General features: G+C 36.6%; 4 protein-coding genes and 2 long non-coding RNA genes across 8 annotated transcripts; 2 read left to right on the top strand and 4 right to left on the bottom strand.

The window, feature by feature from the left end:
• Positions 1 to 23,685: 23,685 nt before the first annotated feature.
• LOC122357577 lies at positions 23,686 to 115,079 on the bottom strand. 2 transcript variants are annotated; one of them, XR_006252497.1, is made up of 5 exons: positions 114,955 to 115,079; positions 85,964 to 86,096; positions 41,709 to 41,798; positions 26,359 to 26,700; positions 23,686 to 26,231 (listed from the first exon to the last, which is right to left on the bottom strand). It is a non-coding gene; the product is annotated as an uncharacterized LOC122357577 (long non-coding RNA). The 2 variants fall into 2 exon arrangements; XR_006252498.1 differs by having other exon boundaries at positions 23,686 to 26,700.
• adra1bb (adrenoceptor alpha 1Bb) lies at positions 108,090 to 116,453 on the top strand. Of its 2 annotated transcripts, XM_043256981.1 has the most exons (3): positions 108,090 to 109,425; positions 112,928 to 112,977; positions 114,978 to 115,052. In XM_043256981.1, exons 1-2 carry the CDS (start codon positions 108,471 to 108,473, stop codon positions 112,939 to 112,941), a joined length of 969 nt encoding a protein of 322 aa, XP_043112916.1. In that variant the 5' UTR covers positions 108,090 to 108,470; the 3' UTR covers positions 112,942 to 112,977; positions 114,978 to 115,052. The 2 variants fall into 2 exon arrangements, with proteins under 2 accessions (XP_043112916.1, XP_043112915.1); XM_043256980.1 differs by lacking the exon at positions 112,928 to 112,977 and having other exon boundaries at positions 108,092 to 109,425; positions 114,978 to 116,453.
• On the bottom strand, positions 115,859 to 120,294 carry eif4ea (eukaryotic translation initiation factor 4ea). Its single transcript, XM_043256983.1, has 8 exons — positions 120,168 to 120,294; positions 118,602 to 118,708; positions 118,392 to 118,487; positions 118,240 to 118,303; positions 118,044 to 118,157; positions 117,792 to 117,931; positions 116,767 to 116,896; positions 115,859 to 116,670 (listed from the first exon to the last, which is right to left on the bottom strand). The coding sequence occupies exons 1-7, from the start codon at positions 120,183 to 120,185 to the stop codon at positions 116,782 to 116,784; spliced, it is 654 nt and encodes a 217-aa protein (XP_043112918.1). The 5' UTR covers positions 120,186 to 120,294; the 3' UTR covers positions 115,859 to 116,670; positions 116,767 to 116,781.
• Positions 120,295 to 120,649: 355 nt separating this feature from the next.
• adh5 (alcohol dehydrogenase 5) lies at positions 120,650 to 124,339 on the bottom strand. Its single transcript, XM_043256982.1, has 9 exons — positions 124,203 to 124,339; positions 123,551 to 123,652; positions 123,048 to 123,189; positions 122,866 to 122,953; positions 122,268 to 122,487; positions 121,930 to 122,190; positions 121,536 to 121,671; positions 120,939 to 121,077; positions 120,650 to 120,856 (listed from the first exon to the last, which is right to left on the bottom strand). The coding sequence occupies exons 1-9, from the start codon at positions 124,218 to 124,220 to the stop codon at positions 120,832 to 120,834; spliced, it is 1,131 nt and encodes a 376-aa protein (XP_043112917.1). The 5' UTR covers positions 124,221 to 124,339; the 3' UTR covers positions 120,650 to 120,831.
• Positions 123,565 to 124,707, top strand: LOC122357579. The gene is made up of 2 exons (XR_006252499.1): positions 123,565 to 123,691; positions 124,175 to 124,707. It is a non-coding gene; the product is annotated as an uncharacterized LOC122357579 (long non-coding RNA).
• A 399-nt stretch (positions 124,708 to 125,106) lies between these two features.
• On the bottom strand, positions 125,107 to 127,891 carry gar1 (GAR1 homolog, ribonucleoprotein). The gene is made up of 7 exons (XM_043256984.1): positions 127,783 to 127,891; positions 127,244 to 127,404; positions 126,988 to 127,142; positions 126,580 to 126,639; positions 126,045 to 126,162; positions 125,783 to 125,926; positions 125,107 to 125,613 (listed from the first exon to the last, which is right to left on the bottom strand). The coding sequence occupies exons 2-7, from the start codon at positions 127,392 to 127,394 to the stop codon at positions 125,603 to 125,605; spliced, it is 639 nt and encodes a 212-aa protein (XP_043112919.1). The 5' UTR covers positions 127,395 to 127,404; positions 127,783 to 127,891; the 3' UTR covers positions 125,107 to 125,602.
• Between the last annotated feature and the right edge of the window lie 16,288 nt (positions 127,892 to 144,179).

Here is a 144,179-nt window from a genome sequence, read left to right as displayed (position 1 = left end):
AAAGTAAAACAATGGATGTTAATGACAGTGTTTGATTAAAAATCTGATATTAAAAATGTATATGTATGGTCATGTTTAAATTTTAGATTTATCCCTTCTAATATATGAATGATAATACTAATACCATCCTAACTAAAAAAAATATATATAATAAATGTAAAAGTAAAATCCCAAGAGAAGTTCGCTCAAAATAAAACCTGGAGGATGTTATTGTTATTTATTTTCATTTGCATTTTGTATGATATTTAAATTACCTGTATAGATCTGCTTCTGTACTGTTCAGTTAAGTGATCAAAGCTGGTTTGATCAGTGAATGACATTGCTAAAGAAGAATAAAAGGAGCAAAACAGTCGTAACCCATAGGCAAACACAAACACACACACACACAAACACATACATCTGTGCTGACAAACCCAGGTGTGAACCAGTGATGGGAACAGAACATCCTCTGACAGACACTTGGCAGGGGTTTGTACACAGACATATATCCACCCGCCCACACACACACACACACACACACACACACACACACACACACACACATGATTATTCTTGTGTACAGGTTTAAATTGCATTCCTGGAAGAAAGGCATTTTTGATGCTTGTGTGTGTGTGTGTGCGTTTCTCTGCATGTGATTATCTATGTCATGTGCACTCTATAGGACTTCATAATAAATAGTTCTGCTACTTTCTGACATTTCATGATGAGCCAAAACATAATTATAAATGAGATAAATATCAGACTAACTACTGCTGTCGACGCATTATGTATTGTATGCCAGAAAAAAAATGGAGAGGGTAAACAACAGAAATTAAAGGGAATCCGCAAGGAAAAAACACATATACATTCCATATAGTACCAGTCCACCACATATGCTGCTACAATTAATCTTTTTCAAAACTCACACAAACTATTTAGAAGCACAGACTGAAAAATAAGCCTCTAAAAGACAGACAATTAAATTAAATGTCCATTTGCAGTTACTAACCCTCAGGCTTTTCAAGTTGTAGATGATGGAATTTCTTCAGTAATATATATATATATATATATATATATATATATATATATATATATATATATATATATATATTTTTTTTTTTAGAATTGGTGAATGCCTTTGACACCCTCAATATACACTGCTATATATTATAATGAAGTGAAACAATCACAAGAAACTGAACAGTACAAAAAAGTTAATTTTTATTTTTTGGTTGAACTATTCCTTTAAAGGTTTTTTACTGTTTATAGACAAAATGTTTTCTTTTATTCATTCCCAGTATACAAATTTTACATTTGCCCATAATAAGTTTTCCAAATCGCCCTGACAGGCAAAGAAAATCATTAGCATCAACCTAGAAGCAATTTGGAGATGTTCCAGTGTCATAGACATAAATATTCAATGAACTAGAGTAAAAGGTAAAATTGTAACTATGAGATGGACAGGTGCGCAGGGCCCCTCATAAACCACACACACACATTTCACAGTCAAGTGTATGCTGGTTTGGCTACTAATTATGTGTTTTGCATTTTCCTGAGAGAGTTGGCAATAGACCAGGCAGAAGACGCAAGGGCATTTTTGTCATTGGACTGTTGTAGTAAAATAAAAAACAGAAAGAAGAAGAAGAAGAAGAAGAAAAGAAATTCAAAACAAGTCATATCTACTTCACATTCTTCATTAACACAGGTTCATGCTTTAATGATATACTGTTTCCTGCCAAAAAACCTTCCAAAGTTAGAGAGAAGATTTTTTCTCTAGCAGACTAATTTACTTAATTAACCATGATACCCTTTAATGCATTCAAATGTAAAGTACAGCAAAACAAAGTATGCTTCAAATTTGTTTAATTACAATAATTAGGAATAGAAGCTAATCATAATGATTAGAATTATAAGTATTAGGGAGAGAATTATTGTTATTAAAAGATTTGAAAGAAATAAGTTCTATATGCATAATAAATGTGCTGCACATCTATATATATATATATATATATATATATATATATATATATATATATATATATATATATTTATTTAGCAGAAACTTTTTGTCAGCAGACAGACTTTTTTTAATTTATTTATTCATGTAAGTAAAAAGGCAGTTAAAGGAACTCTTTAAAACCCCTGCCCCCAGCAAAACGCGGCAAGCTTTGTCCCCATTTGCAAATACTTTTGACAGCACTGTATTCTTTTAAGTTATCAGCTTTTAAAAGCATACTTATTTAAAATAAGCACTTCGACAAAATTGGGTAACAATTTTCTGTTAATTTAAGCACTTCTGGCATTTCATAATCTCTCTGGTATTTTATAAAATCTTTTGTATTTTTTAGTTTCTAGTACAGTGCATTGTACATCTCGGTGCCACAAAGCGTGAGTGCAGACATATTTTCATAAATGAATGTCCAATGTGATTTTGTACATCTTTGGAAACAAATCTATTCCTCAATTATAGAAAATTATTAGTAGCACTAAAAAAAAAAAACTGCATCTTCTTTCACAATCTTAGAGAAGGCGTTTTTTAGCGAAAGTGGATATTTTCATAGGATGAACTTTAGCCTGTTATACTAGGGGCTTTTTTAACCATTTGGCAGGCGCTGAATCATTGTGAACAGACCCTTTTAATTGATAATTCAATATATGTGATAAATCTTAGGATTCTCACATAATCTTTTACTTGGTAATTTATTTATGTTTTTTTGTTAATTATTCAGTTTTTTTAAGTGACAGTGTACATAAAACAAAACTGGCAACAGAGACAACGGGAGTCTATTTACACCTGGACAATTTGCATCGGTTGAAATTTAGGAAAGTGATATAAGTATACTGTGAGACAGCCTACACCCACTGATGTTTATATTAAGCCAACAGCATTCAAACCACGACGCTGAAAGCCAAAAGCAGGACAAAAAGGTGCGATGAGCTGATTTCGTGATGTTTTTCTTAGGCTATTAAGTACTGAATTAGAATAAGGAACGGTAATGAGTCAAACAGCTCATATGCTGACTGGAAAGAGCTGAGAAAACAACAAAAAAATATATTTTTTTGAACAAACCGCTGCTATAGGGATCCGAGCAACATTGATTTTGCAGCCAAACTCTGAAAAGTCCATTTACAGCTGTTTTCTGAAGCCAAAAAAGTCTGTTTGCACAGGAGCACAAGGTGTTGCACCATGTTGCTGACTTGCCTGTCAGTTACACGTCTCTCGATAACGGATCCAGACGGGCCTAATACGGCGATATCCTTGGATATACACACGCGCTCTGTATCAAAGACAACTCAAATTACCCAATGTTTATAGATATGACATCAGATTTGTTCATTCCTGGGCTGTTCCTCCAGAGAGGAAGTGTTTAATGACAGAGAGCAAGCAGGAACGCCACAGGGGGCCATCCGAACCATTGTCAATCCCGCAGATGCGGGATTCAGAAAATGTCCTTGTGGCACTGCATGATGTAAGTCTTTAGAGAGGCCTGAAAGCTAGCGGGGTACTCATAGTGTAAATGATTTATTTAGCACACACGCGCGCCGACGAGAAACACACAGAAACACTCACGCTGACACCCTGATCAAAGCAGATGTGCGAACCCCCTGGGAGATCCTCTCTCCCTCTCTGGAACACGGGGGGAGAGGAATTAAGAGAGGGATGAGGAAGAAAGCGAGAGGCTGAGGAGGAAGAAGAAAGACCCACAGTAGCACGGGGAGGGGAAGCGTTTGTGATTAAGGACGTCCCTCCTTCCTTTAAATCCTCAAAGTCATTTGCTTTCATTTCTCATACTTTCTTGCGCTTATTAGCTCAAAGAGAGCAAATCCTTTGTCATATGACCCCTCTCGTAGGCGTCTTTGAACGTTGCAATCCATCTTCCGGTGCGCGGCTTTTGTGTGTACGAGCTTTAGCTGTGAAATCCTCAAACGTCAGCGCACAGAGGGACTGTGTCAAACTGATCCGCTGCAAATCTGATATATTCTCAATCAAATTTAACTCCTTTAAAACCTGTTTGTGATGGGCTTCTTAGTTGTTTCTGCAAATAAGGGCAGCTTCTACTTAGCAACACGTATATGTAATAAAGATTTAGAGTTGTCTGAGGCACTGGATGAGACCGCGCTTATTGAAGAAACGTATGAGCAAATTAGTGGACATGGCTGGCGATAGCGGTGTGAAGGAAGACAAATTCATTTTCAGCCGCTAGAAGCTCCGTTATCTTTATTGAGCAGACTCGCAGACAAATTAGACTCTAGTGTTTGTGTGTGCATGTGTGTGTGTGTGTGTGTGTGCGCATGTGTGTGTGTGTGAGACAGAGACTACTCGTTCATAAACAACACCTTAGTGACTTTAACATCATAATGCAAATTGTTTGATTTTGCAAATATAGGCACTTTTAATCCTTTATATGTGTTTATATATAATTAGTTTATATTATATATTAGCGGTGACAAAAAATTAATCAACGTTAATTGTCTCCAAAATAATTGCTTACATAGTAAATGTGTGTGTGTACGTGTATGTTTATCATATATATTTAAAATGCATGCATATATTTAAGAAAAACATGTTATTAAATATACTATATATATATATATATATATATATATATATATATATATATATATATATATATATATATATATATATATATATATATATATATATATATATATATATATGTATATATGTGTGTGTGTTTGTATGATTACTCGTGATTAATCGCATCTAATGTGTGCATTTTTTCAACCGAACATTTCTCACCTCATTTCAAATGTAACTTTCTTTCATCTTTTATCTATGGAAGATAAAAAAGTAACACATTGGTGTTATTCTGAAAAATTCCTCATTTTCACTTTAATAGTCAAATTCTGGGTTAAGGAACACGGATAAAGCAACAAAACAAAACAAAGTAAATTAATAAATTAATCTCATCACTTTTAAATTCAACCTTCTAAATTTAACCTTCATTCAAAAAACGAAAGAAAAAGAGAAAATAAATATGTTCGTTTAAATAAAAGTCAACCCACTGAAGTGCATATAAGTGCCCATGGCCTCAACACTAATATTCACCCATGCAGACTCACACACACACACTCACACATACCATCAATTACATGCCCGAGACGTGTGTGGAAATGTTCTCTTTAAGCTCTTTAATGAAGTCATCTATATTTGTTAAGTCAGGCCGTTGTTTCACAACCTTGTAAAGGTCATGGAAAGTACTGTGCAATGTACTGCAATAGATAATGTATTTTCTCCATTCCTCTCTGTCTGGCCTCTGTGTGCCTGTAAAGAGAGGGAGTGGCACAATTCACCCTGATTAGCATACTAAACGCCATCAGAATCGATATGCTGATTAACTCTGAAGCCCTTGATGGTAATCTCATTCACAGATAATTCAATATCACTCTTATCTGAGGAAGGCATCCCCCTTCAACAACTTTGTGTAAGGTCTCCATGTAGATATCTGGCAAAATGATTTGGTAAAGTGAAGACATTAATTACTCACAAATAGAGGACAAACTAGTCTCTTTATCTCTTGCAATCGTTCCCTCGCCATCTCTCTCTGTCCTCTATTGGACAGCAAATAGTTGCGTATCTAAAGTTTGCCTGCTCTGCATGGATGCTAATCATTATGTGTTTAGTTTAGCTACGCATCAGCGACGAGTGATGGAAACAACAAACTTCGAATAAAAATTCTTTAATTCGCAAAAAGTTTTACGCTCGCTTGAGTTGGTTTTTGCGAAAAAGGAAGAGTTTTGGGAAACGGGAACTGTATGCAGAGTTCCTCGATGCTCATCAAAAAAGGTTGTGAGGCTTTGCGGACATCAAAACCTGATTAACTAGTGGACCGATCTTGTTCCACAGCATCTTAATTTTTTTATTGTCATTTTGATAAGCCTGTCAAAGTATTTCCGTAAATTCAAAACTGCTACACAATTGCCTTCCCAAACAGCAGGCTTCCTCCTTCGAAAGCAATGGCTGCATTTTTTTGTTTTGTCTGCAAAGGAGCAGATTTTTATTATATATATAAAATTATTATATTTAATGGCTTCTCCTACTTTTCTTAGTGCTATGTAGGCTATTGCTAGTTCTAACAGGAAGTGACAATTTTGTTCTTTGACTCATTGGATGGAAACGGCCTATTCGCAAATTGCATATTGTTTTATGCGATATTACAAGTTTAAATTTCCAATTAGGATGGAAGCCTATAGATACATTTTTATATAATCACTTTAAATGACAACCACTTCCCTAAAATCACTAAAATCTAAATAATAATAATAATAATAATAATATAATAAATAAAAAAAAAGCTATTTACATTGCATAATTGTTGAGTTTAAACAAAACTTAACTAAAGACAAACACTCTACAACGGATGCCAAAGATGTACCAAAACTACATATTATGACCAACAAAACAATGAAAGTGTCTGTAAAATCTAACACTTCGACTGACAGATTATAATTTTTAATAATAATTTGCAGAGGGGGGAAAAAACTGAGACGCTATAGGAAAGGTGGATGTCTTTGCTCCTGGGGGCCATTTCCATCCTAATGACTTTGTAAAGCTTTTCAGCCAATATAAAAAAAAGAAAGGAAAAGAAAAGAAACAGAAGAAAAAACAAGAAATGGCTCTGTGTGTGTGTGTGTGTGTGTGTGTGTGTGTGTGTGTGTAGGGGCAGAGTGTGCATTTTTTAGAGCAGCCATCCTAACAATGTTTAATTGTGTCAGTAAAGTGGGACAGCACTGCAATGTGACCTTCCAAAGGCTCAAAACCAATTCTACTTTTGGAGAGCGAGAGTCTCAGCAACCGGATACCATGTATTCTCATTACGACTAGTGTCATGGTGCTCTCAGAACAACGGTCTAGCGCAGCGAAAGTGTCAATTCACAGTAAGAACAGTTTCAAATAGGCGTTCAGGAGTCCAGAGCCGCTGTAACTCTTGTTTGTGCAACTGCAGCCAAATTATGCGAGACAGAACACCGTTGAACATCTGACATAACACAAATATAACTCTGCCTCGCTGATAGGTAGCTTTTTTACAGATCAGAAGGTGTCTGCGAGATCAGTGAGACAAACAAATTCTGGTTGGAAGTTTTATTATAACGTGACTCTTTGCGATGTAACAAAGCGGGGTGACAGCTTGTGAGCCCCTATTAAAACTAAGAGAGCATAAAAGTAGGTCACCCTCCTGAGACTGCTGGTTTTGGGGTGTGGATCATGTTGAGTATTCTATCTGAACGCTCTTCCAGGTCCCAGTGTTTGATTGGTGATCTTTCGCTCACACGCTGCTTGAAATTTGAGTTCAACATGAATGCAATTTCATAAATATTTTATCATATTTTGGAATCTCGGGGTGCCAGATCGCTAGGATGGCCTACACAAAAAAAACAACAACATGCTAAAGTATAGGCAAGCATGGCAACACAAGAACTAACTAACTAACACAAATCAAGCCTTTTCTACATATAAAACTGACTAAACGAATTGAACTGGATCGCATCAGGGTGGTTTCAAATCTAATTTCAAATCACAAAATAAAGCTACAAAAGAAAATTAATTATAAGTTGATATACTCATAATTATAAAGTTTATATTCTGCAATTCATATTTATTCTTACACTTTTTTTTCCTCCACCACAGTATAAAAAAAAAAAAATAATTGTGATTTTAATCTCTTAATTCTATTTTTTTACAAGTTATATGTCAGAGTTAACATGAGAGAAAAAGATACAGTATAAACTCTTTTTTAATGTTTTGACTTATGTAATGAATATATATATATATATATATATATATATATATATATATATATATATATATATATATATATATATATTCTTAAAATTAAATTGAAACTAAAACTTCTACATATCAAGGAATAAATATGAATATTTTTCTCATTAAAAAGCATCAGATACACAGATGAATAGCACTTTTGTGATATCTGTTTAATGCTCTCGTCTGATGTGAATGCCTCAAAGGATCAACACTGTAATGATCACATGACCATCTGAAACAATTTTCTTCATCTCAGTAGTCCTATTAGACACTTTTGATCATGAAATCAATAATTACTGCTGCTAGGTCACAGTCCATTACCATATCAGTTTAATTTGTACAATACATTATTGATTGCACCTTGTATATGTAATTATTTTTGATTTGCTGCATGAAATTCCTTTGTTTTGTAACCATGTTCAATTAATCTGACTTGCAATTCGGTAATTTAATTTCATGTGATTTCAGTTCAAATTTCAACTCATAAACTGAAATGCCAACCGATTCTAAATTCTGAATTTTGCCCAACCTTGTGGCGACTGCGTAATAAAAAAAAAGACAGACATGAAGGAAGAGAGATATTACAGAGCATTACACCTGACAGAATTAAGATTAATGGGGAAGTGTCTGACACCTTGTGACCTCGGACTGAGAACCAAGAAGAGAAAAAAAGATAAAAGCTACAACGGATGGGTAAGCAGCTGGCAAAATGCTACCACGGTAACTTGCATTGACAACTGGCATATTGAGAGAGTGCATCAGAGTATGCATAAAGTGCACAAGGAGTTGGTGTGTGGGTGTGTGTGAGAAAGCGTGTGTGAAAAAAAAAGGAGTGGGTGATAAGCCTGTGTGTGATGTGTGTTCTGCACGCCACCGCAGCCATCTGGCTGAGCAATCAAGGCCGGGTGATAAACATTATATGCTGTCATCTCTCAGAGTCTGCTGACCGATCAATATGCTGAACGTTCTTACATCACACTTTAGGTAAGATTACACATTAAAGACGTCCAACTGGGCAAATCACCCTTTAATAAGAATCGAATGCCGAACAAATTTGCATACGTTGAAGCATCTGTATGATAATATGACCGTTTGACATTTTAAGAATAAGAATAAAGAGACTAAAAAAACAGAGATCATTAGGTACTTGAGATTATCATATGTGAAAGAAAATGTTGTCTCTTTAAATTCCACATTATTCATGCATTCATATTCATCTGCCATGAATTTTCTATTAATTAAAAATAGTTTTTCTCCAATTATTTCATTCTGACTTATAGACCACTGTGATTGTTTTGTCACATGGTCAGCCGCATTATGTGTTTTGCTTGTGACAGAGCATTTCTGAAGAGACTAAACTATAGGGATGTACAATACTGTATATACGCACCATGGATATTCATGGATATTAATTTCTTAAATAACTAACTAAATAAATAAATGAAATCTTATTGACCTCAAACTTTTTAATAATATAGTACGTTAAATTTTAATTTGTTTTAAATAATAAAAACACCAGTAATAAAATTCTTAAGCGTAACTTTAGATGATGACAGAGGTAATACCGATTTAAAAACAGGGAGCATGAGGAAAAATTTGTACGATTTCTGTTTCCAATAGATTGCATTCTTTTGAGCTGTCCAAAACAAACAAACAAAAAAAAAATAGAAGCATTTATCGAGTATCAAATCAGCATATTAGAATGATTTCTGAAGGATCGTGTCACACTGAAAACTGAAGTAATGACTGGTAAAAATTCAGCTTTGCCATCACAGGAGTAAAAATATATAAAAACTATAATTTATAAAAAAACAATAATAATAATAATAATGCTTTCTGATATTATTGTGAGCAAAACACTTCTTTCAAAACATTATTTTACCCTTTTACCATTCATAACTTTTTTCTTTTTTTTTTACTTATTTTTCTTTTCTTTCTTTTTTTTTTAATTTACATATAAACAATTATTACAATTTTAACCATACCATTAAAAAAAACAAAAACAAAAAATAACAATTATTAAGCCGGAGTTTTAATATTGATGACTTCATGCAATATTATGCTTCACTCGCATTCTGTGGTAAAAGCCAAGAAAGTCTGATTAAGCCAGACAGTTTAAAGCTACAGTACTGAGATGCGCAGGGGCTTCTATGAGCTCAGCTCTCAGTCTCATCGCTGCTGCGTGAAGGGGACACTGTCTTACCCCTCCCACCAAAAACATGGCTACTATCCAAACTCACCACACACAAACTAGAGCCAAGAGCAAAAGTTATTCTGAGCCGCTGTCTTTTCCTGACCCTTCCTTTCCATCTTCTATATCTTCTATCCGCGCTGCTATTTTCTCCTCTTGCCTCATCTCTGATCTCGCCTTTCCTCACCTCAGGTGCTTTCACCTCTCTCCTCACCCTAGCCTTTTTTTTCCTCTGCATGAAGGAATCTCTTTCAGTCAATCAATCAGTCACTCACTCACTCATCCATACCGCTGGTGTCTGACGGGAGAGATTCGGTCCTGTTAGTAGCATGCCAACGCAGGCTGAGCAGATCAGAGACTGTAGAGGGCCAAATAAAAAGTAGCTTTCTGTTTTTCTTGTCTGCAATAGCGCTTCATTTTATTGGCTGTCTGCCGCTCACATTGGCTCGTGAAAGAGGTGGAGGATATTAACTTCAATTTAACAGCTAAACACTAAAAAAAAAATGCTTTTGGAGCCCTCGGAGTCGATACAGCAAATCAGTGTGTGACATTTAGTAATGACTGCCCCGTAAGTAATGTTCATTATTATTAATCTTTCATCAGATTTTAATGGGAAACGCTGGTTATTGCCCCATTAATGGAGCGACTGGCAACATGGGACTTAATCTAATATTAGCAAACCTTGGCATTAGCGTGTGACAATCGATATGATAATGTCATCCAGGCAAGCACCTTCTCTCTGACTGAAAAAGCCATCCCTCCGTGTTCGTATTTGTGTGTTGAAAAACCGCTTGCACTTTAATTGCCTCACCGTCAATTCTCGTTTTCAGTCCAGAGGTTAAAAGTTATAAATTGAAAGACTTTTTTGTAGCAATTTGACCGCTGGGCCATAAATTACGACAAGGAGAGAAAACGCACGGAGCGGAGGAGTGGGTCAGCATGATTTATGAGCGACAGAGAGCCACCTCCAAGGCGGAGTGAGAGAGCAGCTCCATTAAAATCAACTCCCTCTGCCTCACTGATCTGCATGGTATCTCCACCTGCCTGCCACACTTCTTCAAATATGAATTTCATCTGTTCCCAGCCTCCCCCTGTACTTCATCAGAAAAGTCATTTCTGGGTGGGAATGGCTTCAAAGCGCACACTCCTGATGTCCCGAACGCTCCTTTTGAGAAATGAAGTTGGACTAAAGTTCCGTATCAATCTCCTCCGCTTCCTCCGAAGGCGGTGCTGTTGTTCGTTATTTTAATTAGAGCAAGTTCTCGCATTCTACATGTGACTGACGCAGAGAGTAACGCCTCGCATTAATGAATTCTAAAATGCCCTTATCTCTTTCCTCCTCGTGGAGGCCCGTAAACAAGATAGTGTCCGCCAAACAAATGGCGGTTGTCAGCAGAATGGAGCAGTTTGGCTATTTACCTCACAGACATCTGATCAAACAGCCACAACTGATATGCTGTACTAGTACTCACTCCCGCAGAGAGAGGAAGCGCACATGCATGATCACTCACCAGTCCTTTAACTCAAATTCATACAATAATCGTTTGCTTATTGCAAATAGCATTAGCACAGTTTCCATCTGTGGAACCTAAGTCCATAAAGTAGGGCTCGATGCATTTTGGCATGTCAATATTAAAGTTGAATTATGTTGTGTTTACATAAATTTAACATAACATTTTTTTTTCTTGCAGTGTGGTGGTGCAAATACTTGGATGTTTAGGCCTACATTACATAAAAAAATTTGTATGTTAAATGTTTTTTACTATATTTTTTTTTTTTTCTTTATTTATTTATTTATTTTTAATTATATTATATAGTGTGGCGGGAGGAGCTAACGACAGACACAGACACCCACAAGGACACCAGCGTGCATGCATGAGGGAAGAGACCAGTCCCTTGAGGAGAGGCGCTCTCGGCATTTAACAGCGGTGGTGACGAGGCTCGATACACTTCAGGTGTGCCTCGTCACACTCCACCAGACCTGTCCAATACCATGCCCCTCCTCTCAGACACGCCCACTCCCGTCTGGAGCCTGGTGAAGGGCGGCGAATAAACAATATATGTATTTACATTAAGGTCCAGATATAATATTTTAGATATAGTTATTTGCAAGATATATATCAAACATTTTAAGGTCATGTATTCCAGACAAATTTATTTTCAGGTAAAGTCCTTTATTTATCAAAAAATATTGGTTTACAAAACATGATTTATTAACACATATTAGCATACGAAAGTATTTAACAAAATCAGGTTATTAACAGGATATAGGTAAAATAAATCAGAAGATTTAAAATGGTAAACATACGTAATAATGTTTTTCTGCAACACTAAGTTATATATGTATAAAACTTAATTTTTTGCATTAACATTTTGCTTCGCTTTGCATTAACTTCATGCCCTGACTTCCTTTCTATCCTCTCTTTCTTTTCGTCCATCTCTGGCAAAATCAAGCTTAAATGGTCCACTGTATATGAACTGTATAAATGTTTTACCAGCAGCCCATTTTTAGAAGGCAAATCCTAGTTTAAGACCTCATAGTTTTTGTCTTTTGATGAAAATATATTTTTGTCATGTCACATTCATTAATTGACATCTAAATTTAGTTAATAAAAATTAGATTTTGGTTAATAAGAAGGTGATGTCAGTGTTGTAAATAACCAGTCAGTACACTTTTGACATCATGTACTTTCTACTGTATATTTTTCTTCTTCAATAAAGTCTCAATTTCCATACCCTTTTTCTTATTGTATTTTGATCTACAGTAAAATGTGTTCTTATCATTATCTATATACAACCCACTTTATAATAAGGTGTCGTTTGTTAACATTAGTTAACATATATATGTTAGTTAACATAACAAAGTACATTTATTACAGTATTTATCCATTTTTGTTAACATTAGTTAATAAAAATACAGCCATTCATTGTTAGTCCATGTTAGCTCACAGTGCATTAACTAATGATAACGAACATAACATGTGATATTAATAATGCATTTGTAAATGCTGAAATTAGCATTAACTATGATTAACAAATGCTGTAAAAGAATTGTTCTATCTTAGTTTATCTTAACTAATTTTGTTAACTAATGAACCTTATTGCAAATTGTTACCAAAAAAACCCCCAATTTGCACCAGTTCCAAGAAATGTCAAACTCTAAAAGGCATAAAAGGAGCATTTTATTTTTCCTTCCCAGTTGTGAAACTTCTATTGGGATCAACAGGAATGCTAACAGTAAGCGTTCTCCAGGAACTGCGGACCTCCCCGGTCCAAGCACCAGCAGGCCCGCTAGGTTCTGTATGAGTGGGTCATTGACAGATAGAGAGAGAGAGACGTCTCAAAGGGAGAGCCAGACTATTCTCTGTGGTCATCATTATAATGGCAGTGAAGCAGTAATGATCATTGTAAACACTGTACAGGAGGGAGCATGTGCTGTGCCTAGTGTTCACTGGAGACATCACAGCCTGTTCATCACTGATCACACAAACGCGCGCACGCACACACACACACACATAAACACACCCCGGCAGGGAGGCCTTGTTTTCATCCCTATCCGCTTCTCCTGTTCTTTTTTTCCCTCCCTCCTGGTGTGATTTATCTCTCTACTGCCCTTCCTTCCATTTTGTCTCCACGGAGCCGTCACCGCCGTGATTTGTGCTCTGTTCTCCACCGATGCATCTTAAATTATCACCGTCTGTTATTAAACGGGAGCACTTAGAGCGTTTGCAGCGGCTTGTGCACACACACTCACACACGCACACACACTCACACACATACACACGCAGCCAGGCAGGGGAGGTACCTGCGGTGTCAGCTGTTGGCTGTGGGCTATAAAAATGGCAGCGTAAGCAAATCTGATCGGGATTTAAAAACAGCAGCCGCGCTGTACCGCCCATCAAGAATCAATCACGGCTGTGCTGCCATCAAACACGTGTGACGGGCCACATGTGTACGTTAGCACAGGTGGAACGGGAGGAGGTGTGTCTGCAGATGCTGTGGGTGTTTGTTTGATTGCTTGTTTGTTTTTCTCATGCTTCGCTCAAAAATATGAGTCAGAAAGGCTTTCTTTATCAAAAAAAAAACAAGTGCTCGTTGTGAGCGGTGAAGTTAAAATGGAGTTTAGAACTAGGAATGCTCCATTTTTTTTTGTTCTTCAATTTCTCACAGTCTAACTACACTGTTGCTTTTACACGTTCACTGATGTGGGAATCCATCAACACAATACAGGCTCCTCTGAAAGGAATAATGATGTTTAAAGGCATTATGGGAAAGAAATGGTGCCACAAAACCGTTGAATTTTTATCTTCTGCACCAAAAGAGCAGTTTATAATCTTTCAAACAACTGTGCGAACACACACACTTTCCGTAGACTTCTTTTGTTTTTATTTAGGCTACAACTAGTTATAAATACTAAAACTCACATATATATATATTACTATGGGTTGTTTTTTGTTTTCCACTGGTTGAAGTAACCCCAAAAATGTAATATTTAAATGTAATAAAATAAATGTACATTTGAATAGGGGAACCCCATCAAAACCTGCAGATTTTACCCCAGAGAGTGTGCATTTTGCTAGGGGAACTCCCTCGAAATGTGATCAGGCTATTTTTGAATAGTATTTGGGCGGGTTTGGTTGTGAAAACCTGGCAACCCTGCCCACAAAGCTCTGATTTCCATGTTATACACAAAGTTCAGCCTTCAAATGTTAGTGCTGAAAATTGGTATGTGAGACAGTTGTAATTTAAGAGTGCCGTCCATCGTTACAGCAAATTCAGACAATTTATGGCAGCACAGCAAACACCTCAAAACAGCATGTGCTCAAAACTTTGCTTTGCTTTTTTGTTTTTTGTACGTTAATTCCAAGAGTTAAAGCGCACTGTTTCTCAAAAGGAGAAAAGAGCCTTTGGATAAAATTGTTTACCAAGTGAGTGATAATCCTACAAAGTACACTTGACTAAACACAGCATGACACTGGGAAAAAAATGAATAAAAAATAGTTGTTTGAATTCCAGCTGCCAAAGCAATGTGTTCAGCTATGGTAAAAAAATAACTAGCCTGTGAACTTGATTGTTGTGCTATTGTTGTAAACAGGTTATTTTATAAGGTAAATCAGCATCTAGGATGAGCCATCAGCATATACAAAATCTCTGATTTGGCACAGCAGCGAAGCAATCAGGGGTCACAGCACACATATTTCATCCAAATTACCCATCAGCACCAATTGGACTTCACAACATGGCCATCACATCATCAACTCATATTTGCCAGCTCATAGATTTGATGGATCAGTTCTAAGTTCAAGAATCTAAGTTCAAATAAAGGCAGATCAGGCTTAACTCATGCAAGAAGAAGATAAACTGTATAACACATTTTATAATATGTGTTAATTTAATGTTATATATATATACACACACATTAGGTATAGCAACCTTTTTTCAGCTTGTTCATATTTTACAAGAAAGTTCAACTTTTACACAGACAGATATATTCCAACAACAATAATAAAATAAAAAAGAGCAAAATCATATTCATGTCAGCTGCACTTTAGAAGCTGCACTCCCTCGCTGTGTCCAAAGTGGAACAGCAAAAGAAGGTTAGACAGGGGTCAACAGAGAAACAACACTCCCTCAGTCATAATCATTTATCTTTTATTCATGATGCACAACTGCAAACGCAAAGATGCAGCGAAGGAGGGAAAGAGCGCACATGGAGGGTGATTGTGTGTGTCCTGCATGCACTGTTGTCCCCAGCTTTCTGTCTTTCTTGCCTTAAAGATCTGAAGAGGAAAAATTGCCTGCTTCTACAACAGGAGGTCAGAGGGAATATAGAGACGAAAGAAATAAGTGGAGAGTGAACGAAAAAGAACAACTGATTTGCAGCACAATGGACTGGGCATCTGGCTGAGCGGTAGAGAGGAATGAAAAGAAGAAGGAAGTAATGTAGGAAAAAAAAAACATGCTTTAATTCTTGAATATGATACTCTTGAATACGATTGCTGAATGACCCTCATGTCACTGTTTCATGACTTTTATTCTTGTGAGAAACACAAAGGGGGATTTTTAAAAATACTTCTGGTCACTTTTGTCCATTTTAATTAACGTTTATAAAGCACCCTATAAAGACATCTTTTTTTATTCGTAAGAAACAATCAAAATTGGGTATTATTCAAGAAAATGTTGCCCTCCGTAGTTCTCAAATAAATTGCTACTGAATGGTACACAAATAGTACGATGCATCACAACATATTACATTAGCAGTCTGTGTGAGTGACAACATTCATCAGCGAAACATTTATAAAGCACTGATAAATACTTTCATTAGGCCAAGCAAATTCTAGCCTCTGTTTTCCGCTTGCATAATTATAACGAGTAGAAGAGTAAGATATATTTGTACGTTTTAAACTATGACTCGAACACGCCTTAATCGCAGCACACATTCATTCCAATTCTCTCACTCGAGCCAACATTTGCATTAAAACAATTTGAATGGAAATGTGTGCGAGTAGAAAATGATGGAATTTAATCAAACAAACCTTTTGGGTATTTATATACATAGTGAAGAACTTCAGGTGAGAAATAAGAGAGCGAAAAAGAGAAAGTGACCTTGACCGTGAGTTAAAAAAAAAAAAAAAAGGACTTAACAATGAACTCTAAGAACCACCGGGGATCACAACCAAAGAGTCCTGTTAAATGCCAATATACTTTACTGACAGAATGAACCATCTGTCTGGGATGGACAGATTGTCAGTGGATGGGTAAAGAATGTCTTATTTAATAGCATAATTCACCTCCCCAAAAAGACATTATTTACTCATCTTCATGTCATTCCTAACCTTTTTTATTTGGCATTAGGAGAAATTCTAATAATTGAGCTAGTCACTCTTTTTCATGCAATCACAAAGAACAACTAAAGCTTAAGAAAACACTACAAACCAGACGAGTCCAAACGAGTCTTCTGAAGCCATATTATAGGATTTTATGAGGAACGTGTGACGCCTTTTAGTTGAGTTACATGCAAGAACCGAATCAGAACACATGAGAGAACCATTCAACCAAATTCTAAATAATGAAGGAGAGTAAGGACAGAAGCCTAGATTTTGAGTGAATAAACTTTTCTTACATGAGCTACTTCTTACACAAAGCTTTTGAAAAGTCACACAGGGCACTTTTTTTAAGAACCTTTTTAAAGAAACTTGAAAGCTTCAGTCCCCATTTACTGTATTTGCATGAAAAACATATCCTTTTGTGAACCGCAGGAGAAAGAAAGGTCATACACACTTAGAGAGACATGAAGGTGAGTAAGTAATGACAGAATTGTATTTTTGGGGGGTGACCTAAAATATTAATTTAAGGTCACAACAGAACTGCTGGCATTAATAGCAATGACTGTTCCAAGTAAATGCATTTATAAGAGTTTGCTGAATTGAGATTAAAAATAATGCACTCCTGCAGTAGTAAACTATTACAATAAAGAAAAAAAATGGTAATACATATTAGAGTACAAAGAAAATAACAACGCGCCCTAATGTGATTGAAAATTGCTTTAGCCTGCAGTGATGAGTCGTTGATTTATTCCTAACAGCAGTAAAGTCCAAAAGTCTTTAAACAGGAACAGTTTGTTCATCAGACCTCAAGTTATCCAATTTGCAAGTGAAAAATGTGAAGAGCCGGCATTTGCAGAAAGAACTGGCCATAAACCGGGTGCTCAATAGCGTTTGATAAAGCGCATTGGCTCTGCTGGGGAAAAAATAAATAAATAAAAGGAAAAAAAAGACATTTCTCACTCTGTGCTCTTTGGAAATGTCACATTTTTGGAGGCGGTGTGAAGGAGGCTGGCTCTCCATACTGAACGCCACTGCTGGCCATTAATATGCAGCAAATAATTAACCCCAGCTTCCCTCACCTCTTGCATTCAGTTCACAACAGCACTTAAAAACACTCCACTGGAGCACCCGCTAACCACGACCCAGACAATGGAAGCATGTGGGTATGAAATAGGCAAGGTAAGAGGCCTACATGTGCACACACACATATATGCATACATGCATAATCTGAAACACTCACACACACACACACGCACACACAAATCATTAGCACATCAGAAACATTTTAAAATAGTGTGAATTCTGAATAGGCATCTTTGAGTGTTTGTGTTCAAGTGCAGAAGAAGTTTCTAACCTGTTGGATCTCATGATGTTGACCCTAGATGTCAGCTGATCACCATTTGCTGGAACGCAGCTTTTGTGTCCCACTCTTCCCACCAGTCATCCTGTTCCCACGGTAACACAGCCTGCATGTTGACAGCAGGCGGTTGCCAGGCAACGAGGCTCTCGCTGAGCCCGTTATTAAAACATCCCCGTGCGTGAAAGGAAATAAACTTCACAAACGCAACAAGTCCGGATATGAGTTCCACCACTCACTCCATCACATGAATTATCCATGACTGTCTTTTTTCCATATTTATTCATTCATCCATGTTATTTTGTTCATATTGTTATTTCTGTCCTCACATCTTGAAATGTACAGGGAAAGCTCTTGAATCTTATTTTATACAGATGAGAATGGGAGAAAAAAACAATACATGAATCAATGAAAGGCCACAATAGAAAAGAAAAGAGCATAAAAAATGCATGTCCCTAGTTTATATATTTATATTTATTGAGTTCTATTTGTATTAATGCTGAAAAAGGAATCAATTTAGTGACATCAAAATATCATGCAAAAAATATAATAAACATTTATTTTCTATGTACTGTTCAGATTTAAGGGCACCTAATATGCAAATTTAACATTAACATGTTCTTTGAATATAAATGTATGATGGCAGTGAGTGTACATAACCACCCAATAATAATAAAAATACACCTACTCCTTTTTTGTAATCCCCGATACATCATAAGCAGTGTCTCGAAATGAGCTCTTCACAGAGTTCTGTACAATATGAAATCATATTTTCCAAGCCCCATCCCATGCCATACAGCAGTTCAGACACAATCTGACATCATCATCAGGCTGAAGCATTTAAAAGCAGCATTAAAATAAGAAATGTCTTCTTATTAAAGCTACAGAAATTATATATATATATATATATATATATATATATATATATATATATATATATATATATATATATAAATATATACAAAATACACACTGATGTCTATAGAAATGGCATTAATGAGCCTTACAAATATAATCTGACGTGTTTTATTAATAGCATATATATACGTAGCTTGTGTGAGTAACTGTAAAGTTTATTTTGCTCTTCTCCCAGTTTACAGCAGACTTACTTTGACATGTAAATCCCATAACTTGGATTCAGCGCATGTGTCATACAGCTGTGTGTCACATGACAAGCATGATGCTTTGCCATGGAAACAATGCGGCTAAGCATTTTAAAATAACTGTTACCTAAAAAAAAAATAACTCACATTGGGGGCTCAAACTGAATATTTTAAACTCACGTGTGAAAGGGTTAATACACAGATCCGACATGGACATGCAATTTCTCTTCCAGCTGTTTACCTTCACGGACATACCAACTATTTGTAATTTATGTGTGTTTTTAACATAAACGCGTGTATTTGACAGTTTAAGAGCATAAAAAAAAGTTACTGATATGGCTTTAAAACACACAATATTCAGCATGATACAGAAAATAAAACGTTCACAAGATGCATTTATGTCAAAAAATCATTACCATGTCATTAACTGATACCGTTTCCCTTAAAGTCACTTGTCAACTTCAATAGTCACCATCCAGAAACACAACTGTTTTATAAACACCTGAAGGTTTGAGAAAGTTCAGTAATGCATAGGCATCATCTCAGTTCCACTTGATTTTAGGTAAAAACAGAAAGTGCTTTACTGCAACAGGTTAAGTCTTGACTCTGTGGATGGACCGGCAGTGCAGCTTGTATACCACCTGTATGTTGTTCAGTGCAACCAGTTAAAAAAAATGTAAGGAGAAACATCAAAGTGTTCCTCTTCCTTCCTTTAATCTGCTTTGGATGAACTAGGAGAGCTGGTCAAGCCACAGTAAACACCCCATCCTCAAAGCACTGGCTGAAATAACCAAAGAAAAACAAACAGATGCATAAAAACAGCTTATGTTTGCTTTGAGCAGACTTTGATTACAGGTCACTTTAAGAATCTTTGAAGTCTCATGGGACTTATCTGTTTCATCAATGCAATGTCTAATAATGTATCAGACATCAAGCTTTATATGCTCCTACATTTGTCTTAATTTTCAAAAGATTCTCACATGATACAAAAATAATATTTATGTATCTATTTTTCATTGTATGTCAATGGTTCTTTGAAAAAGTCTCTAAAAACACTTGTCTATAACTGTAGACTCTGCATTTAATCTACCTATGTGTATCTTTCTCTCTCTCTCTCTCTCTCTTTCCCTCTCCATTCTAGTAGTGTTATAGGGAAGGTGGGAACTTAATGAAGTGTGGATGATCGACTCCAACACATTTATCATTGACTTTGACTCCAGTTCGTAGAGTCATGAATAATTTATTGTGTATGAAAGAGAGTTTAGAACCTTGCTGAGGGTTTACGTTACTTTTTTTTTCTTCTTCTTCTTCTTTTTGTGCGTGTGATATATTCCTCCTTGAAGCTTTCCTGGAATTCAGATTAAGCCAGGCCACAGTTGTGGTGCTTAGTGGCAACTCCATCTTCAGAGCGTTCTGTGTTTGCAAACAGATTCTCGTTAATCGGCTATGGATTTCTCCCTCAGGAAAGGGAGGGGAATTGGCGGAGGGGATGGCGCAAACGCTCAAGGGCGCCTTGTCCACTTCTCCAAGGGAATTATGAGCACGGGGAAGAGAATAAAGACTTTTGTCAAGAGTCACAGTAGGCATAAGGCTCCTGCTACTCAACCAGCCACAGACCTGGACTTCACTGACCCTGAGGTTTGGTTTGTTAGATTAGTGTGAAAAAACATTTTCTGAACTCATAAAAGAACCACACTTGAGTCAGTATGAAAAGATGACAAAAGCAGTTTCCTAGTGTACAATGTGTAAAAGCACACCAACTGAGAGAGGACAAAGAGAAACCTTTCAATTCAAGGGTTCAAACTCTAGAAGACCTACATAAGGAAAAACAACAAACTTACATTGCTATCTAGAGCAGACAGCGGCAAAATGTCACACAGGTTATATATTAGTAACCAGGTTAGAAGTATAATTGCAGTCACTTGCAATGACATAAATGCTATATACAGTAAATATATATGAATATATTTTTAAAATATGAAAGTAAAAGTATTGAAGTATTAGTAGACTCTCTTCGTAATATCTTTTAACACTTTATTGTGATGGGTCCACAACAAACGAAATACTAATACTATATATAATTACATTTATTTATTTTTTCATATATTTTATTTATTCCTGTAATAACAAAGCTACATTTTAAGAAGCCTACATTAAGATTCAAGTGTTGTTTCTTTACATTATTAATATTAGTAATAGTAGTAGTAGCAGTAGTAGTAGTAGTATTTTTACTTATTATTTATTTATTAGTTTGTGCTGCTTAATATTTTTTTATGGCAACTGTTATACTTTTCAACATTTCTAACATTATTAATATCTGTCCCTTCTGAACAATTTAATGCATCATCGCTGAATTCAAACAATAAATGTTAGTATTGTACATATACTTATATAAGTCCATATAGCAAGACACAGTGCTTGTTATTGGGGCATGTTATCAGAGAAGGAAACTATAAAAATGGAAATATTAAGTGTCACAAAAATAAAAAATAAATAATAATAAAAATAATTAATAAAAATCAATCAGTCAATAAATCCATCTAGATAAGTGCTCACAAGACTAAAATGCAATACCTACAAATCTGTCTGAATTTATTTTTGATTCTGAATATGGATTCTAATGTTCTCAACCAAAAATTTTAGTGTGGTCTATCTAGGTACGTTTTGATTTCTTCTTCCTTTTGGGGATCAAAAGGAAAGCACGTTACACAATTCACAGGCACAGACCCGCAGGTACAAACTGGGATTAAGTACCTTGCCCAAGGGCACAGAGGTGATAGGAAGATATTTTAAGCGTAGTAACTTTCCAGTCTCTAAATCACTCCAACTTGAAATTTAACCTGCAACCTTTTAGCTAACAGGCCAGATTTGTAGCCATTGAGCCACCGCCACTCGTCAAAATCCCTCATCAGTCCTCGCTCTAATTACACTAGATCATCAGACACTGAGGTTATGATATAAATCATGACAGCTCGTGAGAGCATTAAGGATGCCGTCTTTGATTTATTTCTCATGTGGAGACACACACGCGTACACACACACACACACTTATTCGTAGTTTACAATGGATGGCAGCAGCTTTGAGATCAGAAATATGGGTCTCTACCCTGAAGACTGTTTTGATCCCTGTATTAGTGGGGTGCAAGTAGGTCATACCATCTCGCAATACCCATGACAGTGTGACAGTAAAAATCTGTTTTCTGAAAGCATGGGACTTATATAGCATTACACCTGGGGCCATCCGCCTCTTCGCCTGAAAACAGACTTTGAAAGAGGAAATGTTCCTTCAATGTATTGTCACATTAAGCATTTGTGGGTTTTACCCGCTCTCTCTCTCTCTCTCTCTGTCTCTCTGTCTCTCTGTCTCTCTCTCTCTCTCTCTCTGCATGTTTTTTCACAACACAGTGGGTGGGGTAATATTAAAGACTATCAGTGATCCCTTGTTCTCCCCATTGAAAACAAAGGAAACTAAACAAAAGAATAAAACAAAAACACGGAGGAAATCAATTATATTTCATCTGCGGCTGCTGTCTCAAGCCCCGGAGACCGGCGCAGTCAACAGCAAACTTTATTCATTAATGCAAAATTTAATCAGAGACTCCCTCCTCCGAAAACACCAAATCAAAGCAATTCATTATGTGTAAATAAAATATACGGATACTCTTAAAGGCTCTATTATGTTTTAATTTCACCAGTCATGAGAAATGTCCCAAATGAGATGTTATGAGTGTAGAACGTAGTTCGTAAACAATTAGACTCCATCCCAAAGGGATGAGAACAATCTTACGCCACGGAGCCCAGTAGAAAGAGGCCGACCTACGCATCTCCTGCTCTCTCAACCCCTTATTAAAGCTATTATCATCTGTTTGATTGTTTCATACACTGGGACATTACCGAGAGTCTCCTTAGAGTTTCTCAATTCATGAAAAAAAACAAAAGAAGTCTTTATCAGAGATGCAGACACGCATTAAGCAAAGAGGCAAAGTATAAAGAAAAAGGAGAATACAATTAGACAAACATTCCCACTTAAACACATCCCTTTGATTCACTTATAACTGTCTTCGTATTCATATTAAACTATAAATAACGCAAAATCAAGGTATAGAAATATTCTGTGAGCGAGAGTCAAAACTCACGCACAATTTGAAGGTGAAAACATATTTTTGAAGTGCTTCTCTAGAACACTGTTCATTTTAAAACCCGGAAAACAATTAGCTATGGGCTTGCTCAGGAATTTTGAATGGTTTTTAAGAATAGCAAATGGGATTTAGAAGTAAAATAAGGTCTGTGGATGATGTTACTTCAAGAGACCTTCATGTTTAGTTTTACAGCATAAATTACGCAGTCATATTTTCAATTTTCAGACCGTAACACAAGCTGATAAGCATGTAGGCTCCAGTATACTCAAACATGCTTAGTTGTAGTCCTTATTAGCAACTTTATTAAACAGTGAAAAAATGAACAGACAGAATATAATATTATAAACAGAAAAATACATAATCTCAGTAAAATGTAATTGTATGACTGACTGGAGGTATTTTCAGGTGCTTGATGAGGTTTGAGTGGCTTTTTCATCTGCAGCATTATTAGAATGTCATTATTGTTGTAACATGATAGATAGCATTAGTAAAATGACCTCTAAATGATTACCAGTAACATATAGAGAAAGAACAATCCCTCTGACCTTCAGTAATTCAGCTAAAGGAATGTCACCTTGGGGAGAAGAAAAAAAGAAAGACTTTTCGAAAGTCAGTCAGAAGGATGTGCACTTACTGACATTTATATATTAAAGGGACAGCCCCCTGGAGAAAATGTGGGTTAAGTGTCTAATATTAGGGAACAATGATGATAGCTCAATCTACTGTACAACCTGTCAGTTATCAGCCTTGATTTTCAAGTCACACAACCTACTGACGACATGATTAAACTTATGGTCTCTACACACAATAGGCATTACTTATATATCCAATTCTTAAGTTTGGGACCAATAAGTTTTATGTATTATATTAAACTGATCATATACATGTCGTTCTTTTAAAAGTTCTATTCATCAAAGAGCGATTCTTGAGGCTTCCATTCAGCTTTGTCATCACATAAATCTATTTCACTTTTAAACGGATAGCTCACCCAAAAATGAAAATTCATTAATTATGAATTAATAATAAATAAAATGTTTACCCTCTTGCCATTCCAAACTTTTAAGATCACAAATTTTATGTTATGTATGTTCTACTGTGAATAAAATAATGGCTTGTGTGATTTGAATTTTTTTAAGCTTTCATTTTATTTAAATTTGAAAAAAATACCAATCTTTCTGAAATTTGGGTTGCATTTCATTTTATACCTTTAAATATATTCAAATAGAAAACATTTGTTTAAAATTGTAATACTTTTAATAATATTTGGCAATATTACTATTTTTACTGTACAGAACACAAAAGTAACACAAACTACATTATCGCTGTGTTCATGAAAGCCACTATTGCCAACCCCTAAACATTTAAAGGTACAAACACATCAATATACGGCAAGGGGGATCAGTCATCCAGTCAGGCAGACAAATACACAAACCGAAATAAGCCCTGTGTTCTTACATGAACTTAACAATTCCTGCATATAAAATGCAATATGCTCTCTAAAAGCACAAACAGTCACATGTGCTTGCTTAAATTCACTTTCATCTCTACTTCCCTATATTAGAAGCTGATGCGGGTATAATGAGCTACACAGCAATATGTCCCTTTGACTACGTTTCATAAGTAATTTACTTTAGCCCAAGTGATATGGAGTACTACTTGGATACTTAGAAAGCACACAATAAAAATACATCAATGCAAACAGCATCAGTCTTTGATCAGGAATTTACAGAGAATTGATGACTGTGTTTCATTTCACCTGCAGGAAAGTGTTCTTGCTGTTAATCTTTTGAATCTTGCTCGCTTTTTGCTCACCCAGTTGTCTCAGACATTTGACAGGTTCCCAAAACTGCTACTTTTCAGGAGAGAAGTGAGTATTTGCTGTGTTTGAGGACACAAGAAAAACATGCGGTTAATTTCTTTCCCTCACAGGCATGAAGTGTGTCAAGTCTAATTTGAAAATAAATCAAAGTTATTCAGAACTATCAAAACTAGTTTTTTTTTTTCAGTGACTGTACGGAAAATTGTTTGCGGGCTTGAGTCATTAGTTCTCTGACAGCTCGGCATGCCCCTGTTTCCAATCACAAGAGCACTGTAGGTAACATCCATCTTTTATGTAAAGGGGAATTTGGATAACATGTAACGTTGCTGAGCTTGTCCATCACCCACTGCAATTTTCTTTTGTTCCTGACCTCAGGGTGGCCATAATCATTTTCTCTCTGAGGTGCAGCCATGCATGATGTGCGGCATACACCTAAAATGTCACAGCAGAAATTATACTGTATATAACTTACACACTGATTGGTTGTGTGAGAAGATTATTCTTACCGATAGGAAAATAGATGTCATACATGACACTTTGCACATGATCTTAAAGTTTTGTTGGTCTAAATTTCAGTGAGTGTTACGACATTGAAGTTTAATCTTTGAGGAAGGACTGGATTCATTCGTTTGAAATTTTCCAGTACCATCAGGCTTTTTCTTCTTCTTTTTTTTTCTCGTTCCTGCTCTGCAGGGTAGATGAAAATGTCAGGATGATTCCTGTGCGGATGTTCCTGCGACAAGCATCTAAAATACTGACTGCACATAGTGATCAACTCCATTCTTTATACCCATGGGTCTGATTAGCATTCTCCGATAGAATAAGATTTAGGAGTATGGGGAAGCCGGAAACAGAGAGAAAAAGAAGGAAATGTGGAAAGAATGGCTTTGATACTGTGCAATTAATGTTGTGAAATTGAACTGAATGATGCTCCTTCTTAAGGGATCTTTTAATTACTCACTGAAACTTCCGTTTCTTCCTTCTTCTTTTTTGTCTATTCGATCTCTCATTCTGAGGTTAGTGTACCCTGAGGGGAAATGAGCAGATAGCTTTGCAACAAATTAAATGGTCCGTTATTAAGCACCAAGGCCAATTAAAACAGGTGTCATTAAGCACTGTTTATCTAAATGATGAACCTAATGAATATCAGCTACCTCTTTTTTTTGCACCAAAGTGTTGCATTCTTCTGCACATCTCCCTCCCGTCCATCCTTCCTTTCCTCTCTTCTTCGCTCCATCCCCAGAGCAGAATTATTAGAGAAATTGGCAGCATCACAAACCATCTTACGTGCGCGCTAGAAAGAGGCTGACTGTCCTTTGAAGATTTTTTTCTCCTCTTCAGTTGCGAGGGGTGAAAATGGAACTGTATGTTTTTGATCAGCGGGATGACACGTTAGGCCCCGCGCCGCTTTGATGAAGTTGTCTTGCATGGCGCTGGATGTAGTTCAAAACCGCGAGATGTGGAGAGAAATGTCGTGGGTGAGGAAAGCCTTGACCCTGGCGGTATAAAGGGAATGGGGGAGTCGGGGAGAGGGGGAGAAAGTTAGAGGCAAAGGACACCAGACAGGGCATTGTGCTTTTCATGTTCCTATCAAGTTCGACTTTTTCGGGTAAATGAAATCGAATACTTCTACAGAACTTGATGGATTTGTATTTCATGGACACTTTATAGAGTAGCCAGTTTACAGTGGTGTAAAGTATGTAAGTAACGGTAATTCATTTAGGGGAGACTGGAATTTACATTTCCAAATGAAAAAGATGCATTTTATGCAATTAGACTTTGAAAAAGCATACTTTTACTATGACTGTAATCTACGCTACCAGTCATTTTTTTTTTTTTCACTCCAGTCTTGAGTGTTTCATTTTTTAAGAATCATGACACGAGGAATTATGGCAAACTTTCAGCTTTGAAATTAATCTAGCCCTTACCCTGAATCTTACATTTTAAAACATATTAAAGCAGAAAAATGAATTTTAAATATTTCACAATTTTAATGTTTTTTGCTGTATTTTGGATCAAATAAATGCCAGCTTTGTAAGTGGAAAATAAATCTTTGCAAAGCATTAAAAATCTTGTTGTTCAAAAACGTTTGACTGGTTGTGTATGTCTACCTTCACATACACTAGAATCTACTAAATATTTTCACATATATAATTTATTTCTGTAAAGGCAAAGCTGACTTTTCAACAGTTAACAAGATCCTTCGGAAATCATCCTTATAATAATATTAATAATAATTATATTTTGGTGAACATAAGAGACTACCTATGAAATTGAAAAAAAATACCTTAAATAAAAATGTAATTATTTTAATCTTCTGACACCAGTATTGAATGTAAATGTAAAAAAATAATGTAAATAAGAAGCCAATGAAATCATGTCTTCTGGTTAATTTTACATATCTTTAACTTTAAATAGAAATAAAATACAAAATGTTGCAACCTTGCGTCCTTGCGAAGAGATGTTTCATCAGTCATTAAAGACACTTAACAGACAAAGGGCATTAAAAAAAGCTTTCAAAGCTCTAAAAAGTCATATCTGATAATCTAAAAGACATTCAAAGTACTAAAATTATTGAAAGTTACAAAGTCCTCACCCCCCAAAAAGGAATTTGAACATAATTTCTTTCCGCAAGACTTTCATGTTTAGAAGTTTCAAGATTCACAAATCAAATGGTGATAGAGACATCTGTGCCCTTATCTTCTCCTGCCACTTCTCTGTTTGTGTGTGTGTGTGTGTGTGTGTGTGTGTGTGTTCAGGGAAGCTCTCTGAAAGCCAACTTGGTGCTCTTTGAAATTTCCGTCCAACCACTGGCTGCGTGTGCTCTCTTTTCAACACCTCAGGAAAAAGCCATTACCGTCAGGCCTTCTGTAAACAAGCCCCGTCGCCTGTTTGTGTTCGTCACAGCTAAGGACCTGTTGTAATAGTTTTTTCATGGTCATTTCACACAATCAAATTATGCCAAGAAAAAGCAGTGAGGGAAAAAAGAAAAAAAGTTAGCACTCACCAGCTATGGAATAAATAAGAGAGGCAGGGGGTTGGCGAGAGAACGAGGCGAATAGAAACGTTTTTGAGGGAGTTTTAATCAAAAAACGTTGGACTGATGAATCATAATGTGATTTTTTTTTTTCACTGAAAACAGGGCATTATTTATCCTGGGGTAAAACTGCTGTGAAATTGGAGGAAAAGGGCTGGTGTGACTCGCAAAAGCTGTTCACAGAAGAAGACTGCCAACACATTGAGATGGTTACCACACAGAAGAAAAAAACATTTTTACATAAGAACTTTGCTGCTAAGAAGGAATTTATTAATTAACAAAAAAAAAGCAGTTTTATATGTAAATATTTAAATATTTATGAAGCTGAATTTTCAGCAGCCATTACTCCAGTCTTTAGTGTCACGGTTCATTTATGTTATTTATATCATTATAATTTATTTATCAGAAATGTCATACATTGTTTATCAATTTTATCATTATATACTGTCCAGAACTGTGACCTTTAGCGAGACAAACACTTCACACAAACGTCTCAAAGGATTTCGTGCATATTTTACAAGGGGGCTAGTTCCTCGCTCGTACAAATTCACACAATTTTTGCCAAATTATAAAGATTTTATGAGTTGCGCAATTCGTGCGAATTTGTACAAATGCCTACAGCTAACCCCGCCCCTAAACCTACCCATCACTGGGGTTTACAAATCAGACGAATGAAGTCGTACGAATTAGCCATCTCATAAAACACATCCAGGTTTGAATTTGTTCCACGTTGATCCCACTTCCACCTTTTCCTCTCATCTATAATTTTTTTTTTTTTATTAGCTCTCTATTGTCTCTGTCAACAAAACGTGTTAGAGAATCTCCCGAAATAAACCTAACATTTTAATGTAGCAGAAGATTCGGTCTCGGAGGAATATCTTATTACGGTGTCAAATAAATTCACAAATCAGATTACTGACTAATACGGACTATAGCTAGTATAATTACATCAGTCAGAAAGCCTCACCGAAAGCACATTTCTGAAATTTAAAATCCCCTTTTATCATGTTTCATAACCATTTTGGCCGGTAGCTTCATTCATTGCGTCTCTCACCTAAACATCATTGGGCTGTCGATTTTAAATGGGTTGATTTGATATATGTATTTATTCAGGGCGGGTTTGTGAAGGCTGTGTGTGTCTGGAGCTCTCTGAATCACAGTGTTAATTATGAGACTAGGCTCTTCTCCAGACAGAGCTCCAGCATTAGTATGAGCTGGTAGTGAAGACTTTAATTTATCCCCTGGTGCATTGGACTGGCAGATCAGCTTCCTCTAAAGTTCATGCTACACAGACCCTACGGCCAGAAGCTGTATTCTCTCTTATTACATTTGAAATTAACCCACGTCTCCAAAACGGCAATTTTTTAACCTCTCTAACTTCATACAGTACATTACACTGCTATGGTACTGTACCTTTCAATGGCCACAACTCGAGCAGCGATTCATGAGGGCTCTTTACTGCTGTGTGAAACATAATAATGAAATTCTAATTTCAAGTGCTTTGCTTGAACAGAGTCGGAATTAAATTGTGCTGATAGTTATTTTTAAGCTTCAGCTTTGTGCTAATTCTTTGAGCCATCGGGTATATTTTACAGAAAAATTCTGTAAATTGTAAAATTTTTAGAAGTGAAATAGAGCAAGTCATTGTATAATTTAAACTGTGTGACACGTCACATTGAATAATCATGTTTCCTGACAGTTTTCTCTTTATGTACATTTGGGTTTTATGTTACATCTTCTTTTGTTTAATGAGTGTTTGATGCATTATTTAAGGTTTAAGTATGGTGTTCTGTGTCTTTTTTCTTTGACCACCTGCATCATTATGGTGGAAAGAAACTGGTTTAAAATGAAATTTTCTTGTTTTGCCATTTATACTTTACATTATTCTTGCAAGCACATATAATTAGTAATCAGAATTTAATAAATATTAATTGTGAGTAATCACATCCAAAAATATGTTTTTCTATTTAAACAATATATCTGTTTATATTTATTATGCTTATATAAATGCACACACATATAGTATATCTATATTCAAATAATTTATATTATATATAATCAAAACGAAGTATTTATCTTAAATATATACATAATAAACAAAATATATTTTCATTGTGATTAATCGTGACAGCAAATTTTATATATATAAAATGCAACAGATGTTACTTACCTTTTAGCTTAAATTTGTCGAGTGATGAAGAGCCCTTCTGATTGGTAAAAGTGTTACATAGGGTCTTTATGCAGGGGAATCAATCCAGGTTAGCACATACACACATACATACACACGCAACAGTACACGTCTGGTGAATTACCCTAATGGAATATACAATCTGATCTAGCTCACTCAAAGCAATATGATGAATGGACGTGAAGCTCTTTGGAGTGAGAGTACGCAGGAGTGATTGAGGTCCAGTCTATAACAAAGACTGTTGTCAGGTTCAGGGTTTAAATTACAGGAGGCTATTAGCGAAACAAGCCACCGCGTTATAGCTACACTTCCTCACACACTCCCTTCCGCCATCCCTCCTAACTCAAAAGGAATAAGTGGGCAGAATCAACTTTGCCGATATCCATCAAACGAAATGAGTTTGCAGAAGGCGCTCAAACGAACACTTCAATCGTGGCCCGCATTCAAGTGGAGAAATCTCTCTTTGAACCACGTTTGTGCGTGCATGTGTGTTTCCTTAATTCTGATAATGGTTTTAATGCAATCAATGCGAACAAAGGCATCAATTTGATGCTTTATTTGTTGGTTAAAAGGATAGAAGAGAGGTCAGGCTTGAAAACATTCAGTGATTACACACAGGCAAAGTGTTGCTCTGGTGCCACGTTCATTAGTACAAACTGACCTCGGAAGCTTCATGAGGTTAATAACAGGCACTGAAAACTCACACAGCTCATGTACATGTGAGATTCTATTCTTTAAAAATGTTCTTTCTCATTTTAGAATCGCAGCATACGCAAGAAGGATGTATAGTGCGTGACGTACGCGTACTCTGGTCTGGGACACCTGCTGTATTCCAGATATCTGCTAATTGGATTACCAGCCACGAGGATCTTTTTTTTTTTTTTTACATCTCAGAAATCTGACCTTGTCGACAGGTGAGCCAATCAGCAGAAACGAAAGATGAAATTTAATTGATGCTGCACGGCAAAAAAAAAAAAAAAAAAAAAAGAAACTATAGCAAGATCTAAATCAAGAGTATGTAATGGGAAAAAAAGTGATCAGGAAACATAATCACACTTTTCCTAATTAATTTTACATTATGCCTTGAGCACAGCAAGGACATTTGTTCAGTGACCATTACTGAAACATCTACCTTAATGAATACCGGAGATGTTAAATACAGGCTATCGTGGACATGGATTAAAAGCGGCACAAGGGTTTTTAGAATGACAAGCATTTGTTTGAACGAACAAGACTCTAATTGCATCATCTTAGTACCAATCATAAAGGGATTTTTTTGAATGCAAATGACTTTTTATGCTAATATTGTGTCGTTATAGTATGGCTGGAAGGACTGTATTAGCGGAAATTATATTTCCATGGTAATATCTTCATTGGGTCTGCTTAGCACCTGCTCTTTTATGTGTTACAGTGAAATTTCTTTGTTTCAGAGACCTCTAATTACCACATCATATAAGGGTTAAAGACGATTAAAATAGCAAATGCAACATTTAAGTAGATCAAAGGCATTAAAAACATCAGCTCAAGAGAGAGAAAAAAGGTTTATAAAGTCTGCCATTAAGATTAGATGAACAAAGAAGGAGCTTTTTTATGACTATTACTGATTTCTTATTATATGTTGAGTTTTTGTTGTTATAAAAAAAAAAAGAAAAAAAAAATCACACTAAATGAATAGGATCTATACACACATGCATTCAGTACAGAACATTGGCCTATGGCCTCCACCATATGCTCTCTAACGCAACAGAAACAAGAGCAGAACTTTCTTGTTAATAAAGTCACGTTTGGCTTGTCTGTAGATTTAACTCCTCTGGGATTTTCTTTGCAATCAGCTTTGAAGCCACGGTGAATGTGGCAACGGGAAGTCCCAACGGTCCAAACAGGAAGTCATCGTCAACACCTGGCATTACAAATTCTGACCCTCCCCTAATGTATCCTAGGTAGTCATCTTAATTAGCTCATGAGGATGCATATTCATGAATGCGTTCACATACAAAGGAGTAATAAAAGATGTTAGTAAAGTGCTGCTCACCTTCTACGAGCGTTAATCCAAGCCCCACCTACTTTCTAATCAGCCATTCAACTCATGGTTTCCTGCAGGAGAATCTCTGATGGAATGTGTAACGCTTTCCACAGGGATTTCGGGTTGAAATCTGTGGAATTTTCCAGAATGACTTTGGTAAGACGTCAAAGAGAGCTGAGGGCGTTATCAAATTAGTCGAAATATTTCATTTTATTCATAATTCATGAAAATGCATGGTAAGGGATGCAATTTGGAAATCTGCATAATTCTTTTGTATATATTTCATGTCAGCTTGGAATAAATATATGCATTCATATTCAGTGCGTTCTGGATCTATGAAATTAACTGCATTTAACAATTTTAGGGTATAATCGAATGTCGTTTGAGGCCAACGAGCTCAGCTGCTCAGCTGAACTCTGAAATGTTTTGTATTCCAGTCAGCTTTACTTATTCAGTTATTTATCTAATCTTAATACGATAAGCTTTAGTATGTCAGTGAACACCAGAGCATACCTAATGAAGTAGTTTAAATGCAAATCATTGTCAGATGAAAGCAAAATGAAGTAAAAAATAAATAAACTAAAAAACTTTAGGGACTGATGCACAATCGTGCCGTACAAACACACATGTTCTCTAACTGAAAGAAGCATATGAAATTTTTCATCATGTTTCTGTTTCTTCTACTTGTGTCCTGCATCACTCACGCTCTAAAAGATGCTAGTGATCAAAAGCTTTGAGGTGCCCTTGATTCCAGTCCCCTACAGATTCGCTGTGTCTTTTTGTTATTCATCTGATTCCTCTTGCATTTGAGATTCCTCAATTAAAACTACTTTTTTTTTAAAGATCTCAGCCTCTCTTTTATGCGTGATTTAAATTCTTTCTTATTCTTTTTATTTTAATTTTATACATATTATAATACAAAAAAGGCTAATAAAACAATTATTTGATGTTGGTGAGATATTTGCAAAGTACAGAATATGTAAGAGTGAAAATATTTGTCAAACATTTAAATGATGCATTTCTAATTTTCCATATTTATAATGCTTTTTTTTTTATATATTTGGTGCTGTTTTTATAACAAGTAAAACATCACTAGTACTGATCGCACACTCTCAAAAATAAATGAAAATAGCAGAAAGAGCAGCTAAATGAGAATGGAAAATCATCTCAGCTTATTTTAACTGAAATGATCTGGCTGAAATCACACAGACCTGATCATGCAAAATGACAGTAATCAGCAAAATAATAGTAAATAATATATTGGCGATAATGGTAATAAACACCTCTGTCTCTCTGAAACGCGAAGCACGCTCTTAAAAGTCTCTGAACTCATTTCAGATCCATTTGAATCAATTAAAGAGAATTAAAGGACTTCTCAGCAGACTCACTGAATTATTTATTGCATTTAATGATCCCTGCGGAATAAAACATAAGTCCGATTTCTCATTCTGAATAATAAGTGATTAAGGGGGGCATTTCATTAACATTACTGTTACTGAAATTTGGCATTCAATATGAGAATGTTTTTGTGGATTATGTCCTCATTTCCTTTAGCACATAAAGATCTTATACAATCTTCACATTTAGCAACAGTGTGATCAAAATGGAGAAAATGGGTGAGCTTTATAGTACAATGAACATCCAATTAACTTTACGGTTACAGTTTTTGTGGCAGTTCACAATCTTTTGTTGTTCAGTTCATCTATTGAACTTTTTTTTCATATACATAGCTAATGGACTTCATGTTAATTCAAATAAAAAAAGAAAGTAATTTTCTTCTGAAGTCATGCCTGTACATGTAAATTAAAATGAGCTAATGACACACAATTATGTCCAGTGATTATAACACTATAGTGAAAATATAAAATTACATCTTTAATTTACTTCAAATCTAGCAGAGACATCTGTTATTCAAATGTAAAAACAAAAAAAGGGAAACTGATACTGGCAAAAAACACAATACATCACCTTTGTGCTAATTCAGAACGTTCCTCCACTACTATACGTCCGATACAATCAAGTAAAATTGTTGAAAGATTAATTACTCATGTTTAAATTAAGCCTTTAGATTATTTGGTAGTACGCTGTTGTGATTAAATACATACTGTATCCGGTTAGCATATGGCCATGCGTATTGTATTTTAATATGCAAACAGCATTGTGTGTGCCTATGCACATATGTGTATTGAGAATCCCTCCTGCAGCCCTCTGATTAACAGCAGAAATGCGTAATCCTGACATAATACCCTGCAGGCCTCTGTCTGAACACTAAACAGGACTGGGACAGGGGGATCAAGGGACTCTGGGAATGGAGAGGTGTCTCTGTTAGCTCCCCTTTCTTCCATGTGAAATGCTCATGGGGAACAGCCTGCCATTCACAACAACACAGCAGAGGCTCAAATCATGTGGTTCTCTTAAATATACAAAACCACATCAAATATTGTATTAAAGTGACGGGAGTGGGTTTTAATGCAGTACAAGCAAACTTGAGAAATGACACTAAGGAGGGGATGAACAACACCAGTTCGATTTAAAAGAAAAGATTTAAAAACATAATATAGTGCGGTGATGATACAATTTTCACTTCAAAATAGCTAGTCATTTTTATTTCTTTATTTATTTACAGATACAGAAATATAGAAAATACAGAAACATACACCATATGTTTTTATATATATATATATATATATATATATATATATATATATATATATATATATATATCAGCTGTGAAATCTGATCTCATCCTTGCACATCACTCCTGTTAAAAGCGTGCGATAGTAGCTGAGCAGATCAGATTAAATTTGGAATAGCCATATGACAGAAACAGCTGCACACCTTGAATATGCATCTAAAGCTCAGATTGTATTTATGTGAAAAAAAATAAAAGCACATTCAGCTCATTCTTACGTTCATATAATGACTAATGGTAGCTCTCCTTCCATATGTTTCCGCTCCGTCTGTTTTAAACGCTCCTGTCTGTCTCTCCAAAAACATATGCACACAGTCTGAGAGGTGTGCAGTAATTGACAGGTTGATCACCATTTAGATTTGGAGATGAAATGGCTTTCTCTACTGTGAATGATAATGAGCCAATAGCTAAGTACAATCCGACAGGTTTACTCATATCTGGGGAAGGGAAAAAAACTACAGTTTTGAATGCAACAACAGTTTGTAAACGCCAATTCACATAAATTTCATTAAGCGTTCAGACATTTTCAGCACATAGTATGCAATGTTTATTTTGGTATTACTAAATTGTGAGCAATCAGATTTTAAAGGAGACCTATTATGCTTCTTCTCAGGTGTCTCCAGAATGTGTCTGTGACGTTTTAGCTCGAAATACCCCCATATAAGGAATATTTTGAAAATGCCTCTTTTGCTTTTGGGTCAGGATGGGGTTAATGTTTAATGAATATCTAGAATGTCTGGTTTGTAGATAAACTAAAACTATAATTCTATTTTTATATTTAACTATATTTATATTTTAATATATTGCGCTCTGTAGAGGCACATACATTACTGCACAGGCATCAAAGGCTGCAATAAAATAGTAAAACGGAAGAATTATCTTCTCATATGCAACCATTCAAAACCTCTGCAGAATTCATGACTGCTGCTCCTAATTTTCATAAACTTTCATAGTTGGTAAGTTTTTTGCCTTGTGAACTCGCCAAGCCTTGATCAGTCTGTTTCTGTATTTGTTTAATGACCATTGCATGTGATGATGAAATGTGATGATTTTTATATTAGCTATTTGTTGTGGTGGGGAAAAACGTTTTTGGTTGGGTTCGAACTTCAGTTTAAAGCCTGTGCATACCACTATTTTTGAATTTGAGCAGAAACAGGCTGTTTTTGTGCATGTCTCTTTAAATGCAGATGAGTTGCTGCTCCCCATCCCCTTTTCCAAAATAGGGCTGTGATGTATGGTTTTCTGAGCACACGCATTCGAAGCACAATCAGAGATAGTGGCTGTCACACAGCAAGTGAGTACTAAACTAAACCTTCCATGTTCTCTTTCGTGCCTTTTGTGCTCCTTTGTTAAAAACACACAGGTTACATAAACACAGTTAGTTATGTCTGTGAAGGTTAATTGCTGGGAAAAAGACTATATTTTAATATTAGACGTGTGTTCTAATCAACCAAGAATTTTATCATAACAATCCCTATTCATATTGATCTAATAAAAAAATGTATGACAATGAAAGCACTTGTGCACAGTTTTTAGGTAATTTCTAACAGCTTTCAGTGCAACCTGTCTTTTGGCATTAAAGAAGTCATCAGATGCAAAATTCTCTTAATAAGTTTTTTGAACATGAATTTGAAGTGTTTGTACACATCCGTTTTATAGTGATACAAATCCACCCAATGTGTTTATTTTGTTTTTGTTGTGAGATTTCTGGCAGAATTACATAGTTGATTGACGAGGCTGTATTGTTTCGACCCCAATGCAAGGGAGAGACAAGATGTTTCTGATTGAGCTATTGAGGTGTTTCGTTGTTAGATGTAATAATGAATACAGAAGTCAATATTTACTCCCAACATCTGAGCAGTTGAAGACATAGAGGTTTAGCATTAGTTTCATTTTGAAGGAAATGCATAGACCCCCGATCTCATTTGAATCATCTACAAAAGTAGTGACTATATATATATGCTTGTCGCTGCTTATCAGTTTGCTTGTCACTCCACAGAAGAGAGGGGTGGGGTCAGCCGAGCTCATTAGCATTTAAAGCGACATGGACTACAATGGTAAAGAACAGGGTAAAGAAGGTATTTTTTACCATTAAGAAATTTCAACCAAAGCATACTATCATATACTAATGTGTAAAATGGGCATCAGATGACCCCTTTCAAATAGTACTGTCATGTTTTACTTAAGACGCAGTGAAGAATTAGCACTGAAAGGTGTGGATATAGTTATTTTTGCATCTGACCCTAATAAATATGCATTTGTTTCCCTTTCCCAAACACACAATTTATGACAGAAGAGTATTCAAATGAATCATGCAACAAGATATAGGCTACTAACATTTGCACTTGTGTAATTACTGGTATTTGAACCATTATTTAGAATAAAGTAGTGACTTCTTCATTCTTTATTAGTGATAATAAAATTGCTGTGCTTGGTATATTAGATATGTAAATGAGATGTTGCTTCTGTGTTTGAATGTTATTAGTAAATCACCCCCCGATATTTTCAGGGCCATCAACACTGTTTTGGAAATGCGCTCATGCGCTAATTTGCCCTGTTTAGTAAAACTGACCCTTAGATTTTTCGTAGTGTACACAGAGATGATAAGTGCGCTTTGAAACCCTGTTTCAGAAATGTGCAGTTGTAGGCCCCCTGATCGCTGTTGCCAAGTGAATGAACGGCCAAAATACATAAAAAGATTTCTGCTTTCAACCAGTAAGGATATATTCTAATAAACATTCTAAAATGGGCTATATATAATAATAAAAATATATATATATATAACCCTGCTGAGCATTGAGAAGAAACCACATCTGCTTGATCAAGTTTAAGCTTGACAGACAGCTGGTGTCTGTGTGTACCATTGATAAACAGATAGAAACACACTCACACACATACATACACGCCATATGTTGTGTTTTGGTTCAGTGCGCTCTCTCATTTGACTGCATGCAGAAGAGAAGGGCTCTAATTGGGTGTTTTCGCAACCAGATGTGCAATAAATTCCGTGTAGAACAAGATTATCATCAGTGGCACTGAAGAGTGAGACAGAGTTATGGCCCCAAAAGTCTATTAGCTCGGCCCATTTGCAGAAAATGGAGAGATAGGATTAAAAGACAGGAACGGAAATGAGAAGGAGCAGAGTTTAGGCAGAGGTGCAGGAATCGCGGATATCTAAGATGTCGTAATGAGGTGCATCGCCCATCATTATCCCGGGAACGTGATTGCGCTTGCAAATTTTTTTGATATTTTGCTTCTTTATTTGGTTTCTCATGAATATATTTCCTCTTGTTGAGTTTAACAGTGTTTGTAATGGACTGCACAGGCTGACTTTTTCGAGCGGGGAAAGAGAGAGCCATCTCAATGGACGCGCTGGCGTCGGTTTCAGAATCACTTGCACATATCAAAATCATTACTTGGCATTTCCCCTGATTGAAAGAGGCTAATTGTCCAATCAGAATGTGATCATGCATATTTATGTGAGCATATATTATTAGCCCGAACAGAGGTCTGTCATGTGGAAAGAAGCAGAGAATTTCCCATTTGCGCTGGCGTCAGAGTAAGGTTTCAATAAGCTAATAATTAAATAGCCTCAATTTCTAGATGATCTGCCTGGAATCAAGGCACAACCAAACTGGGACAAGCCCTTGCCTGAAGGTGAGAAGACAGAATGATTTGAATACAAGTCTTTCATTTCATTCGAAGAAATCACATCGCCGAATCGTTTTAACTGAGGCGACCTCATGCAAATCTCACACTACAGAGCAGGCGGACACAGATGCATCTTTTTTTATTGCCCATTTCTCCCCCGAAAAAAAATCTTCTTTGCCTCAAAGGGTAAAATGTATTAAAACATACAAAGACCTGCTCGCTAGAGGAGTATGTTTCGAGATATGGATATTAAAGGCTGGTGAGATGTGTGGTGCAGGATTTGCTTCTGTTAGAAATATGGACAGAGTGGAGCTTCAACTCCTTTCTATCCCAGGGTGATATTGCTTTGTGTCCAGACTTCATTCTAGAATTATGGCTGCAGAACTACAACTTATAATTCAATGTCCATGACAGAAGGCCTAGAAGACTGAGATTAGTATTTCCGTTAGCAAGCCTGGAGCACGACCCACAGCTTTTCCTTTTTTCTCTGTCGTTATCCTGTTCCCGAGAACTATTACTTATGCGTGCTGGGCATTGAAGCTCTTAAAAGGAATTTAAAAAGAATTTTCCTTATTAATATTGCTTGAATAAAGGAACATATTGTGGTCCTTTAAAAAGGAGAGAGATTACAATAAAGTGCGCTTGGTTCTTGATTGGAAAGAGTACTTTTGTCCTTGACCAGCAGTCCTTTTATATGTGAGATGCTTATCCTGAAGAATACATATGACTCAGTGAATACAGCCTTGGTATTCTTTATTTGTTATCTGGTGGGATTTGCTTCCATAACATCGCCATGTTAAGCTACAGAAACAGCCCCCCGGAGCAATCTGAAGGGAAGTGTTTTGCTCAAGGACATGATGATGATCGCTAAAGGAATAGACCAAATGGGTTCAACTCTGCAAATGAGAAAGAATTTATGTTTCTACGGTGTTTTGTTTATTGCAATTTATTTACATTACTTTTTACTAAGACACGTTGCATGTAAAGTAAATTACGATAAAACTGGGGAAATTAATCTGTAGAAATTTCACATAGATTAAAATATGTCAAGAAAAAAAATAAAACTGCAAAATAGACTGCATGCTGTTAAAGAGGGGAAAATAGAAATAATAGGACCATTTAAAATAATTAAATCATAGTCAATAAAGCCAGGGACTGACCTGCTTGAGCCGCATAAACTGAATGGTAAATTAACCAGCAAATTGAAGTGATTTAGTACCAGGTTAAATAACTAGCTCAAACGCATTTAATACATAGGCGAGTAATCAAATATGCATAGCATAACCGTAATATTAAAATAAATACATTTAAAAAATCATAATTCATATAACATGAAATATTTAAAGGATATTTTCGATATAAAGAAAAAAAATACAGTAAACAAAGGATTGCAAAATTTAAAAGTGCACTTTTGTTTAAAGTTAAGGTGCCACTTTTAAGAGTAAACATAACATATAGTCATAACATATAGTCAGACTTAACAGACATGGACTAAAAGCCACATAACCCACATTTTTACCACTAAGCTAAACCACATAGTGTTTTGGACTGAGTTACATTTTATTAAATTATAAATATAATTAGGTTGAAAGCAAAATGTGTTCAGTGCTTTATCATCTTGCTTGTCCATGCCACAATTCAATAGTAGTTTGATTTAGCATAAAATGCAGAACAAATTTCTTTAGAGAGAAAGTTAGTTTCCAGAGCTGATTTTTTTTGCAGACCGATTAAAAACTGTATATATGGACAATTACAGTCAAAAAGCTCTCTGTGTTAAAACTCAACGCACAAAATCAAATCACACCTGCCTGTTTTTATGAGTGACACTTCACCGGTTTGTCAGCTGTGAAGGTCTTTCCATATAAAAAGGAGTTTAAGCATCCTCTCTACTGCAATAACATGCTAAAACTTCATGTTCTATTCATACTGAGTGCCCATGTGGGCACTTGTGATGCCCTTTATTTGTGGCATATTAAAATGGAAACTTCTGGTACTTTTGTCTTCATGCCAACAGACACAACCTCCCACATGCATAACAAACGGATCAAAAAGGGGGGAGCTATGAGGAAGAAAGGAAGAAAAGCAACCGAAAAAAAAAAACAAGAGAGAGAGAGAGAGAGAGAAACAAATTCCATCTGTCCTGATTTAAATTTGTTTTGTCACAGGCTACAGGGGTGCCTTTCAGAACTCCAAAAGGTGACACTCCTGGAAAGTTCAACAGTGTCTGAGAATGTGTTTGTGTGTGTTATGGGAAGAGTGGTTAGGCAATCGGATAATATGGAATTCAGCATACATCTGTTAAACAATAGTGATCAGGAAACAGCGTGAATGCAAAACAAAGTCAGAAAATAAAAAAAAGAGTCAAACACGCCAGCTGCACACAAGGTGCCTGTACAGCTAAAGGACAAAGGTCAAGTGGACATCTGAAATCGCAGGTTGTTTCTTTGGAATATTTCTGACAGGTCAGACTTAATTTTCATAAGGTCATGATCGTGGTCTCATTGAGGACTAAAAATGTTTTCCCTTTACATTTACTCTGAATGGTGACCTTGACAATCCTGCTGTGTTTTTTCCCCCAGAGAAGTTGGGAAATTTAGCAGGGCGTGAGAGTGGCGCTGTTGTTTTTCTTTTAGATGTTTGCTGCTTGTCTACATGATCATTTGGCACTCTTCTCTACAAGGCCTCACAGTATGTCACAATATCAACTGCTGCTTTCGAATCTGTGAATGACTGATCAAGGCGCTGAAAATAAATTGAAGAACCGGAGTGTGAAGTGAGAAAATGTAAATAAGACAACATATTTATCCCGAAACCAGAAACAGACTCCCAAACATTTTAGTGACTGTGGGCTGTCATCACACCCTGGTAATGTCATTTATGCTCATATGCCTAGAGAAAGGACCACCTCCCTACCCGGTTTTGTGCCGGCGAAATGGACCGACAGCCGAGACCTGCTGGCTTGCCGCATTTTATACAGAAACCCATCAGGCATGACAGGGGCACCTGCAAGGAGAAGAAAGAGGACCCCTGTGAGTTTAATCACCTCTAATACAAGATTATCCCGGTGCCAGAGGACATAATCTTCCCCAAAATACATCACCTGTCAACAGCTTGCGCAGAACATGATCACCCCCTTCCAAAAAACATCAGCTCTTAATCGTCATTGAAGTCACTCAGGCGGAAAATCACAGAGAACGTTTCCACGGTGTTATTTCTCTTGTTGAAAAGTGTCAGATTGTCTTTAAAAATCAGGGGAGGAAAAAAATTTACATTTCTAATGCGGAAAAAGTGAGCCCACTGAATTAACAAAGGTTTGTTTCTGCGCTCTGAAAGACAACCCATGTAAAAAAATGTCATTGTGTCCATTTACGTATTTACCAAACAATGTTAAACACTAATCGCTGATGCTAAATATGCTATTTGTATTAAGTGTAATTTGTCTGAGCGATACAAGTTAGTGAATATATTTCAACAACATAGACTATTTGCATATATTTAAGTATTTAAAAGGATTGTTGACCCAAAATAGCTGTATTTGATTTTTTTATTTCACTTGGAGTTATACTAAAAATGTCCCGGCTCTTCTAAGCTTTATAATAGCAGTGAATGGTGGCCAAGATTTTGAAGTGCATCCATCCATGACAAAAAAAAGTACTCAAGACTCCAGGGGTTAATATAGGCCTTCTGGTGCAAAGTTATGTCTGTAAGAAAAATATCCATATTTAAAACCGACGTATGCACGTTTACAAGAGAGTGACATTCCATCGGTAATCTCCAGTGAGAATATTCTAGTCTCACGAGAATCAAGTTTTGTTTACTGCAAATGAAAACCGTCTTCTTGGCTTATATCAAAATCCTCTGACATTTTTCTTTACAAATCCTTGTTTTGTACTTGTCATTTGCGACTGGTATTTTGTATTTTGCTCTTTCCCATGCGCTTTCCTATGTGCATTAAATTGTTTTCCAAGGATGAACAAAAGTCTAAGGGATTGCAGCAACATACGGGTAAGCGATTAATTCCAGAATTTTAATTTTTGGGTTTAAAATATTCTTATGGATCATGAGTTAGACTTTGGGTTTGGGACAGCCGTAACAGAGAGTATATGATGACAGAACATTCTTTCGGGTAAACCATACTTTTGACAAACAGCAATAGCCAATGTAGAACATCGATTACACCACAAATACCAACAAAGTAAATAACAGCTGTCTTCCAATACAAACACTTTTATCTTTTTCACTGACAAAGAGCAATGGATAGCTTGTATAGAAATTTCTGTTAGCTTGTGACTCAAAGGCATATTACACATCTGTGGCAAAAATGACTCTAACTGTGAACCTGGTTTTTATTATTTCATTCAATAGCCGATCATGCCTCTCCTACTTGAACCACTGGGGGATAACTTCAAACACTCCTCTGCGCTGTCTTTATCAATGTCTTTCTCTTTTGCTTCATAAATACACATTGCATCAGTATGGCATCAGAATCTTTTTCTTTTTCTCTCTGTATTCAGGTCTGATCTCTCCTCCACTTTTTTGACCCCTCTCCCACTCTCTCTTGTGCTCTTTCTGAACAAAGAGTGCCGGCTCATTACTGAGGAGAGCAGACAGAGGGGAGGTGTCAGACCTCGGCTCTTTATCCATGAGACTAGAGATGGATAAATCAAAGCATCGTGCTGCTCACATACAGAAATAACAGACATCTTTACACTGTTTTGTGAGGTGGATAAAAAGGAGAAGAGGTGAATGGCCAAATTGAGAGGTGTCAAAGTGAGAAATCTTCTGTATATTCATGCACGAATTAGAGTTTTTAATTACTAATTACTACAATTCTGAAGTTGTTTGGTTGGACTGTATGTCAAATAATGTTAAATTATATGAAAATAAAAAACAACCTTGACTAAAACCACTTTTTGTCTTTTTGACCACTTTGTGCCCTAAATTATATATATATATATATATATATATATATATATATATATATATATATATATATATATATATATATATATATATATATGTGTGTGGTTGTCTAATGAAAACACACACACATAAAAAAAAAAATTTAAATTCTCATAAAGGCCTTGTTTGAATTATGCCTAATCAAGGGAGGTATCTTAAGAAGTGATGATAAGTAAAAAGTTCTACAGTATTTCCCTTGCACAGGCTCGCCTGAACTGATTGCAGCTGCGTTTATTATGCAGATAAAAACTGCAACTGTCAGACGTCAAAGATGACGGGCCCTTTGCATGTGATATGTAGATTGAACTTGTTTTAGTCTTAATTTAATGAGCCCCCAGTAGGTATTCATATCAGTCTTATCAGCCTTGATTACCAAAGAAGATTATAAAAATTGACAGAAGATCTGACTTGGTATTCTGGAGCGAGATGAGAACCTCGATTTAACTGGAACAAGCTGTATAATAGATGAATAGGAAAGGTGTCAGTCAAAAGCTGACTGTGGTGCCCTCACCCCCGCTTCTCCTCCACACTTTGTTCAGATCCCATAATAAAATATTCAGAGAGTTGAAAGTGTTGGTGGATTCAATTATGTGTACTTAGCTGCCGTTTATTTGGTTGGGAACACAATTACACACAGCAGCACTTCAAAGCCTATTAGTACACCTCGACCCATGGTCAACTTTCAATCAAAACTACTGCATCCCTTACCAAGGGAGACAATGCGGGGGTAATAGAATTTTAAATCTGCTTGGGAGACGATTAAAGAAAAAATAAATACAGTTTGCCTGGCTTCATTAGCTTTTGTTTGAAATTAAACAAAAAACTTTTTTTTCCCAATGAATATTGCTCTCTTTTTGTTCAGCAGAGAAACAGGAAACAGATTTTATTGTGCAATTGTTCTGCCAAGATCGTTATGAGGACTCTGTCTCTCGGCAACTCATCCGTGCAGGTGCTGGATAAAACAATGGCATGAATTTTCACAGGTTTGCCACGGACATCTGGACCAACAGCAGGCCAGGTGCATCTTAAAACATCTGAATACACAATACAGAAATCCTTAATCACTTTCAGTTGATGTTCCATATGTGGTGCCAATCCATTTTCATTTCCACCTTCAGCCTTTGTTGTCATTGTAAAGCTGCAGTCAATCGCCACCTCTGATGGGAGATTAAACTGTGGCGTACACCTCTCAAAATCCAGAAAGCCCTTGAAAGCTGCACGCTAGCCCAGAGACACGCTATTAGCCACTTTTCGGTTGCCAAAGTTTGCTAGCTTGTCTTGTGTAAGTCAAATGTTGCCAGGGGAAACAGACGGCTGCCACCCCACAGCAAAGCCCCCGTACGCGAAATCCCATCAATATATTCGTGGCGTGAGCCTCGGCTCCCTAACCTCGAAAGTCACAGGCCCTCCATACCCGCCGATTTAATTGTGATTTACACCATTGCACTCTGCAAATTGTTATGTCTGAGACGCCTGAGCCTTTAAGCCACGTCGATTATATTTCTCTGGCTAAAGGCTGTCAATCTCTCCCACTGTTTACCTGCAAGGCTGATTAGCAAATTTGCCCATACCGGGAAAACCCTCAAATCAATTTCCTTCTGGAAACCCAATCCTCAAGGCTTCTGTCTTTCACATAACACCTGAGAGTATATGCTTGCGTGAGCATGTGATTGTTTAAGACCTTCTGAGAAGCCTTGTCTTCTGCTCTTGACCTCCAACCCCTCGTTCCTCCCCTTGACTGGCTGCATGGGTAGGCAATAACGCACTCTCTGTCAATCGAAAACATGACTTGCGCAACCTCTCGCATGTTTGCTCGGCTCTTTCCTTAGAAGCGAGCAGGTATATGAAGCGAACTTGTTCTTTCTTATTAAAATTGCAATCAGGACATCAGAAGGAATTTCCAATCATCTGTAATGGTAACGCCATGTATACTTATGTGAAGTATTGAAGGACAATCCGCTGAGGAAAAGTCTAGCCTTTCGAGTGGCTTCATTTTAGAGGTTAATCAATAAGACTCTCATATCAGAGTAAATAAACCGAGGCTGAATCAATAAGACTCTCATATCTGCCATCAGTTGTTTGTCAAGAGTGGAACAGCAGCGGTCTTAGCAAGCGCAATATTGTAGTTTGTGGAGAGCTGAAGTATGTTTGGTAGCAAGCTATGCTCTCTCTCTCAATTCTTTTTTTCAATGTAAACACTGGCCACTTTAGACACTACATATCGTTTTGACTAGGTAAAATAAACAGTTCTTAAAGTATGCAGTACATGACCAAAAATGTCTGATTGGTTGAGACATTTGTTGATTATTACGTTAGGCTCTACTGCCAGAATTCCACACATGCTGTGCACTGGCTTGATGAACTGCATGCTGGGATTGGGGCATCTGTGGTACTTGGCTGAGGGCGAAGGCTGATGTAACGCCACTAGCGGGACAAAATGCTACGGACAAACATGTCAGTTAGCCTTTTCAAACCCCCTGCTTGTATCTTCTCACTTTGGAATTTTGGGAACATTTTACAATGAAATTAAAAAAAATATTTCATTAGCTTGCATGCATCAGTTATCATAAATGTACTATTTACTGCATTTATTAAACATGTAGCAAAGAATATTTGTAGCAATAACAAAAAATACACTGTATTCATCAAAATCATATTCTCCATGTTCCATGTAGATATTTTGTAAATTTCTTAACTTAAATATATCAAAACATTTTTTGATAGTAATGTGCATTGTTAAGGACATCATTTTGGTAGCTTCAAAGGCAATTTTCTCAAAATTTTTGTACACTCGCTCCAGATTTTCAAATAGTTGTATACTGAAACAAATATTGTCCTATTCTAACAAACCACACATCAGTGGAAACTTTTTTTTTTCAGCTTTCAATTGACCCTTTTGTCTGGTTTTGTGGTCCAGTGTAACACACACGCACATATACCTTACGTTTTAAAGGGTTAGCTCAACCAAAAATTCTGTAATATTTCACTCTCCATAATTTCCTATTTCTGTATATAATGTTTTCTGAAGCATCATCATCACTTTGTGTGATGAACATATCTAAGCCTTCACACATCTTCAAATCATCTTGCTAGTGTTTTTCAGGAAAAACATAAAAACATACAGATCTGGAAAGAAATCTAAGCGGGTAGATAATGACAGAATTTTTACGTGAACTATCCCTTTAAGTAAAGTTAACAAATTGAAAGTGTTGGCACTTTTTTATGTGTGTGTCATCTTCTAGGTCAGTCCATCCTACAGTTGCAGAAAGAAAATCCCTTTTAGCCATAAATGGTACTTAGGAAACGGTATTCTTGCACTTTCTATCTCTTTCCTGGGAATTGTTCTGTATTTGCTCTTTCTGCAACAGCTCTGCTGAGACCAGTTTATTGTTTATTGTTTTCATTTGTGGTTTTTCAGCCTTTGAGAGCATCCAGATCACACTGCCAAAAGCGTCCAGGCCCTGTGTCCACAGCCACCAGCCATGAGTCTGACACAAACCACTGACCCCCCTCCAGCCCCCGTCTCCACCCATCACACCCTCCGATTTCAGGACTGCATCCCAAGCCTGGCATTCCATCTGTGCAGCTCTGCACCTCCTCACCCTTCTGCCTGTCCATCCAAAAAAGCACATAGTGAGGTGACAGAGGGAGCCAAAACAGCTCGTCATGCATACACACACACATCCAAACCAGCTCTGCGTGTGGAAAATAATCTAGTATTACGGGTTAAACCGTTGACAAGCTAAACATACAGACATATTATTATAATTATTCTAATTGCTTTTGGTTACATATAATTGTATGTATAATTGTATGCATGTCATTGCAGTGCAATTGCATCATGATGCTGTGACAATGTTTGCCTTCAGAATTTAGAAAGCTTAATTTAACCCTTTGATCATCATTGAACTTGTTTGTTTGTTTCTATTTTAGTTAAATTCCTTCATCCCACTGGAACTGAATACTGTTTGACACACTTTTGAAAGAACTTAATGCCAGTTAATTAATTAATTGTCAATTTAAAGTTTGAAAAACTTATAGAGAGAGACTGAGAGACTTACAGACAGAAACGATATAATGATAAGTGATTGATACTAAAATTCTTAATAGCTGTCATTCTGTCATTTTTTTTTTGCAATTCAGTTATTTTATAAGTAGCATATAGAAAATTAATCAGCGTACTATTACCCCCTTTACCCCAACCCCCAAAATTAAATAAAATACAGATAAATAAATTAAATATTTTAAAAAATGTCTCCCTAAGTGAATATATACAATTCTTACATAGATAAAATGACAGGTCTAGCATGATTGGTCTGTGCTGATGACAGTTCCAAATATAATATCTCAAATAAGGAATGTAACCAATGCTTGATAGAAAGGTCATGAGGAGGGTTCTTTTAGCATTGAACTAAAAGTTTCTTTGCAACATTCGAGGGGGCTAACCACAATTTCCAGTCGTTCACATTTAGAGGAAATTGAGAGTTGTCATTACACAATAACAGAACGGTGTCTCTAGGGAAACAAATCCTTGTGACCTTGTACAGAACGTCAAGCACCATATCCCAAATATTTTGTACATCTGGACATTTCCATAGCGCATACAACAGCATGGTAAAAAATTACTGACAAAAAAATTTAATAAAATAATAATAATAATATTTTAAAAATTCCTCCTGTATAGAAGTATGCACAAATACGCAATGCAAGATATAAAGCCTTGTTTTATTGATTTTTATGAGACAGAAAAAGGGCAAGAATGTGTGCGTAATGATCACTGATCTAGCTCCTGATATTCTACCATAATTATACATTCATTGATTAAAGCTAATTGGACACCAATTAGCATTTTCCGTTTTATATCCCCACTCAAAATGCCTAAATGAACAAATAGCACTTCACAACATGTTAGAAAGGGAATTACATTACAGACATTAGAGGTCACTCCTTGGATTCCTTTAGTGGATAAAAACAATCTTGTTTACAGCAAATAAATGACAACCGCATAAATAAAAGTGGAGAGGAAATGACACTGTGTAATGCAGACACTGATCTGTGGCAGCAGAACTAATTTCAAATATGTCAAGCTTGAAATTACTACACAGACTCTGCCAAAAATATGGATGTTTGTTTACAATCCATATCAGTGGGGGATATCTAGGTTTAGTGAGTAAATACAGGGGTTGGGATGAGGCATGTTAATTAGTACTTGAGACTTGTGTGCCTTCGCAAATGACTCACAAGGCTTGATAAAACAACTCTGGATAACAGCTGCAATGTGGAGAATTCTAATGTGTCCAAGCGTAAATCTGCAGGAATTACTACCACAAGTTCTTCCCATCCTCACCTGTCTGGATACTCATAACAGACTCCAAAATTGCTGATTTTGTGATATAATCTGTGTGCTTAAAAAAATAACCAGAATGGTTTGCTGCTGCCTCACTCAAACTCATCTTTACAAAAACTTCTTTAACAACGGTTCAAGTGCTTCAGAAGTAACCATGACACACTGTAATATAGGGCGAGTAGTTCTGGTCACCTTTGACCCAGAAGTCAAATATTATAGTTATCTTATGTAAACTTTTAGCTAGAATCAAGTCGCAGTAGGAAAGAGGTTTTAAATTCCAACATAAGTGCTTTGCATTTCATTTGAGAAGATCTCTTTTTAAATGTCAATGCATGCAGACGTGACCCTTCAGGGTCTCATAGATATTTTCAAACTCTAGCTTTCAAAGTTTCAAAAAATCCTCTAGCTGATAAGCGTTTGAAAAATAGTGCAAATTTAGAGATAAATAAAAAACAACCAAATATAACTGACTACTGGAATGTACAAGAATTAGAACAATGAACTCTCACATCATGGTGTGTAAACTGTTGAGCTTAAAACTGTCTCCATGTTACGAACTAACCTATGTACAGGAATAAACAAATATTATTATTTTGTTTGCTTCGAGCAAGATCCAAATGAGTTATTTCTACTATTCCTTGAGAACAAAAGCACATGAACTCTAACAAAACTTACTGGCTGCAAAACGCTCATGACTTTGTGAAGTTCTGGGACTAATTGGATGATTGACCTACAGACATCCTCCTCTGTTGTTCCTCTCCATCCTTCTCACCCCCCTCTGTAGTTATTTACAAAGCTTCTTCCTTACTTTATCAGTTGGTATTTTGCTCTTTTATCCTTCACGGGGAGCTTGCTGTCAGAAATGAAAGTTGAGACGGAGTCCTGTTAGCCAAAGATTGCGTCTTGTTTACTTGGAGGTGTTGACCCCCGTTGGCCGACAGACCGTGCGCTGAGATCCGATGGCGTGTGTTCGCGGATGCGCAGCGTGTGCGTGGGTGCAGGTATGAAAGGGCAGGGCGGTTGGAGGTGTGGGTAGTCTTGCCTCAGCACTTTCCAGGTAAACTTCTGACTCCAACACCCTACAGCTGAGAGAAAGAACGCCCGGAAGAACATCCATCCCCCCTCGTCCTCTTCCCAGCTGCATTCTCTTTGAAAAGCACCTCCAAAACATTGGGAAACAAAGAGAAAATGTGTGCAAAAGAAAAAAAGTTTTGTACTCCGAGAGCACCGTTTCCTTTCAATTTTTCTTCCTTCCTCTTATTTTTTTTTTGTCACATCGTGCTTTTTTTGGTGCCAAGGACTGAAGGATTGGTGGCAGGAACACTGCAGGTGCACGGGGCCCCCGGGGACTTTTCCCTAAACGCCAGCCAGACAAACAAGGGGACATGTTCCTTCTCACAGCGCCTCGGCGGGATTGGAGCATTTGCGCTGCGTTCAATCACAGCTCATTCCAGAACGATTTCACCGTTTTTCAACGCATCCCTGAAGTAATGGGAACGAAACCCTGGAGACTCTGTCAGCATGGACCCAGAAGACTTGCAGTCTTTTAAAACGCAGACACCAGCACAGCAATAAGAGAATTGCACAATTAGGGTCTGCACACCTTTCCAATGCTAACGCCAACGTTTTTGATAACGTGAGCGAGAGAACATTATGCTAAACGACGCTCGCATCTACGGAATTCTGAAATGCTGTGATATATGGCGCTTTAAGCCATTTTACACAGAGAGTGGACACGTTTTAGCATAATTCTTTTATTCACCTCGTAGCCTCGAGCCCACAGCGGCACTTGCTTGGAGAGGAAAAGCCTGGGTATTACACTGCAGAGAATCATTCATCCACAATATTTATTCACACAGAAATGGCTGTGATGATTACTTGTATTTTATACTCTAATGATTAGTGTGTTTATATGGAGGAACCCCCACCTCTCTTCCTTTGAGCTCACGCTGTTCCTCCTTCCTCTTTTTGTCTTCTGAGCTTCATTCCAGGGGTGTGAGTTTACCCCTGTAAATCACTGCGTTTCTGGGAGTCTGAAAAGCTGACGTTGAGATATTCACATTAACCCCTTGACAAGAGCAAATCGAGTACTGCGCATCTGTCCTAATGTCCGATGTGCCGTCTGACCCATGATGGCCCCAAGATCACAGACCCTTCCACTCAGGGTCATCCAAGCATGCATAAGGGATAAGAGGCCTCAGCTTCAAACATACTGTATAGGCTCTTTCTAAACTGTTGATGTCAAATTGCAAAGATATCTGAATAATGCAGAGTTAGTTTTAAACAACGTTAAGACAACATTTTTCCATCAGGCTCAATTTTCAATCTTAATGCTTAAGTGTCATTTAATGTTTTAAGCTACTTTTTAAGTAATCATTTTGTAGGCCGATTCCATTGTCAAATACGAACAATGAGGGCATATCAAAATAATGCTGTGTTTGTTTGAGAATCCAACCAATGGTGTGAGTCTGGGGTGTGGCTATTTTATTTTATTTTTTTTACCAATGGAAAAAAGTGTTTAGGAAACCTGTTTTATTTTATTTGCTTTGCTTGCCAGTTGTGCAAAAACAGTACGCTTCAGCTTTAAAAAAAAAATTAATTCATCTGATAAACATGACAACATATGTATCACACAAGGGCATCGCATAAGATCATTTGTTATTTTAGTGCAAATGTTTGCACTTAATCAATAGCAGACGCCGGTGGTGTGCATATGGCTTACATGTGCAACTGTTAAAAGACAATTAATTCTTAATTTTGAGTGATAATATTTTGATAAGCTTGCAAAAACAAGAGTCAACCTCTGCAATGTGTTATTAGTTCTATGCCATCTCAAACAAAAGAGGGGCTGGTGCTGAATATCCTTTCCTTTATTTAGTTATTTAATCTTCACATGTACTTCTTTCACTTCTAGCAATGACTATTTGGATTTTATTCAAATTAAAATATTTGTCTTGCTTTTTGTTTGATTCTACTAAATAAGTTCAAACATAGACATGCCTGACAAGGCATTGATATACATTATCTGCTCTCCCTAAAGCTCATTTCAAATCTATCGAGTTTCTAATCTATTGTATTTTATTTTCAATTAACACAAACACTTCTAATTGGTAAAAAAAAAATCTAGATTTTCTGAAGAATTCAGAATGTAAAAGCAACTATTTTAAAACAAGATAAAAAAAAATGTTCAGTACATTATTTACAAGAGACAATATTAATTTGACTTAAAATATGAATTTTATTCATTCGTATTATATCAGTCATGTGTAAACAATCATTATTAAACGTTTTTTCACTTATTTCCATGAAGTGACTCTTTCAGGGAGTCCAAAACAGCTATTTTGGGACTCCCGATTCACAGGTTTGAGTTTCACTCCAAAAGAGCAGAATTCTGATCTAGCACATATTGTGACAGGCAAGGTCCCGCACTGTCTTTCCCTGTTAGGGGGCTCCCCCTCCCTGGCACACCGTTTTGGCACGAGCACCACCTCTGCCAGCTGGGCAGCAACTGTGAAGCCAACCTTTAGCTAAGGGACAGGTGGCCAGTCCGAGCCCCTGGACTGTCTTTACAACCCACAGTCCTGTCAAAATCACTGCAGTCTCGAAACTGGCTAGGGAAAATTTTGAAGTACATAAGACTAATACATACAAATCCCATTTACTTTCAAAGTGCTTATAGTCTTAGTAGTTACGTCTCATAAGCTGTTCAGCTGAGAAATGTGTGTGTGTGTGTGTTCGCTATCACCTGTTCTGTCTCATCTCTGTCCAAGCTGGCACAAATTCAGGTGGCTGGCATGGGTCCATATGCCAGCGTGTGCTCTCAGCCCTCTGACCTACCTTCAGAACATCTACTACATCAGAGAGACGGAGAGCGGAGGTGCAGAAAGATGAGAGAAGGAGAGAAAAAGACAAATGTACAGACTCTGAGAAGCTTGTAACTTTTAACAGTATCCAGAGGCAACCGTGGCTCTCAAAACAGTAGGAAACTTCTAGAATAGAAGTCTTTATCACAGAGATTAACATTATACTAGAGTTTTCTACCCCGACGTTTAATAAGACTTACCCTCCAATAACAACCTTTTTATCTTCCTTACAGCAGCAAAGGCCTTGTAGGTACCTGAAGAAACTTGTCCTGACACGAGAGAGATCAGGTTAATACTTAGCATGCCCCCTTCCCCGTTCTCTATTTCTGTCTCGCTCCGTTGAACGTTCAGTGATTTCACACCTCGGCAACACTAGCGTGGACACAATTACTGGAGCGGCAGCCCCTGCACAACCTAGTGATACTGGCTCCCTGACACGTGAAGAATGTCTGCCCACGAGGCTGGGTTTTTGGCTTCTGACATCCGGGCATGGCACATGGCATGCTCATTACCAAGAGTCCTCCGAGTACAGGTTTTGCGGCTAAACTCTACGGCTTATTCAGGCTCTGCAGCAGAGATCTGATTTGCACAAAAGAACCTGACATGAAGGACCTTTTTATTTGTAATTTTAGATTAAAAAGTGCATGGAGGTCAATTATAGATGAACTTTATTAACTTCAGTGTCTTCCACACAACTGATTTGCCCTGCTTATCCTTCCAAATTTTGTTAATAAAAGGATAAAATATAGGAGTTTAAACCCAATAAGAGCACTTCCAAATACATTCGAACAAAAGTCCTTTATGCTTACCACAATTTATATATAAATGTGTGTGTGTGTGTTTCACACAGCTGTTTTCTATTATAACTTATTAAAATGGTTTTTATCCATTACTACTGATAATACTTGCTAATGTTAATATTCAAATCAGTTTGGGCTTCTCAATATTTTTGTGCAAACTGCAGTACATTTTTTTTTTCCTCAACCAACATGTTTAACGGTAGTCTATAATTTTTCAAAAGGAAAAAAAAAATAATCCAAACTGGAGTACTTTGTTTTTCCTTTTGTCTGACTGTTCCTTTAAGACAATTATAGATTTAGAACCATATAGCAATCATGAAGAAAGTAATTATATGCCAGAATTCTACAGCATATTATAGCAAGTGCTTCGGTGTGTAGTCTTTGAGAATAAATGATAATAACGGAAATGTTATCTGCTCATGGATGCTGCTTTTTTTCTCAAAGCGAAGGCTTCAAAGCTGACCTGCCGCTGAACAAAGAAATGGATAAAAATGGAAGCGGGGGGAAGGGGAGTGAGAGGCACTGTTTTTTATGTGGCCATGGGCCAGCTTTGCCTCGCCTCCTTTGAGTTCTGTCCTGACCCATGATCACCTTGAGTGGGACGGGGTCACACGAGGGGGCTTGGTGAAGTGCTGCTTAGCGCTTCTCTGTTTTTCCCTCTCCCTTTCTACCTATTTTTTTCCCAGCCCTTTTATTCTCTTTTCTAAAGTGGCTTTTTCTCCTTGAAGGATCTCTCATGGCTACACTTACCTTTGGTTATGGACAGTTGTGTTGATGCGAGACCACACACAATTTTTTTTTTTTACTTTTCCTCACACACACCATCACACGTAGATATTTTTCTCATACACACCTCAATCCTGTTTGCATGAGATAATGTGTTTTTACAAGAAAATTAAATAACAGCCTTGCTGTATGAGTAATTATCGGCTTTGAAAATGCTACAGTATAACATATACTTATGAAGTTGTGGCCTTTATATTACTTGCTTCAATTGCGAAGAAAAAAAAATCTGATAACACTTTACACTAGTTAACTATTGGTTAAAGTTTTAACAAAGTTTTATATGTTAAAATGAATAAATTGGCCTTAGCTAATATGAACTAACAGTCGTATTTTTATTACTTAAAGATTAAGTAATTGATTAATTGTATTCAACTGAGCTGAAGATACCTTAAATAATACATAAGTATATTTACTGCATTATAAAGTAGCCCCAGTATTAGCCTGATTAATCTATTATTTTTTCCAGAGTAAATAATCTTGGCTGAGGACGAAATCTCATCACATTATTTTATGCAACTTTAATGTTATTTGTCAGCACTGTCTTTGTACTTTTGACTGAATAGTATTTCATTATAGTATTCAATATTACGAAGTGGTGTGTATGTTTTGTTTTATGAAAAGTTTGTATATATATATATATATATATATATATATATATATATATATATATATATATATATATATATATATATATAGGCCAGAAAAATATATTAACTACTTCTCATCCTTTAATTTTGAAGTTATTGATGAAACTGAGAATCTGAGATCAGGTAAAAACTATAGACTCTGGCTCAATTTTTACCACTTGGGGGCGATCTTAATTTGAAATTTTAAAAAAGTTTGAATTGTTTGAAAATTTGAAATGTTTCCATCCATCACTATTGTAAACAAGGAACAACAATTCCACTGATTGCAATCGACATGTAATGATATCAACAAAAAAAAAAAACACATTATAAAATATATAGTAAAACCATTTGCATGTAATCTGTCCTTTATCGCCAACTTTTTTCCAACTGTAGACAAATTTCTCTTCCAGTTCTCTAAAATTTTGGAGAGTGTATTTGTGCGAAGGTTTGATAAATTTATAGACAAACATAGTTTATTGAGTGATCATCAAACAGGTCGACCTCAGTGACTGCTGGTAGAAAATATTTTTTCTTCAATGGTTAATAATAAATATACTGCGGGATGTTCCTAGATTAAAAAAGCTTTTGACAATTGATTATGGCTTTAATGATGAAATGGAAAAGATATAAGAGGAAAAGCTTTTGATTAGATAAAACATAACTTCGGTGACAGATATCAGTTTGTACAAATAAACAATGTTAAATAAGATTTAGTGAAAGTTACTTGTGGTGTACTGCAAGGTTCAGTGCTAGGACCCAAATTGTTTGTATTGTATATAAATAATATTTGTAAAGTGTTAAAATAATTAATTATCTATATTGTTTGGGAAACATGGAGAACAACTTTTGAATACAGTGAAAAATGTATTTGTTTTTTGACAATTGATGGTTGTCAAAAAATTGTTTGATGATAACAGACTTTCATTGAACTGCATATGTTTAAAAGAAAAATAAGGGTTAGAACTATTGCAAAAAGAAGGTGTATATCTATCGAAGGGGTAAATTTATGCAATAAATGTGATAAGGAATTAAAATTAATGTCATTCACTTTGTATATTTAAGAAAATGATTAAAAATAAGATCATAAATAACTATTTGACTTAGTATTAACAATCGTGATATTTGTATTGTTTAAACATTGAAGTAATAATTAGAATTTGTGGTTTTTTTTTATTATGTTTGTTTCAAGTTATGCATATTTTGAGAATTGTTTATATAACATTGTTATCCAGTACTAACTAAATTAGTGAAAAGTGTTACTTATCAGGTTTAATTGTGTAAAGGGTAGGCATAATAAGCACTACACCTTTTTTGGTAAATGTTTATTTATTTTGTGAAAAATTGTCTGAAAAGGACTGAAAAATAAATGTATTGATTGATTAAAAGGAAGGTATTCTTTACTTTCAATATCACCTTATAAAGGTGCAGCCAGCCAATGCTCTGCCAATATGTGATTGAGCTGAAGCATGAATGCTGAATCAGATGCAGGTATTTATACTTGGTCAGTACATTTTTCTCTTGTAATACTCGACTCAATGCTCCTTTGCTAGTTCTGAAGTGACATTTTTATATTAGTAACACGGTCACGGTAGAAGAGAGTCATATGGACAAAAAAGGGGTTTTAAAAGCATTCAGCTGTTGATTTGTATGTATTTACACATTATAAACAGTTCAGCCGTGTGGCCTCATGCGATATACGACCATATGGCAAGGCTATTTGAGTGATATTGCTCATATAATACTTAGACATTACTTTGTAAATCAATTAATTAATGCATTTATTAAAAACACACATACACACACTTTTTTTTAATTCACACTTTGAATCGTCATGTCACGCATAGTGAAGAAAAACTCTAATTCTCTCAGTTTATCAAAGATGCAAATATGCATGTAGAGAATTTAAAATCTGATTTACACACGCGAGTGAAAATGCAATAAGTTTAGATTTCAGCATCTAAAATACAACTGGCATTTGAAAATGCTAATGACCACTCTGTGAGACTTCCCCAAAAACAAGACCAAAGTGGTTGACTCGTTAACTTCAATAGCCGTTAATCACAGACACTCTAACTGGAACACAAACAATCCACCAACACAGCATTACTCGGCAGGCGGTAACACCTCTGAGCTCTCGCCTCACTGGTCTTTTCAGCGATAGAATTATACGTCAACCTTACACAAGTGCTCCATTACACAACTATCTTGTCAAACTAAGCTTTGTTCTTGGTATTGATTCAGAATGTGTAACCGGCTGAAATAATGATTCCGAAATTCCCATCACTCTTCTATTGAAAGGTTGAGTCAGATGTGAAGTTAAATATGCCCTTTCATGTAGGATGGAAGGAGCTTAAACAACAAAGATGCTGCTCAGTGAGAGACTTATTAATGCATGAAGCACACTTTGAGCGGGCCCAGACTCACAGCACACATTTCAATATTAACAACTGAAGAAATTAAGCCATATTGAGGGACAGAGATGCCAAAGGCAGATGGAATTTAATTGTAGGTTTTGCACTGAGACTGGGAGATGACCTTGACCTCTTTTCGAGATTATATGTGTGTGTGAAAGCTGCGTGTGTGCGGTGAAGACAAGCGCTGCCAGTAAGATCACTGCCATTTCATGCTGTTGGCTTGGGATACCAAAATGATACTTCATGCACAGACCTTAAAAATAACAAATATTACATATAAAATAAATGTTACCATTGAGATCGAGTCATCCTCAATAAAATGTTGAATTAAATGGACTTGTAATGATTAGGAACTGTAGATTCCAAAATGCAAAAATTAAAACAAAACAACCAAGGGCATCATAAAAGTACCCAATAAAATGCTGTGTATGAAGAACAAATTTACATTTTTATATATAGTTTGTATATTGTATATAGTTTGACATGTACAGTGCGCTCCACCAATATCGCCACTCTTGGTAAATATGAGCAAAGGTGGCTGTGCAAATAAATCTGCATTACTCGTCTTTTTGATCTTTCATTCTGAATAGTCACAAAAAATTATTGGCACCCCTACAAATTAGTAAAAGTGAAATATCTCTTATAAGTATATAAGTATTCATGGCACACCAGGGTAATAGGCGTAACTTGACTATTGAGCTTGGGGTTGGCGAACCAAGCCAGTTGATTTGGTCAGTCAAACTTTTGAATGCATTTTAGCATTTCTGAAGTAAAAATGTACAAAGTCAAAATCTGTACCATTAAAAGCATTTTTTTTGAAATTAGAACTGCCACCGGATACATTGCACGCAAGTTATCGTAAAGTTTGGGCGGTCTATTTCTGCTGCGCTAGCAATAAAGACGTTGAATAGAATGCACCATGAGGCTGTCTGGGTCTGAAGTCAGACATCTTCATCTGTCTTTATTTTGGTTATGTTCAGATTCCTCCACAGTTGTTATATGTTGCAAAAAAGCACTAAATATTAATTCATAACATGCAATGGGCAAGCAGTAATGTATCTGCCAAAATGCAGATTCGTCACACAACAACTTCTTTTGGGAAAGCCATTAAAGGCAAGTTAGATTTTTTTAATTAATGTATTTGCAATAAATAACTACAATATGTGCATATTTATTATTCATGCACAAATATTTTGTAAAATATAAAAGATGTGTAGAGAGTTGAGTCTTGGAGTCAGAAAACCTCAAATAAATATTAATCAAACAGCCCTTACATCACCACAGGTATTCAGGAGGGTTTCAATAAAAATTAGGTTTTCAGACACAACTACAACTTCACTTGCTTCTATGGTCAGATGAAACAAAAAAAATTGGCAGCAAACCCACCAGATGGGTTTAGTACAAACAGGGATAAAAAGTACCCCAAGTCCATGGTTAAATATACTGTTAGATCTTTTTCCCTGGCAATGATGAGATCTCTCATCATTCAGGTTACAACGCTTCCCTGCCAAAGACAATTTTTTATGTCAGCCACTGTTCTGTGTGTATTATGGTAGTTGAAGTGCTAGTGCATGACCTGTGTTACCGGACTTCCCGGGTCTATTGGGCTCAAAAAAAAACAACATTCATCATGAGCGGAAAGATCAGAGACAATATAGAACATATATGTAGATCATGCATGTAGATCATGTTTTGATGATTTTGAATCTGATCAGGACAAGTAGGTGCAGATAGAAACATCTCTAGTTATGTTGTCGATAAAACGATTATCCTGCGATATGAAAATGAATATGCATGTGTGTGTATATGTGTGTGTGATCTATATATAAATAGAGTATGTATGTATATATATGTACATATTTGGAATGTATGTATGCATGTGTGTGTGTGTATGTGTGTGTGTAAACATACATGTGTGTGTTTGTTGTATTTACTGAATGCAATTTCAATTATTCATATAATTATTTTCAGGTGAAAGAATAAGATAGCTGAATGTATTTTGCTTGAAAATGTACTACTTTGATAAAACGGCATTTTTTTTTCATTTTTGATGAAACCTTTCTGCATTCAAGTGATGATAAAACATGAACACAAAGATAGAATAAAACTGATTTTTTTTTTAAAGCAGTTGCTTGGCTCTTTATTTTCATATATAATATGTTCATAGATAGATAGTCGAAAATATTCTGAAGGCCATCAAATTTAGGTCAAAATCATAAAAAATGCTGGCGGTGGCTGGCAACTTTTTAAAAAACTGCTGGCAGGGAAAGAATTAATGTTGCTGGCCTGTTTTTCTACAGGAGGTCCTGGACATCTCATTCAGATGCATGGCATCATGGATCCTATCAAATACCAACAGTTACAAAAATCTAAACCTGACTGCCTCTGTAAGAAATCTTATAATGGGCTATCAGGAAAAATTATCCAAAACAAACATCATAATCAACAGAAAAATTAGTCAATGAGCAAAAAATGAAGCTTTTGCCATCACCATACCAGTCCTATGACCTGAGCCCTGTAGAAAATGATTAGGGTGAACTAAAGAGAAGAGGCACCAAAATGAAGCTGTGAATCTAAAGGAATCTAAAGGATCTGGGGAGGTTCTGGATGAAGAAAAGGTCTCTGATCTCTTATCAAGTGTTCAAACTCTTCAGGCATTGAAGTAGCAACCTCAGAGCGGCTATCTTGGGAAAAAGACTTTGCAATAGTTGGGTGCCAATAATTATGGCCTAGAATTAGAGAAAGCATGATAGGTTAGACTTTTGTGCATTTTTTTAATGTAAGATCACATAGATTTATCAGACCATTATATACAAAACATCATGGATGTATTCATAGTAGCCTTTGGTCATATTTAACAAGCATACCAATATTAGTGGAGGCACTGAATAATGTTAATTTTGTCGGCCATTTCTTTTTTGTTTGTTTTGTTTAGAGCTGCTTTACTCCGGAATCTGAACTGTGTCTATAGCTGAGCTTTCATGATTCATTTAGGTATTTTCTTATTTTATAACTGCTTTTACAATTAATTTTGTACAAAGAGCTTATAAAAATAATGGTGACTTGACTTTATTCCAAACAAGAGACACTTAGATTTTAAAATGTAAAAAAAAAAGGGTTGTCACTGGTTATCCTTTTCCTTTTACCAAAGGAAATGACTTTGGATCCTTCAAATTTGGTGTGTGTATGGCATGTATAGGTACACACAGACACACAGGGACAAAATATATATAATAATACACATTTCCCCCCTAACAATGTTCCTTACCCATCATGCATTATCTCAGTACCATCATCGGCACCCTGAGTTCAAATTCATTTTCTGCTGATAGGGCTGATAAGCCCATATTGGCTTTCTCAGTGGCATTTTCTTTTTCAGCACAGCGGGAGCAGCAGGAAAAACGGAAAGAAGTACAGAGTCCCCTGATTCAGCTCAGGGAGACATTTCAAATTTAGAGAATAACCTGCGGCCTGGAGCTGATATGAACATAGCCCTGGGGAAAATAGAATGAACCTGAGACTTTAACCACCATCTCTTAATGGACATTAGACATAGTGCCCATGTCTCTGTGTCTCTGTGTGTGTGTTACACCACAAGCCCATCATGTTTCCACGTGTCCACGCCTTGATCCACGTACGCTCGCATTTGTAGTGCTTGTGTCTTTGCATTCGCAGATCATTGAGCTTTCGACTGTATTAAAGCGGCAGTGCGTTCGACTCATCACCTCTGACTGCTACAGTTTTTCCTGCCATCTCCCATCAGCGACGCGTGTGAGGAGCGTTCACGCACGGGGCTGCACATTTGCCACGCGCTGCTCTGGAAACATGACATTTGACTGCGCTTTGCTACAATAGAACAAATAGCACAGCCGAGTCAACACCACGCTTCCACCCCCTGAAGCGCTGAGTAGTTGATTAAATTTGTTCTTGACTTATCGCAGCCTTCACTCGCTTCTATAGAGACAGAGAAAGAAAGGGAGAGACAGATAGAGTGTGAAAGAGAACATATTTATTTAGATTTATTCTGCCTTTTACACCTCAAAGCACAGCTAATACTGCATGTGCTAAAGGGAGGAAAGGTTATAGACATAATGTGATAAGTGTGCATATGTTTTTGTTGGCTTGACTCTCGTGATCTTCGTCAGTTTTTCTATCTTTTACGAATGTTGCTTGCCAGATGATATCTTGGGTAAAAGCCAAGACTGACTGTGTGATATCATTTGCCTTTTATGTCAGACTGTATGATGTACATCTCAGATAAGACTTTGGTCATGACTGACAGTGTTGACTGGCCGTTTTACATTACATTTTCACATCTTTACTGAAATGGTGCCACATGGTTAGAAATGTTTGGCCTGGAAAACAGGAACTTGCCAAGAAATGGCGTTTGAGGTAGCTTTGAGAATTACGCTTTGGGAAATGTTTATTAACAAAATTTTGACTTAGCATCTAGGCAAACTACATTTTAAATGATTATGTGTAAAATACGTTCAACAAAATGAGCATTTACGCTACAAATGCAATATGATCACTGGGGGTGGGCAACATACTAGACATGATAAATGGGATAGATTGGTTGAAATGTTATATTTAATAAGCTGGATAAATGTTTTATTTATAAGTACTTTGCAAAGCAATTTGATAGGTGTTTGTACTGTTCTAATTTATTTATTTAAAAAAAATGAAAATGCATTTTTTTCCTTGTTATTTTATTGACGAATAATAATGCATTCAGTCATTTTATTAGCTTGTTTTGTTTTAATTAGCACAGGTTATGTATTTATTTTTAGAACTGATTTACAATAGGCCTTGATCTGGTTTATGCATCTATTTTTTTTATTTATTTATTTATTTATTTATTTTAATTCTCCACACTTAAACTTAGGTGCATAAACTTAGATCAGCAAGGTCTACAATTAATCAGTTCCTAAAGGAATTCAAAATGCTAACTGACCCTTTTCAAAAACCTGCCCCCCTTAGTTACTGTTGCTATGTCCAACATGCTATGCCGCTCTCACACTACACATCATGTTCTCATGCAGTGAAAAAGTCATTAATGAGAAAAGAACAAACTGGCAAAGCTCCAACAGACAAGACAGAGCAGGTAACTTCTGGTATGAAACATGGTCTCAGCTTTCAAATTTGATAATTTTTTAAAGAAATTCAAACAATAAATACCGTTTTGTGGATCTTAATGTGTTGTGAAAGATCGCTGTGTTGCCCCAGTTCCGAACCGATTGTCTTTTAATATTTATTCAAGCACAACATAAATACGGAATGATGATCAGAAGGTATTTTATCTTATCCATGGAAAGGTGAAAATAAACAGAATTTTTTAAAGTGAAAGTCCACCGAAGTTAATCTACTCTCTTGTCAGACAAAATGGCAGATTGGCGTTATGATTGGTCGGATCGCCTGTCAATTAAGCTCTTCTCAAAGATTCAATCGAAAGAAAGCAATTGGATTCTTGATTTTGTGAAAATATAGCGTAATGAGAGATTTACAAGTAACGTTTAAAAGAAGAAAATTGCCATTTTTTAAAATTTAGCACCAAATAAGGTAAGGACATTCAGAGCACTTTTCATGCACCAACTTTGAATGTCATCGAAAAGTGTACAAGCAAGTTCTGGCTTGTGAATTAGCCTTGATCAAGTGCTATGATCAGATAGGTCAAAAAATGTTGCTAACATGTTTGTCCAACAACAAAATCAACTTTTACACAATTTATCATCTACTAAATAAATTAAATCTCTCACTGCAAAAAGAAATATATATATCTCTTTTTCTCCCCTTTACTAGCATCTCCCTCAAGTGAAAGGTCATGCTTGATGGAGGTAGAGGTTGCTTAACTTTAATCAAACCTCTCTGTGTGTGAGTGTGCCTGATAATGTTATCTACATGTGGTAAAGAGACACATTCATCAATAGCATTTGGGCGGAGGGGTTGATAAAACACATGCTACACCACTGTGAAAGCATACTTGTTTTTGATAGAATTGCCAGCAAAATGGAATGATTAAATGAAGTAGCTTTAATCAGGGAGTTATGAGAGCTCAGCATGGAGTCTCAGTGCCATGGTAGGAATTAATTGGCACAACTGAGCTGTACCTCACATTACAGTTGCTCTTTCTCTCGTTCACATGCACACATAAAGTCATGTTTTAAGACTACAAACCTTTACTGATTCTGGATAAAACATCAAACGAGTCTGAATGTGTGTTTGCGAACATATTTCAAAGGCTAAACACAGTTAATGCGCAAAGTTTGTCGGCCCCATGCGCTTGTGTGTGTCCCCAGCGCAGTTTGCCGTCATTTGTGTGTGAGCTTTCCTGAGCATTTGGTAACGAACCATCTGAACAGAAAACAGTTGGATCCTCTAAATGAGTTTATGTGCCACGCATTGTTTGGATATGCCAGATGTCAGTGTTTCTCACATAAGCCATACTCTAAGATATGCTTGTGTGGTAATGAATCTAGAAACGGCTCCCTCACTGTTCATGCTGGAATAGACAGAATAGGAAGTCTGAGGTGGCACAGCATGAGTGTGTAAAATAACAACGCATCTACCTACTGGTATACTTAGCATCTGTCACTTAATACTTCAGAAAGTTATATTCTGTGATCCTTAAACTGTACATGTTTGGAAAGAATTCAACAGTATCTCTACATAATACGCTTGGCACTTTCAAACAATAAAAGGTACAGTCTGAAAACGCTGGGCTATTTTTTTTTGTTTTACCCAAATGCTGGGTTCAGCCGATTGGGTCATTTTAAAGGGTTGTTTTTAATGTTTTTACGAAGCAGTGTGCTTGGTTGAACTTGTCGGGTCATTTTAATACTTTCTCTACCCAACTGCTGGGTTGAGCTTGTCTCCAAAAAAACTGAGTTCAGTCATAGCATAGGCTTTTTTTTTTAAGTCATTTTAAGTTAGAGAGGTTCGCATCTCTGCTGATGTGGTGTTTTTTTTCAGTAAAATAAAGGTTTGTATAAATTTTATTTAATTTATAATGTCTTTACTGTGCTGTTAATTGTATTATTTTATGCAATGCAAGATAAGGACGAGATGTCAGTCAGCAGAGGTCTCTTCAAATGATAGCAATGACCTTTGACCTGCACAACATAAATGGATTGTATTCGTTATAATACTATAGTTATAATAATTATTAGCTAAATTTAATTTCCAAAACTATTTTGAATAATATTGAGTAATATTATATTTTGAATAAAAGTTTTAAATAATAAAAAAAAAGTTATAAATTTAAAAATAAATTAATACGCAAAATATAATGTTGCCTGCACTTATTAAACTTATCAACTCTCAACCATCAAGTCAGAAAAATTACAATTACATTAAATGTAATTACATTACATTTTTCTTCAATTTCTGGAATTTTTTTATAAATTTCTATAAACCAACATTTGGTTTACTACTTTTATTCGTGAAAAAGAATATATATATATATATATATATATATATATATATATATATATATATATATATATATATATATATATATATATATATATATATAAATGTACGACTTAAGTCTCAGGCCCTAATTTGTACCCTATTCATGAAGAGCCTCCCACACTCTCAAGAGCGGTGTCTCCTTGAATTACTGTAGCACAAAAGTGTCATTCATTTTAGCAACATTGGAAGTTTTGTGCTTCATACTGACAAAAATAACAACCCTCAAGCATTGCAGGTTACTTAGCGCCTCTTCTGTTTCAATTAGCGTAGCTTCTTTCAAACACTCCCCTTCTCTCTGCCCTTCATCTCGCGCACACAAGGCTAAAAATTTATCCATTTTTAACCTGAGAACCTGCGACTACCCAATACTTTTAGAGCTGTAAAACTCTTCCCAAAACACACATTTCCTTATTCTAACACTGTAAAGGCAGTAAAATAATGCATTTCACATGCCCAAAGATATTCTGCTGCTTAGAAAGGTGAAGACTTTAATTTCTTCGCTGAAGTAGGCCAGCAGTCTATCATTAGCATAATGGCATCTATTTCACACCAGTGATTACTCTGAATTTAGACACTGATGAAAAGCCTTTTCTTTTCAGATTATGGCCCATGACACTTAAAAAGAACCATGAAATATGAACCTTAAAACCACGACTGTGAGGAAACGCGGAAACCTTTGAGAAACAAGGGCTTAACTTGGACTTAAGTAGCTCTTAGTAGCTGCTTGACCTGTTTTATAAGCTGTAAAAGAGTCTCTCTTCTGGAAGTATAATCTGACTAGTCTCTAAAATTATCGAAAACGGACAACATGCTTGTTATAGTGTAAGCCTGACATGTAAACTATCAGCATTCGGTATAGATTTCAATTTGAGGTGATTTATGCTTTCTATTCCACACAAATTTGAGTACAATTAAAGTTATCATATTCCTCCGCGTTAATTCATAACCTGACCCGCAATTCCTCAAATGTAGTCAGCCCTTGAACCGTCAAATTAAAAATGCTTTTAAACTTGTGACTTTCCAATCACTTTTTCCAACTGGAATTCTTAATTTTCACACAGATGGCTACTTCAAAAAAACATTCCTATGCAGATGAGGCTTTTACTAATTACCATATATTAAATATGCCAGCCATTATGTCAGTAAGCAAGGTGCGTGCATGGGACTTTCACGGTTTTTCAATGTCAAGGTTTATTATAGCTATTATTATTTCGTTTTTGATGGCTAGGCTTTCTCTACCTCTCTCTCCCTTTCTCTCCTTCCTTGTCGTCTTGCGTGAGGGTCAGTACTGTCACTGTAATCAGATCATCTTCATTTATCCAGCTCTAATTGTGAGACTCACACCCTGTGGCTAAATTAAATCATTTCTCCCTTTCTAAACCTGCAGTAATTATGCACCTATGAATTATTTATAGGACAAGTATAGATATAATAATTTTTAATCAACTTTCAGCTGGTGAGGGATGGACAGCAGAGTGCATGTGTGTGTGTTTATATGTGTGCCACCGTATGTTCATCTGTGTGCCGAAACCTGATGCTCCAGCTTTCCCTCCTCACTTCCTGTGTGCCGTTGTCATGGCAATGTGTGTGTGTCAACCCAGAGTTTGATTTCCTCTGACTAATTTGGCTAATTAACAGTGTGACTGTTGCACTGTGGGATGTGCAGCCTTGTGCATGCATCTCTCCGAGGACATATAATCCCAAGGCTAGCTGCTGTTCCATTAGCAGACGTTGTTGTGCTTCTACTCCTCAAGTGTTTCTAACATGGGAAAAAGAGAGTCTTTGGCCCAAGCTATTTCACGAATTATGAACAGTTTACTCTGTAAGCTGCATTAATACTGTCAGTGGACTTTGCTCGATAAACGGAGCTTTCGCATTAAAATGTATGCCCTTGCCACATAATTTTATTCACAGCCACTTATTTCAGTCAAGGTATCAGGGTTGGTAAAATTTCAGATTTTAATAATTGGCTCCCTTGTCAATTCGTGAGCTGGAATTTGAACTGAACAGGCCGCGGAATATTGATACGGATCTGAATGACAAGAATAGGAATTTTCTGATTCGCAATTCACAAAGAAATTGAACAAAAACGTACAGGAATTTCATTAGTCCAATACGTGTTTTGTGATCAAACATAAAAATATTGAATGTTTTAATTAATGTGCTTTTTATATACACAAATGTATATACACATGAGGCTATTTTTATGTAGTGTATGCATTCAGTTTGTCGGAATACTCGATTCTGATTGGCTGGCAGGTGTGCTGTAAAACCGTTTGTGAGGAACTGAACCAGGCACCCAGAGGCAAAGAGGATAAGTTCCAAAGAATATACGAATATTTCATGAACTTTGACAAAAATAAATCTGCACAACATAAATGAAAACATAACTCGCCAAACAAAAATAAATCACCGCTCAAAATCACTAAACCAATGGCAGAGTGAAAAGAGAATCTCTCGCCTCAAATGACAAACAAAACCACATTTATATAATTGGACTAGTCCACATGACTTACGCAGGGGGAAAACAAGACAACAGCAAAAAATACATACAACAGCTAACAAACTACATAATACCAAAACCAAATATCAAATAACTCAATGAAAACAAGCAAACTAGTTAACAAATAAAATAGTAAACAAACAATAAACAAATAATACCAAGCGCGCAAGACTGGCTCTCCCTCCGACTCGTTGGACAATGGAGCTGGCCGGCTGAACAAAAGGGCTGTAGAAGCAACACGCCAGTCCTTTAATGGCTTGGACTAAACCAGGAGCCGGAACCTCTGCCAATCTCTAGACAGTCACACCTCAACTCAAGGAAATTAATATTAACAAATGCGCAGAACATAAAGCTCAATTGTGTGCGCTCGACTAGCTTTGATGTGCTGTGATGTTAAAGGATTGGAACCAAAGTCGGTCTTCTTTAACCAAATAAACATTACCAGAATATAAATTTTAACTATATAAATAAATCGCTTTGATAAAGTGTGTAGAAAAGGTAAAAGTCTATGTGCAAGTACGTATTACCACGGGCTAATGTGTGGCCAAATCATGGGCCATCACACCGTTTAATGCACAGGTAGTTCCAAGCCAATTTATTCATTGTTCCATATTAATGTGCTGCTTCAATTGATGCACGCTAACTAATGTGTGTGATAGACTGGTCATCCTGACCCAGGAAAGGCTCTAGCCTCATGACCCTATGGGACAAGCACTGAGGAAAATGTGTGGAATATAGGAATGGGGATGGATGTTCAGTACTGTGAGGGTTCATCTCTCCCAGGCACTCTTTTTCACCACCAATGTGTCTTCCCTTTATTTTAATATAACTCCTGCAGAAACAGATAGTTTGCCATCATTCTAATTCGAATATGCTTCTATTAGTTTTGAAAGCAGTGTCTTAGCATCTGAAAAATGTTTTTAGATTGTAGAATATGAACGAGAATATGAAAGTGTTTGTGAATTAAAAAAAATTTGGTCATTGCATGCATTTTTGTCTGAAAGCAATGAGAAATGATTCAGTTTGGTCCGCATAGACTTCTGTATCACTGAGTGTGTGAACAGTCTTGAAAATGTGGCTTCAGTATTGAACAATGCTTGTTGACAGCTGAGAAAAACTGTAATGTCCTGCAACAACAGCAAGATTATTGAAAAAAATATCTCTATATAAAATATGGTAACAACTGAAGTATTTTTAAGTAACAAACCACCGAAATATTTAGAGTTTATCCCTTTCGTAGTTGATAGAATAGTCAATTGTTGAAGCTCTCTTCATCAACAACAGAGTAAAAAAGACATTTTTGAATTGGTTTTGTAGAGTAAGAGAGAGATAGAAAGAATGCCTGGAAGAGGGAGCTGATAGCTGGATCAAGAAAATGCAGAAGAAGAGGTAGCGAAGAGAGACAATGTATGTTGTACTGTGCAGTTTTTGTTGTTTTTTTTCCCTTTGCACATGTGTAAACTATGAAAGCATATTCCTGCCATGGAGTATAAAGGGTAAACGGTACTGATTACTTTCTTAGAATTCGGACTTTTTCTTGCAATTGTGAATTTACAGTTTTTCACAACTCAGATAACAGATGAAAAACAGAATTACTTTTTTTATGTGATGGACAAGCTTGCATAGCAACCAAAGGCCATGAATGTTGAAATTTTTGTTGATGTCTGGCATCAGCTGCCATCCATATCCAACCCCTATCCACTGGAAAGCAATCAAGGCTGAATTTTTGCATAGGGGACCCAATTTTTCTATTTCACTTTCTAAAAAGTAATAACTCATTCAGTTTTAGATACTATGGTATCTTTCCAAGAATGAACACATTCAACACTGTAAAATGGGTTTCGGTTGAAGGTAAACTGAAGACTGAAGTTTTTCAAGACAAAGTGTTCGTATTGTCTATTATATGCAGGTAGAACTCTAAACATAACAAGTAATGTGGTTTTTGTAAAGTCATCAACTGTTAGAATTTAGTTAGCCTATGCGCTATAATTGATTATGTTTCTGTTGTATAGAAAACTAGTGTTAATGTTTTGACCGAATGACTACATTTTGAATCTGGTTTGCTGTGTTTTCATAGAGTTAGTATATGTAGAAAAGGTATTCAGCATTTTGAATATATATTGAAATATACATGACAATATTTTCATATATTTGGGAAATACTTTTATTCAGCATTCAGTCTTAATTCAATTCTAAATGGCATACAAATCTGCAAAGCACACATTTGTTGAGCTAAATAAATTATATTGGCCTACGATATTTTATTATAAAGTATAATTATGCAATATGAACAGCCATCAGAACAACAATAATGTATATGGTGAACCCTGGTAAAGGTAAATAAATAACCAAGAGTCACACTATGCTTGTTCTACTTACATTTCTCACACATGCTCACACATCTTCCTGTTAGAACATCTTAACACTTTACGTTCTCAAAGAATCTGAAATGTGAAACACATAGTTTCTGGTAAACACACTGAAACAACAGCCAGAGAATCTCCTGCTAAACTTTAGCATCTGAGTTAATTTCAGCTGTCCGTTTTCTTGCTCTATTACTCTCCTGTTGGGCCACCGTGGCTAAACTTGTCCTGTCGCCTGTGGTACTTGAGATTTCCGCTTCCCAACCATTAACATTTCAGCTGGTGAGGGACCATGTAATAGCTGCAGGCCAGGAGTGCTGGGTAAGGATCATGATTCTTCAGCAGTGTGGCCTTGATTGTTTTCACAACCCTCATTTCTTTGGACAAAGTATAGCTACTGGTTATACAAGGCTGAAACTCAGCTAATACGAATTGCAGACCATTATAACTTATTACGATCTCTGGAGAAAATATCCTCCAGTGGCCTGGATAACATCCTTCAGCTATGTGATGCACCTAAAATAATAGTCAATGACCGAAAACGGTTGCACCCTATTAAATATTACCAACATTACCATTGGCTACCTATGATGAAATCATTGGCTCTGAGTAATTAGACTCAATACACATCACATACAACTTCATGCACAAAATATTATGTCTAAAAATCGCCTTGTATTCCAAACGTGCTGCTTCTGTCATAGAGGAACATTCTGTGGACTACAAAGAGATCTTCAGAATATGCGAAAGAGCACGTTGTGTTTAGGATTTGATTTGTTTTCCAAAGTCGTGACAGGACCAGTGTAAGCTGCCGATCATGTTGGGCTTTATCTTTCCACACACTAACAAATCACCAGCATGGCAGATCACTCCTGTTAGTCCATCTAAGAGTTCAGACATGCATCTCTGGAAGAGTTCTGGACTAGAGTTGAAGCCAAAGGGTAAGGACAAAGCCAAACTGTGTGGTAAACATTCTCTATACTCTCACAGAAGAATGTGCCAGAAGCTGAACTGATCATCTACCTTAAAAAAAAATAAAAAAATAAAAAATGTCGCTCCATTCCACCGAGCCAGTAATTGTGCTATTGATGATAATACTGTATATGTAGCCCTCTGCACAATGCTTCACTGAGCTTATTCAGATCAACAAATAGTTTTTTTTTTTCCATTGGGCATAGCCTGCACACCATTCTATGCTATAAATGACTCTAATTTTCTCTATATGCTCTAGTTGCTCCTTATATTTTTCCTCAGTGGAATTTGCACTCTGCATAGGGTTTTGACTGCATGACACAACACCAGCAAAATCTGTACTAAAATTCTAACTTTCCGTGTCTAGTAAGGGTTCTAACTTTCACAATACTGGGGAAATAAAACCAAATAAAATTTAGAAAACAATATAAAATAAAACTGCAAGAAAATATGTGTGAGAAAGCAAGCAAGAATGCGAGACGGAAATAAAGAAATCCATCAGGCTTCCATCTGTTAATTTCAAAGATTGTCTAAATCTATTAAAAAATGTAAAATAATTTGGATAAAGTTTGAGGTTGGCAACTCTTCATAAATTGTTCATGCTTAAAAAAATTTTTTAAAGAAAAATAATCATAACTGGATAAGATCTGTTTTATTTGACTTGAAGTAATTGATCCATTTAAACTTTTAGAAAAAAAACAGCTTGCACAACTTAGTGACATGCAAAATACAATGTATTTTTTGAACTAAATGCAATTTATAAGAGGAGAAAATATAAAGAGACAGGTCACTATAAACTGGCATTAGTAGAGCTGTTACTCACCGAGTGAAGCTACATAGTCATCACGTATCCACCCACAACCTAAACACAGACTACACTCTTCAACAGTGACAACCACAAAAACATAACAGAACCTCTTAGAAATCTCCAACACACCTGAACATTCAATTCTAACCACTGTTTCCTTTTACTAAAACAACACTTTTAACATTTACTCTTCTGAACCATGCACACACGGAATCCTGGGAACTAGAAGCAAAAATGATTCATCCAGTCACAACACAAACAGATTGGGTCAGCTTCCACTGCACAAATGTAAGTAAGAACTGTGTTGCCATAGCTTGTGTTAATAAATTAAAAAAGCAGCAAAAGTGATTTGAGTGCATAAGACGCCTGTTGCTTCTGTACGATAGATGAGCTGCATGGCCCAACAGGGGCTTAAGAACTGAATCTTTTACAAAGACGGGTTGACTGATTGTGCAGCTTTTGCTTTACTTGTCCTTCTCTGACAAAGTAATACTGGAGCAATAAAGATTCTTTGTTGCTATCAGAAACCCATCCTTACAACATTCAAATAGCTTTGCGGGAATAGCTGTGACTGCAGAGCTTATATCTATTTTGAATAAGATAATGTCCCCATTTAGTGTTATATAAGTGTGCCATTCTGAGTTTATGCATTATGGTTTTTTTTTTTCTTTCTCATCACTGGGTATGAGACTGCATACACATCAGTCTTTTCTCCAGTCTGTGGAGAAGCACTCCGGCAAAGCCTGCTGCTGTTTCATTGTCTCACTCTGTTACACTTGACTGACGCTTCTGTTTAACATTAACTCTTGGTTCCATTGGAGTTTTACTGGAGCTGCCACGTCTTTTATTCCAACGATAATGTGATCACAGATTTTAAAAGTGCAAAAATTAATTCACGAAGCTATCTGCTGACTCTCTATGTTCTCGTTACGCCCGTTAAACTCGGACATCTCAAATATGACATTATACCTTCTAACATTGTTCATCAACAACAATAGTACATCGGAAAGTTAACCTGGAAGTCGTCATCTCTCTTGTTCGGTTTTGATGTGAGATTTCTAATTTATCTTGGCCACTGTCTGCCATGTCAGGAGAACCGATGTGAAAATATTAATGTGTACACTGGTGCCTCGTCTGCAAACTCAAAACAAATGCATGTATTAACTTAATATACTCTACCTAGTCTACTCAAACAAAATCTGCAAATCTGACACAGCATATACTACTATTTGAACATTTTGCCATCAGTATGATTTACTGATTGATTGATCTGTTAGTCATTGGTTGGCTGGTTGGTTGGTTGGTTTTCTGTTTTTGAAGAGAAAAAAACTACCTTGCAATGATGGTAAAAATACTGTAACAAAAATAAATAATTTACTTTATATTTAACATTTTTAAACTTGAATATTATTTCACAATATTATTGGTGTACTGTATATTAAATCAAATACATGGAGCTTTGAAATTCAAAAACATCAATAATAATAATAATAATAATAATAAAACTGTAATAATACTATCCCCAAATGTTTTTAACAAAAGTGTAAATATAACAAAAAAATACACACTGTGCAAACTAACAAAAAAAGTTAATGCTTGGAAAAAAGTTAATATTAACTTGGAAAGTCAATACACAAGTTCTGACTGGAATGGAAATGGAAACTCTTGAAAAGGATAATGCATAATGTTGTGCACATTTTTCCATTGTTGTTGCTTAGCTTAAATTTATTTGCATTCCACTATTCCTTCATTCTGTAGTTGGCAGCCATTACAAAAACTCAAAACTTCTGCACTACACCTCTCTGGATTTCTGTCATTTGCATGTCACTTAAGAATTCACACATCTGTGCGGTGATTGTCAGAACCTTTGCAGTAAATAGTTACTTTTCATAAACACATGCAGCTCTAAATGGCATTCAGCTAAATCACTGTTGCCTCTTTCTTGTTTTTTTCCTCATGTGCCGTTTTCATTATTTCCCTCCCACCCATGCTTTTTACACCGTAATTATTTCATTCCATTAATAAGAGGACTTTTCATACAGAAGAAAAAAATAATAATATCCAGGTGTCTGCTCTGCGTTGTGTTGTGCTAATGCAAAAAAAGCGTGTGTCAAACGGTTATATCCCTATTAAGAAGTCCATCACAAAGACCGGAATCCATATAGGTGCCTGATTCCCTGCGGGCTATAATATCTCTATAAGATAAAAAGAGAATTCTTCACTCAAAAAAAAAAATTACGGCTATGGCAGTCTGAAAACAAAGAAGGCAAAACGAGACCGAGAATGTGTAACAGGTTGGTATAACAGAAAGAGAAAAGCAGAGAAGGAGAGAAAGAGATACAAGGTAGATAATGAAGACGATGTTAATTGGAATGGATACATCGGGGAGGAAAATGAAATAAGACAAGAAAAATTTAAATGAGAATGAAAAGGGGAGCTAGGGAGAGAGAAAGGAGAAATGTTGAGCATTTAGATTTTAAATGAGGCCAGCAGCCCTGACCCAGCACAGCCACTGCTACTTAATGAGGACATACTAAAATTACACACGCACTATGGGCAAACACACACTCGCATTCTCTCAAACGGCGCGGATTGCAAGAACATTAATAAACTACGTTCCAACAATGTTTCAGTAAAACATTTGCTTTAAAAAAACAACGCGTGTCACATATTCACACTATATCCATTTATGCATCGACTACATAACAGCTGAAAGCTTAATAGAATGTATTGACGAGATCCGTCCGTATATAAAATGCCCGTGAAATAGGTTGTTAAACTAAGTTGAGCTTGCTTTAAATAAATAAACACAATTAAAATTTTTATACAAAGGGAGCAACTTTGACCCTACTTTATTATAACTGTTGAAGCATATCTTATTAGACCTGTGAATTTAGAAGAGATCTTCTTTTCCTCTTCATTAATGATAGATTCGGCTTCAGCTGCCCCTTCACTAAATGAAAGCATTGGAGGCCCTCTGGGTTTTAGCAGTGGCACTCTTTTATCATTTGGTTCAAGAAGATGCCATGCCATGCGTTTCATATCCGAACTGCACACGCTCCTCGCTAAAGAGAATATTTAGCAGCGAGACCATGTACAGGCACTCGCATGAGACTTCAGAGGAACGCGGCCAGGCGTAGGACTATTTTAAACGTGGACCTAATGTCATACGTGGGCGGTTTTCTTGATGAATCTATTGTTAACCCCTTGCCTTGTGTCAATAAGGAACAAATACAACAAACGATAACTAATGAGTCCATTAGTTCAGTCTTAACATTGCTCTGCCCGATGTGACGTTTTGCTGCGTTATGGTTAAAAACTATCAGTTCAATTTCCAAACATTCATTTTGCCATCCAGTGAGATTCTTGTGTGCACGAGGAGTTTGCTCCACACAGAGATTTGATCTCATCATCATCCAGTCTGTCTGGAATGACGTGAAGAAACAGAACAAACTGAGACAGGCTGAATTCAGAAGAACGAAGGCAGCGTCTCCAAGACGCTTCGAGAAACTTTCTTGCCTGAAAAACTATGCTCAAGAGCACCTAGGGCAAAAGCTGCTTTTAACACAAAGGATGATCACACCAAATGTTGATTTCATTTAGTTAACGGAAGTTAAATGATGAAGAAAATGTGAAATTATTTTGACAACATCCTCATTTTACAGCATTTTTACAGCAAAACAGCAAAGGATATAAATGGCACACTTAAAACTATTTTAAGCTGGTGAAAATACTAGTGTTGTAATTATTCTGGCCCCTTCTTTACATCTCTAACATGTTTGATGGCTGCAAAAAAATGTAGAATTAATAAATCTAATGAGTATTGTGATTATTATATATATATAATAAATAAAATACTGGATGCAACAAATGCCACATTTGTAATATGTTTTTGTGTCATAGCGCCGGGACACGGCATCAGGTTATGGTAAGGGACTTAAGGTCCCTCACATGCTTGAGGTATTCGGCCAATCACAACACACTGGATAGCTGGCCAATCAGAGCACACCTTGCTTTTTTAGAATGATAAGCTTTGTACAAATCGACCTGCTTCAGAAAGGTACGACTTAGAGGAGGAACAATAATGTACAGTATGTGGAAAATAATGTGTTTTTGAAACACATTGCATTAGACCAAATACACAAAAATAATGTTCTTTTTAGAAACATCATATGACCCCTTTAATAGCATCGAGGAGGGCTGAATTATAGTCTTGCGCTACAGTGACACATTGGTCAAACCATGTTATTGCAGGCCCTTACATTACAACTATTCAACAAGAAAATGTTTCAACATTTTCTTTGTTTAAATAATTGACAGTTATTAGTCAATAATGTTAACTAATCATTTCAGCCCTAGTTTGATGATATAAAATGACACTGTGATTGGACTTTCCGGTGGGCATTTAATGTGTTAGTGAAAGCACTGGTGTGGAAATGAGGTTTGTTCAACATCCTCAGCAGCCTCTTCCATTAGAAAGGCATTTCACAACATTTTAATACAAGTTCATTATGTTCAACATTAAAGTAACGCCAGTGAATGCAACAGGGCATGTTTCTGTAGCCTTTGTAGAAAATGGGTTTGTGTATAATGGAAAGGCCTTACCAAAGTACCAAGACCCATAAGCAATTTAACAGAAAACAAAATAAAAATATAGCACATGCAATTAATTATTCTTAGGATTAATTATTTAAAAAAAGATGGCTTTGAATCTGAAATTTTAAAAGAGTTCCATTTATTTAATTCCTGTTCTTAAATTTAGTGGAAAGGACTTTTCCATTTACTTTTTCTGCAAGTCACACATGACACATTGACTGGCTTTATGAGTGAGTTAATCAGTCAAAAAAACAAAGTACAAAGGCACTGATTCATTTAGGAACATAAAAAGTTATTGTATTTAGAAGTGAGTCACTGAATCCATCACTCATTCGATTTGTTCAAAACACTGTTTCATTTAGTGAGTCACTGAATCTTTTAACAAAACAAAGTGTCTTAACTCAAAAAAAAATTCCTCTTGATCAAGGATCACTTTATCAACTGCATCTTTCAAAAACAATGAATCAATCAGGAACAAAACAAACATCACTGCAAATTCTTGTTAGGAGACAACAATTTATTCTGCTTGGGCTTTGTTTCTATTTTTTTTTAGAATAATGCAATTTACAGTAACATAACAAAATTAGACAAAGCAACTGGAAATATTATGTCTAAATACTAATTACTCAGTATGACCACCAACAACAGCCGTGACCTACCGAATAAACCTACTGTCTATGAAAACCAATAGATATGAAGCTGGATGTGTGTGATGCTAATATTCAAAGGCACCAGTTTTCAAATCTCCCAACATATTAATATCGTTTCAGTTATATTAATTGTATTAACATAAGTCATAACATGATATTCCTGAAGCAATTGTGTGGAAAATATGCTTTATTAATTAAAACTCTGTAAATATGCGTGAAAAGGAATAAAAGAAGTCAAAGTTTTACTGCCTCTAGTGTTCATTTCTTATGGGAACTGCACTAATGTACTTATTGGTCTGTATTTTGTGCCTCGATAAAACGTGCACCAAGGTACGTTAATGCCATGAGACTGGGCAGAAAAATGTAGCGTGTTTGCATGCAGCACATGTGTAAAATATCAAATAAATTCAATATGTTTTTCACTCTTCAACTCACTTGTACTTCATCATCTGTGATTTCATGCAAGTCTAATCATTGATTTCATTAACGGCCATCTTTCAATGAGAAATTGTAGATCTAATTATGTATTGCGTGTCAATCAGGCATTTTTTGCTACTGTTGTTCTTGCACTTTCTTATTCACTAACGCCTCGCAGACCAGTTATCAAAATTCTACGCAGTATTTTTGAAATAGAAATCAATAGTTACTGTGTGACAACTGCCTAATCTGGGCGGTAGAGCCTGCAAAATCCCTTTGTGGGTCCAGCTGCTGTTGGGAATCTTTAAGGGGATTCGAGCAGACCTCGGAACAGTGTTTTTTTCTATTGCTTAAATCCAGCATTTCAATATCAAGCCTCGTACCTGCTTCAGGGCAGAGTTCTCCTAAAACAGAAATGACCGTTTTTTGGCGATGCTGATCCATTGTTGGCAAACCGTTCCTATGGTAATAGGACGCTTATGAGTTGCAGATTAGTCTGAGAAAAGCAAACAAAACAAAACACTTTCCAGATCATTTTCCACTTGCATAGGTAGTCGTCTTTCAAACGCATGAACTGTATGAATTGGTTACATTATAGATCTCATATGTTCTGCAGACCTAAACTTGAAATATAGAACAGAGAAAGCAATTTATAGCACTGACACCACTTAAATTGAAAAATTCTTTGAAGAGTGATGCTCACCGCTTTATACTTATTTCTTTTACTATTCTCTTTCATCGCCCGATCTGTCTCTGTATCTATGAAATTGTACCGTTAGGTTGTATTCCATGCCACACTTGACACAGAAATTAACATCATTTTGTGATAATTAACCCTGCAGGCAACTATTTTGCCTTCACTTTTCTTGAACAGAATAGAAAGAGAAAGACAGACAGAAAACTTTCTCTATCTGTTCTATTTGCTTTCATGGATGTCTCTATTTCTAAAGGTTATTCATGACATTATAACAATAACTGTCCTTTTTCTAGCTTGTATTTCGAAAAACCGTAAAGGGAATTATTATGCTATTTGTTACTATATTACTCAAAGGAAATGCTTTTTTTTCCCCTCTCTCCGGAGGATGGGTTTTGTGTTTCTTAAGAGGACAGGTGCAGAGGAATCATTTGTTCTCTCTCACTGAACACTCTTCCAGTTAAACTTTTATTTTCTCCTGGGAGTGAAGAAAGAGACAGAGAGAAAAAAAAAAAGAGACTAATTATTTTCAGTGACTATTATCAGTCATTAAAAAGCAAAGACTCCAAGACAGAACACTTTTGAAATGCAACCGAGAGAACAAAAACAGAAGCCCTTTGCTTCTTTGCGAGACATGTGTCTGAATTTTACTACCAACGCACACAGACGGATACACACTACGTTAGCCAATTATTGTTGCTCTCACATGACATGCAGACGCCCTCTGAGGAGATTGGCATGGGACTGAAGAGGAGAGGCTAACAGCAATCTGAAGAGCTGTGATGAAGAAAAAAGTTGTGCAAAAACGTCTGAAAAAAAGTGCAAACAGAGGAAGAGGTCAAGAAAATGTCTTTTGCTTGCAAAATTACACTCTAGACCATTTTGGCGAGCATAAGTGGAAAATTGCTTCAGTATAAGACTGATTGTATATTCTCTACATTCAGCAGTTCGTTGCAACAATTTCAGATGTCAAGAGAACAGATCAAATGCATTTAATGGCATTTTAAATAATAATAATAATTGTTTACATATTTGCAAACCTGTAATCGGTGTTAAAATAAAATAATTTTAAAGAATTACATTTTACTTTTAATTTAATCGTCTTTGATTAATTGATTTAAATTCAATTAAGCAAGGATGCGGGAGTTTATCAAAATAACAATAAAAAACTACAAAAGATTTCTATTTCAAAGAAATGTTGGTCCTTAGAACTTTTTATTTATCAAAGGAAGATGTATGATAGCTGAAAATTCAGATTTGCCCCTGCAAGAATAAATTCCGACATTTAATTTGATAGATAATTGAATTATTTTTTAAATAAATTAGAATCCAAATTGATTTTAAATTGCAAAAATATTGTACAATATATGCTGTGTTTTCATGAAATAAATGCAGCTTTGGTGAGAAAAGAAAATTAAAAACAAACTTTTCAAAGGTAATGTCTATATTATTTGCATATTCTACATTATACAGACAGACTAGCAGTAAAAAAACACATTAAAAGTACTTAGGTTATGTTGGTTTGTTTATTTTTATTTATTATTATTATTATTATTATTGTTATTTATTTATTTTTCCTAATGAGGACCCGTTCTCAGTTCCCAACAATTTTACTGAAAGCTACAGAAACAACCCGTTCTCTCTCTCTTTCTCTCTCTCTGTTTCCCTCTCCTCCCCTTATTCAGTCACTCTTTCGTTCTCCTCTTTCTTCCCATTAATCATATTTGTTCACATTACCGAGGAGAAGGCAGAGTAACACTGCAGATAGGAGTCTTAATTAGCAGGAACGATCTAACACACACCAGAACCTGTGTGAAGATCAAACAGCCTATCTGCTTACCGTTCAAATATCCCTGTCATTTAGCACGGAGAGCAAATTTGATTTTTCCAGCATTTTGTACCTTTCCCGGTAATTGAATTGTGCGCCTCATAACTAAACGTTACCTCTGCAAATAGGGCGACACTAACGCGTTAAACCACTTAATATCATCTGTTGTGGCTTGTGACCGAGAGCGTTTAAAGCAGTCATGCATGCTTAGAGGTGTGGACGGCATGGCGACTTAGTAAATTTAATGAACTTAGTGCTCATAAGTGATTACCGGGGCCAATTAATGCTTGACAGCGTATATGTGTGTGCGTCGATGGCCATCTTCACAGCCAAGAGAAGTCAGACTGAATTAGAGTTACTAACAGATACACAAATAACTCTGCAATCATGGCAGGCGTTTCAGCTAGCTCAGATTAGGTCAGCTAATTGGCACACTAACATGATTTAAATAGCTCAAATTAATGTTGGACAAAATTAGTGAGGTCTATTTAAATGAATCCCATTTCAAGCTTATTTCTTTCAGATCCCCCTCTTCTTTTTTTTTTAAGCCTAGATCCCATTCTTTAACTCTCTATCGCCGTCTCTCACGCACACTCACTTTCACGACCCCTTATAATAATTTCAGAACGTAAAGTCTCCGGTATTCAGTTGATTTACATATTTCAGTGATTAAGTATATATGTCAACGCTGATTTCTTGAGCCAGGAGAAAGGCATGATTTATTTATAGGTGGTGGGAGGAAAGGCACTGTGCGCATGCATCTCTAAAAACAGTCCGATACACATTTCTCTCTCATATGACCAACGTGAGCAGCTTATCTGCATATGCGGCGTCCAAACATAAACGTAAACCTAACGAAAGCCAGAATCAATCATGCCACATTCTAAATATATTCCACCGTTTCGTACAGAGAGAGCAGGTGACCCGAACTCACACACATCCCGCGAGACTAATTTGCCTTCCTCTAAATCAATCACTCAGGCCATCAAATCAGCCTATCGCATTGTTTGTTACTCATAGATGCTCACACATGGAACGAGTTTTCATTTCGCCCCGATTATGAGGCATAATAAAATGTAAAATGAACTGCCAGAGGGAGTAAAGATGGGAAGACGACTCACAGCGAGCTTTATTCAGCGATGTTCACAAGATTACGTTTACTACTGAGCAATATCGCAAGAACAGGACCCCCTGGCCACATATCAAGTGAGTGTTTGCAGTAAATGCAAGTGTTCTCAAGCCACGTTCGCGCTGCAGAACTGCTACTTCGGTGAAGTTAAATCTTCACACTATTGTTCTAAATAAAGTGAGTGAACAAATTCTAAGTATCCAAATGGAGTTGTTGAGAGAAATTGGCACCTTAAGGCATATCCTCCATATTAACACTGAAGTAGATGATTTCTCAACTTTTGGCTGCTAGGATACACGCAATGCTTCTCTGCTTTCAGCAGATTTTCTTGATTCCAATGTGAGAGCCATTTCTGGCACTAGGTGGTACAGAAAAAGGTGCAAAAATAGTAAGAAATCAGGTCTCTGAACTATAAGTAGTTACTGTTGCATGCTTCGGGAACGATTTTTTTTTATATTTTGGTAGTAACTGTCATTTTGTAATCCAAAGTATAACCCAAACTTTTCTTGCTCATGTGTCATTTAAAATCTGCATAATTTTCATTCTTCTATTCAACAATAAAGATGATGTTTTGGACAATGTACTTTCATGGTGCTTTTGTGTCCTTTTGCAGCATGACAGCTCCTGGTCATAGTCTATTCCTGATGTATAAAAAAAAAAAGCAGCACGGACATTTTATTACACATCATCTTTTATCTCCCAAAATGGGGAAAAATCCCACTGGTTCAGATGATGACAGAATTTTAATTTTAGGGTGAAGTATTCCTTTAAAGGTCACACAATCTCATCTAATACAAATTCAATACCTTGGTGAGAAAAAAATCTATCCGTTCTTTAATAACCCGATTTGGTCAGCCTGCTCTGGTTTCTGACCATGTGTCAGCTGATCAGATTAAAAGATTAGCTGCGCATCCGGTTGAAATAAAAAATGTAATGCAATACAAATCATATATAAACAACAAAAATAAATAAAATGATCAATTATATTTCAGTCGGTCCAGATAAACTGGTCTTTAGCTTAAGTTGCCTAATGTTTGATATCGTTGAAGCTAATGCAAAGCAGCTTCTGATAGCCTACTCTAATCATATATATGAAAAGAGTTTTATGTATGTGATTTTTTTTTTTTAAACAAGTCCAACAAACCCTGTTTAGATTATTTTACATAGACTATGCAAAACCTCAGCTCCTTGATATATTAGTTGTTGTTACTGCCATGAAACACAAGCAAGCATGTATTTTATTCACATCCCATTCACCGTCTCCTATAGCAGATTTACCTCAGATAATAAAAGAGCTCCTCGGATAACCTTGCCATTCATCAAGCACTGAGAGCTTTTTACCTGTGTCTTCTGCATGAGGCTAGACAGCCCATAAAACATCACTAATTAAATGCTGCTTTGGAGCTCTGCCTGACCAGGTTTGAGCGTTTTTAGAAACCGTCAGCAGTGTTCGCGAACGCATTACAATAACGCAATGATACAATGGAAAAGAAAAGAGTGGAGCCGAGAGAAGTGTTTATAGTGTAAATTAGTTCATGCCGCTCCTCAGCACCCCATAAACAGTCGGAGTTCTCTTCCCTCGCGTTGCTCTTTATGATTATCTCTATTATCATTTCTCTTTATTCTCTTTCCATCCCCTCAGGCTTTGGCAGTTTAACAGGAAAGCAGCAATTAAACTCACTCAGGGGTTAGAGGCCGAGAAGGCCAGCGGGAGCACAAAAGGAAAGGAGAGCGCACAGGGAAGAAAGAGAGACACGGAACGAGAATGTGTTTTGCTGTAGCTCTATTACAAGAGGCTTGCCATCTCAGGGACCCATCTCGTCAGCAGGGTCACAATCCTGAGAGAATAAAAAGCTCATTTTCTCTTAATGAAGAGATGGAGGAACATTTGCTCTAGGTCGCTCCAGCCACTAGAGTAACGACCGCTCAGTCTGAGAGAAAAAGCGAGGGCAGGGCAGGTGAGACGCTACTTTCTGCCCACTACAGCAGGGCCAAACCCAGAGAACATGTTAGGTTGGCCACCTCTAGTCCATGACAGATGCTTTTGTACCATGAGCGGCCCCACAGCACTACAGCGCAAAGGCCAGAAAGACGAGGTTCAAAGAGGCTGGAGAGCATGTAAAGAAGAGGAAAGAGAAAGCAAGAATTTGAAGGGATTTGAAGGGATAAAGTCAGACAGGTGACATAAGGGTGCAATTTGGAGCAAAGCTCTGCGGCTGGGCGGTGAATTCAAAGAGGTTTGCTGCTAGATGTTTTTGGCAGTATATCAAGTGTTGTGGGATATATTCAGAAGCTATTATATTGTCTGTAATCGTTTGTAACTGTTTTTCGTGTCGACTTTCATCTATTGTCGTGCATTGTGTCGAAATGTCACACATTGTGAATCGCGACTTCCCTGAGATGATCAGATCAAGCCGTATGAAAAGATGCCAAGCTGTGTGGCAGAACAAAGGGAGATTCAAAGCAAAACTAGACTATTTTCTCCCTCTTTCTCATACATATGCACAAACTCACACATATGGTCAGAAATGCTCTTTTTGTGTGGTGTGCAGTTATGACACCATTTCAAACGAGGAGTCTGGAAAACATCTCGAGAAAACCTATAACCTCACTATCTAAATGGAAACTTTCATCTTCTGCTGCTCTTCAATATTCTTCTCTTGTATACTAAGCTTAATATAATACTATTGGCTAAACGTAAAATAACTTAAATTAACATTTTTATGTGACACATACCTAATAAATGCACAAAACTGCAATTCTATAAAATACTATTAATAAAAGTATGTTTATATGCACACATAAAAATCACAAACGAGAACAGATCAAATGGAAACCTTTGCATAAATCTCTTGCTTCTCAGATTTTTCTCAAGAAGAAAGAAAAACACCCTGATAATGTCACCTGTGTCTGTTCCGGAGTTTGCAAAGATACTTCAACTATGTCATAAACCATGCTCAATTTTTTTCCAAAATACCAAAGTCTGCAATAAAAAAGTCAATATTATCTCAAGCATTTCTTAAGCAGTTCCAAGACCAAATTATCTGAGCTATGCAATTCGCATTAAAACTCAGTAGCCTCAATGTCAACATTTGTCTCAGTTATTTCTCTTTCTGGTTTTACTCTTCATTTTTTTTTCCTTACAAGACAAATGAACACCTCAGACAAATGTGAACTTCAATAGAGAAAAAAAAAAAAAAAAAAAAAAAAAACAGACCTCCATCAAGATACAGACTTTGAGCAGATATTGAGCTACTTCCAGGGTCCTTTTTCCAACAATTTCCTAGCTAGTACAGCTAGATCATTCATACACACAGAGCCCATTACACTGGCTGAAAGACATGCAGTGAGCATCATCAATGGCTAAATGAGGGCTGGACAATCTCCTATCTGTGTCCAGCATGCCATCCGCCGGCTCCCTGAACACTGGGATTGGATGGTGCTTTGGAATCCCACCCAAAAGAGAAACTCTGACATTTGAGTGCGCCCAAAATCCTGAAAAGCAATAATAGCCAAAAAGCTCAGTTTAGGAATGGAAGATTCATTTAACGCCAGGCCACCCTCACACACAGACATGCTCACACTAATACGCACTTAACCAGAACTCAGTCAATTCCTCCATTCAGCCCACCTTCCTCACAAACACCTTTTAGACAGCATCTTTTCTGTCATGGCGGCTGGAACTGTTTGAGTTATCATTTGGTTTCATCAGCACATTGCCATTTATCAAGAGATTCGGATAAATCATATGTTACAGACCCACAATGCCCCCTTCTGGCCACTTCTGAAAGTTTTTCATAGGAGGCTCCATTGGGGAAATAGTATGTCTTAATATAGCATCGGGAGATTTGCATCTACATATCCAATGATGATAGATTATACATACTGACCCCAATTTTACGGCCATAAGGAATCATGATATAGTGATATCTCACACAAACATTGTAGATGCTTTGAACTCGCCATTATAGCAATGGTAAAGTGTCAGCTAGAGCTTTTTATATCCAACATACAATTATCATCCATTCCACAAAAAAATTGCTTTACTTCCAAGGTTTTAAGCTCCATGAGGGCCTTTTCATTTCCAGTAACTGTGATGGGGCTGGATATAGCTCTAGAAGCTAGCTCTCCAGGTGAGACGCAGCAGCGTTCGAATCTGAAATGGATTTAACCACAGCTCCAGTGTAATTCCTGCACTAAGAGATTTGCGTGACGCCATGTGTCTTTGTCCACACACTTGCTTTTTGGTGCCTTTTAAAGTCCCATTAGTCCAAACCGCTCTGCTGACCGGAAAGAAAAAAAACGAGATATGTTGCAGTGTCCTAGCATGCTCTCTCAATCTCCTTTGTTATAACTTTTTTTTGGGCACTTTTTGCCTACGCAGGGTAGGAAAAATGTCACAGCAATGCAAGAATATTTGCCAATGTCTGTGTGTGAGAGAGAGGGGGAAATGAAGGGAAGTGTGTGTGTGACTGAACAGAAGCTTTGATGTTTCACACCTTCTGAAGTGGGCCTTCTTCAGGTGTCTAAAGTGGAGAGGTCCTGGAACTGGAGGGAGAGGCGTACTTGTTCAAAGACTCGCTCTCTCATTCTTTCCATCGCTCCCTCTCTCGTTCCCAGGAAAAGAAAGGTATAATTTTGACTATTCACTGTAGCCTGTGGCACATGTACACAGCAGCAGTTTTATTATGTCAAAATATCACCAGGATTGTTAGACTCTTTCACAGTAATTAAAGGTGCAGCTCTGTTTTTTTTTGTTTTGTTTTTTTTTTATCAATATTAAAATAGACACAACTACGCAACTAAAACAATGTTGGGACCAAGATTTGGGACTCAACGCATACTTGTGGGTCCATCAAACAATCAGAAGAGTCATTATGCTGCAGCTCCATAATAATTAGTGGTTTAAAAAAAAAATAAAGTGTTAAAACTAGTACCTCTGGTGGTTCTGTGCCAGCTGAGAAACAGATGTTGAGATGAATGGGATAGATTGCTCTCTCCAGGATGGTTCTCTCCAAATATCACGTACCTCTATGATCCAAGCAATGGCAGTGTGTTAGGGAAACCTGTCTAAAAGAAATCTCAAATTATGTTCACTTCAAATGTGCCTTCAAATAATAATAAAACATGTTACTGCAAACTTTCTGTTTATCAAAAAGAGAGATTTCCGCTAAAATAGAAATGTTTCTTAATCATCAAATCTCTATACTAGACTGATTTCTGTACAATTGTTTGACACTGAAGTATGGAGTAATGGCTCAGCTTTGCCATCGCATGAATAAACAGCATTTTAAAACATATTCAACTAGAATACCATTATTTTAGTATTAATAGTACTATTTCCAGAACATAAAAATGTTTACTGTATTAAAGTTGTGAATTACTCCACTAATTTAAACTTTCTCTGCACCATCTTTGGACACAGGCAACTTCCCCTCAAATACCTTGTTCTCAATCCTTCACATCACTCACAAACATGCACCCATTAAATGTGAAGCATGTGATTATGAGATAGATTTGCTTTTGTAGAGACCTGTCTGATAGAAATGAGAGCAGAGACGCTAGCTCATAAACAGGCTGGCAGTTTTTATGCTCTTGAATAATTCATTTCATTTCATGTGTTGCCTGTATATTAACTATAACAAGCCCAAACCTGTCACAGTCAGAATTTTTCAAAGACATCACAATGAGCTGTTGAGAGACGGCAACCCAGACTAAATGACTCATCTGTGTGTGTGGGAGAGAACAAAGAGAGAGATCAGATGCAGGTCTCTGTATGTGACCTACAGCACAGCAGGTCTCTGATTCTGTGCCTGACTGACTTAGACATGTGCCACCTGTGCACACATACTTGTAGCCATACACGCTTACACGTGGTCAAGAATTTGCATTGACTTCTATAAGCATTATTATTAATCCCATGTGGCTGACCAATAGGTGTATATGCTTGTATTTAAAAAGTACTAGATGCACATATTTTCCAAAAAACACACACAGAGAAATACAGTCTACAAAGACCACTAAAATACCAACACACCATGTGTTCAAAAAATAATCACATCCCCCCGATTTATATTTAATTTCGATACCATCTGAACAATTCAAGCTAGAATTAACACCTAAAATGTGAGTTCACAGCCAGCCCAGTTCCAGCTGCTATTATTGTAATGAAGCTGTTATTTAGTATGTTTATTAAGCTGTTTTCCTTCCAACATTCCCACAATGTAGGCAAAACCTGACCACCGCACACACACAAACGCACTGCTTTCATCATGAGTCAATATATTCTCTAGTCAATGGAGCTAGATTTGCAGACACGACATATCTGACAATGATGCAGTGAGTTTAAATTGAGTAGTATATGTATGTGCATGTTTGTGTGTATACATGCATGAAAAGTGTGTACATTACAGACTTCAGATGGGAGATATCGGCCAATTCAATCTGCCAAGACGCGTGGCAAACCTGCCAGACTTGATTAAGTTCTCATATAAATTGCACAATAAGCAACCCAGTCATGTTTGAGATCAATTAACCCCTAAAACACATGAAGAACTAATATAAACACAGAGAACAACTAATATTGACTGCTTAAAGGATGAAGACAGAGATCAAAACTGATTCACATTAGTGTGTAAACAACAAACACGCACAGACCTTGTTTACACAGGGTATTAGCATGCATCAGATTATATTTATGTGTGGATCATAACTACGTCATTGCGCTGTTTCTGTGCAGCTACTTCAGTGTAGTCACACGCATTTCTGCTTCAAGTGATCACACACTGCTTGCATATTAGTTATTGTGGACTTGTAATCTGAAAGCTAAAGACAAATAATTTCCATCTTTATTTATGCCTTTCAAAATAGCTTGTTGCACAATTCAGTGACAGTGAATGGTGACCATGGGTCTCTCAAGCTATTTTTTTATGTATTACAATTGAAACTATAGTCAGTTTCTCACACAGCCATAAAAGTCAGTAAATGGACTGAAATTTCACATTGACCGATTCTATGACAGTTATTTAGTCCATTTGTCCCTGGTCTTCATTTATTTTCATATAGATGAGAGCAGCTCAAACAAATATGTCACTGGCCATATGAATCACCAAATAAAGAAGCATATTCAAAGGATGAAGCAAAACACATGAGAAATGTGAGGATCAATTATATTTTGAATCAACATATATACACTCTTAAAAATAAAGATTCCAAAAGGGAGTTTTAAAACCCTAGTTTTGAGTCCTCAAGGAACCTTTCAGTGAATAGTTCTTAAAAGAATCACGTTTTTTCTAAACGTGAAGAACATTTTTAATAATTTAAAGAACCTTTTGTGGAATGAACAGATTCCATAGAAGGTAAATATTCTTTGTGGAACCATTTGTGGATGCCAATAAAGAACATTTATTTCTAAGAGTGTATGTTGTTGTTTTTGTTATTTTTTACTTCCTGTTCGAATATATGACCAGAAGGGTCAGGAGACAAAAGGGCTCAGTTATTTTTTATTTAATTACATAATATTTCTGTTGATAATTCACCAAAGATTCTTTCATTAATTATTCACCCTCAGGTCATTCCATATCCATAAGACCTTCATTCATCTTCAGAACACAAATAAGATAAAAATTGCTCATTACAGTCCTTATTTTTACTTTTACTATTTTAACAATATTGCTGCCTATACAGTTTCAGAAAGCTTTCATCAAAATTATCTTAATTTGTGCTCCAAAGATGAACAAAGGACTAGCAGATTTAGAACAGCATGAGGGTGAGTAATTAATGGCAGAATGTAAATTTTTGGGTGAACTGTACCTTTAAATGTGTATAAATACTTATTATTTTCACTCCAGTAATGCTTGGGTGAACTATCCCTTTAAAACCAGGTGTGAAAGGGGTCAGAGGTCGTCTGTCTCTGTGGCATCGCTGCTGTCAAACAGCATAGCACGCTGGTCATCTCAAAAGAGAGCGAGCAGATAAAAGAGTGAAAACCAAATACAGCATCATATTCAGAGGAAGAGGCAGAAGAGATGAGAAATGGGAGAATAGATTACATGGACAGAGAGATGGAGAACTTTTATCTCTACCTTAAGGGGACTGACATGGTAGGGGCCCCGATGAGACAGCTCCTCGACTGTAGTCCATTTGTCTCCCTGTTCCAGTCTGTCTCTTAGGAACAAAATCAATATATCTAACCTTTTCAGCAGCCGGAGGCTTAACGCACACGCTCGCGCACACACTGACACACACTCTTCACCTCACCTTGCCGCTGCTGAGTAAGATTTAGTAAATCACATATCACCTGCTGCTGTTCATCCAGAGACATGGAGCTAGATGGCACGTATATGGCTCAACACACACACAAGCAGACGCACGATAAATGAGAGATGTACATATGGACAAAGCCGCACAAAAAAACGCAGAGGCACAGTGCCATCTGTAGTCCAATGAGAGAACGGCGGCTTCTGAATGGGTAGCGATAATGGGCTATCAAGTTTTGCAGAGGAGGACGTCAAGTTCTTTGGATCACACGAAAAAAGTCTCAAAGAAATAATTGATTCTTTTATCCATTCTACAGTGATAAAGCTGTGGTTTAATCTGAGAACGTCCAGATTTAAGATAAAATTCACAGTCTGAGTGCGCATCTGATAGCGCACAAGTGGAAAGGAAACGTTCTCCTTTGGAAGCACAGACCGCTATTAGCAAGTTGACTTATAATCTTCATGGTGTCGTTCTGTTCATCAATACGAGAGCTCTGATATCTGCATTGTAGGCTGTGGATTATGTGCATTAATCACTGTTTTATGATACAAGCCCACATCTACACAGCAACATGGATGGCTCTCAAAATCAGTACAATCCTTCATTATGATCCATTGAGGAGTGGATACTAGAAACCTCTCAGACGGTCTGTCTGTACGTAAAGTACACTGTGAGGCCGAAGCTTCAGCTTGGGTGTCAATCACGGGTACTACTAAATCATGTGGGCCACAGACGTGGCCCTTCTGTTGTTAAGCCTTATTCACACCAACAAAATGACCTCAACACATTCATTTCGAATAAAACAGCTACCTTCTGGTTATACAAATAGAAGGAAATAAAAGAGCAAACCAATGGAAATTAAGATACTGAAGCTCATGTTTTTAACCAGAAAGATTAAAAATAAATAAATAATATTATTAATCACTTCTTTTTTTTTTTTTTTTTGAAGATTTAAGGTAAAATATCCATTTTAGTATGGCTATAAGTTGCTTGCAAAAAGATATTCAAACTCACATTAAACCATTTTAAAAATAAATAAAGCGTATAATCATCATTACCTGAGATAAATGCAAATGCCAATTCACATATATTACACGGTAATGTTATGAAAATAGCAGGCTACATAATCAGCAGTATGTATAATGGATGTACTCAAATAATTTGTTTGCTCTGAATGTCCGTGGTGGTATTACAAACAACATTAGCTTTGTTTGTGCAACAGAGTATTAAATGATCTGAGAGATGTTTCTGAGTATTTAATATCAACTGAATACCACTGCTGTGCTTGGCTCTCCTTCTCCGCATTCACTAACAGTTCTAAGAATTATGTGGTCTAAAGGTTAAAACCCTTTAACGGCTTTCTCAACCGACTGAAAGTCCATAGGCTGGTAGCAGATTAAACACTATGAATCAGGGTCAGCTCCGATTTGCTCATTTTCTGACCCATGATAATCAAATCTACATCAGTGCCATTAAAATGCAAGCCATCTTGTTTTGGGCTTTTGAACCTGATCGCATTGAAGATAAAGAGCAGAAGCTAAATAGCATCCTTAAGGCATTGATCTTTAAGTTACAGGAAACGGTTAGGTAAGAATGGCAGCTGCGCTGATGATCTTTAGAAACTCTAGAAGAAATTACAATGACAGCAGATTTTAGAAATATAAAAAACACACAGAAACAGATGATTCAGTCAGCTCATTCACCTCCCACTGATGAAGATGTCAGATATATGTATGATCTTTCTATGCCACTGTGCTTTGTTTTGTAGCACCACTGGAAATACCATTTGTCACACTGATTATGGCAAGGCAATTAGGTTACATTATGTCGTTAAATTATGTCATTAAATATGTTTAATTCAGTTTAAGAAGTCTTAAAGAACTTTTATTACAGATGAAATTAGTAAAAAAATTATAATAATAATAATAATAAGTAAAAATACTTTTCCCTTAAAGTATTTATTGTAGTGGAATGGCAAGTGTTTGACAAAAGCGTGTGAGGTTTAGGCTCTACGTTGCAGAGGCATTTTGGTAAGTAAAACCTGATATCACCTTCATTCACCTACCCATTGGGTGCTTCCCACAAGGAAACCCATTATTCATGCCTTTCTGAATAAACTATTGGCTTCGGGCACACATACAACATATGCTTTGACTAAGCAGTGGTGAACTCTCAGGGCCGGCAAATATGTCATTGTCGGGGTCTTCTAGCGGGCCTTTAGTTACACAATCACAGAATGCACGATTTACATAATTAAAGACACACTTTTCTAATTTGTTGTTTGCTTAAAATGGGTTTACTGAGGTTTAAACTAGGCCATCTTAGGGTCTATTGAAAATGTAGAATTTACGTACCCTCGTGCCGCACCAAACCTGAATGACCTTATTTTTTTGAGTGGAACACAAAACAACCTATTTTGAACAACATTGGGATCCAAACAACATAAGACTTATTAGACTTTTATTCAATGCATGGGGAAAAAAGAAAAAGAAAGTCAAACAGGGTTTGGCATGACTCAAAAGTGAGTAAATAACAATTAAATTGTCCTTTTTGGTGCGAATCTTTTTTTTTAATGCTTTTTAAAATTTGTTCTATAAATTGGCTATAAAAATACTGGTGATGTATGTTTTCCTTAGGGTGTCTTATTCATTGTGACAAGGTGTTTCAAAACAGCACGAATCGCAATGAAGGTCCTGACTTAAAATGCAAATTCATGGGGTGCCAATGACTGTAACTATTTGTACACTAAGTACTTGAAGCAAAATAGTGTCATGCATGAGTGTTTTTCCTTGTTTTACTCAGAATAGTGTGTGCCGCTTTGGCTTGGCTGTCGCTAAGGTGCTAGATTTCTTCAATATTGGTTTAGCGATACCTCCCTGTAGCTATCCATTTTCATTCAATTCGGGAAAAAAAACACCTCCAGAGACATTAGCTACGGCTGAGTGAAGTAATTCATCACTGCGAGCTCTTCAAATACGCAGGAGTTGCGTAAAGCAACATTAATGCATTGTTCACCAAACACGATGTTCTCATTTCTCAAACGGCGTAACTCTGCTGCTTTGGGATAAACCTCAGTGGCCCAAAAAGACATTTTGGGCATTATTAAAGAAACGGTTCTGCTGAACTTGGATCAGTAGAAATGAAAGAGAGAGAGAGAGAGAGAGAAAGAGCAGCAGCCGTTATGCCTGGGTGAAGAGACACATTTGAAGGAGTGTGTGGGTCGGAGATGACAGTGGGGCTTTTTCATTTGACTTTTAAGTGCTGGAAGATGTAAGATGTAAGGCTGACAGGTCATGTAAGTTATGAGAGGGTGAAAAACATCTCAGATTGTGACTGCACCAACACACACACACGCAAACCAGCCTGAGAGAAACAAACACTCTCTGCACACAAATATTAGCATGCACAAACAATTCCCGCCCTGTGGTGTACGTCTCCAGCGACGGAGAATTGATGAACGAAATCATGATTCCGTCACCATAACATCTGGCCGCAGATCCAGCTTCAAATCTGTGTTTTTGAACCAAAACCGTCTCACCTATGCCTCAAGGTGTCATTGAAAGAGGCAGGGTGTTAGTATATCCTGCACGTTTGGCTCACAGCACTCCACTAAAGAGCCGTCAGTGCGGAACATTCTGAATAAAGAAAGTCATTTAGCTGCATTTTGCTGCCGGACAGAGAATAAGTGATTGCCCTGGGCTCCTCTCTACTCGCTCTCAAAAACAAAGTCATAATTGAGGTCTTTGTAGGGGAGAACATTAGACTGTGAAACATTTATGCGCTTGTTCGCCTGCCGAATAATAATAATGCCGGCAGTGTTGTCTCTTTAATATTAAAAAACACAAACATTTGCACAAGTTATCTTCCTTTATTACCAAATGCAATAATGAGATGTTTGTGCTAGCAGATGATTCTAAGAGAGTACTTCATCCACTGGTAACAATGTCAAATTTACAGAGCGATTTCTGCAAAGAAGAAAGTAAAAAAATTGAGCTCAAAAAAATTAATTAATAGTATAAATTGGAATGGCATGGAATTTGGATGAATATATCAGAAATTCATGATTTTTTATTTATTCATTTATTTATTTTTTACTATTAAAAAGGAATAAATAAAGTTTCATTTTTATTTATTTTTAATTAATTCAATATTCTTACTGGCTACTAAAATGTAAGTTTATGAAAATTTCATCCAGAATAAATAAGACTAAATAAATAAAAAGCAATAAATAAATAAATACATAAATTTGGGAATGAGCCACCATAAGGTGAGCTTTTGTACTAAAATTAAAATTATTGATTGTTAACATTTCTGTTTAATGAGTCAGAATCATGGAACACAAACCTAAACATATGCAAATATGGTAAATGAAAGGCTGATATTTTGACTTAAGAACGTACAACTTAGAAGCCAGTGGCCAAATGAGGAAAAAGAGAGGAATGTTCTGGTATGCTAATTGAAATAAAACACCTAAAGGTTATACTGCCTGAAAAAGAGTCATGAGCCTGTGTGTTCAACAATTATAAATGGCCAGTCACAAAAGTAAAAGATAAGAAGTTATAACTCTTAGGTATATTTCTCCTTAAAATCTACAGTTTTAGATTTATGCACTTCAAAGATACTTAAGAGACTACCTAACACTGCCAATGTAGTACATATTAGGTGAAAGAGGGAAAATGATCGTATGAATATCCAATATTTGCAAAAAAATAAAATAAATAAATCTATGATAGCAATAACAAATGAATAAATACAAACATTGTATTTTATAATACCGTGGTACATTTTGGTTCTGTTTTTATGTGCTGAAAGTAGCCCTCATTATTCAGCTGTGGGCAGAACTAATCTTTAAAGCTTTAGTGGGAGATCCACACTGATAGTTTGTAGGACAGCAGCTGAATCTTAATCTCAGTTTTAATAAAAGCTGTCTTTAGCACAACTCTGTTGGCCGCTTCACTACTGAAGTAAGAAAAGGAATTTAAGACCGTATAATAAATTCCAGGTAAACAAGCACTTTACAATCTTTCATAACAATGTTGTTGGCAGGAATTATGGATGTAATAACAGCATGTATTGTTTAAATGCTAATCTTTAGAGAGGTGAAAATGTGCACCACTAGTAGTAATGCAGCAATGAAATCTTTTGTTTTAGTCATTTTGTATGTCATATAGCATGTTACTATCCTGTTAGAAACTGACATATGACAAAACTGATTGATCGATGGAAGCAAATGACCATGCACAAGTCCTCAAGTCCGTCAACTATTGTGATGTCAAAAGGTAGCAGAGAAGAAAATGTAAATCTGTTTCATGCTTGCAAGAGCTTTTAAAAAAGGAAAAAAGATCAGAAACCTTCAAAGCAAAAAGGAGCAACCAACAATATAAAAAGATGCTTCTTGCTAAAAGATGGTTAGATTGTGACATTTGCAATGACAGCATAAAACGCAACTTCTCAGAAAAAGTACACATTTCCAGTACAAAAGCCTGTGTCATCCTAAACCAGCATGTCATCCCCGTTTTGATTCTGCCCAATCAGAGGGAAAGACATCACTGGTGGGTGATATCAGAGACCAGGAAGCTTAAAACCGGCTTTAGCCTCTGGCATTAAATAAGCATCAATGGGGATGCCGGGAGTGTAGCACGGAGAAGCAGCATCTTGGTCCTTCAAGGAACAAGGTTTACATACGTAACCTGTAGATGTTCCTCTTCTGGAACTCAAGCTGCATCGAGCACTATAGGTATGAGATGCCCATGCCGCTGGACTCTCAAGTCTTTGTCTAGTGTGGATACTGAACAGACCAGCCGGCAGTGCTGCAGATGTCGTGAACTGAGACACCTGCAAAGAAGGCCTTAGAGGCCGCCACACTCTGAGTAAAGTGAGCCTCGATACCTTCGGCGAGGGGAGACCAGAGGAAGCGGTGATGGCATCCACAATCCACCTGCTGAGGGTCTGCTTGCATGACAACACATCCAGCATCTCCAGGCAGATGATGTTCCACATGAGATGCCCAAATAAGTGGTTCTCTGGCAACCACACTACGCCCAAATAAGTGGTTCTCTGGGATGGAGAAAACAAACTTTTCTTCTTAACCCCAGCCATTTCATATGAGAAAAGACGACCCCTTAGTGTCTCGTCAACTCCATCTCCAAACTGGATTCAGTACACACGCTCTACAGTGTGCAGGACCAACTGAGATACATTTGGCAGTAGTTTCAACGCTACCAAATAACCTACTAAGGGAACCAGTCTCTCAAGTTGGTGTTAAGAACAGTGATAGCTCTGCACCCTGTGAAAGAGCACTGGCAGAGGCCAAGGTGACCACTGAAGCAACCCCTTCAGGGGCAACGCACATCCCAACTCCCCTGTTATGGTGAAAGGGTGCTGAGAACAGTGCTGAGGGCAGTGGAGTGGAGTGATCATTGTGTAATGTGGTGAAGACTGCTCCACACCTCGAGAGCCTGTCCCCAGAAGGCAGACCCTGTTCTGAAATCTGACATCTTTTAACACCGCTAGGGTGTGCAGACACGCATCAGCACAACCCGCTGACGAGTAACCCTTATCCACTAGCACTGAGGTGGTATGCAGCGGCATAGAGGGCAAGGAAGGAGCCTTAAAGGCGAAAAACGTTTCTGAGGGTCACCACTTCCACCAGCTTCTCATACCTGGGCAATTGAGGTTTGTAACATAACACATTACAGACATGACCAAACTGATCTTGTGAAAGTGGAGGTCAATAGCACAAGTTTATGCTTTAATTTGGAATACTGTTTATGCGCACATGATACCCAATGGGTAGGATTATGTTTGTGGGGTGGATCATATGTATGCGAAAACTACATATCTTACGAATGCCAAAAATGTTAGAAAATAGCATATTTACATGCCACACATGTGAAAAACATATGCACACCAAAGTAAATTTTTGCGTATAAATACCATGTTTCTGTTTTCATTTGGTGAATTTAAACACATTTTCATGACACTGGGCTCATTTGAGTCCTGGTGAGTCCTTAAAATAGTATTTATAGTATTTTATAGTATTAACAAGTCTTAAATAGTTTACATGGTATAACAAATTCTTAAAATCTTAATTATAATTCTAAGATGTCTTAAAGTTTCATTGATTTCGTTAAATATTAGTTTAAAAGTAAAAACATGACACTGTTCCATGTACTAACAGTCTTGAGGTTTCAAGGCAGTTTGCAATCAATCAAGCCATCATTTATCCATGTATGTATTACTTATTTAGTTCATGTTTGACAGCAATTACTCTCATCGTTCTTCTTTTTGTCCAAACCTACAATAAGTACAAATATGGTAAGGTACTTACAGCTCTTATTCTTATCTACAAAAGAAAAAGAAGTTGTCTTTGCACCTTTTTTCCCTGAAAGCTCCTTAAAACATGCGTACTTTGAGACACACACACACCTTAAATTAATAAAAGGCTTCATATTTCTTTCATACAATATAATCTGCATATTGGCCAGCTGAATGAAGTAGGCGGGACGTTCTTTAAAGCCGTGTGAAAGCCGAGTAAGAGAGAGAGATTTCTTTGCTATGAAATGTAATCTTCTGTATTGGTTTGTGAGTAATGGAGGCAGATTCAGTATTTCATTAAGTTGGCCGAAGTGATGTATCATCCCTCTCTTCCCAGTAACGTTGCATTAACTTATTAGCTTTACTCTCTCCCGCTCACTCTCCCGTTTTCACTTGCTCTCTCTTTCCCCTCGTCTGTCATTGAAACATAATCACCCTGTAAAAGTAGAGATAATAAAAGCAGAGGGAATAAATGACCCTAAGAGACACAGAGAAAGAGAGAAAGAGGCAGTTTACAAGATATTTTCTTCCTTAATTTCGTCACTGTTACTCAATAGACAGACTGACAGAGTACCATATATGTGGTTGTGAAGGTTGCATCTGATGTGTGTGTGTGTGTGTGTGTGTGTGTGTGTCAGTGAGTCAGTGCACATGTGTGCATATTTGCATGTGTATTAATGGCTCTCTGCATGAATGGAGACAGTTCATTACTGAAGCTGTCCTCTATCCAATGATAAAGCCTTTTTAATTATGCTTCATGAAACAATATTAAAGATTATTGGGGTGTGCCTAATTTTTCTAGACAGTGCCACTCCTCTCCGGGACAGATGCCACCGTGGGACAGATGAAAATGACTGACGGCAGAGTGAACTTCAGAGACACGACAGGAAGTCGCTTGAGAGAATTAGGGCTGACTCAGCTCTTTTGGCCTGTCTAGATGAGAAGCAAGACGTTGCAGGCATTTTAATACTGATAAATACTTCCAGCAGTAATGCGTGAGAGATAATGTAGAGTCAGTCAGTTATTATGGCAAAATTTTTTTCCAATAATGATGACTGATTGTACATTATCCCTTGTTACACAGTGACTCAGCGAATACGTCTGCAAACATTAGATATTACTTAAAAAAAAAAATTTGCATTAATATATAAAAGTAAATACTAATACATAATTTATATGTTTTAGCTACACCATGAAAAACAAACAAATAAGTTGTTTGTCATTTTTACAGCTTCAAGTTCTTCCAAACCTGTATGAAATTCTTTCTTCTGCTGGATACAAAAGATGTTTTGAAGAAATAAAAAAGTTATTTTATGAAACTCTAGATGGTGCAGACTGGTTCCATCTCAATCTGACAACATCATTATTTATATACAGTGCAGCTGACTGTTTTTTCTTTTTATTTATTTTCTTTGCATCAGTAGCCAATGAGTTAGCTGTTTAACATTCAAATACACATCTAGTGCTTGCTGTAACAGTTGTAGTGTAGTTGTAGCTTCAGAAGCCCTCCACCTTTCCCAGCTCCACCTACATAGATCTGCTACAGTAGGGTGACCATACATCCTCTTTTCTCTGGACATGTCCTCTTTTAGGACCTATTAAAATGTGCGTGGCTGGGATTTCTTAATTGCTACTTTTTTTTTTTTCTTGCTACCACCGAATTTCTCACCATTTAATCATGTAACGTATATTTCTCTCCAGGGATTTTCTTGTCCACTTCCTTAAACATTCTAACATTGCGTTTATTAAAAAAAATGCTTTTTTGATAAATATTTTCTATTTTTTGTGTAATTTGTATTGAATTGTTAGTGTTTTTAGTTACCCTAATGGTGTTCTGTCTGCGTGTATGCCCCTATGTAATGCAAAAATACAACTACTGACCATTTTACGGATGGGCCACTTAAAATGAATTCAGATTTGTCAGACGGAATTATTATAGTGGTCATTAGTAAAGCCAATTGTGGCAATTCATGTAGATTGGTATTTTAATCTTATATCACTTATAGAAAAACGAGTTAATTAAAAAATACAGGTACCAATATGCCATTCATAATACCTAAAACATTATCAACAAAACAAGATATTTTATATTCATATATTCAGTACTCGGCCTCCTCTCTGTCCCTAGATCTAGGTTCCATCGCAGAGGTGATTGAGCCCAATCTGTGGAACAAATTACCAGCTTCTATTAGAACTGCACATATATATATATATATATATATATATATATATATATATATATATATATATATATATATATATATATATATATATTTTTTTATTGTCTGTCTGTGTTTGTTTGCATAGGTTTTACTGCGTACTCGATTCCTTGAGTATATTTAATTGACCAATTAACTTCAAATAAACAGTTTATTAAAGAAGGACACTTGAATTGTACATTTCAGTGGGAGTTCATCTACCGAAATATCAAACAATTAAATAAACGTAATAAGTCTTAGTTATTAAAATAAAGAGTCAATCCAGAACAAATGACATTGTATAATTAAAAATGTTGATATGTAATTAGTCTTTTATTAAAAAGATAAGGTCCCCAAACACTCATAAATCCTGACAGAGGGAGGCTTAATGAGACGTGGGAGGGTATGTGTGATTTTTATTTATATATATTTGTTATTGTTATTGTCCTGGACTTATTTCAAAACTTGAATTTTCTCATAGATTAGCTAACGTGAGCCCTCTCTCTCTCTCTCACACACACACACACACACACACACAAGCAAAGCAAGCCACACGAAGCATGGTCCCCTCTGATGCACTGATGCATTTAATCAGAGGGGCATTTTCAGTAGAGGGAAAGTAATCATTTTTGCACAATAAGGCCCATCTGAAAACGTCCACTCACATTTGTGTGGTGGCAGCATGCAGCCCAGTGGATGCATTATGTATTCCAGTGATAGATTAGACTCATAGTATTTGTGCTACCCTCTTGATGCTGAATGTCACCTTCTTTAATCATTCTTTTCCAAACAAACAACTTGAGTCTGCTCTTTTCCCAAAAAAAAAAAAAAAAAAAAAAAAAAAAAAATTAGGCCCAACTGAAGAGAAACCACTCCACTAGGAGTGCTGTGTCATTTAGAGAATGAATTGCAATCATGACCGAAACAGTGATAGATGCATGTGAGAGGTTCGTGGAATAATGTTTTTCGCATCACTTTATTTTTATAATGATCATAAGAAAATCTTTTAGCACCACTGAAAATGATGATGCAAAGTTTACGTAACTATGCTCAGTTTCAATGTATTCCGCATGTCCCTCACATAGTGCATAATTAAAGTTATTACCATTACTTTCAAAATCATATTAAATATTTAATGTATAAAATATCATACATAAAAAATATCAGTGTATCAGTGTAATGGTAAAAGATTCTCTGCAATAAAACACAGACTGGCAGCCTATCCTGAACATAAACACACAAATGCAAAAATAGTAAAAGCGGTCTCGTTACTCATTTAGAGGTTTGTACCAGTCTACTACAAGAATATATTTTATATTTGCAAGAAAGAATTTTCTTTCAATAAATGTTACACTTTCTATACTAAAATATTGTTCATTAAAATGATTTTATGTAGGCCTGGTTGTTGCATAAGCTATACATTTGTAAAGAAAAAAAAAACATTGCTCATGCAGGAGCTACTGAAAAAGCAGACCTATTCAATTATTACATTCTAACATTCTATTCAGGCCTATTTCTTCATAAAAAAACAAAGCACCAAACATTTAAAGGTGCCATAGAAGGCAAAACTGTATTTACCTTGGTATAGTTAAATAATAACACTTCTGTACATGGAAACGATTCACCCTGAGTCTCAAACACCAGTGTTTCTTGTGTAATGAATAAAAAAGACCAGGATCACTACGCCCCCAACATTTGCACAACGTATACCAGAAAGAAACTAACCTGCTCTAATAAAATAATGTAAGCCACTAAAAGGACATGGTTAGCTTTAGATGTAGCCTGTTACATTACAGCATAGACGTTTATAGATGCCAGGTTGGACAGCTCCAGGGTAGGGTTGCAGCAACCATTCATAAGTTCTCCCTTAAATTAGATTAAGTCCACACTAGAGGCTTAGTAACTACCAGCTAGTTTATAAATACAAATCCAAGGGTTGTAATGTAAATGGTCATGTAAAACCATTTCTGGAGATTTTTTGCCCTTAATTAAGTCACATAACTTCTAAGTAGATATTAGAGTACAATTTCAAAAACTATATCAGTCCATTCTACAGCACCTTTAATTTTGCATTTTTTAAAGATCCTAAATGGTTAATTAAGTGGGCCATCCTTATTGTTAAACCCTGATTTTAATTGTCAAACACAAAACAATACTACTAGGCATGCTAAATTTATTTATTTATTTACTTGATTACATATATAAAGTTCTCTTTGTAAACCAAAAAGTTTTGTTTGTTTGTTTGTTGCATTGAGCTAGTCTAAAATGACAAGTTTGAGAAAGAAACGGTGAAAGTTTTTTTTTTTAATAACGGGTTGCTAGTTGGTGCCAGATTCAAATCAGAACTTCATTTCGTCTTTCTGTTCTCAGCTCCTCAGCTTCATTCTGCCCCTCAGCTTGGCCTCACTATATGACAGCCACTCGTCCATTAAATGTCATGGGTCTTGGTGGCTTCATGAGCATGCTGCCAAATATGGAGTAAGTTCAGGAGAAGGTGGAACAGGACTGGGAGCAATGGTATGAAGTTTGTCTGATGGACTGCATTCTAAACACCAGAAAATCCCAGTGCGACAAAGGTGGAGAATGAAAAAGATCTAAAGATTGAAAGGATGAAATGACTGGTTCTCCCAGAGAGCATCGCATGTGCCCTGAATTTACTGATCTGCTCCCAGATGTCATGGGCTACCTTCTTCTGATTGGCTGCAGGAGACTCATTAGTCTGTGTCTGTGAAATGCTGTCATGCTGCCAAAGAGGACACCTAGAACTGCTCAGAATAAGAAGATCAAAAATCAAAGGAAACAGACTGTTATGAAAATCTGTGGATTTTTTTCTTTGTCCTTTTCTTCTATTTTTGTCCTAATAAAAGTTTACTTTTACAATCTGTCTTCTTTCCTTTTTCATGTTTCATAAAATATTAAATTTGTGTGTGTATATATATATATATATATATATATATATATATATATATATATATATATATATATATATATATATATATATATATATCATATATATATATATATATATATGCCATCTCTGTGTGTGTGTCAAGTATTTTATTATTTCATATAATAGATAAATGGATGGACAGACGGACTATCTAGATAGATAGATAGATAGATAGATAGATAGATAGATAGATAGATAGATAGATAGATAGATAGATAGATATTGCCACTAGATGGAAGCATTGTGTGCATTTAAGACCATAGATTTATTACATCTATCCAGCATGATCTCTAACTAATCATTTTTTTCTTTTTCTTTTGCTTAATAATTGCAGGTTAACATTTTAAGCTTTAATAAAAGAATAAGACATATTATTTAAGAAGAAGCACTGATTTTCACACGACCTGTACAGAAACGTATAGAGAGGAAGAAAAAATGAAGATGATGAGTAGGAAAAAGCTTTATCCTCATTATGTCCAGACTGAGGGGTCTCAAGACACTTAACATTTCTCATGATGAAAATATCTCTCCTTCCCCCTTTGGATTTAGATCTTGGCACGGACAGATATCAAGAGAGCCATCCCCACTTCTCTTATTCCGGGGATGTTTATAAATTTCCTTAAATGTCCATTCAGCCACTGTCACTTGTTTGCTCCCAGAATATCTAAAGATCAATTGCAGCGGATGTCACTCTGCTCCCAGAAGCATGTTGTACACAGATTAAGCATGTTATATAAACCATGGCTTTAGCTCTTCTCCCAAGAACGCATTTCTCTCAAAGTGATGAATATGCAAAGGAATAACCTAAGCTCCTGTGAGCGCAGTTTATTTGGAATAAAATGAAGATTTACATCATAACACTATGCTTGTCAAACAAATAACTCGATCAAACCAATCACCTTGCACAGACAGCAGAGGACACTTAAACCGATTATGACAATTTGAGAGAAAAAAATCGTGTCGTACACACAGGAAGTCCTAAACAACCTCGTTTGCACTGCTGTTCCCTGCGGAGTTGGAGTATGTTGTTAAATCAAGTTATCCAGCGAGCGCTGAGTGTCCCTCTGTGCTCTCAGCAACTTGCCTAAGTCCTTACTGTTGAGAATATGAAAGAACAGACCAGAACAAACTATTCTTGGCACAGCCAGCCACCAGAGCTTGTACATCACTTTTTAATCTAGTCAAAACCGTGTATTATAATCAAAAGGGTTTAAAGGCATGTGGAAGTATTATTTCAACTGCATCAACATCAAATTGATCAAAAGCTTCTAAAATTGAACTTATATGAAACGTAAACAATGTAAAAACACTTTTTGAGAGAGAATCCCAGCATGAAAGATGCTTTGATTTGCCTGAGCACACTTGAAAAGAGGATTGGTTAAATAAAGTCGCTGGCATTAGTTCCTCCCTACTAGGATGAAGGCCGTTTTCAAAGACTGGATTCCTACCTCGGCCACAACAGATAAAGACACCATGTGTTTTACATTCAGTGTTTTACCATGTAGCCATGTGTATTATACAACTTCTAGCACAAGGGTCATACTGTGTTAGGCCTTAGGGAGATGGAAGCTTTACTTTGACCCCAACACTGCCCTTCAAGGTCTCGCTTGCTTTTCTTTCTTTCAGATGCTGCGTGTCACATTGACAAGATAACAGTGCAGTGTTTTCCTTAGGTTTATTAAGGTGTGGTCACTTTCGACAAATTTTGTGAGCAAAAACATACAGTCAATAGTTCCAAATAGATTCCAAATTATTTTGCATAGAAGAATCAGTTTTGGTTGCACAAAGAACCTTTGAGTTCTTAAAAGAACCATTATTTTTTCTTAGAGTGAAGAACATTTTTATTAATCTTAATAATAATAATTTTGTGGAATGAAAATTTCCTTGGACGGTACAGGTTCTTTGTGGATCCATTAAAGTGCCTTTATTTTTAAGAGTGTAGTGAGTGTATTGATTAATGTATTTGCTACCATTAATGAAAATACAGCTGTTCATTAGCTCAGGTCCAAACACTTTTATTAAACACAAGATCCACATCTTCCGTTCATCGCTTAATATATTGTGGAGATTAAAAGCTACCCGTTTGTGTTAACTTTCAACGCTCCTGGCCAAAGTAATCCATAACACTTTTCTCCAAAGAAAAAGTCCAACCAAGATATCTGAGTCTACCCTGATTCAGATGAGACAACTTTTTCAGTGAAGAAAGCATTTGCATTAACCTTAAGCAATGATTTGAGTTTCCAATGGTGAGCAAGTGATGCAATGCTAGACTTCTCCAAATGAAGAAACCGAATCCGATATAAAATCTGCATTCGCAAATATTTCAAACTATTGCAGATCACATGGATTCCTGTCGAAATAACTGGATTTCGCCCGTGAAAATTCACAGAACATCCATAAATGCATCCGCACCTTTAGTCTACACCGCACTGCTTTTCCTCTCTTCATCGTCATCCAAAGGGCCCAAACACTAATGTACCCCGACACACATTTCAGACAGGCTATTTCTTCCAGAAAGCCCTCTTTCTTTCCTGTCACAGCCGTCAGCTCAGACTGACTGTAATTCAGACAAGCATAGCTGACACTAAGAGCACGAGGGCATGTTCAGCCCGAGCTGCCTGAGACTTCCTCCTTGAAGTGTAAATGAGATTTGTGTCTCTTGGGATCCACATCATGTCTGTAACAAAACTGTGTTGGTGTCTGTTTGACCTGAGATGGAGGATAAAGCCACATCGAGAGGTCCGCAAAGGTTCGGGGGTTTAAAAAAGGTGCAATGCGAACACCGTGGCCTGAGACAAATGTGTCACAACAGGGTGCTAAAGAGCATTTTACCCATGAGACTCAACAAGGCTGGCTGTACTTAAAGCATTCGAACGTGATTTTGCAAAGGTGTACTTTGCAAAAAAGAAACGCCACAGACAAGGTTTTATTACATGCCCCTAGCCATTTTATTTTCGCACAAAGGAAATGTTAAAATGACATGCTTTATATTAGATAGAGTTATGTGAAGTCTTTGTGTGAATTTGCATAATGTACCCGGCACGGGGACTTTATTTCTGAAAGTGAAGGTTAATTTATGTTTACTGCACTTTAGCTTCCGCAGGTTTTGTCGAGATAAATCATATACATTTTAATAAATGTCAACGTGTAGAAACGTTATGGTGGCTTAGAGAGCTGTAACTGCGCTGACGGTTTGCCTATTCGTGGAGCTCTCAAGAGTATCTTCAAATCTGAAGCACAACAAAATACGATGAAAAAAAAGAGACATGTTAAGATTTCAACATTAATCTGACACCGTTTTAATATGAGCGTTTCTAGCTAAGAAGAAAAATGTTCGCATTTTGACTAAAGCAGTTCAGGGCTCATCGTGGCATTAGTTCGTTGTCAGAAGCTAAGTAATGAAAGTAGGAGTGGAAGGAATTCACAAAAGATAACAGTAATGGTAAAGCTGATGAATTAGAGTAATGCCAAAAATCATATTTCAACAAGTGGGCGTTTCTTCAACATGCACTTTTGGCCTTGTAAAAAAAACTCTTTTCATATTATACAAGTATTAGAGAAAAATACTATAATTTTTTTAAACATTTTTCCGAGATCTATCTTTTACACATAGATACATATATCACTTTATATCATTCTTTGGAGGTTTTCTGAATATATTATATAATATATAATTACTGCTGTTGTTGTTGTTAAACTGAATAATTATTATATTATTATTAATGGCGTTTTTTGCATAATCTATTTTAAGTTTTTACATATTTAATAGTCACAAGTTAAACTTACCTTTATATTGTATTTACTTTCATGTTTAATTTTGATAAATAATTAATATTCTTCTAAAGCTTTGGAATTAGGTTAGAACAACAAAATGCATACATAACTAGCATTTGAAATGAAGCCAAAAAAAAATGATGAAAAGTCTCCATGACAGTTTTAAGGTTGAAATATGTTCGTTTTAGTAAAAATCAACCTCTCGGACATAAAAGTGCCTGACGTTGATGAAATACTCAAATGCTAATTAACCAGAACGGACCTAGTCTTAAATCATTCATCAAGACCAATAAGGTCAGAAAAATCATTTTACATATAATATGTGTAGTAAACTAAACCTCATGGGAAACGTCAAAGCGCCATCTGATAAGGCATTTAAGCCTATATCATGGTCCAGAGGTAGTGGCACGTCCCCTTTCTCAGCTCTGGTACTTTCCCCATGCCGCAGAGAAGGTGATGCATTCTTAGTTCCCACAGCCTGATGATTTGGGTATCAAAAAGTCCCTAGCGACGTTTATAAAAAAAAAAAAAAAATAAAAAAAACCTCACTCCTCTCATCTATGCTTAAGCTTGACATGCTTACATATTTCAAAACCAGAGAACATGGACTACTGAAGACAAATATAGCTGACTTGCTGTAAACAAGCAATCACATAGTTTACTTTAACCGATGATGGAGATGTATTAAATCTGTTCTGCAAAAGAACATTCTTTTATACCAAATAATCCTATTTTGAAAATTGTCGCCCACTATGATGGTCACTCTGAGCTGTTAAAAAAAGATAAGATAAAAATTAACAAATAAAATAATTTTGTGTCCCAAGTAAAAATCACATAATAGTGAGTAAATAAGGACATCATTTTGATTTTAAAACATCAAAATAGTCTACGAACCACTATGGCTTGATCTACCGTCTTCTGCAGGACAGTTTATAATGTCCAAGCTGCAGTTCTCCCCCAGGCTTTTAAGTCAGTCAGTCTATTTCCATCTAAAGCCACTCAATACCACCTGAACTCTATATAAGACTTTGCTATGTGAGCAATGTTTAGAAAAAGTATTATTTTCAGAGTTATCTCAAAGCATCGTAAACTGATTTTAAGTGGATGGATTCGTGTTCTTATTTCGGGGCACCAGCAGATGCCATGGGTTTGATTAATAACCAGGGAGGTCAGAGGGTTGCAAAGTTCCCTTGCCAAACAAAACGCCTTCCAGGTGCGTGGACAACCAGAAATATCTCTGAACATGTTCTCTTAAAAGAACACGAGAGGAATTTTGCACACGGATGCTCCCTCATGACGAGTGTTAAATGTACCCGATAGTGCCTGACTGCACACTTCACGTATTCTAAAATATCCTCTAATCAGGACTTAGATGTTCCATGTACATAGAAACTCCTAATCATAATAAAAGCACTCTGACATGAAGAACAACGGGAGCTTAATTAATACGTATGGGCAGGTTTCCTGGAAAAAAGATTAACCCTCAGCATGGACTATATTGCGCTGTCAAAGAAGATTCTACACTGCAAACACCTCCAACTAGGATTAATCTGTATTAAAGAGAGCTCTCCATGTTTTATTAATCTCTGACCAATCTCATTCCCAAGAGCTAGACTGGAAAAAAAAAAAAAAAAAGACTAAGAAGCAGATTCTCACCTGTCAAATCATTTATTCTCGGTGAAAAAACTAATTTATTCTAATTTATTTCATTTATAAACATGAAAGGATGACAATTTGTTAAATGGCTTTAAAATGGTTTTGCTGGAGAAATAAAACCAGAAACGTAACTATAGAATTATATTGCACACAATATAATCCAAGCGACTAGCAAAACATATATTCCAAATGAAAAAGCCCAAACTTAACTATTTTCCAGTATATATATATATATATATATATATATATATATATATATATATATATATATATATATATATATATATAATTGATGAAGCAATATTGGACATCTTTGGGAGTGTCTTTACATTACTTTATGATCCTAATATTTTTACTTTATGATCCTAGCAACACCAGGGATGTGGATTCAGTTCACAGGGATGCATGAGATTATATAATTTAAATATAACATAACATGTTGCAAAAAAAAAAAAAGTTTTAAATATTTTTAGAACAATGTCTTAGAAAGTATGTTATAACATGGAGCTGAAAAAGCTCTCTATTCCTGGTGCACTTAGGGATTAAAACCTCATGTCTCCATCCCAATGAGCTCATCTTCAGACTCCACAGGAGATAATGAAGGCTTTGCGTGAGACAAAATTTGCATGGTTATGTGGTTTTATCTGGGTTCAAGTGTAAAGTAAAAAGCTTTTACTTAAAAAAAAAAAAAAACAGTCTGTGATGTCACACTAGTTTACTGCAAGCTTCACAAAATGAACTTGTATAGGTTAATGCATTTTTCCTTGATTTCCTCACCAGTGACTTTGGAAAAAGGGTCTTTTTGGAGTGAAAATTTATATTTTAATGGACACGCTTCAGTACATTAAAAAAGTCTAAGGATGTTATCTCATTTTGTATGTATATTTCTTTTCAGCTTTTTCTTATTTAAAACAGTGTTTGAGCTCCCCTAAAATATCATGTTTCTAAGATCCACCATTCAGTTTGTAGCATACATACACAATACAGAACTACTATTTCAAACTACTATTTTACGTTTTAATACGACTCAAAACTCTTCAGCCTACCTATAACTTATTACGTTTGCCTTTTCAGCACTATCCTCTTTTCAAAAAAATCCACATTTGCTCAGTTTGGACAGAAGCAGGAATGGGCGGTATTAATGCCTTGCCCCCGAGACAGAGGCTCTTATTTTCACATTACACGAGCGCATCAGAACGACAACATTGCTCATCAGTCAGTCGCGCACCGTTCTAGTCGTTTATAGAAACCTGACCAACGTGGTAGCAATGGAGAATATTTTTCGTCAAAATGAACCCACAAAATGAAGGTGAGGTCGCACAGTCCCGGGGAAGCGGTTTTTTGGATGCGTACGAAGAGTCGGCGAAGTTGTCAAACTCTTCCGAGTTAAATGGCACAGAACTCGAGCCCCTCGACCTGTCCCGTGCCGTCCCGCTCGGCTTGGCTTTGGGGACTTTCATCATCTTCGCGGTGGCTGGGAACATCTTGGTGATCCTGTCAGTAGTGTGCAATAGGCACCTGCGATCTCCAACTAACTATTTCATCGTTAATCTCGCCATTGCCGACCTCCTCCTCGGCACAACCGTGTTGCCTGTATCGGCGACATTGGAAATACTTGGTTACTGGGTGTTCGGGAGGATTTTCTGTGATGTTTGGGCAGCGGTTGATGTGTTGTGTTGCACCGCGTCCATCATGAGTTTGTGCGTAATCTCCATTGATCGTTATATCGGAGTGAGTCATCCTTTGCAATACCCCAACATAGTGACTGGACGCAGGGCTTTGCTGGCCATGCTGGGGGTATGGATCCTGTCATTGGTCATCTCCATCGGACCACTGCTGGGATGGAAGGAGCCTCCGTCACCGGACGACACGGTGTGCGTAATAACCGAGGAACCCTTTTACGCGCTCTTTTCATCGCTCGGCTCCTTCTATATTCCATTAATTGTTATTCTAGTCATGTACTGTCGTGTTTATGTGGTGGCTAAACGGACGACGAAGAATCTGGAAGCCGGCGTGAAGACGGAAACTATGAATTCAGGCGAAATAACGTTGAGGATTCACAGGGGCTCGCAGGTGCACGAGGAATCCGGCGCGACAGCCAAAGGTCGCGCGCACCAGTCGAGGAATTCTCTGACGGTCAAACTTCTGAAGTTTTCCAGGGAAAAGAAAGCAGCTAAGACCTTAGGGGTTGTGGTTGGCATGTTTACGTTGTGCTGGTTGCCATTCTTCTTCACTTTACCAATTGGTAGGTCTTTCTTATACAAAGTTGCACAATTTGTCCCCCCTCTCTCTTTAATGCTCTCACAGAACAAGAAGCTGCAGCATATGAAGAGAAGTTTTAGTGTATATATATATATATATAACCTAGCAACAATTACCGGGGTTCAGGCAGTTTACAGTCATTGTATGCTTCTGGGGTCAAGGCCAAACTGGATGTATAGCAGACAATAGGCTCACACATGTAGAAACTAAATGGTTAAACTATTATATTAATACAAACACACACATACACGGTCATGCACACACATGGTGATGTTATTTTAAATAAATGATAGGTGACAGTTATCGCAAGTCTTCTCTTTTAAAGAGTTCATATGTTATTTTCAAGTATCCCTGTAACCATAATCTGGCAAAATTAAAAAAAAAAAAAAAAAAACAGACATGTCTATATAAACAAAATGGTAAACTTCAACTTATTGTGATTTTGTAATATCACTATAAGCAAATTTAGGAACTGCACTGTTTTGGTGTTTAAAGAGCCCATTAGTGGTCTTTCTATTTTTAGATCTTTCTTTAAGTGGTCTTTATAAATTGCAATTTCTCATACAACACTGTTTTTAACTATTATAGCGGTATTTGTTTTGTCAAAACAGTTTGATTGACATCATTAGTCCCATGGGCAAAGTTGTTCAGAATGAGGAAATATATCATATTATTTGAACTGAATATATGAGCAGTTTTAGTGATTTTGTGCAGTTTTTATAGGCTTTTAGGTACATGTGACCACTCCCCTTTTTAAATGACCCTTTTATAGCTCACCTAAAGACAAAATAATTAATAATAACAATTTTGATAATTGAGAATCCACAGAATTGTTCTGTATTGGTTTAATCTAAATCCTGGGACTAGTTCGCAAAAGTAGGTTTTTAACAAAACTGAGAATATTTCATGAAGGATTTGATTGACAGCATTAGTCCCAGAGGCACATCTGGTTAGAGGAGATCTATCATATAATATGAAGATCAATCTAGTGTCTGTGTGAATATATGAACATGTTCTAACGTATGAGGCCATTTCCGATTTGAAATATTATGTTTTTGAGACATTTTTTAACTGTTATTGCGCCAACTAGTAGTTTTTTTTAACATATTAGTGAATAATTAATAAACAATTTGATTGACAGCATTTGTTCTTGAGGCAAAGCTTCTCTTTACGAGGAGATCTATCAAATGATATGCATATTGTGTGGATTTGTGAAATACAACGTGATTGCAAAGAGATAAATTCTCATTAACGCCACCTAATGGCCAATATCTTTTAAAACTCTTATAGACCTTTTGAGTCGAACATGCCCACCGAGTTTCGTTCCGACCCACCTCTGTTAACCTGGTCTAATATGTGCTCCAACTTCACTTGCCAATGGCAGTCATGTTTTTTCGTAGACACTTGAGCCCCTTTGGACAAAGACACTGCATGCCGATTTTCAAGTCAATTGGACCAACTATTGTTTTTTTTTTTTTTTTTTTTTTTTTTTTGTTAAAATCGGTTTATATCGACACCAAAACCGAGTTTGGTGAAGATATCTCATTCTGTTCAAGAGTTATAGCCATTAATTTTTAATTTAAAATTTGGTTTCGAACAAATTTTAAAATGGCAAACATTTGCACACTGGAAATGAAATCAGAGATAGCCATTTTGACTGAGCCAAGAATTCGAATGATGCAAGTCTGCAACAAAACGGTCTAGGAGTAATGAGCGATTTTGCACTTTTGTTTTGCTGTAGTGCCCCCTATTATCCGATTGGGGTGAGACTTTAATAATTCTCCGGAACCGAGCTCTATCGGTTTCTAGGCCGTACAGTTTCATGGCGGAAGAATAATAATAAAAATCCAAATAGAGATAGAGATTCAGCACTTTGTGCTCAAACCCATGAAAAAAGTCTAAATGAAATTACAAAGGTATTAGCTGGTTTTTAAGCTGGTCTCTTAACCTGATCCTCTAATCTTATTTAAGCAGTGACAAAAAAGGAGACATTTAACACAATGGACAAAAAAAAGACATTAACATAACAACACAAGGACATGATAAGCAGGAAAACAATGCAAAATAGAAAATAAACATAAAATGTAACTTAAGGTGAAAAAAACATTTAGGCTAACCTTTGCAAACAAATATTTTAATATAACATGTAATAACTTAAAATGTGACTACTTAAACGCATACCCTTGTGTTTCTAAAAGCTTTTTTTAAACCCACATACACAAATATATCTAAAGAACACACACACACACACACACACACACACACAAACACCAGTCGAATATGGTCTAGCTGGTATTAGAGTCTTCCCAACTGTTTAGAAAAATGCTCAAAATGCTTTTAAAACTGACCAACTAGATCAGGTTTGGAGACCAGCAATTTAGGCCATTGTTCTTATTATTTTTTAAAGTAATTCATTATTTTTTTGTTAGTGTTAGCCTAGTGAGTAGTAGTAATAATGCATTGTAGTTGAAATACTGGCCTTCTTATATATATATATATATATATATATATATATATATATATATATATATATATATATATATATATATATATATATATATATACATTTTGCTATAGCCTACTATTCACTGAAACAACACAAAATACTTTCCCATCCCATTATAGGCCTATATAAAGTTATAACAATAATAATATTTTAAAAAGTTTTTTTAACTTAATTGAGTTGCCTTTACACCCACATGAAATACAAGTGATTTATCCCTTAAGCCTTCTGCAGCTGGACATTTGTGGCCAGTGGGAAGACCGCAGAGTAGGGGTTAAGACAGAATAAATCTTTTTGCACTTTATTTCCTCCTCCCTCTCATGGGGCTCCCAGTGTGGGGTCCGCCGCATCCGCCGTTTGGCTGTCACAGCAGGGAGTATGAGAACGAGGCCCTGGACCGCAGCCATTCAGACTCAAAGGCAGGTTATTATTAATGAATTAACATAGTAGTCATTCCTGTCCCAGACAGGGTTATCTCAGCAGGGCAGGGTGCTTGGAAGTTCAGCCGGCCTGCTACATAATTAGGCAACTGTGGCTTTTTTTGAGTTTTAGAAAACAAAAACTTAAGTGGAAAACAGTAGTTTACAGCACTGAATTATTGAAGCTACAGAGGTCATGAACATATCATGATACAATGTTTTTAGTTATAGCAAGTCTGTTTAGACAATGTCAGTTGGAAAAGTTACAACTTAATCAATATTTCCTGTTTATTCATTTGATGAGCTCCGTAATTGTTCAGGAAAGAATAATAATGACTAAACTGCATTCATTGTTGTCAGAGCCAAGCAATGTCCTGCGCTAGTTTTATTAAATATCTCCACAGCTTTCTTTAATATGAAAGCCTGTTTCCTCAAACAGAATAATGAATGAAGGTAGCTGCATCTATTTTTTACAATTCAATTTTTTTATTTTATTCTTTTAATTCTAAGATGTAAATAGAATGCATTCTGCAAATTTTGAATGTATCCTTTTTTTCTTGCAGAGTTTGCAGAATAAAATTGTAATTCCCCCACAGAATAACAAATAAAAAAGGTAACTTTTTTTTTTTTTATCTCACTATTCTAACCGTTCTGTTCAGAACAACAAGTTTATATCTCAAAGTTGCATATCTTGCAATGCAGATTTTTTTATTATTTTATCTTTTCTTTTTTTATTGTGTGTCGAAAATAGACATACATACTTCGAAACATAATGAAAGGGAACGGCTATAATAAATAATGAAGCTAATGTTTTTTTGTGTAATAAATAATGTAGCTATACCGATACAGCTTAAGAAGAGCTGCTCGTAATTGTTCCTCATATGAGGAAAGGGATGCACAAGATACACGTGCTAAACAAGGTTTATAAGTTATGTCATAAATCGTTTATATTTTTCCAAACCTGTCATACTAGACAATGGAAGAAATCCCAGTGAGCCACTTTGACCGCATGCAATTTGGAAAAACAGGATGCGAGGTTGTGAACATTATATCTCAAACTTGTTTGCTTCCTCTCAGTATCCCATCGTTCTAGAACCGTTGCATTCTAGTAATCAGAATAAGTCCATTGATTTAGCGAGTGAGCTGCTTTGGTGCAGCTAACAGTAATTAATGCCTGTTTGAGGTCTATTCATGACTTCTTTTGAAAAGTTACAGCCTTCTAATAGATCATTGTCACTTATGCACTTTTTTGGCCTTCATTCATGAATTCGTTTTTTCAGCCAAGTCTCATGGTTCCCATGGTACTTTGAATGCAGTGGGTCAGTGCACTAGGGCTACAGCATTGAGGTGCCTCCGCTTTATACACCAGGGATCTCAGTCTAAAGCGGTTAATGGCACAGATCCACAGCTCTACCACCGAAATTTAATGAAAAAGGGGGTAAAGAACATTTTTCTACAAATATTGCTTTTACTATAAACAGAAGCAGCAATTCACATTCAGGTTTGTTTTTCTGTATGCATTACTGCAGTGAATTGTTTTAAAATGGGCAACAATTTATTTTGCTAATCCATTTTCTATAATAAGCCACTTTGCAACTACATGTCAACTAGCAGTCATTAGACTATTAGTACACTACCTGCTTAATAACCCCTTACAATTTTTTTTGATGGGTCCACAACATAAAACATACCGACCATGACAAACTTTGCAAGTATCTGCCAAACCTAAACCTACCATAACAGTCTGCTTTGAGAGTTAGTTGACACGTAGTTGCAAATTAAAGCGAATTAGTTTTCATGTAGATGCTAAATTATTTATAGTTAGCAGTATGTATAAAGTGGATTATCAAAAAAAAAGTGTAACTGTAAAATGTTCCCTATGCTGTTGAATTTCATCAATAACAAAACACACTGTGTAGATGTACAGCGAAATGTTAGCTATGCCTTCTGAAAGCATAAACTTAATCGATGTTGATTATTGATATGCATAACCGGCGTCTGATGCATCACTTGCCCTTTTTTCCGAGTTCCCACCAGAAAGTAAACACCAAATTTATCCGAGTCCACTATAGCAATTAAGAATTATTTCTTTTATGAGAACATAGTGCTCTCCCGTAAGTAAGCAACACTTTTAAATTCACCTTTCACTTCCAATTCGTCTTAAAGAAAAATACGAAATGAATAATTTAAAAGCCTGCTTATATATTGACCTCATTCTGTGCATGCTGTGCACATCTGGTTTTCGATAGATTTATTATGGTTTCACCATACAATTGCCACAAGCAGAAATTTGATAGGCAAGCGTTGCTGCCACCTGCTGGATCTTAATACAAATGACAGACCTTTTTTAAAATAAAACAACCTCTCCATCACGAACAGTCACGAATTGCGCCAGCAGGGGGCACACGAGTCATATAATAGTGTTAATAGTGTTACCGAGAGAAAAGCGTCAAACTTCCTGAAGTATTCTCAGAAACACATTTCAAAACGTACATTTTCTCTTTATAAAATTTCCATGACGTTTTGTTTGAAAGCGCAATGTAAATCCAAAAAGGAAAAAAAAGCTCGCGATATTAAAACTCAACCTCACCGACGTACTGTCTCTCCTTGCAGTCGCGTTCAATGTCAGCCTGCGGCCTCCCGAAACCGTCTTCAAAATCATCTTCTGGCTCGGTTACTTCAACAGCTGCCTGAATCCCATCATCTATCCCTGCTACAGCCGGGAGTTCAAGCTAGCTTTCATCCGCATCCTGAAATGCAGATGTCACCGCAGGAGACGGCCAGGTTGGAGAGCGTACAACTACCAGGGCTCGCACATCAACTCCTTCTACTCAAGGCAGGACTCCAAGGACTCCGTGAACTACGGCAGTTACCTTAATGGGAGCCAGAGAACCCTGTCCTCTGCCAGCCCCAGCCCTAGTTATCATACCAAAGGCCTGTCGCATTTCCAGGAGGACGGACCCAGGCATGCCCGGAGCAGGACACCTTCTGTGTTATCTGAGAGTACTTTGGATCATCATCTTGAACCCGTGGAGGAAGATCCAGCCCAGTCTGTAAGCAATCCAGATCAAGCTGCTTTCAGAAATTGGCCTCAAGAACAATTGAAAGAGTGAGAACGTCGAACTTTAAAGTGGCACTTTTGTTTTTCTTCTTAAGTATTTTTTTTTTTTTGGTTGAGAATAAATCATTTCTTTCTAATATATTTAAATCTAATATATAACCTGGCGTTGATGTACAGCACGGTGTGAATTCTTAACAAACACAGCATTAAAGAAATTTTGCTGAATTTTTATTAATTTCCAATACTGCATAATTATTGATTTTCAAGTTTTATAGCCGTGTTTAAGATATACGGTACACTTGCGAAAGAACATTCTTCTTCATCATAATTATAAAAAAAATAATAATTTATCAGAAAAGGGAAGCTAATTAATTTAGCTAAATGAGTTATAGTCTTCTACTGGAATCAGAAAATGCTTACCACGTCTCAAAAATCTCAGAGAGTATTATTTATTTATCATCAACAGATGCATTTCAGAGGCTCTTCACTGGGTATAGACAATGCACTGTACATTTTATTTACATTCATTTTTCATAAGCACCCGTGTTCAAGAAAGGGCATTTATTATTTTTTGTTACAAAGAATTCAGGCTACTCAATGAAACCCTTTAGGAAAAGGTAAGAACCAGAGATCAGTTTTCTCAATACTGCCTTGAACATTTTACATGAGGAATGTAAAACAAGACTGCAAAAATACACATTTATACAACAGTCTTTGAACAGAATCAACCTTGGACATTCTCAAGCGGCAATACAAGAATTATCTGAATAGTGTAAATAGAAACATCATGATCAGTTTACTGTCCGAATCACTTAAACACTGAATCCAAAGCAGAAGTGTAAATGTTTCAGTAAAAAATAAATAAATTACACTTAAGATTTAGAACTGCAACTCAACATAAAAAAGGCAAACAAAATATGAAAGAAAAACATTCACAAATTGAATTGAATACACTTGCCATCCCCACCAGCAAAAGTTAATCAGTTAACATTATGCTGGCATTAAAAAAAACACAAGAAAAAAAAAAAGAATGTGGCTTTGATTTTATACACTGTACAGTTTCGCAAATATAATATTTCTCTGATTAAACCCTTCCGTCTACAAATCTGAAGGCCTTTAATTTCCTAGTGTTCCCCCCACAGCGTCCTGTGAAAGGTCAGGTCCCAGGTCAGTTTTGTTTTCGTCTGTCAGTTTCTTCTGATGAAGATTTGGATTTGATAAAGTGTCAGTATGTTGTTGCAGCATCTGGAATTAAATTACAGCACGAACCATTTAACAGAGGACATTTAATATCAATACAATGACATGAAAGTTTAAAAAGAGCTAATCGAAAAGGCTTACTGTTTAAAAGGCTCCTTAAACAACAAACTTATTCTTGGTGGTGGAACCGCTTTTGGTGGCTGTGTCCGCGTGTGACTGGTATCCAATGATGACTTTTGGAGGCACTCCTAATCTTTCCTTGTACACACGCCTGTGAGCAGACGAATATAGATTTACGTCATGCAGAAATGTGTGCCTTGTTAAAAGACACATGACAAATTCTAAAATCATCGGAAAATATCAAACATCTGATAACCTCCTGGATAAGATTGATGTTTAAAGCTAAAAAAAATAAATAAATAGGGAGTCTGTGACCAATATACACTACCCAATTATCTGTGGAATCTGTCAGCTTTAATCTGCAGACTGGCTCTGACTTTCCTCAACTAGCGTCAACTTGTTCAGACTATAAAAATCAGGTTGTGTAAACCAGGCTTAAACGCTGGATTCTTATATGAAATCTTTAAAATATATCCGAGAGTTGTACAAACCGGTATGTCATTGTTGCAACATTTCCACACCCTGAATGAAAGTGAACTGTGATTGGTTTTTAGCATGTCAGTCAAACGGCCTCATGATTGGGCCTTGGCCAATGAAAGCTACCGTGGATTCCAAACCATCAGTCGTCAGTCTGTCTATGTGAGACCAGCTCAGACTCATCTCGGCCTCAAATATCAACATATAAAGTTGCAGTGCTGTGGAAATGCAACTATTTCACCATCACCAGCAGCATTAAACGGTCTGGGTAAATATCCAACCGAACGCCACTTCAGAAGCGCGTCTGTGGCACCTTTGCTTTTAAAGTTGGCAATCTACCTAGTGCTCCACCTAATAACCACAAATGAGAACAACATAATAACTAAAGTCATCGAAATGCAAGCAATGGCAGATCTTTTCTTCTGTATTGTGATTTAACCCAAGCATTACAGATTAACAGAAAAAGCCGTGCTGGGACTTGGTTTCGATGCATATGTTTTGATTGAGATGCGGGTGTTGGGCAAACGCGCACCAGCGTGAAAGCTTAAAGCGGACTAAAAGATTTTCACCCTATGTGTACAACAGCATCTTTGTTCTCGTAGTCTGTTGTCCATATCGCTATTTTGTCTCCTTTTGTACGGACGTTGACGACGGCGCCACAGACATCGTCACTGTGGTCATCAAATGCTTCTCCCACAAGGCACAAAAGCTGAAAAACAATACCAGGATTGAGAATTAGAGAACATCTACGCTTTCGTGATTCACAAACGCAGTATAGCTTTGCAGCTAATGCAGTTAAACCAACTGGAGTACAGACGTACCGTCTCCAACCAGAAGCGGTCCAGGTCGGCCCTGCGCTGCTGCTTGGACAGGGTGATCAGCCAGCGGCCGCCCCGCTTGTTTCTCTCATCTTCCCACATGGGCTCAATGCCATCCTGCTCCGAAAAGAGCACACCGATCAAGTTAGATTCATTCAAAATGATTCGCATCATGCTGTAACGCTATAATGTGCCTTACCTTAAAGAGGGAGTAGTCGCATCCTGACATTAAGTTACTTGATAACTGAATGTGATTGTATAACCTGGGACGGAACATCAAAACCTCTGTTAGCGTTGCTTATAACTCACGGTTGGCGAATCGGTTGTTTCAATCCTCTCATTAATACTTACGCCCAGAAGTCTTCCACTGTGTCAAACTTCGAGATGAGACGGAGATTAGCTTGCCACGTTTTGCTTTTGTCATTTTTAAAGAACCAAAGAGCCCATCTGCCAAATGAAAAAAAATTATAATAATAATTTAACTCTTACAGATATTTAAAAATATCTGTAAAACAAAAAAAAACTAAAAACATAAAATGTGCGTTGCCTGGGTGACTTTACCTGTTCTGCAGAGGATGTTTAATATAATCTTCAAGACTCACAATCTCTTGCTTATTTTCGTCGTTTTTCTCTTCTTCTTCTGAATTTGCTGGATTTGTTGAAGTTTCCTACAGGGAAAGAGCAGTACAATTTATTATATTTACATTACTTTTAAATTAAGTTTTGCAAGCTCAATGTAAACTATTTCAAAGAAAATGTTTTTTTTTTAAACCAAAGATGCTCTTGACCTTTTGGACTCCAATGCCACTGTATGCAACAATATTTATTGGACTTTTGCATCTGTATTTTTTTTTAAATTTAACAACTTAAAAAATATATTTTTACACACAATTTCTGCTAATAATACTCATTTCTACAAAATTCACTCATTCACGTTACTTCTCCAAGTCTAGAAATCTCACTTTTAAAAAGAGGCGTCCTCATATTATTATATGCTGTCTTATTTACTTATTTGAAATCACTGGAAGTCATCACGGACATTTGCTGAAGCCCCACTGTGTTAATAGGGTAAACGCTATGTATTTTCTCAGAGCAATTCATAAAATAATTAAGGTGCATTTATTACTTCACTGAGCTATTACTTCTACTAATAGAATACAATTTTAAGTTTGCTTCGTTTATTTCAATACATATCACCAGAGCTATCTAAAAACTATAAAATGTAATGAATTAATGAACAAGCAGACTGACGCCACCACTTTGAGATATATATATATATATATATATATATATATATATATATATATATATATATATATATATATATATATATATATATATATTTCATACTGTGTAACTTACAAAGGAACTTAAATATAAGTATCCTTTAATGACACGAATACTGGAGGATCGATGAACATTTATAAAAACTTGTGCAGGAACTTAGTTTCTCTAAAAAAAAAAAAAAAAAAAAAAAACCTTTCTGAAAATGTAAAAAAAAAAAAAAAAAAACTGAAAAGTTCACCAAAGGTTGTCTGAGGAAATGGTGTCTCAAGTATTATTTTATTTTGTTTAAAGTGACAAACATGCATGTTTAGAAAGAAAAAGAAAATTGAGGGTTTTTTTAATCACTCACCTATCAAAAACTTTCTTTATTAACATTTGACCAAACTAAACCTCTTATATCCGCTCGTACTTTTATCTTGTCAAAAGATCAAACCACTTACTTCGAGTAACATTAAGCGATGCGTTCATACAAAGACTAAAAACAATGACATTATCCATATTTCCAGTGACACATCAGCAAAACACGAGTCCAGACTACAGGAACAGATACGGCTTAACAAACATGTTCAACTTTAAAAGAAGACCTCAAATAAGCCCACAGCCCTCTTCAGACGAAAACATAACACATTTAACACTTTTGCACAATATCCTTCAAGCGCTTATGTGCGACAGTCAGACACGAGCTCACTACACTATCTGCCGCGAGAGATGTCACCCCACAAAAACAGCGCTTCCGACTAGCTTCCATAAAACCCCTGAATGAAATGAAACGCGCGTTTAACGTTAAAAACCACCACTGATGTTAACACCGCGTTTGTAAGAGCGCTTATACTGACTCACCGGTTCAGCAGTCGCCATCTTCTACAAACGTGAAGGGTCTTTCCGTGTGTGAAAACACCATTTGATTGGCCGAATTCAACCGAGCGCACGCGACTCAACGAGCAGCACGCGTCCGGACAGCGACCCCCAGAGGACACCGAGAGAAATGGACTCCCGCCGTAAAGGTTTATGAATCACGTATGGAATTGTATGACTCATTAATGCTGGATTAAAACCATGTAAGTACTTTATGCATATAATATAATAAAATGATAACTCAATGATCGGCACTGTGTATTTTTACATTGTATATCAAAGTATAAAGGAAAATTAACTATGCAATCAACTGAATTGGTTTTTTTAAGAAAGCTGTATAATAACCAATTAATTTATATGGTAAGTTTCTAGAATTTTAAATGCACGTTATAGATTTATACATACATACAACAGAATATATTTGCGCTATTAAAAAGCGAGAAGGATAGAGAGAGATGGACAAAATGTTGTGTTTGGTAATCACATTTATTCAGTGTGTAACCGGAACTCTTCACACAAATAACCATTCTCAGAAAAAAACCTGTGACACAACAGCCGGCCCAGTAACTATTGATACAATGGTGTTAATGATTAGTATGTTTGTTTTACGGCAGGGCAAGGGAGTTAGGACTCGCGTTCAACTCGAGGCTCAAAGCTGCAGGACGGCTCGGACACTGTCGAAGACACAAAAGAAAGGTTTTGTTCCACGTGCTGCATTAATATGATATAAAAACAGGCATGTTATAAGGTATGTACCTCTTCCCGGCGTGCATCAGGTCAAAGGACTCATTGATCTGGGCAAAGGGCAACGTGTGAGTGACAAACTCATCCACCATTATCTTCTTATTCATGTAGTCATTCACTAGCTTAGGAACACTCTCCACACTCTTCCAACCTGAAAGACCAAGAAATTAATCCTTCTCTTATGAAGGTAATTGCCTTGGCATATCATAATTTACGTTATGTCGTTTGTAAAGGTAATAAGGTAAGATAATAATAAAAGCAACAAATTATAAATATATAAACAAAAATTATCAAATAAAATCAAACATATATACACATACATATACACACACATATATACATATACATATATACATATACACATATATATACACATATATACATATATACACACATACATATATATACATATACACATATATACACATATATATATATACACACACACATATACACACACACATATATACACACACACATATACACACACATATATATATATATATACACACACATATATATATATATATATACACACACACACTAAAACACAGTATTAAGCACTGGAAATACAATAAAAAAAGAAAATATCTAAAATAAAATACCCACCACCAAAAGCTGTGCCTTTCCATGTACGCCCTGTGACGAGCTGAAAGGGACGGGTAGAGATTTCTTGCCCTGCTCCTGCCACACCAATGATGACACTGGTTCCCCAGCCTTTATGACAAGCCTCAAGAGCAGCTCTCTGAATTCAAACATGACAACAAAAAACATGGCAACAGCAACGGTCACTCCGTTCCTAAGCTGCAGAAATCAACAGGCAATTACGCACTTCACATTAGCACAAATAGTGATAATTATTTTGTCTTGAATTTTGAGTTACCATGGAAGCAACTATTCTGAGGAACACTGACGACTTCAACTAAGCGGCACGCAGCTGGGTGGCCGTATTTGCCAGCTTTTGTTCATCCCTAACTTAACGGCTGATGTTTCTGCAGCTCACCATAATGCCGACGTTGCCAATGCATTCGAAGGAGTAGTCAACTCCTCCATCTGTCAGCTCCACCAGCACCTCCTGAATGGGCTTGCTGTGGTCCTTGGGGTTCACAAACTCGGTGGCCCCGAACTTCTTGGCAGTTTCAAACTTGTCTGGGTTGATGTCAATGCCGATGATCCTGGTGGCGCCGACTGACTTGCAGCCCATTATGACCGCAAGCCCAACTGCTCCCAAACCGAACACAGCACACGTAGAGCCGGCCTCAACCTGCCAGGGTGAATACAAGTTCAAAAGAGGCAGCAGGGAATATTTAAACACAGACACATTCGTTAAACAAAACAGACCTTAGCGGTATTGATGGCAGCTCCGTATCCAGTGGAGATGCCACAGCCCAGCAGACACACTTTGTCCAGGGGGGCCTTGTCATTCACTTTGGCCAGAGAGATTTCAGCTACCACTGTGTATTCGGAGAAGGTGCTAGTACCCATGAAGTGGAAAAGCTGCTTTCCTTTACATGTGAACCTGGAGGTCTTATCAGGCATCAGACCCTGACCTTGGGTCACCCTAAAAAAAAAGACATTACAACTAAGTATCTACAAACTAAACTATTTCACTCAGACTGAAAGATAAACAACTTTGTTACTGTTAAAAAGTTTGGGTTATGATCAAAAAGTAAAAACAGTAATACTTTGGAACACTATTACAATGTGAACTTTCAACAAATTATATATATATATATATATATATATATATATATATATATATATATATATATATATATATATATATATACATTTTTCCCCTTCAATTTAATGTGTCCTTGTTGAATAAATGTATAATTTCTTCTTTAAAAAAAAATATGATACCAATAATAAAACCTATTACCCCAACTTTTTAAACAGTTGTATATTTTTACAAAGGAAAAATGATATTCTTAATTACCTGATTTTCTGACACAGGTTGGTTTTAGGATTTTTGCAAAACTTGCATTCTCCACATTGGGGTACATACAGCGGGATAACAGTATCACCTTCACAAAAAGTGAAAGAGCTTCAGAATTTCTGCACAACTTTTTACACATTAACCGTCATGCACGTGAGGGTAAACAGTCCATTTTGACATGCCTGGTTTGAATTTGCTGACCCCTTCGCCAACACTCTCAACGGTGCCTGCCCCCTCGTGACCTAGGATGACAGGAAACAAGCCCTCCGGGTCACTTCCACTCAGCGTGTAGGCGTCCGTGTGACACACACCTGTAGCGTGAATCTAAAACACACGACCACATAAGATTTCTCACGATTACAGATTCTGAACAGAATGCATTTTTTAAATGACTTAATTATTTAATAAAAGAATGCTTGAGACAAGACATGCAGGGTCAAGACCGAACATCAGTGCACTTGCCCGACGGAAATCTGTCACAAAACATAGTGCAGCTGCAAGCCAGTTTGCTACAGCTTTAATAGAGCTAGAAAGCAAAATCTTGACCTTGTCGGTTACCGGAATATCCCATAATCCTCTGATATGTCAGTTGAAGTACCAAAGTGCTTTGTCTTATCTACAATATATTTATATCAAATAACCTATTGCTTTTATCAAGAGGTGCAATGTTCAGATATTGGTTTACCTTCACTCGAACTTCATGGGCCTTAGGTGGAGCAACTTCTACTTCCTCGATGGAAAGAGGCTTACCGGCCTCCCAGGCCACAGCAGCCTTGCATTTGATCACCTGAGGATGAATTGAGAAGATATCAGAAGAGATGCTTTGGTAACTCCTTTCCCCATAACAAGTGGTTATGTAAGCCGCTCCGTATGATTTTATGTATATATAGTGCTGTTCCAGAGGCACAAAACCATGTGATTTTAATACAGTTCATGCACAGTATAGCAGCGTCTTCACAATATATGGTGAACCTCTATTTACACGCTTTAATAAATCTATACTGAAAGCCCGTTGAATGCAACAATGAAGACATTAGACTGTTTATGAGCCTTCGTGCATGCATTGCACATTTCTGAATACGGAAAACAAGAGCATTAGGGCAAAGAAAAGAAAATAGGTCAAAGCAGAACAACGGATCTTTGTACACCTAAATCTGAACTCTTGTCATGCACAAGAAGGGCTGCCACACATTTTAAAGGTTTTTATCGAACCAATCGACACCCGACGTTTTCCACAAATACTGCAAAAATATGTAACGTAACATTAATCTAGCCTAAATGCACACTGCTAATATTTTATGTATTTCAGGTGAGGGCAAATTTCGCTGCAAACTCACTTTCCCAGTCGTGTCCATGACTTTCTTCCACCACGAGAGGAAAGGAAGGAGGGGTGTAGCAAACTGAAGACCTCTTTCTTTAACCAATGAGAGACCACGATGTGACTACGCTCGAGCAAAGTTCGTTGTTTTTCTCAGCGCAAGCAGCGCTTTTGCATTTTATTGGTCTTTAGCTAATCGATGTATCTTTTGAATTGTTCAAATATAAATCAAAGAGAAACTCTCCCTACAACTAGAAATAGGCCGTCAAAGCATTTCTGATACATTTACACTACAAATATGTAGTTAGTTATTATGAATACTATATATAAAGACATGTTAAAACAAACTTTTCTCTCTCTCTTTTAAAAAACAAGAACCATGATTTGTTTTTATTAAAGGGAGATTGCCAGACATCTTACAAAATATTACTGGACACATAGGCTGGAAATTAAACTTTACGCCTTGGCAAATCATAAGTTACATATATATATATATATATATATTATATATTTTTTTTCATTGTCCACATACATAACTATAAGCACAGCTTAAACTTGAGTTGGTATATTTATATTATAATCACTAAATCAATTAGGAACTGTGGAATATACAGTGACTAAAATACCGTCCTGTAATATGTGGAACGTTTTCACTTGTTTTTTCATTAGTCTTTGAAAATGTTTGTAATTTTTATTTTAGTCAGTGACCTAGCATTGTTTTTCCAAGAACAGTCAAAGCTATTTCCTAATGCCTTTTACAGAGAGGTTTTGGAAAACCCATGACTAAACACATTGTCCAGCTGTTGATAACTCTTCACATTGCTTTGCTTTTTTTTGTTATAAACAGTCTCTGACAGCTTTGCGGAGTCAGGTATTTCTCCTATTTAAAGAGACTGTAGCAACCCAGTATCTACACTTGAAAGTAGGGTAAATATGCCATCCAATTTATTATGCAAGTCCAAGGTGTCACCTGGAGTTCAAAAGAAACAGATTGCAATTCTCTATATGCAGATATCCATTATAATCCAACAATGAAATGTTTTGCACTATTATTATTATTATTACTGTATGTGGAGTTGGCTTAAACATTTCACACTACAAAACCTTGATGTTGTTCAAATCCATACGGGTCCAACTGTCGATGGATACAAACCAACGTCAAGGTCGGGGAGACACTTGCCCTTTTTGTACAAAAGGATGTAGTAACTTAAAACAACAGCAATATCAGTGTACCAAAACAAAATATCTACTGCAGAAAAATACATATATGGTACAAAACAAAGTAAAAAGTTCAGCTGTACAAAAGAGGCAGCAGTCAACAGTCTAAAGACTCTGTTAGGCCCCAAATGTTGCTTCTGGCTTCTCCCTGGAAGTCTCCCCAGCAGATAAAAGGACACATCCCGTACTGAGAGACCTTCATCATCTTCCACCTGTAAAGCATGTAGGAAAAATGTGATGTGTTTCTCTTATTACAATGAAGATACATAAGAGACGGCTTTCAAAACAATCCCTTTTTTGCCTACATTTCTCCATTAAACTGAATTTAGTTCTTTCATCCAATTGCATGATTATTTTCTGATGATCAACACAGATAATTACCTCTGAATCCACGTCCTCCGCCTCTGCCTCCGCCTCTGCCTCCACCTCCACCTCTGCCTCCTCTGAATCCTCCCCCACCGAATCCTCCTCCACCGAATCCTCCCCCACGTCCACCGAATCCTCCACGGCCCCCACGGAAGCCACCTAAAAATACATCATTTACTTTAAGGTTTATGCCTTCAAAAGGTAAACCATAGCGTTACCATTATGTAGCAGGTATAATCAGAGACGATCAAATATATGTTTTCGTATGTGAACTCACCTCCTCTCCCACCTCTTCCTCCTCCTCCTCCTCTTCCTCCACGGGGTGGTCCCTTCTCACCTGGAGGCCTAGGGAGAAATCTCTGAAGGGGCAACAGCTTCATAGGGTCTATGTAGAACTGATGCAAGAGGAGAGAAACTCATTAAAAAAATCTGCATAATACTGTAAGTCACATCCTAGTGTATCGATAAGGGGCAGCCAAAGGAAGCTGCAAAATTCCTTGAAGGCTCTTAAGAATCCCTTTGATATTCTGAAGCATTATCTGCTTCTAAATAATGGGTAATTTTAAAAGAACACCCACTGATTGTTATCTAATATTGGAAATTACACTGATAAGTGATGGGGAGTTCTTTAAAAGAAAAAATAACTGCTTAAAAAAAATTACTGCATAATCATTGATCATATCATTAATCATTTCATTAAAAAGTTAGCAGACATGTTATGCTTCAACTACCAACCTACTACTGAAAAATGACCAAAAAGTAAGATTCAAACCAACACTATTCATCTACAAAACCAAAAAGAGTGAACTTACTTTCTGTAACTTCTTGAAGGAAGATGCCTTCATATTTTCAGAAAGTTTGACTGAAAAATACTGAAGAATTCGTCAAGGATTTATGAAATTTAGTTCATTGACCCTGCAAATCCTGAAACTGTGTTGTCATTATTATTATTATTATTACTAATTATCAATGAATTAACCTAATTTTACAGCAAAAAGACATGTACAACTTGAAAGCGGACATTTTTAGTAACAGCTCGCAAAAAATATGAACTATAATTCAGTATTAGATGTTGTGTACAACAGTTTTGAGCAAAGTTTAATTTAGAGTCCTCTAAACTTTGTCTAATAATAAAAAAAAGATATTACACAAGAACCCCTCACTAGATGACAGTACAAAGCTTTGAAGTCTTTTTAAGCTCCATGAAATAACAAGGATACAAAATCACGAAGCTGTCCAAAGATCTCGTCGACTTTTCCAATTTGCTCCTTGTTTTCCAGATATACAGGAGCATTGAAGTAGGGGACTTTATTCTCGCTAGTCACACATTTACAGACAATATCATCTTCACAGGGGTGCATGAACTCTCCTAAAACTGAAACACGAAAAGCATGAATACCAATTATAACCTGAAATGCGGCAAAGCAATTCTAAGGTAAATAAAGAGAAGTGTGAAAGAAATCAAATGCACCTTACCGACAACATATTCAGGTGGACCAAAGTCTTGATTTCTGAAAAATCCACCTCTGCCACCTCGACCCCCTCCAAACCCTCCTCCACGACCACCACCTCTGTTAAAACCACCGCCACGACCCCCTCCTCGACCACCACCCCCGCGGAATGACATGATACAGAAACTGCAAAAAACACATGTATATCTCTGGTTAGCGTTAATTAGGACAACATAATGCTAAAGGAAGAGAAATTAAAATGAAGTCTGATCATTGTGATCGACACAAACACTGAAAGAAAATACTGCATCTTAAGTGTAAATAGTTTTAGGATTTTATTTAAGCCATTGCTTACATTAAATACTAAACATTCAGGAAAGAAACAATAGCCCTGGTAGGGGAGTAAACTGTGTTACTGTCCAGCATGGGGAACGAAGGAGGTTAGCCTTTTAGCATTTTTAGCATTTCTAAGTGCAAAAACATATACAAATGATGCCGTAAAGAATCCTACACTTATATAGGTTACCGTACAAATCGAAGTGCAAAGCAAAAAGCACAATTTACCTTTAAATATGGTTGTCTGGACTATCAGCGAGCACGCCGCTGACTCTGGAAACACACGTGCCTGCACTACCTGCCGTAAATGAACAGCGGCTCACAGACTGTCGTAAACACGAAAATCAATACCATGTTTGGGCGATAGAGGCATACGTGTCAAGGTAAAGCAGGGGCCAGCTGTTCAAAAACTTTAATATGCATCAGAATGATCTAGATTTGAAAATTATTTTTACCATGTAGGATCAGGTAACCCATCTTACATTTGTGCCAGTGTTGCAAAGCCAAATTGGATTGGATAACCCTGATCCACATACACACATGTTGGTGTATTTATTACGTTACACGTTTTGTACTTTTTGGACCAAATTTATTACATTTTTGTACCTGAAATCCACTCTTCTGGGTTGTTTGCTTTTGTTTTAATTTTGATCACAAATAGCCTGCCCCAGACTTACTAAAATATTTTCAACAACACACTGAGGATTTAATCCACATCAAAATCAAGATAGGATTTTTTGACTTCACAGATTTTGAAAAAAAAAAAAAAAAAAAATCAACAGTCTAAATGATCTATCACCCATGTAAGAAATATAATTGCTTGCTCTGTGGAAACAGCAGAGGTCACTCTTGACGCATGAAGAGCTGAGCGGAGTAGATTACAGTATCTCTGGAGGGGCTGTAATGATAGTGAGGGACCAGAACATTTGGATTCTGATCAGGGAAGTGCTGGCTCTCCTGGGTCTACACAGAAGAAGGCGATATCTGTAAATAGAAGTCAGTTTCCCCCGAATCTCTCTACCTCATTTTTTTTTTTTTAGTTTTTCTTGAATGCCGCAGGCAACTGTCAGCATCCAGCATGGGAACTTGAGTAGTGTACCGAAGAAGAGGGAGAGCGTGCTAGACAGCCAGAGAGAGAGAGTACCCTACATCAAGAGGAGTGCCGCACTTTATGTGGAGCTTATTATAACCTTGTGTTGTATATCTTGTACCACAAATACCTTTACACTTTCCCTTAAACCTTTTAGAGAATAAATCCTGCCTTTATACCTGCACATCCTCGAACTCAACAGTGACTGGAATTTTGACTTTATCTCTTCTAGGCTGACTGAGAGACACTACAGCATCTGAATGTCAATATTTGATGTTGGTCTAGCACACACATGCTCAGAAGCTGTGCTGCTTTTCATAGAGGAGATGGAAGACATACAAAAATGTTTTGTAAGTGCAAAAATGTGTTTGAATGGATGACGTGGCTTAAAAGAAAAAAATGGTTCATTATACGCTTCATATTTAACGTTTACGTCTACGCATTTGATGAGACCTTCACACTGTGGGTTGAATAATATTGAAAATATTTTATTTTAGAAGAGCCAAAAATTTGATTTATCAAGGACAAAAGCATTCAAAAGTAAGGTGTCTTCGAAATGCTTGCAAATTTAAATTCCTCATTCTTAGTTTTGCCAGACTCGCAAGTTCTTTACCTTGGAAGTCTTGTAAATTATCGCAATGTGTGGCAAATTCCTTTTGCACTTTTCAGGACATGAACCATGTGATTTAATTGCATGAATGTAGAGTGGTTCGTATCCTCTCGTATCGATTTCGTGGTTGAGTAATCCGTGATTGCCACAATGGTCAGTCAGATTACGACGGAGAGAAGGCAATGTGGCCTTTTAGACTGTAATGGGGGGAAAGTCTGTTAATTGCCCCTGACTGCTGAAAGTAAATTAATTATTGATCGCTTACGCCACTCTTTTTTGTTTTTGTTCTTACATAGCTTTACAAATCCTTTTATCTCCCCTAAGTGTAAGTACATTTCCGCTCTGGCATAATTACACACGGAGGGAAGCCCATGGACCACTGAGCACCTCATTAGATCCAAAAAGTTGTTTATTCTGGATTTGTCTGGGATACATATACCAAAAGACGTCTCTCAAACTTTTTGTACATTTTTATAATGTCCTTCATAAATACGTTTCTGTTTAAATTAATTCTAAGTTCAGCAATTCAGTAAATATCATTAGTAATAGTAGCAGTAGTGGTATGTTTACATATTAAATATATTTATATATAATATAAAATCTAATTATGTAACACACACACACACACACACACACATACATATATTACAACAAACCAATAAAAAAAAATCTACAGAACTGTTTTCAACACTAATAATCAAGCACCGAATCATCATCGAGGTATTAGAATGATTTCATGTGATGTCTGGAGTGTGGCTGCTAAAAATTCATAAATGACATTTTTAAACAAGTTTTTTCTTTCTCTGCCAATTCTTGGCCAATTATTAATGAAACCCAATTGTCATTGGCTCCTTTTTCCCCATTCCTTGGGCTGCTGTGCACAAATAGGCTTACTACAATCATTACCTGTGGATATACGTGTGGAGACAGAAGAAGACAGAAGGAAAGAAAGAACGTAAATGAATGAAATTACTTATGTGGGTGAGTGCTCGCATCCAATCTGTGTTCAGGATGACACTGAATGCAAAGCACAGATCCAAGCCAAGCCAACACTGCATCATTATTCTGGCCATTGATTTTCCACTGGGCCTCCAAAGGGCCTTGTGCTCTTTGAAACGAAGTCTAAACAAAGTACCAGCATGATATAACAGCATTTTTATTCTGCTTCAGGAGGCAGCAAGCCCAATGGATTAGAGGTTTCACTCAAAGAAACTCAAGTGGTGTGCATGTGTGTGTCCATTTCAAATGGCACACTGTTCTCTCAGCCCGTGTGAATGACACTCATTCTCTGATCAGGTTGAGTCAGTGCATTCTGAGTGGGAGAGGAGAACTGAGCGTTCAGGGACATCTGAAGACAGGTCATCTGATGCTTAGAGCCAAGCTGTGATGCATTCTGAGTTGGCATTTCACCTCTCGAGATGAGAGACGATAAGAGCAGGTATTATGTTTGGTTTCCTTTATGCTTTGACGGGCTGGGTCCGATTAAACCAAACTGAATGAAGTGTTAAGACCAAGGGTGGGAAGAACAGCAGTGATAAAGGTCACATCTGTTTAGATTCCAGAGTTATTTGTTGGTTTTGTAGTTTATAGTTTAAAAAGGCAAAAAGAAGGTTTCTAAAGAGTCTGACTTTTGACTGTTTCTACATATTCATTGTCCATATCCAATCCATTGTCGAGAATTTCAATGAGCCTGTAACCATATTCATGCTTTCTCAGGCGGCAGATGGACTCTTTGATTGCATTAAGAGAATATCACCATAATGGTACAGCTACAAATGGGAAACTAAAAAAAAGGCCACGCTACCAGGTCAGATAATTGTTAGATACAAGCAGACAAATCTCTTTTTTTGTACTTTGATGTTAGTAAATCAAATACTTTAATGTATTGTAATTGGTTCCCTTTGATATCAGACAGATTTACACATTCCATCTCGCTTTGCCTTCTCTATGCCATTCAGCGCAGCAGCGATGACCAAGATTATACCCTGAGAGCACCTATACATACAAATAGCAGTGTCATTAGAGCTGAGAGGTTTTCCATGCTCTCCCTGCCCCTACTGTTCATCCACACAATCCTTTCAACAAAATCAGAGAAGATAATGTGCATAATAAGGTTTCCCATTCTCTTTAATAAGTGATGGAAGAGTGCATTTTCTTTCCAGGTATATGATTGGTGTTCTCAGGTGACATCGCTGGATAAACTGGACCGAGGACTTTTGAATTCTTATGTGGCTCAATGGTAGGGTAAATAAATGTTTAATCCATAAATGATAATTCTACACCTTCATGTTGTCCCAAAGTTATATGACTTTCTTTCATCAGTGGAAAACACAAAAGGTGAACCAAAGTCCATTTTAAGGAAAGTCCATTCACTCAGCCACCGTATTTGCAACCGTATTTGAACACAATTAAATTCAATATTTAAATCAGCAACAAAATCTGAAACAAACTACCCCATGAATGTCGTTTCTTATGCTCATATAGTGTTTAAAAAGCGTATTTTTCAGTCTCAGTCGGCATACACATTGGCTGCTCCAGCCTCAGGTTTCATGGGGACCGAAGCTTCTAGCAACTTCAGTGACCCAATCACTTTACCAATCAGCAATTAGTAAATTAATTTTGAGACTATCCCGTCATATTGCACATTGTACTTTCTTCCATTAATCATTTCTTTGTATTTCTATAAATACAAAAAAAATCTTTGGGTGAACTGGCAATGGAGGCAATCTCCAAAAAGGATCAAATAACCTTAAAAGTAAGTGATTCATATGACCTGTGTTGCATTTTTTAAGTCTTCTGAAGATATACGATAGATTTGTGTGATGAAACAGACTGAAATTTACCTTGTGAACCAATCATTAAGACCAGCTTTGTGAAAAGAACAATTTGTTAAAAATGGCTTGTTATATTTCTCAGAAGAACACACTAATAGGAGCTTGGGTGCACTTAAGGCTTTTTTTTTGTCAATAATTAATTGTTGTTCTGTTTCTCAAGCAAAGCTGTTGTAGAGTTTGTTTTATTTTTATTAAATGAGGCTTTTTATTTATTTTGTCATGTTGAATATCAAAACTCTCTTCATTCCCATGCATCATATCTTCATCATAGTGGCGATGAACATTCTGTGCTCTATAGAAGAAAGAAGGCTATATGGGTTTAACAAAAGGCTAGTAAATAGTAACATCATTTTCTGTGTTGGTTGAACTATCCAATTAAGAACCGTAAAGGTTCAATAATATATATAGGTGAACCATAACGTTGGAAACCACTGAGATCAAGCTCTGCCGCGGTTAAGGCCTCAAGCAAGGCACTTTACTTGTAATTAGTGTAGTGTAAGCCACTTGAGAAAGAAGCATCTGCTAAATGTCAAGGAACTGCGTGCCATGATTAGATATATGTTTGCACTGAGAAGATCGCTAACATTTAGAAAGAGGGTTATGAGGTTTGTTTCTTTAATCTCATCTGATAGCAGAGAAACACACACACACTTCAGGAGGTCCACCTTCTTACATCTTCCTAATTTTAACTTGACACCTGCGTGTAATTTTTGAGTAAACCTCAACTTTGATTCAATTATTCAGGTTTTTAATGAAATTTAAAATAATAATAAGTCAATGACAACATATAGAGCAAGTATGCATGGCCAATAAACAAAAACATGTCTCTCGTTTTAAAATATTTATTTCTCTCTTAAATTGTGTATTGCGGCTGTTCCTCCCAAGCCATTTTGGTGGAAAATATCTTTTTTGTCCCCCTACAAATCCTCACTTTTCCATTATGTGCCACATCAATGTTTCAATAGTCGGGGTGTTTGTGCCCAATATGGTTCAATTTATATTTAATATCTGCTTTATCCAAAATATTCTGCCAACCATAGCAGTGCTGATTCACTGCCAAGAGCAGGGCCCAGCAGACACAGCAAGACTCGATATGTCCTCATACCTGCTGATGGAGTGTTGTTTCTTTACCATTGTGACTTTTCTAGTAGTCAACAAAGAATCCAAGCTGAGTATTTCAAAGTCATGCCACCAATGACACATTAAACAATTGCTAACATTCTTACAAGACAAAGCCTTCGTTCAGCATGACAGATCGGTGACAGATACAGGGATAAAATGAAGCATTATTTTTTGCTGGTTACAGTGGGGCCTTTGTGGTAATGCAAATGAAGTTATTTCATAGTTTCAAGTTTTTTATTAATTAATACAATTTTTAATGAATTGTATTAAAATATATTAATAAGTTGTTTCGTATTCTTGTTAAATTAAGATATTTATTTAAACTTATATTCATTTTCCATGCTACCCACATTAGAACGAACTGGATAGCAGCAGATAGTAGTATCCAAATATAACTAAATTACATGCAATGATATTAAAATAGGCATGCAATGTGTCACTGCTACTTTCCTGCCAACACCACCCCATTATTATAGGAAAAGTGTACCCAAAAATGTATTTCATTGCTGTTATCATGAACACTAAGGAGAAATTTGGAGAAAAGTTTCTGAGTTATGCAGCAAAGGAAAGGGATTTTCAGAGACTACAAAACAGAATTTCAGTTTGTTCCTCACACGAAGCTCAAAAAGGTACAGCATAAACTGTGAAGTGAACGTCATATGGAACTTTATGGTTCTTTTAAAGTGTTTTCTGTTCTTTGTAGAGCCTGACAGCTGTAGACGCTGAACTGTTGGAAAAGTACCTGAAAAGTGTTTCACAGGAAAAATAACAGCATATAGGTGTGGATAGACACAGAGGTGAGTAAGTAATGACAGAATTTTTACTTTTGTCTGCGGCATGCATAACGCTCTCTCACACACGGACTGGACTGCACAACATGCTTCAAAGATGCTGAGAAACAAAAGAATCACCCCAGACCTCGTAAAATCCTAGCTGCAGAATTGAGCGTCTATCAGCAAAGGTGGCAGATTTCAAATCAATTGAGATGAATGGAAATGTAAGTGGATAGCTTTCTGCAGGTATTACAGACTGGCCTCAGTCTTGCTGGCCTGGTAAATTTGTCTAAAGAGAGAGCGAGAAGGTGGGGGTGAACAGAGAGGGAGAAGATGGGAGTCACTTATGCACTGACACTTCCACCCACACTGATACTGCAGCAGCTCCTCATCTGCAGTTCTATGTTAAACACCATCATCCGTCCTTCCCCTCTCCCTCCTCTCTCTCCATCTCTGAATTCTGCCCGTTGTGACCACAGTTTTTAATGCAGTACTTCTAAAGTGTCCTCTGGAAGTCTGCTTCACTAATGTTTGTTTTGAAAAGTGGATGAGAATTCATCCTTTGAGACGGACATTTGTGTTACTTGGGCTTTCTTTTTGTCTTTTGAAATAATATAAAGAAGAGTAATGCCCACACAGACATGTGGCATTATCAGATATAATTTGAGAGAAAAGAAAGAGACGAGTCTTGCATAAAAAAAACTGTTTTTATTAACCTACTAGTTTTTGTATACTACTCTATACATTATATTGATTTGCTGTTTACTGGGTTCTTTGAGCAACCAAATGGTTCTTCAATGGCATAATTGTGAAAAACACCTTTTTTTAAGAGTGTATGTTGTTGAACATAATCTATGTTTAGCTTCATGGTTCCAATGCATTATTCAAACTATGGTTTAAAGGTTGCTTTAAATATTTCATAAAAAAATGAGTATTTGTTGAATAAAATGTATTTACTCACCCTAAAGCATATAGAATTGTTTTTTTTTTCTTCATCAGAACAGATTAACATTTAGCATTCCATTACTTGCTCACAAATGGAAACAATCAAACAAAACCATCACTTTCAGTTCAGCATAATAATGCTTCCTCTAGTAAGAAAGTCCATACACTGTTGCCCTCTCAAATCCTAAACTACCAACTTGTTTTGGACCAGTTTTGCTTGTAAAGAGTGCATATTTTTCTCCCGAGATTACTTTTCCACTGGAGAAAGCAATATTATGGATAGAAGACTTAACAGTAATCTGGGATGACCTGAGAGTGAGAAAAGAAATGGCAAATTTCAGTGAACTATTCTTTAAAATTTTTAATTTTAACACTATATAGTAATGTTCTGTCCCAATGTATTTAATCTTAGGGTGAAGAAAAAGCTATAGTAGAAGAGTAGGCAAGCTTTGGGACATACTATCACGTCATACAGTTGCGTCTTTAACGGACCACTCTGTTGCATAGTTACACGCACCCTGTAACTATAAACTGGCCTGCCAATCATCTTAACACAGTTAACATACGGCACATTTCATTTCATATAATTTCCATATTGGAGAAAAAAAAAGAAGTAGCACATTGGCCTGCCAGCTGTGGAAACTCTGGTCATATATATATATATATATATATATATATATATATATATATATATATATATATATATACATACATACATACATACATACATGTATGCTAAAGCAAATATTAGATGATAGATAGTGGGCAATATTAGCCATATGAGTGTGTACGGATCCACACTTGAAAACCAACTTAAAGTAGTCGACCATCTGAGGACTTTCGGCCAACTTAGGTTCATTGGAAATACGTGCCTCTACATATAGTTATGCAAAACTGAAAAAATTAACATCACTACATAGAAATAACCACATTTTCCAGGTGAAATGAACACTAGAGGCAGTAAAAACCAGACAACCTTTATTGCTGTTCACACAAAAGTATGATTTGCAGGTGCATTTTTGATTAATAAGTCCTAATTTTTAATGACTTATTGTGAATGGCTGAAAACGTACTTCAAGCAGCATAATAAAAATGTGCCAGTGTAATAAAAACGTGATCCGGTCTTATTAATAGTGTGTTTTAGCGCCGCTCTTTGGACATTTCACTTTGAAATGAAATGCGCAGTAAGGTACTTAATCACAGGGTTTTACAGAAATGTATGCAGAGGCACATATTTACAACGAGCCTGGATTGCTTTTGGCATGCTCATTTCAACATGCTATGCTTTGGGACACAATGATTCTAATCTCACATATTTAGGACGGATAGCATGAACACACGTGTTTGCTATGTCTTCTATTCATTCGCACACCCGCTGGTCTACTGGTTGTCTATATATTTATGTACAATACCCTGACAACCGGTTTTGTTCATTTTGGTCTTTTCTTATTCAAGTAATACTGGAGTTTACGTTGCTGTTTTGTATATAGAAAATAGCCGCTCAGGCTGTTTCAAAGATGGCTGCTGAGTGTTATGAATATTGTATGTATACATAGAACATACATGTATAAACAGCTCCTCAAACACACACATTCACAGTGCACTTCGACATCACCCCGCCTCATATTTTTCCTCTGTGCAATCCCTTTGCATAATTCATCTGTTTTATCACCACGCAAGGGGCTCTCGTCAACACCAGCTAATTTTAGCGAGGGACAAGAGGAGGCTTTGCGATAAAGTGAAAAGCTGCGAAGTGTCTTTTTCTCCTCAGACTTCAAGTACATGTGGATATGTGTGTGTACGTTTGCAGCTAAGCACTGTTTTTCTCTCAACATTCTATCACTTCAGTGCTTTTACGCGGCTCGCTTTTATCTCCGCTTCACTTTTTTTCATTACTTTTCTCCCTTTTACCTCGATTTCTCTTTACATTTCAATTTCCCCCTTTGGTTTTTCAAGAATATTTCAGTTCATCGATGCTCATTCGAGCTAGCATGTGCTGGCGTAGCACGTTGTCTTTACAGTGACAGGCATGTCGGCGCATAACAGTAGGGGTCCTTGTTTCTTTGTCTTGCCAATTATGCCCTGCCTAGCTGCCTTCCTTTCTGCTGCAGATAGTGGTAGCTTCATATCGTACGGTATGTTTTATTAATTGGAACGTCTGCAAAATATTGACCCTGGTATTTGTCTAACCTAATCGTGTTTACTGTGCTTCCCAGCGGCATGTAAATAATCCCAAATCAGCTTTAATGAGTTAGGAGAGAGTTTGAACTGCCTGTGAGCGTGAAGCGTGGATGATTCGAGCTTTCGGGAAGGGGAACGGTTGGTTTCTATCGTGTTAGCGCCAGTGCTATATAGCGCATGTTTGTAAAAGAAGGGCCAGTGTACGTCTGAGAGAGATGAAAGGGTTGGAAAGAACACGAGACGCGAGAACATTTCGCATGTACATGTGTTCATGCGGGGGTGTGCTGGGACAGCGCGGATAAAAGTGTTTGATAACGTACTTATTTGATCTATGATGCGATCATTAGCATTGATGTTATAATTGATTTGGTCAGCAGAAAGAGAGAAGCGAAAATACAGAATCTGGATGTGTGGGTGTGTGTATAGATGTAATGTGTGTGCATATCTGTTCAAATGCTAATTAGCCTGTGGGTTATAACCAAGTGCGAACTTCTTGAAGAATATTTAAAGGTTAACTCTGCTGATTCTTGGAAAAGTGACGGATTCACTTTTTCAGCGGACATGTTGAAGCATATTCAAAGGTTAATTCCGCAGGTTTTTAGAAAATGCTTTTCAGTAAAGCATACGCTCTTTTTGACAAATGGTCTTCCCATACATGTCAATGACATATTAACATTATAATGCACCTAATGATCTAGGTGATCATATTTATATATGGGTTTGTCGTTCATCTCTCTTACTGACAGCTTCTTAAATCTGCGTTCTAAACACAGACTCAGCAAATCTATGAATACTCGGGCATATAAGATTCATGACCACATTAGGCCGATCACTAATGTGTGGGATGAGAAAAGGAAGAGAGAGGAAATGCATTGGCAGTTGAAATGTAATTTGAAAAGTATAATGCATCTTTTAACGCAAGCTTGGTTTGACGAAAAAGAGTATAACGATGGATCATTTCATTCACTCTAATGCACGAAATCCAGAGAATTACTATGCACATAAGATTAAATAAAGTCACTAGATTCTGATTCACTCATATATAAGTGTTGAAAGTGCCAAACAAACATTTAAAAAAGAAGCTAGAAAAAGTGGTTTGTGATGAATATGTATTAATGAAGGAACATGCATATTATTAAATTATTATTTGATTGGGACTTAACTGAGGTGTACAGTACTTTATAAAAGAATCCCATGCCAAATGAATCTAATACTCAGATACCATAGATGTCAACGTGGCATTGTTTCAATGCTGCATTTAATCAAATGTACAGAAAAAACGCAATGCTGTGAAATATTATTAAAATGTATTTTAATATACATTCAAAAGCAATTTATCCCTTTGATGGCAAAGATGAATTTTCAGCAGCAATTATTTCAGACGTCAGTTTTGTATGATCCTTCAGAAATCAATGGAATATAGTGATTTGGTGCTCAGGAATTGTATATTATCATCAGTTTGTGCTACTTAATATTTTTGCGAAAATCGTTGATGAATATTAAGTTGATGATGATGATTTATTTGAAATAGACATTTTGTAACAGTATACTCTCAGAAATAAAGGTAAAAAAGCTGTCGTTGGGGTGGTATCTTTTCAAAAGGTACGTGTTTGTACCTAAAGGGTCCATTTTGGTGCCTTAAAGGTACATATCACTACCTAAGTGTACACATTTCAACCTAATAGGTACAAAAGTGTACCTTTTGAAAAGGTACCGACCCAGTGACAGCTTTTGTACCTTGTGCCTCCTTGCTGAATAAAAACAAAAAACAAAAATACTGTCCCTGAATTTTTGATGGGTAATGTATGGGATGATCTAAACTAGTTTTTGACATCATACAGTGAAATAACAGCCTGATCTTATGGCAATTCATACATACAAGGTGGCTAATTTATACGAATTTGTAGGAACTCACTTGTGCAAATTCATGCAATTTTAAATTAACTTAAGCTCGCCCATAAACAAACAAGCCATTGGAGTTTTAGACAAATTGTACAAAATCGTATGAATAAGATTGTATGAATTCATACGAATTAGCCACCTCTTAAAATACGTACGAATTGGTTATGAGACGGTGTTAGAAATAAAAGCCCAGGCCTTTATAATTCATAGAATTTTATAGTACATCTATACATGCTTTTTGATTCTGTTTCATTTGTCTGCCATTATTCAATTATTTAAACTAAACACCAAACTGTCAAATAGCATAAACGTAATAGATTATTTAATACCTCACTTTACTTTATTGACTGCTTTTTCTAATACAGTAAATGCATATTCAGAAATAATATCTACATTTTCACTTTTGTGCACTTAAACAATGCACATACTTTTAATAACTGCGCTATTGGCAGTCACATTTCCCCTACTTCAAAACCAGTGCAGTATAAGAAACTGCAAGTGTGCCATATGACTGATGAAGTGAACTGTGACCTTTAATTTCCCTTTTTCATCTCTGAATAAAGACTTGACCCCATCTGCAGCCACTGCTGACACTTATTACAGTCCTCCGCAAGGGAAACGGCCCTTGGCTGCCTTTCTGAGGAGTGCGGACCCGAGGTGGCGGGGCCTCACTTCAGTCCGTCATTGTGGCGACCCGCGTGAGTGTGTTTATAAGTGGCGGGTGTATTAGTGGGTAGGTGGATTTGAGCAATGACTGTATTTTAAACAGCCCCGTGGACATGTACGCGTGTGGGCTGAAGGGTTACAAGGTACAATTCAGGTGAGATGGAGCTACATTGTGTGCGAGTGTGTGTTTCGTGTGTATCAGCAGTACTGAAGAGCACCTGGAGTGTAATGGAAAGCGGTAAGCAGTGTTGTGATGGACTACGCTGGAGCAGCCGGTGGCGTTCACCTTCAGACAGGGGTCACACACAGCCTCCGTAAAGAGCCTGTAATAACTGTTCTCCCAGCCTGAGCTTACTGGTACAAAACAAAGCTAGAAAACAAACCACACGGGTGCTTAAACAGAAAAACTTGCACCGAACCGCAGGAATCTCTTTGTGTACGTGAAGAAAGCACTCATTGATCGGATTTTAATTGGTTTTCGCTTCTTCCCGTTCGGCTTTTGTGAAGAGAGAGTCAGGCAGATGTCAATTAGACTGCAGTAAGCTGGCACAAAGTGGGCAAGTGTGGCGGTTCTGGAGATGATACCCTCTTCACCTCTCCAGGAACAGCTGGCCGTTGTCAAAAACCTCATTAGGCGAGTGGCATGATGCAGAGCTGTTCCGGCTAGGTCAATGTGACACATCAACACTCACTTGCGCTACTTTATCCTTCGATAAACAATCATCGTGCCAGCTGATCCCTTTTGATCTCTGATAAACAGGCCTAAATTAATCTTATTGTCAGTCTGCGTATTTAACTATGGAAAGATCTTTTAATGCCTGTTCATATACGAGGATTGAAAGCAGAGTGCAGAATGTGCCTGGAGCTCCAGTGTAAAGCTGGAGCGTCTGTGTTCTCTCTTGTTCCAAAATCACGAGGGTAACACATCAGCCCATAATGCAACTGAGTATAAAGAAGAACTGTCAAAAACAGACTAACACTCATAATGAAAGGAATTTGTGAAATTTATTGGAAGACATTTTGTGAAAATGAATAAATAGGAAAAATGAAAAATAGGTGGAAGAATTTTCAAAAAGTGAGATAAAAAAAAAATGTGTTAATAATTTGATTAAACAGTTTTTAAATTATTAATAATTGTTTTCAAAAATATGCTGAAGACAAATTTAGCTGATGAGACAATTTGCACTATTGTCAATGCAGAAATGCTTTTAATAATAAAATGCATTATTATTTGAATATGAATAAAGATTAATGAAATGTTGCCAAACTAACCCATGTCATAAGAAAATCATTTAAAGGGTTAGTTCACCCTAGAATTAAAATTACCACATGCTTTACTCATTCATAAGTCATCCTAGGTTTTATATATATACAGTATATATATACAGTATATATATATATATAAAACAAATAAATAAATTATTTCAGACTGGCAGTGAATGGTGGTTGAGATTTAGAAGCCTAAAAGAGTGTATCCATCCATCAAAAAAAGGCTCCACATGGCTTCTGGAAAATAGAACTTGTCTAGAATAAGCTTGTAAGATAAATCATGGAATGGGTGAACAAATCATTTTTGGGTGAACTATTATTTAATATGCACAATATAGTTGCATATCTGAACATTACAAATTAACATTTACAGAATTTTTTTAAATATAACAATTAAATATATGTTTATATATATATATATATATATATATATATATATATATATATATATATATATATATATATATAATATATATATAATTGTTTCAATATAATACATACAAAAGTAAAATAAATGTGCTTAAAACTTGAATTGTGATGATTGTATTGTCTTTTTTTGAAATCCCAAGCAACTGTATCATCATTCTAATCCTACACTAATGTTGGAGCAGTAACTTGCTGCAAATTAGTGGATTTTTTTTTTCACAAATAAGCATGAAATGGAAAACCTGCTTTAGAGTTGGAGCGGAGTGATTACTGAACTCTGATTGAAAGTATATGTAGTCAGAAAGAATGGAAGGCTTAAAGTTAATCTCACCGCAGAACTTCCCTCTGGCCTCTTCCCTATCTGTCCAACACAATGAACCCTCAATCCCATTGAGCATACTAACCCAAACAACATTTCATTTAATCATCCACACCCCCACCTCCTTTCTCGCTCCATTTTGTCTACTTGAACAATAGACATGTGGCTTGTGCAGACAACACAGGAGTTTCCCATTCCCAAAATGTAATCCCATCAGCTGTGGTGGACTAGAAGACCAAGGATGCCCCTCAGATGGCATCCACTTCATCAAAACTCTTCCCGCGTCCGGTTCCTACCTTTGTAGTGAAAGTGCCCGTCAAGTACAAAGCCACTGTAATGGCGTATTCAGCAGTGTGGATGGGGAAAACGGCCAGAATGACATTTCAATGTCACTCTGCTGGAAAAAAACTTTCAAAAGGGCCTTTTGCTCCCTCTTGTCTCTGAGGTTTGGATCATGTCCAGACGTATCGCCTGCTCATTCTTTTATGTCATTGCGAGTTCACTCATCGTCCACCTATTTAAAATCATTTAGCTTATTAGTATGCATCACCCATCTACGTGGTTGCAATGTTCAATCATGTTTTTTTTTTTACACACATCCTCAATGTCAGTGAAATAACTTAATATGATAGGTTCAATCCAGAGAGGCCTGCTGTAACACCAACTGAGTATTACTTTCACATCTGAGCTTGAGAGCCATGAAATGGCTTCCCTCTTGCCTTCCAGCTTTACAATCTAACATTACACCAGGTCCTGGAACACAGTCCCGTGGGGTGGTGCTCCTCATGGTGAATACATCACAGGGAAAAACAGACAGAATCAACAAGATCACAGGCCCCTCGAGGGCAAATTCAGGCCTGATTGCATCGTAGAAAGAGTCCGCTGTCACCTCACTGCTCTTCTCCACCACAGGAGTGTGTGAAGTGTCTCACCATGATCCACTGGTTGGCCTCTATTAAATCCTTCAGCCTCAGACAGAGGTAGGCTGGCTGTCGTTATACATGATAATACCCCCCATAAGTGAACTGCATGACAGCTATATATATATATATATATATATATATATATATATATATATATATATATATATATATATATATATATATATATAGCTTTAGTGTTAAAACAGCCCTGTTAAGGTGGCTTTCCAAGCTATCATATATACATTTATCAGTTGTGAAAATCTTTGAAAAACTGCAAAATAAGCGCTCATCGTGTATTGAAGATAAACTCTTCGATTATAGACCGCAGACAATCCACATTCAAAAAGGAACAAATAAGTTCTGACAGAAAACAACCAAGATTTATTGTCAGATCCACTGCTTCTCCCCCAGGAACTCAAAAACCATCTCAACAATATAATGTGATAGGATTCGGACAAAAAGAGGATTCTCCAGTACTCCTGACAGCATCTTCAGAGCTAGATGTAGAAAACAGCAGCATGTAGAAAACAGCGGGTGAGAAATCAGGACATCTAAATGGGGAGGGAGAACATAAAAGGACAGTAAATGGGCTAGAAATCGCTTGGCAGCACAGGACGGCACTTCTTAGGTAGAGTCTCCTGGAATATAATGGCTACCTGAGAGGAATAAAAGATTGAAATTGTTTTGCGTTTTAACACCATCAAAAGCTTTTCTTTTTTTTTTATTTCGAGAGAGAGTTCTCCTGGCATGACATCAGCTGTAGCAGGGGTAATGCTGAGTGTCAAAGAGAGCTTTTACAGCTTTGGAAGAGCCATCTTGCTGCTGACAATATTTACATAGCCCTCCTGCAGTTTTCTAAACTGAATGATGTTACAACGCTGTTCATTTTTTCAGGGTAATTAATTTCACCACCTGGCAGATAGAAATAATAAAAGTGGAACTTATTGACCCGTTTTATTTTCTTGATGCAGGAGAGAAGAATCACTGAGGTTTGTAAATAATCAAAGAGTCATTGTTATAAGTAGAGCTGACAGATAAAGTGGTTCTCATCATATCTAAAGTTCATGTACTAGATTCTGTTGAAGAAAAAAAAATCAGCTCATGGCCACCTTAAACATCCTTTGACCTTTCATTTCTGCTGTTGATCCAACAATGCAAACATCCGAGTACACTTGGCACAGTGTGGGATATTCTCTTGGATCAACATCTGTTTCTTTTTTTGACCAACATTTTTGATCAATCCAAACTTTAACGCTACTTTTAAAATCACAGGGCAAGGATTGGTTGAGACCAATTGTGCACCCAGAAAACTAAATCTGTTGTTCCAGCACTGTGTTCTACTGGTGTAAATCCCATAAATCCTGAAGCTGCAGTAGCTTTGGGAAGTTATTTTTACCAAAGACATTTCTATTAAAGTCAATATGATTAATGTAACAAGGGTGTATGTATAAAGTACAATTTTAAGTACAAATTAGTAGAATTAGAAAACATATAGCCTGTATCTTTTATCATGGTAGCATAATGAATGTGGGGATTAGAATTTGACTTTTAAACCAGGATATGCA

This window comes from Puntigrus tetrazona, chromosome 14, assembly GCF_018831695.1.
Source record: "Puntigrus tetrazona isolate hp1 chromosome 14, ASM1883169v1, whole genome shotgun sequence".
Taxonomy (NCBI): Eukaryota; Metazoa; Chordata; class Actinopteri; order Cypriniformes; family Cyprinidae; genus Puntigrus; species Puntigrus tetrazona.
The sequence above is the reverse complement of the archived record's forward strand: the minus strand, read 5'-3'. Positions and strand labels throughout refer to the sequence as shown.

Coding starts and splice junctions, on each gene's coding strand:
- gar1 (XM_043256984.1), bottom strand. CDS start 127,394: ATGTCATTCCGCGGGGGTGGTGGTCGAGGAGGGGGTCGTGGCGGTGGT. Junction 126,163..126,579: donor CCTTCAAGAAGTTACAGAAA/GTAAGTTCACTC, acceptor CTCTTGCATCAG/TTCTACATAGACCCTATGAA. Junction 125,927..126,044: donor AGGAAGAGGTGGGAGAGGAG/GTGAGTTCACAT, acceptor ATGTATTTTTAG/GTGGCTTCCGTGGGGGCCGT.
- adra1bb (XM_043256980.1), top strand. CDS start 108,471: ATGAACCCACAAAATGAAGGTGAGGTCGCACAGTCCCGGGGAAGCGGT. Junction 109,426..114,977: donor CTTCTTCACTTTACCAATTG/GTAGGTCTTTCT, acceptor CTCTCCTTGCAG/TCGCGTTCAATGTCAGCCTG.
- adh5 (XM_043256982.1), bottom strand. Junction 122,488..122,865: donor AACCTGTGTCAGAAAATCAG/GTAATTAAGAAT, acceptor CTTTTTTTTTAG/GGTGACCCAAGGTCAGGGTC. Junction 121,672..121,929: donor TTGGCAACGTCGGCATTATG/GTGAGCTGCAGA, acceptor GTTTGAATTCAG/AGAGCTGCTCTTGAGGCTTG.
- eif4ea (XM_043256983.1), bottom strand. Junction 118,304..118,391: donor ACAGTGGAAGACTTCTGGGC/GTAAGTATTAAT, acceptor GTTCCGTCCCAG/GTTATACAATCACATTCAGT. Junction 116,897..117,791: donor GATGCTGTTGTACACATAGG/GTGAAAATCTTT, acceptor GTCTGCTCACAG/GCGTGTGTACAAGGAAAGAT.